The sequence below is a fragment of the Lycium barbarum genome, chromosome 12 (assembly GCF_019175385.1).
Source record: "Lycium barbarum isolate Lr01 chromosome 12, ASM1917538v2, whole genome shotgun sequence".
NCBI lineage: Eukaryota > Viridiplantae > Streptophyta > Magnoliopsida > Solanales > Solanaceae > Lycium > Lycium barbarum.
The window spans coordinates 2,517,043-2,661,221 of record NC_083348.1 but is presented as its reverse complement, the minus strand read 5'-3'; the positions used below and the strand labels follow the sequence as shown (position 1 = coordinate 2,661,221).

Below are 144,179 nucleotides of genomic sequence, written 5' to 3'. Positions count from 1 at the left end.
TATAGTGGTTAATGTGGGTAGGAGTACTCTGTTACTTTTGTAAATATAACAATAACCTTAGCGAGTTCCTTAAACCTCGGGAAAAATTTGCTTGACTGAAGTTTGCTGAGAGGCATTAATAGGTGTTTTAGAGGCCTCCACAAGCTTTGGGTGTAACGAAATGAATGGTGACTATCATTTAGTATCACAATCATATTTGAGCCCAAATACCTGGCATTGCAAATTGCCTCATAAATTTATAGCATGTTTGGTCAAGCTTTTAAAAATAGCTTATTTTCAAAAGTACTTTTCAAAAAGTACTTTTGACTAAAAACAGTTTATGTTTGGCCAATTAATTTAAAAAGTACTTTTGAGCAGCAATTAGTGTTTGGCCAAGCTTTTAAAAAGTGTTTCTATGTGTATTTTTCTCAAAAGTATTTTTCAAAAAAGTGCTTCTGGGCAAAAGCTATTATTTTTAGCTTCTGAAAAACTGCTTCTGCTACTCCCCAAAAATACTTATTTTCTCCCAAAAGCTTAACCAAACACCTCGCTTTTTTTAAAATAAGCACTTATTGAAAAAATAAGTACTTTTGGGGGAAAAATAAACTTGGCCAAACAGGCTATTAGTTAGCTGGCCGTAGTTGTTGCATTATTGATCACTGCGATTATACTATCCCGCTTCCCTTTAAAATCTTGGGCAACGCCCCCCCCCCCCCCCCCCCCCCTTCCTATTGAAGGTGACGCTCCAATCTAAGTATATTACTCCCACCGAATCAAAAAAAGTGTTCATTTAGCCTTTCTTTCTTGAGTAAAAAAAAGTGTCAACTTATTAAATCAAGAAATAAATAACCTTATCGTTTCAGATTTGGCCCTATTAAGTGTTATGTGATCAAATCTCAATGTTTATTTAATTAGGGGTAGTTTAGTCAATTTATAAAAAAACAATTCTTAGAGTGAGTAGTTTCTTAAGGGGTGTGTGAATGGCTAAGTGAACCCGTTTTTTGATTCAGAGGGAGTACATGATTGATGCTCATGAAAATCTTACAAATCAAGATTCGAAAAGCATTTTAATTTCTTGATGGATTCAGCCGGCATCTTTTTTATCAGGGTTTAATTTTTTTAATATAGGAAATGAGTTAAGTAGGTTGGTTGGGGATTTTTAATAAGTGGGTTTGTTTTAATTTTATTCTTGTATTAGGAAATTTGCCCGCGCGATTAAAAAATCTCATTAAATTTATAAAAATTATTTTCCTAATATTCAAATACTCCTACTAAAAATAAAAAATAAAAAAAGCTTAAAAATTTGAGAATACTCGTAACGTATAAAATATATGAGAGGACCATTAAGTGGAAGGAAACAGATTTATACAGATCTTGTACCTGGACTGTTGGAAACATACACCAGAGATGCAGACAAGATTCAAGATTTTGTTTGTAGTATTGACTCTAGGATCATGGGAAATGAGGTACTACAGATATACTACAGGTCAGGCATGATCCATATATTGTCAAATTCTCAAGTAGTGGTATTAGCACTCTGTGCTCATTCTACTGAGAAAATGATCATATCTGGAAAGTGGTTTGACTGGTGGTTTGATACTCAAAGATGGATAGGGAAACTGGTTCAAAGGTGCACTAAGGGATCAGACTTGGGACACTACATGCAACTAGTATTCAGAGGATGGATATATAAACATAGCCATGTAATGTGCAGACACCAGAGATGTTGCAGTATACTCTTTGTGTATTGTGGCTTTCTCTGTATATTACATTGATATTTATGCAAAGCTGATCCTCAAGATGGGTACACGATTTATTATGGATGCATGTGATGATTCATTGGGTATATATGAGGCAGATTTTAGAGTTGAAGCTGATACGGGATGCAAAGTTCAAGCATGCTACATTAATATATATTGTGGTATATTTTCTGTATATTGCACAAATTTTCAACCAAATTGGAATTATTTAGATCTCATATATTCACTCATGAATTTGGTCAAGCAATCAGAGGCTGATATACACAGATATACCACTGATATACATGGTATATGCAGTGTCATTTTCAGAAAGGGACATAGTTTGGGCAATGCTACAAGTTGGCGTTGCTGCGAAGCTTGCTAGGATCTTATGAATGCATGGACAAGTTGCTCTATCATTAGTTATTCGAGTACAAGTTTTATTTCTTTTTTAGCATATTGTAATATCAGCTATGGATACTTTAATCATAAATTGATTACTAGGTTTACTTCTTGCATTTTATTTAGTCTTTGTGGCATCAGATGTAAAGACATGTAACGACCCGTTTGGTCGTTATAGCTCTTTTGGCACTTTCGCCACTTCCGAGCATTGTTTGACTCACTTTTGGCCCGAGGCTGACTTTTGGGCAACTAACCTTTTCCGGAGTTTCATCAACTCCGAGAGGTCCGGAGGGTTACTTAGAACATGTATGTGTATTGGTTCGGTTCCCAATGTATGGAGGTGCATTTTGGGACTTTGGACGGGAAATGGGAAGTAGGCACCGGTAGTTGACTCGGTCAACGGGATCTCCGTTGGAAATTCCGAGACCACTAGTGCATTCGCAGTGTATTTTGGTATGAGTTTAGGTGGTCGGGGTATGAGCAGATGGCCTCAGGAATAACCCAAAAATTCGATGGAAGACTTGGAAAAATTAGGGATTTCTGGTGTCTGGTGCCCGCAACGGCGGCACCAGAGCCGCCCCAGTGGTACCACTATGGCGGTGTAGTGACCACTGGGGCGATCATGGGTAAAATGGCCTCACCGCTGCAGCGGTGTCCCTGACGCAGCAGCGATGCCGCTGCAGCGGCACTCCCTTCGCCATGACGGTCACGGGCAGAGGAATTTCATTAAATGTGTCTTAAAATAAGACTTAGACTCTCATCATGTCATAACTCGATATTGGAGCTTGAGAAGGCTGTTCTTGGTGATAAATTGAGGAATTTCTTGGAGGTAAAGCTTTGTCTAATCACCTACTTCTCTTTAATCATTATCATCTTAGAATCATCCCTTCCCTTTTCAATCCCTTAGAAGTAGAATTTGAAGAAGGGTTTTGGGACTTCTCCCTAAGGTTATAATTGATAAAATTGATGATGTTAATACTAAAATGTGATGAATCTAAGCTTATTAAGACCATATCTTCCACTTATAACGTTGAATTTCGAATTTGGAGAATTAGGGTTCGTACCCAATTTGGGGGTTTTACTAGAAATCAAATTTGGGGATGATTCTTGAGCTAAATCAGAAATTAATGATTGGGTTATGATTACCTAGGATTCAATTTGGTATTTTACCCGCAAATTTCGCGTTTCGCCCTTGTGGGACCGTTTCTCCAATTTCTAGGGTTAAAATGGACCTAATTGATATCATAGCAATATTAGTATCATTATTCATGATTTCTAATTTAGAATTTGATTATGCTTAGACTACTTTGTTCTGAGCTTTAGAGGAAAGGCAAGGCGATAGAGTGACTTGTTGGTGTTGCGGTTCGGCAGTCCAAGTAGGTTATGGTTTACTTTTTGTGAGACTTAGTATAGTAAATCACATATTTAGATTATGATGTCGGAGACAGCATGTGAACCTTTGGGTGTGAAGTTGGGATGGACATTGCCTTAGGTTCGGCCTTGATGTGTGTTGGGACTAGCCACCCCGTTATATGTGTTGATTGTTTAATCGTGTTGGCTTGATACCATATGTAGTTAGTAGATAGCGAATGTCGCTTGTTGTTCTGATGGAGATCCTTGATGGGGTGATGGCAGGTATTAATTCCGTTCGAGGTCGGTCCATTTTGTGTTATTTGATCTTGGATCCACTTATTCGTATGTATCTGCATTTCATGTCGTTGGTTGGGATTTACCCTGTGATAGCATAGATATACCCGTCCATGTGTCTATTCCGGTCAGAGATTCTGTAGTTGTTGATCGAGTCTACCGGTCTTGTTTAGTTACTTTTATGGGGTATGACACTTGGGTAGATTTGATGATTCTGGATATGGTGGACTTTGATATTATATTGGGTATGTCTTGGCTTTCTCCTTATCATGCGATCTTGGACTGTCACGCCAAAACAGTCACTTTAGCCATGTCAGGCATCCCTAGACTTGAGTAGAGAGGTATTCCTAGTCCCGCTCCGAAAAAGATTATTTCCTTCCTTCGGGCAAAGAAATTAGTAAATAAGGGGTGTTTAGCGTATTTGGCACATATTCGTTATACGACTGTTGCATCTCCACCCCTTGAGTCTATTCCTATTGTGAGCGAGTTCGCTGAGGTATTTCCATCAGATTTGTCCGGTATGCCACCCGATCGTGATATTGATTTCTGTATCGACGTGGACTTAGGTACTCGTCCTATTTCCATCCCACCATATCGGATGACAGCTACCGAGTTGAGGGAACTTACAGAACAATTGCAGGATTTATTGAGCAAAGGGTTCATTAGACCGAGCGCCTCCCCTTGGGGTGCTCCAGTGTTATTTGTGAAGAAGAAAGATGGGACCATGAGGATGTGCATTGATTACCGCCAGTTGAACAAGGTCAGTATCCGGAACAATTGCCCTATGCCTCGTATTGATGATCTATTTGACCAGCCTCAGGGTTCTTTGGTGTTTTATAAGATTAATTTGTGTTACGGCTACCATCAGTTGAAGATTAGGGCAAAAGATATTCCGAAGACAACATTTCGGACGAGATATGGCCACTATGAGTTTCTAGTGATGTCTTTCATGCTTACTGATGCCCAGCTGCATTTATGACCTTGATGAATGGTATCTTTAGACCGTTCCTTGATTCTTTTGTGATTGTGTCTATTGATGACATCTTGGTGTATTCCAAGAGTATAGTGGAGCATGAGTGTTATATCCCGTATTTTGCATATTCGGAAAAATTGAAATAATTGTGACTAGTAGGAGATAAGGCGATATTTTTTTATCTTACTTGATGGATAAGTTGTTCATGAAAAAAAAATTATATATTGATGCGGAAATATTGAACATTGAAAAAAAAATTATATATCGCCAAGGTGTGGCCGGCTATAGGACTTGGGCCAAGGCCCAAGTGGAATTTAATCCAAGTATATATAAAAGAGAAGGCCTATTATTTGTATTCATTTAGAACTTTCAAGAGAAAGAAAGAAGTGAGAGCAAGAAAAAGAAAAGGGCCATTTCGGCCAAGAGAAAGAAAGAAAGAGAAAAAAAAAAAAATCTTGAGCCATCAATCTTGATCCAAAAAAATGATTCTTCTTGTATTCTTACTAAGTTCAAGACCCTCTTTAATGTGGCATAATCATTGAAATGAGAAAACTATTTTGTGGCAATCCAAGAATTATAGTCAAGTGGAAAAAGGTAAGGATTTCTATTCTTTTATATATTATTATGAATGTTATTGTATGTAGCAATGAATGAAAAGCATGAAAATGGTGTATTGTGGATGTGTCCGTGTGAGTGTGTTGTGTGTGTGTGGCCGTGTGGTTGTGAAATGGTGGAGGAAGATGAATAAATTTTATTTAGCATATTTGTTGTGTTGTTATGGCCTTTGTGATGCAAATGGAAGTTTAATGATTCAAATCGGCATTGAAATTGGTTGTGGATTGTTGTAGGAAATTATGTGATTTTAATATGGTTTTATGTAATTGTGAGAATGAAGTTGCTAAAGTACGAATTGTTGTTGTAGTTATGAATTTGTAAGAAGAAGATGTGAAGTTGTAATGGTTAGAGACTTGTTTTAAAAATTAATGTGGATTGAAAGCAATGTTCTTGTATTTATGGAAGAGAATGTTGTTAGTGTGTAAATTGTTGGAGTAGTTCATGAATTTGAATAAAGGAAATGTGTTGTTATGGTTCTTGTTGCATTTGGAAGGTTTCGTACGAAATAGAGTGTTGGTTGAATTGTTTGAATATTGTATGGATTATTTGAAGTATTCTTGGATATTATTTGAATGGCTTTGGATTAGTACTTGAATTTGTGAGCAAATATGAATTGAATATAATTGAGACGTCGTTGATGTTGTAGAAAGAAGTTGTTAATGTTAGTATGTGTTTTGAATTGATTGTGGATATTGTTAGAATAATCGTTGGTATTGTTGTTGATATTGTGGCCGAGTTAAATTCTCGGATTTGTTGTTGTATTTTTGGCTGAGTTGAAATCTCAGGGATGGTGTATTTATAGGGGAAATGCTGCCGAAATTTTTGTAGAAAAAGTGTTGGTTTGGAATTGGATTTTAAGTGTTTATGGCTAATGATTGGCATACATGAATATTGTTGTAGATCTTGTGAAGCGAAAGACTTAAACTCGGATTGGCGTAGAAAGCGGGCAAGGTATGTAAGGCTTAACCCTTCCTTCTTTGGCATGATCCTTCTAAAACAAGTATACGACGTATTTGTGTGACTTCAGAAAAATTCTTATTCTTAGAGCCATTAAGATGGCTACCGTCCTTGAATTCCCATAAGCTGTTCCGTATGGTTTTGCTATGTATCTATGATGTCCGGTGATGTGCACCTATGATGTCTAAAGTTTAGCTAAAATGTTTTCGAATGGTATTCAAGAAGTGAATAATTTGACTCAAGTCTTGAACTTCCAAGTACTAGCGCGATAGATTATTCTAGCAAGTCTTTGACATACTTTGATGCGTACATATGGTCCCAAGTTCTATTTGATTTGATCCAAAACGATACCCGAAATATACCTAACATGATTTTGGTCTTGATTTTCCAAAAATGACTTCTGAAACGCTCATAGAACGTTCTGTACTTCAAACGCTCGTAACTTTCTTAGACTAATTCCGATTGACCCGAAACTTGTTTCTGAGCCTTCAGGGGTCGGTGAGTATACTTGTCCACCGAGTCTTAAAATTGATTCATATGCATATCGTTCTCACTACTCCGCTCGTGCGTACTACTATTACATCATTCGCCGAGCCTCGGGTTGATTATATCACTGTGTGCACTATGTTATACTCGCCACTAACATGTTACGATATATATATGGATCGGAGCCGACGCCTCGGTAACACGATATATTTTGTTTTTTGTACATATATGAACATGATATGTTCTGTTTTCTGTATAGATATGAACGCGATATGTTCTGTTTTCTGTATATATATAAATATGATATGTTTATCAAAGAAAGTATTACTATGGATATGTATGATATATGTAAATGGATCGGGCTGCACGTTCCGCAGCAGTATATGTTACATTTATGGATCGGGCTGCACGTTCCTCGGCAGTATATATTATTTATGGATCGGGCCGAACGTTCCTCGGCAGTATATATTATTTATGGATCGGGCCGAACGTTCCTCGGCAGTATATATTATTTATGGATCGGGCCGAACGTTCCTCGGCAGTATATATTATTTATGGATCGGGCCGAACGTTCCTCGGCAATATATATTATTTATGGATCGGGCTGAACGTTCCTCGGCAGTATATATTATTGATCGGGCCGAACGTTCCTCGGCAGTATATGTTATGTATATATATATATGCGGATCGGGCCGAACGTTCCTCGACAGTATATGTTATATGTATATATGGATCGGGCCGTACGTTCCTCGGCACTATCATATTAGTATGGATCGGTTATATGTATATGTATACGGAGACATATGATGTCAGCACGAATGATTTGTGTTTGGAAAGTAAGTATGTTGGTACTCTGGATGATTCACATATTTTCGGTACTTCTCTGACATATGACATCGGTAAGCATGATGTACGTTTGGAAAATAAGCACCTTAGTGTTCTGATTAATGTACTTACTTTCTTGTACCGTTGTTCCGGATATGTTTCTGTTTTCTGTATTCCATGCCTTACATACTCAGTACATATTCTGTACTGACCTCCTTTCTTCGGGGGCTGCGTTTCATGCCCGCAGGAATAGACGCTTATTGAGGTGATCCGCCAGCCTAGGGTATGCATTCTACTGTTTTGGAGTGCTCCTTTGATCCGGAGCCCATACTTTTGGTACAGATCTTTCTGTTGCACATACTTTGGTGTTTATGACTATTTTTGGGTACGGCGGGGCCCTGTCCCGTCATATGATTCTGTTGTCTGTATTAGAGGCCTGTAGACATGTATGTGGGTCATGGGTCATTATTGTTTAGTTCTGTCTATGATTTGCGTCTAAGTGGTACTATTTACTCTGGCAGCCTTAGTGGCTTGTATGTATATATATGTATACACTTATGCATATGTCACGACCCGACTAGGGGCCGTGATGAGTACCCGATACTTGTACCGAGCACCCCCTATCTAACATATTACCTTTACCTCTTAGCAAGTCGTGTGAACAGAGCCATATTTTTTTTTCTGAACAAGGACTGGCTAACATCGTTATCACTTTATTCAACAGCATTATCATGCCAAAACATCATATATCTAACTGTACCTGACTGACTGTACATATCTGTCTACGAGCCTCTAGACATAGTATACTTATACATAGGAAGGGCCGAGTACTATCGTGCCCGAATGTACATATACAAAATAGTACCACTGAAGTGAAGCTCCGGAACAACTGGAGCACTGTGGAGTACTGCTGGTAAGCTCCTAAAGATCAAGTCCACCTGTCTGCTGACCTGCGCGACATGAAACGCAGCGTCCACAAGAAGGGACGTCAGTACGAATACTGTACCGAGTATGTAAGGCATGGAAAATAACACGGGCAATACGTAGAGTGTAGCCATTAATATCATGGAGTCATAGGACGTATAATGAGGTAAGAAAGTAACCTGCTCTTAGGGAGGCCTCTTTTCAAGCCGGCTATCATGTAGGCTGGTCTTTTTCTTTTCGAAATGTTTCTTTCTCATAGATATAGAAAATAGGGTTTATATCATGTTATGCTTTATCATATTACATTTTGCGCTATCATAGCGTATCGTATCATATCATAGCATATCATGTCATGGTATATTATATCCTAGCGTATCATGTCATAGCATAGCGTGTCATAGTATATCGTGTCATAGCATAGCTTGTCATATCATAGCATAGCTTATCTTATCATAGCATGGCCTGTCATATTATAGCATAGCTGATCGTATCATAGCATGACTTATCATATCATAGCATAGCCTGTCATATCATTGCATAGCTTACCGTATCATAGCATGTCGTGTCCTGGCATATCATGGCATAGCATGTCATAGCATAGCTTGTCATAGCATATCTTATCATAGCATAGCATATCATAGCATATCATATCATAGCATAGCATGTCTGGTCATGACATGGTAGGTCATATCATAGCGCCGAACGATGTCGGCTCACCCACATAGCGCCGATGTAGATATATACCGGCTCACCCATATATCCCGCGTCCGGGAACCCCGCGTCCAGGATGATAAACCAGCTGATCAGGTGGCAGTGAAACATATTTCCCTTCCCATTCCCCCATATATCCCTTCCCCCCATCCCAGGGTCATATCTGTATCCTATATACATATCCCTATCTTTATATTCATATGCATAGCTTGTATACTTTTATATGTCTCAGATACGTGTACATAGCTTATATACTTATACATGTTTTATATATATATATATATTTATGGGCACACAAGAGGGCCAAGGAAAATCATATATCCGTCGGAGTGACGTAAGGTCGGTGACCTCCAATTACATTATGGAATGCTAGTAATAGTTTTGTCTCGCCTTGGAGGGACAAGTATTTTAAGGTGAGACTATCAACGGAGAATAATATTAAAGTAAACGTAAAATGAAATCGGGCATTATAGCCGTCGGTTCATAGACTTTGAAATCTTTTTTTTTTTAAAATAAAGTCATAGCTAGAAATATAAATAAGTTTCAAAAATTAGTTTATCACTTTCATGTTTACATAAGATACTTAGCTTAGTCGTCTTAGTCATAGAGTCGTTCTGGTCGTGCTTATCATAGGCATCTCCTCTTATCTAACATCATGGTCATCATTATCATCATGGAGGCATCATCGTTAGAGGAATCATAGTACTTATCATTTGGTAACGAAACCGGGATCCAAGGTCCCTTTCGGATTCACTTCAATTAAGTCCAACAAGATTATAGGGAAAATCCGGGAGTAACGGGCCCACCTCGGGCCGGATGAGGTAGCGTGTACTTTTTACATGTGTTACATGTCATGTCATTACCTGTGAGGGTTCTAGGGTAATCAGGTCCCATTTACGCCAGTTGTAGGGGTCTAGGAGGTCTTTCTATCATTTTGCGCACTTTCTAGTTCAATTCGATTGAACTAAAAGTGGAAAACTTTAGGTGCGGATTCCGGGGAACCGAGTTGTCCCCGAGGCTCGTGCCCGACTTATTACAACCAAGACATGCCATAGAAAGAAGGGTGAAGCCTTACATACCTCTTTCCGCTCCTTTAGCTATTCCAAATTCACGTCACAACTTCGTCAAAATCTGCGAATTGGTCATTTTTACCAAAACTTTCATTAGTATACTTAAAGTCAAGATCTTGAGGAAACACTTGGCTACCGAAATTTCGGCAGCATTTCCTCTGTAAATATACCATCCTCAACATCCAACAATACCATTTTCTCATCAAACACATTCCGGGAATTCAAACCCGGCCAAACTATTAACCTAATTCAACAACCATACTAGAAATTCACATTTTCCATTCAAGAGGCATGATCTCAATTTACAACTTTCTTCATAAACCTTCTAACTTCAATAAAATCAATCACAACCTCATATTTACATTTCAACAACATCACACTAATCATATAGCCTTTCATGCATACAAAGAAACATTACATTTTATTCATACAACTTCTAAAGCAAGTCTCCACCATTACAACTTCATTAAGTTTCTTGGACATTCATTAACAACAAGGCATCCACAACACTACAACAACCAAAACACTAAATAAACTTAACTCATTTTCCTCCATATTTCATCATAGCTCACGGCCACCATGCACACACATGCACAACACACGGCCACATCAAGCATACACACTACAACCTTTCCAAATTCATTCAACTTTCGTTATCGACATAATATCCGCAACAATAACGACCAAACGCTAATTAAATTAATTGAGGCATGGCTCCTATACCTATATATATATATATATATATATATATATATATATATATATATATATATATACGGCCATATGCTATCTCCCTCTATTTTATGAGTTTCATCCATTTTGGCATACAACAACACATATAAACCATTCATAAGACATGAAAAGTAAGCTTGAATCATACCTCTTTTACTTAGCTACTCAAGCTAGCTATGCTTGGCACCTTGAACAAATACTTGTTTCTACCACTCCAATCACTCCACCATGTTGTTATGCACCCTCCAAGGAGTAGAAAATGATTTTTGGAGAAATTTTTATCAATTTTTCTCTTTGATCTCTCTCTTGGCCGAAAGCCTCAAGGCTTTTTCTCCTTCTTTCTTTGTTCTTCTTTTCTTGAATTTTCTAGAGGTGTTATGGGATAAAGATGACCTATCCATATTTTATAATTTACAAATTAATCCCACATGGGCTTGGACCCCTCTCAATGGCCGGTTGGGCCTTTAGTTTTTGTCCAAAAAAAAAGACTTTCAAGCCCACTTATATTTTTGGCTAGGTTATGTAATTCATGAAACATTTTTCAAATTTCCAAATTTGCCCTTCGTCTTCCTCCGTATTTCCACTTCTAGACTTTTCATAAACAACTCATGTACCAAACAACATAAAGGGTGGCCTTGCTTGTTGCCTTCCCGCGATTGTCTTGAATTATCCGATTGCACGAAACGCGGGCTATAACATCCTCCCCCCCTTTAGAACATTCGTCCTCGAATGTTGAACTGGCTTCATAGCGTAGTGTAATACTTTGGGGAGGTCTCCTTCGTAGATACCTCATGTCGTTTAGCATACTCATCTTAGGAGCTTAGGTTGCCCTTTGCGATCTTTACAGTTGTGCTTCTTTCTTCATGGCGTCTGCTGCGTCTATTCCTTCACTAGACATGTTCCCGTACATCGTCATATTAGGGATTCATTGCCTTAGCTAGTGTGGGCTCAATATCGGTCTCACCCGGTGACATCTGTACTTTTCTCTTTCGTTCCCAAGGTTTTCTGTGGTCATGGCTTCCCTTTTTCTGTTAGTTTAGTCTGGCTCGGCCTATGTGACTCGTGTGGGGTTTCTAACCACTTTCCACACCCCAATTTACTCTGGGCTACCTAATTTTACATTCGTCTCTTATTTCCGCATTTACGAAATTTTCAGCATATTTCCCAGGGGGTCACCCATCATGGAATTACTCCCACCTGAGCACACTTAACCTTGAAACTTTGATGCATCTCAGCGTTTCGGTGTTAGTATTTTTACTTCCGCTTCCCCGTATTACCTATATCACATAATATGGGGCAAGTTGGGGTCTCGGCAATATTCGAACGCACTCATAGCGCATATTTCTCTTTTAATGACTATTTTAGCCTTCGTGATCACAAATATTCACTTTTTACCTGTGCGGGTGGCTACTCTTCACTCTAATTTCCAAATTCTTAGTATGTTCGGCGATACAAAGGGCCGGGTAGGATAAGATAGAATCCGAATCAATTAATACACATATCATAGAAAATGCCGAAAAAGTACCTGTGGCCGCGTCTGCGGGAGGCTCAGGGTCCTATCGTCCTGTCAGTGCATATAGGCGGTGCGGAGGACCGGCTAAACTAGGTGCCCCTCCTCTACCTCGACTGCGGCCCGCTGGGGCCTGAGAAGTCTGTCCACGAGGGCGCACGGTCAACGATGAACCGATCGCTGATCCGGCTGGCTGAGTTCTGCTCCCCTCATTCCTTAGCGGACAATCTCGCATCAAATGGTCGGTCCGTCCACAAGCATAGCATGCGCCTGTGTCCCGGTAACACTGTCCCGAGTGTGGCCTGCCACACCGAGTGCACCATGGCGGGGGTGGCATCATCCTGCTAGAATCATCCCTATACTGGGATCCTGACGCTCTAGTGCCCTGACCCGCTCCTGAATACGTAGAATGGTCAAATCTCCTATCCGCAGTTCGAGGAGGTGCACTGGCCGCTGGTTGGTCTGAGTACCCGAATTGCCCCTGTGTCTGTCCCCCTCTATACTCACTTCTGGTCCTGGAAAACCTGCCCCTTTTTCTGGAACTCCTGTCTGGATAGCGCTACTCCCTCCGTGGCTGATATTGTTCTTCCAAATTTTGGGCGTGGGCCTGGATGCGGGTAATGGTCATCCCGTCCTGGAGTGAAGCCGTCAAGCACTCCTTGACCAAATGTGGCCCTAGTCCACTTACAAACCGGTGCACATGGTCTCCCCTATCAGCTATCATGGCTGGGGCATACCTGGCTAGCGAGTTAAAACGGAGGTTGTACTCTCGAACGCTCATATTTCCCTGTCTCAGGTTCAAGAACATATCGGCTCGAGCCCGTTGAACCTCAGGCAGTAGGAAGTGTCGTAGAAATGCCTCAGTAAACTCCTGCCAGACCGGGGGAGGGGCATTTGCTCCCCTCGATGATATCCAACTGCCGTACCACAGGACTGCCACATCCCGCAGCCTGTATGAAGCCAACTCTATGGACTCCGTATCTGAAACATGTATGATCCTCAGAGTCCTCAGCATCTCGTCTATAAAACCCTGCGGGTCCTCCTCTGGCTTTGATCCATAAAACTCTGGAGGCCTCAAAGTGATAAAGTCACGAGCCCTTGCGCTTACCGTCCTGTCTCCCGGGTCTACGTCTTGCCGCTGAGCCTGTGCGGCAACTAACTGAGTCAATAGCTGGATGGCCTCTGCCATCTGCTGGCCCGGAGCTGCTGGCGGGGGAACTGGAGGTGCGGGGACTGGAGCCAGAGCTCTTCCCTGCTCGGCGGGTGCAGGGGGAGCAGGAACAGTCTGAGGGGGAATTTCATTATGGGATTCCTCTTCTCCTAGCTCCCGTTCGGCTCTGCTGGCCGCCACCCTCTTGGCTTTCTCGGCCGTCGTAGCCTTTCTCTTCGGCGGCATTACTGAAACCATAACATGGGATTAGGAAAGGAATGTGGAAGCTTGGTAGCATAGCTCTATCGCACGATCTTAGAATACAAAGAAGGTCACATTTCCTAAATGCCCTGTAGCCCCCTGTCTATAAGTATGGCGCGCTACACACCCATAGACAAGACTCTACTGGACACGGCTCGTAGACAAACCCTAGGACCGAACTACTCTGATACCACTTCTGTCACGACCCGACTAGGGGCCGTGACGAGTACCCGATACTTGTACCGAGCACCCCCTATCTAACATATTACCTTTACCTCTTAGCAAGTCGTGTGAACAGAGCCATATTTTTTTTTCTGAACAAGGACTGGCTAACATCGTTATCACTTTATTCAACAGCATTATCATGCCAAAACATCATATATCTAACTGTACCTGACTGACTGTACATATCTGTCTACGAGCCTCTAGACATAGTATACTTATACATAGGAAGGGCCGAGTACTATCGTGCCCGAATGTACATATACAAAATAGTACCACTGAAGTGAAGCTCCGGAACAACTGGAGCACTGTGGAGTACTGCTGGTAAGCTCCTAAAGATCAAGTCCACCTGTCTGCTGACCTGCGCGACATGAAACGCAGCGTCCACAAGAAGGGACGTCAGTACGAATAGTGTACCGAGTATGTAAGGCATGGAAAATAACACGGGCAATACGTAGAGTGTAGCCATTAATATCATGGAGTCATAGGACGTATAATGAGGTAAGAAAGTAACCTGCTCTTAGGGAGGCCTATTTTCAAGCCGGCTGTCATGTAGGCTGGTCTTTTTCTTTTCGAAATGTTTCTTTCTCATAGATATAGAAAATAGGGTTTATATCATGTTATGCTTTATCATATTACATTTTGCACTATCATAGCGTATCGTATCATATCATATCATAGCATATCATGTCATGGTATATTATATCCTAGCGTATCATGTCATAGCATAGCGTGTCATAGTATATCGCGTCATAGCATAGCTTGTCATATCATAGCATAGCTTATCTTATCATAGCATGGCCTGTCATATTATAGCATAGCTGATCGTATCATAGCATGACTTATCATATCATAGCATAGCCTGTCATATCATAGCATAGCTTACCGTATCATAGCATGTCGTGTCCTGGCATATCATGGCATATCATGTCATAGCATAGCTTGTCATAGCATATCTTATCATAGCATAGCATATCATAGCATATCTTATCATAGCATAGCATATCATAGCATATCATATCATAGCATAGCATGTCTGGTCATGACATGGTAGGTCATATCATAGCGCCGAACGATGTCGGCTCACCCACATAGCGCCGAACGATGTCGGCTCACCCACATAGCGCCGATGTAGATATATACCGGCTCACCCATATATCCCGCGTCCGGGATGATAAACCATTTATCAGGTGGCAGTGAAACATATTTCCCTTCCCATTCCCCCATATATCCCTTCCCCCCATCCCAGGGTCATATTTGTATCCTATATACATATCCCTATCTTTATATTCATATGCATAGCTTGTATACTTTTATATGTCTCACATACGTGTACATAGCTTATATACTTATACATGTTTTATATATATATATATATATATATTTATGGGCACACAAGAGGGCCAAGGAAAATATATATCCGTCGGAGTGACGTAAGGTCGGTGACCTCCAATTACATTATGGAATGCTAGTAATAGTTTTGTCTCGCCTTGGAGGGACAAGTATTTTAAGGTGAGACTATCAACGGAGAATAATATTAAAGTAAACGTAAAATGAAATCGGGCATTATAGCCGTCGGTTCATAGACTTTGAAATCTTTTTTTTTTTAAAATAAAGTCATAGCTAGAAATATAAATAAGTTTCAAAAATTAGTTTATCACTTTCATGTTTACATAAGATACTTAGCTTAGTCGTCTTAGTCATAGAGTCGTTCCGGTCGTGCTTATCATAGGCATCTCCTCTTATCTAACATCATTGTCATCATTATCATCATGGAGGCATCATCGTTAGAGGAATCATAGTACTTATCATTTGGTAACGAAACCGGGATCCAAGGTCCCTTTCGGATTCACTTCAATTAAGTCCAACAAGATTATAGGGAAACTCCGGGAGTAACGGGCCCACCTCGGGCCGGATGAGGTAGCGTGTACTTTTTACATGTGTTACATGTCATGTCATTACCTGTGAGGGTTCTAGGGTAATCAGGTCCCATTTACGCCAGTTGTAGGGGTCTAGGAGGTCTTTCTATCATTTTGCGCACTTTCTAGTTCAATTTGATTGAATGAAAAGTGGAAAACTTTAGGTGCGGATTCCGAGGAACCGAGTTGTCCCCGAGGCTCGTGCCCGACTTATTACAACCAAGACATGCCATAGAAAGAAGGGTGAAGCCTTACATACCTCTTTCCGCTCCTTTAGCTATTCCAAATTCACGTCACAACTTCGTCAAAATCTGCGAATTGGTCATTTTTACCAAAACTTTCATTAGTATACTTAAAGTCAAGATCTTGAGGAAACACTTGGCTACCGAAATTTCGGCAGCATTTCCTCTGTAAATATACCATCCTCAACATCCAACAATACCATTTTCTCATCAAACACATTCCGGGAATTCAAACCCGGCCAAACTATTAACCTAATTCAACAACCATACTAGAAATTCACATTTTCCATTCAAGAGGCATGATCTCAATTTACAACTTTCTTCATAAACCTTCTAACTTCAATAAAATCAACCACAACCTCATATTTACATTTCAACAACATCACACTAATCATATAGCCTTTCATGCATACAAAGAAACATTACATTCTATTCATACAACTTCTAAAGCAAGTCTCCACCATTACAACTTCATTAAGTTTCTTGGACATTCATTAACAACAAGGCATCCACAACACTACAACAACCAAAACACTAAATAAACTTAACTCATTTTCCTCCATATTTCATCATAGCTCACGGCCACCATGCACACACATGCACAACACACGGCCACATCAAGCATACACACTACAACCTTTCCAAATTCATTCAACTTTCGTTATCAACATAATATCCGCAACAATAACTACCAAACGCTAATTAAATTAATTGAGGCATGGCTCCTATACCTATATATATATATATATACGGCCATATACTATCTCCCACTACTTCATGAGTTTCATCCATTTTGGCATACAACAACACATATAAACCATTCATAAGACATGAAAAGTAAGCTTGAATCATACCTCTTTTACTTAGCTACTCAAGCTAGCTATGCTTGGCACCTTGAACAAATACTTGTTTCTACCACTCCAATCACTCCACCATGTTGTTATGCACCCTCCAAGGAGTAGAAAATGATTTTTGGAGAAATTTTTATCAATTTTTATCTTTGATCTCTCTCTTGGCCGAAAGCCTCAAGGCTTTTTCTCCTTCTTTCTTTGTTCTTCTTTTCTTGAATTTTCTAGAGGTGTTATGGGATAAAATTGACCTATCCATATTTTATAATTTACAAATTAATCCCACATGGGCTTGGACCCCTCTCAATGGCCGGTTGGGCCTTTAGGTTTTGTCCAAAAAAAAAAAGACTTTCAAGCCCACTTATATTTTTGGCTAGTTTATGTAATTCATGAAACATTTTTCAAATTTTCAAATTTGCCCTTCGTCTTCCTCCGTATTTCCACTTCTAGACTTTTCATAAACAACTCATGTACCAAACCACATAAAGGGTGGCCTTGCTTGTTGCCTTCCCGCGATTGTCTTGAATTATCCGATTGCACGAAACGCGGGCTATAACAGCATATGCCTTGGATGATATGTTCCACGACAGCCTTGGTGGCTTCGGTATGATATGTATGTTGGACATGAATAAGTTACGGATATGTCGATCGGTAAGTGGCACTAGTCGCGGCCCACGGGGTTGGGTCGTGACAATGAGAGCCATCTTCGTACCGTCCTTGGGTTATTGAAGAAACATAGTTTATTTGCTAAATTTTCTAAGTGTAAGTTCTAGTTAGAGTCTGTAGCATTCTTGGGCCATGTGGTGTCCAAGGAGGGGATTATGGTTGATCCACAGAAGATTGAGGCTGTGAGGAGTTGGTCAAGGCCTACTACCGTTACCGAGATTCGTAGTTTTATGGATTTGGCCAGTTATTACCGTTGTCCAGTGGACGGATGATTGTGAGGAGAACTTTCAAAAGCTCAAGCTTCTTTTGACCACACCCCCGATCCTAGCCTTACCTGTGGAGGGAAAGGATTTCGCGGTCTATTGTGATGCTTCCCCTATGGGTTTGGGGACGGTGCTGATGCAAGAGGGTAGAGTGATAGCTTATACTTCCCGTCAGTTGAAGGTTCACGAGAAGAATTTCCCTACCATGATTTGGAGTTGTTGGTCGTAGTCTTCGCTTTGAAGCTTTGGAGGCATTACTTGTACGGTGTCCATTGTGAGGTTTTTACTGATCACCGTAGCCTTCAGCATGTGTTTACCCAGAGAGATCTTAATTCTAGGCAGCGCCGATAGATGGAGCTCCTGAAGGATTATAATATCTCTATTCTGTATCACCCTGGTAAAGCCAATGTGGTGGTTGATGCCTTGAGTCGCAAGGCAGTGAGTATGGGGAGTTTAGCTCGATTGGTTGTTTCTGAGTGTCCGTTGGCCATGGAGGGTCACACTCTGGCCAACAGTTTCGTCCGCCTTGACATTTTGACCCCGAGCAGGATTTTGGCTTGTATAGAAGCGAGATCAACGTTATTGGATCGGATCAAGGCTTATCAGTTTGAGGATTCTCAGTTGAGCAAGATCCGAGATAGGGTGTCGAAAAGTGAGGCCAAGGAGGCCGTGATTAATTCTGAGGGTATTCTGAGGATTAGAGGACGCGTATGCGTTCCTCGTGTTGGTGATCTGATTCAGTTGATCTTATCTAAAGCCCACAACTCTCACTATTCCATTCATCCGGGAGTGATTAAGATGTACCGTGACTTGAGACATCACTATTGGTGGCGCCGTATGAAGAGGAATATAGTTGATTTTGTGGCTAAGTGTGGAAATTGTCAACAGGTAAAGTATGACCACCAGTGACCCGATGGGGTGTTTCAGAGGATGCCCATACCCGAGTGGAAGTGGGACAGGATTACCATCGATTTTGTCATGCGTCTTTCGAAGACCCTTGGCAAGTTTGATTCTATTTAGGTGATAGTGGATCGATTCACTAAGTCCGCTCACTTTGTTCCGATTCAGGTTTCTTACACCGCGGAGAAGTTAGCTAAGATGTATATTCGAGATATTGTGAGATTACATGGGATCCCTATCTTGGTTGTATCTAATCGGGGTACTATCTTCACTTCCCAATTTTGGAGAGCATTTCATGACGAGTTGGGTACCCCATTGGAATTTAGTACAACTTTTCGTCCCCGGATCGATGGACAATCTGAGCAGACCATTCAGGTGCTCGAGGACATGTTGAGGGCATGTGTTATTCACTTTGGCGGTCATTGGGATCAGCACTTGCCCTTGGTAGAGTTTGCGTACAACAACAGTTATCATTCGAGTATTAGTATGGCGCCTTTTGAGGCCTTACATGGTAGGAGGTGTAGAACTCCGATTGGTTGGTTCGATGGGTTCGAGACTCGATCTGGGAGCACGGATCTATTGAGGGAGTCCTTTGAGAGAGTGAGAGTTATTCAGGCCAGACTCGTGGCGGCTCAGAGCCGGTAGAAGATATATACGGACTGGAAGCTTAGGGATTTGAAGTTTGCTATTGGTGATCAGGTTCTATTAAAGGTTTCACCCATGAAAGATGTTATGAAGTTTGGTAAGAGGGGCAGTTGAGCCCTAGATACATTGGCCCGTTTGAGATCGTGGATTGTATAGGTGATGTAGCTTATAAGTTAGCATTGCCGCCAGGCTTGGCGGGAGTCCATCCGATCTTTCATGTCTGGATGCTGAAGAAATACCACGCCGATGGTACCTACATTGTCCGTTGGGATTCTATGTTGCTTGATGAGAATTTGACTTATGAGGATGAGCCTATCGCAATCCTAGTTAGGTAGGTTCGAAAATTGAGGTCCAAGGAGATTGCTTTTGTGAAGGTGCAATGGAAGCACCGCCCTATGGAAGAGGCTACTTGGGAGACTGAGTCTGATATGCGTAGCCGATATCCCCAGTTGTTCACTGATTCAGGTATTTCCCTACTTTCCTTCTTTACTTGCTCGGGGACGAGCAACGGTTCAATTGGTATCTGATGTAATGACCCGTTTGGTCATTATAGCTCTTTTGGCACTTTCGCCACTTCCGAGCATTGTTTTGACTCACTTTTGACCCGAGGTTGACTTTTAGGCAACGAACCTTTTCCGGAGTTTCATCAACTCCGAGAGGTCCAGAGGGTTACTTAGAACATGTATGTGTATTGGTTCGGTTCCCAATGCATTGAGGTGTATTTCGGGACTTTGGACGGGAAATAGAACGTAGGCACCAGTCGTTGACTTGGTCAACGGGGCCTCCGTTGCAAATTTTGAGACCACGAGTGCATTCGCAGTGTATTTTTGTATGATTTTAGGTGGTCGGGGTATGAGCAGATGGCCTTGGGAATAACCCGAAAATTCGATAGAATACTTAGAAAAATTGGGGATTTCTGGTGTCTGGTGCCCGCAACGGTGGCACCAGAGCCGCCCCAGCGGTACCGCTATGGCGGTGTAGTAACCGCTGGGGCAGTTATGGGAAAAATGGCCTCACCGCTGCAGCAATGTCCCAGACGCCGGAGCAGCGCTGCTGTAGCGGCACTCCCTTCGCCGTGGCGGTCACGGGTAGGGGAATTTCATTAAATGTGTCTTAAAATAAGACTTAGACCCTCATTATATCATACCTCGATATTGGAGCTTGGGAAGGCTGTTCTTAGGGATAAATTGAGGAATTTATTCGTGGTAAAGTTTTGTCTAATCACCTACTTCTCTTTAATCATTATCATCTTAGAATCATCCTTTCCCTTTTCAATCCCTTAGAAGTAGAATTTGAAGAAGGGTTTTGGGAGACTTCTCCATAGGGTTATAATTGATAAAATTGATGATGTTAATACTAAAATGTGATGAATCTAATCTTAGTAAGCCCATATCTTCCACTTTTAACGTTGAATTTCGGATTTGGAGAATTAGGGTTCATACCTAATTTGGGGGTTTTACTAGAAATCAGATTTGGGGATGATTCTTAAGGTAAATCAGCAATTAATGATTGGGTTATGATTACCTAGGATTCAATTTGGTATTTTACCCGCGAATTCTTCGTTTCGCCCTTGTGGGCCCGTTTTCCCAATTTCTAGGGTTAAAATGGACCTAATTGATATCATAGAAATATTAGTATCATTATTCATGATTTCTAATTTAGAATTCGATTATACTTAGACTACTTTGGTTCTGAGCTTCAGAGGAAGGACAAGGCGATAGAGTGACTTATTGGTGTTGCGGTTCGGCAGTCCAGGTAGGTTATGGTTTACCTTTGGTGAGACTTAGTATAGTGAATCACATATTTAGATTATGATGTCGGAGATAGCATGTGAACCTTCAGATGTGAAGTTGGGATGGACATTGCCTTAGGTTGGGCCCTAATGTGTGTTGGGACTAGCCACCCCGTTATATGTGTTGATTGTTTAATCATGTTGGCTTGATGCCATGTGTAGTTGGTAGATAGCGAATGTTGCTTGTTGTCCTGATTCGGATAGGATTGGCATACCCGTTGACGGTATTTGCACTTTGATACATTGTTGGCGTACCCGCTATTGGTACTTGAGTTATTAATATATGTTGGCATACCCACTGTTGGTATTGTGATGTGATGCATTGTTGGCGTACCCCATTTAGGTACTTGTGATGTTGATCTTGCTTGTTGATGATTTACATATGCATTGCTCGCATTCTCTCATATTATCATGCATGGTCGATATCCGGTATCGTTGATGAGCGAAACTGATATTTGATAAACTCTTTTACCTGAGCGATTGTGAAAAAGGCCGATGTCCGAAGATCCATTCCGGAATCGTTGTTTATATGAAACTGATACTTGATAAACTCTTTTACTTGAGTGATTGTGAGGAGGTCGATGTCCGAGGTTCAATTTCGGGATCGTTGATTTTTGAAACTGATATTTGGCAACTCTTTTGAGTGATTGTGAGGAGGCCGATGTCCGATGGTTATATTCGGGCATCATTATTTCATGGCCGATTTCGATGTTATTCCGGAATCGATTGTAGTGTATGGACTCCGCGGGTCCTCCAGAGTGGTTCCGGTGAGACTCCCCCTATGAGCAACTAGCCAGGGTTCCGTCTGTCTATTTGGCAAAGATCCGGGACGGGTGGCGCTCAGACTTCGCGAGTCACACTGGGTTGTGCTGCCGAGACGTCGATATTTCCGTCCGGAGTACATGTGTACATCTCATTTGCATAGCATGGCATGGCATCACATTCATACCACTATTGTATTGCATTGCATTATGACTTGAGTGAGATGTCGTGATGATTGTATTGTGACTATTGTGGTGTGTTGATTCTATTGTGTTGATTGTTCCAAGATTAGATATACTCAGACTTATTATATTGGGGTTAGATACTTACATAGGTGTTGATGGATACTCGGTTACGATTATATTGTTCCTTGCGTGATTGGTTTACTTGTTTATCTGCGTTATTTTTCTGAATTGTGTTAACTATGCTTAGTCGACCTATGATGCCTACCAGTACTGTTGTTTGTACTGACCTGCACTTGCTGCATTCTTTTATAAATGCAGAGTATCAGGACGGATCTACTTCTCTGACTCGTGGTTGATCGACTCTTCAGCTTCTACTTGAGTTTTCCAGGGTGAGCATGGCGTCCGCTAACCTCGAAAACTCTTCTATTGCTTATGTCTTACTTTTCTTGCAAGACATGATTTGAGACATTTATGTATTATTATTCAGACCTTAGTATTCGTATTTAGATGCTCTTGTATGACCAGACCAGATACTGGGGTAGTTTCATTTACTTCCGCACTTATCTATATTATATTATATTGTGAGACTTACGTCATTTTACTTCTTCCGCTATTTTATTATAATTATTGATTGTGAACGTTGAGTTAAGGGTTGGCCTACCGAGGTGGGAATAGTATGTACCCGCATGACCTAGGCTAAAATAGGTTGTGACAAGACATTATGTGGTTTTGTGTTGAGAAAAAACTATAAAATCAGTCCTAGGCTCACAAGCCTAGTGGACTTTTTTTTTAAAATGTGGAAGGAAAATGACAGATGGAAAAAGAAATTACATTAAAGCATAACTTTGAGTGGTATATGTGGGCGTATAGGGTTAAAATATTTAGTATAAATATAAAGTATAAAAGACTTGGCATTATCATGGACACATCTTAAAAATTTGAATATAATTGAAGAAGTATTACTCTCGATCTATTTTGTCTTCTTTATATTCTCCAACCATAATATTTGTTTTCCTAGATATAATTCTCTTCTCAATATTGATTGGTTTCTTTTATAATAATCAAACATCACTTTTTTCTAATTTTCTATCCATCGAAATGGTACTCATTTCAAAAATCTCATCGATGTAAAAGAAAAATTAAAATCATTCCTGATTAAGAACAATAGAGATTGTATTACATAAATTTGTAATCTAAATTTGCATTTGAGTCGTCACATATAACTTACTTTTTTAGAATATATTTACATAGCAATTTCACCACCATTGCAATTAACTATCACTAATACTTTTTCAAGAATTAAAAGAAGATAAATAGAAATTACATATATGTTTTCTCTGTTCTCCATGCACTACTTACACATTCTTAACAGCATAGTCACTTTCCGGCATAAAATTCACTAGCGTATTTCAATCAACTTATGTAGTCTTTTTTAAATACATGACCAAAGAAATATTTATATCATAAGCTGAGCTCTTCAATCTTCGCTTGTTCTTTTCAATATTCTGAAAATACCCGAAAATAGGATATACATATCCAAGAATCAATCTTCAAATCTACAAAGCAAATTTATAATCTAATTAAAATAAAAAATGCCAAAAAAAAAAGGAAGAGAATAAATCAAACATAAAAGTATATAAAAAGAAGACCAATAGATACCTATCCGAAACAGTTGATGTTGAATTCTCCTGAAACCTTTTTCAAATTACTTTCCTATGCAAAATGCCTAAAATCAATATAAAATAATCCATAATAATCAGTAAATTAAACAGAGGAACAGCACTTATACAATAACAACAAGAACCAAGTGAAATCCCCCAACGTGGGGTCTGGGGAGGGTAGAGTGTACGAAGAACTTACTCCTACCAAGGTAGGACGGCTGTTTCCGAAAGACCCTCGGCTCAATAGAAAGCATAAAAAGAGGTCAGATAAGGCCAAGAATTCAAAGCGATATAGAAATGAAAATAACAAAAGCGACTAAGCCATGATGAAGCAGTTTGCAAAGGGATAGTAGCTACCACAGATAAAATAAGATAATCAAAGTACAGAAAATAATAGATAGTAGTAGAAATCCAAGCAAAAGAAACTATAGCAATAATGCGACTACTAGTATGAAAGGATAAACAAAACTATCTACTAGCCTTCTACCCTAATGTGAGTCCTCTATACCCTCATATCTAAGGTCATATCTTCGGTAAGCTGTAACTGTGTCATGTTATGTCTAATCACCTCTTCCAAATACTTCTTCGGCCTACCCCTACCTCTTCTAAAACCATCCATGGCCAACCTCTCACACCTCTGCACTGGGACATCTGTGTCTAGGGGTGTTCATGGTTCGGTTTGGGTCGGTTATTGATTAAAACCATAACCAAACCAATTTAGTCAGTTTTTAAATGTCTAAAACCATAACCAAACCAAATAAAATAATAACCACCGGTTTGGTTATTGACGGTTTGGTTCGGTTTGGTTAGATTTTTCGGTTTATGACTAGCAGCCATGAGACTTATCAGTAAAACATTAAAAAGTTGAAAAACACATGTTTTTTTTTTGTTCAAACGATAACATTTATTTATCGTTTAAGTTGGAACATACATCATAGAAATATTTTCACTATTAGTAATAGTGTCATACTCAAGTTACCCAAAGTTGCTAAACTATTACATATAGAGCTAAAACTAACTAAGTAGTGGCTGCACCATTTTTGTCATCTTAATACACATACCTGGAAATAAAGTAGAGCATAGGAGCTTTTAGTTGTTGTTACAAACATACATATTAATTAAACATAAAGACTACCTAAAATTAAAATGAAAATATATGAAATAAAAAAACATTGTGTAACGATCCCAAACTTTGGGGCAATACTTGCATTTTGTCCTCAATTCTCCCATTTTATTAAAAACACTTTGTGTAATGATCCCAAACTTCAAATGCTTTTCTATCATTATCCCCAGGGCTAGGATCTCGACTACAAAGAGTTGTTCTTTTCTGCCTTTTAGGAGGATTACCCACGGAAGATGTATTAGGGCATTACCATGTGCTTGAGTTACATCAAATGCTGATGTTACTGAAGTATCTTCTATAGGAACCTCAAAATCTACAACCTCTGTCCTTTTCACATGAAAAATATTAGAAGTTTAGGACCCATTCAGACAAGAAAAAAGAAAGGTATAAATTCGGGAAAAAAAAGAAACAACCTAAAATCAAATGGCTGACAAAGAAAGGCTAAAAATTTAAGTTAAAGACATTAGACTCTAACGTGAGCTTCTGTTAGTAGGTTTACATTTAACACTTAAAGAGTTAAAAGACTTAAAGAAATGAGCTTGTACATATTCTTAAAAACATGGGCCTTAAACAATCATGTGAAATAAGTAGACCAAAAATCAAATTAATGATTAAAAGGTATAAAATATTTATAATTATTTATGAAAAACTAATATTATGCATATAAATAATTATAAAATTTATGTATATAATTTATCGGTTTGATTCGGTTATTTTTTAATATAACCATAACCAAACCAAATCAAATGTCGGTTTTTTTATTCGGTTTGGTTAAATTTTCGGTTTGGTTCTGGTTTTAACCAAAACCGTGAACAGCCCTATCTGTGTCTCTCCTCTTCACATGCCCAAACCATCTCAGTCTCGCTTCCCGCATCTTATCTTCCACTGGGGCTGCTCCCATCTTGTCCCGGATAGCCTCATTCCTAATCTTGTACCTCCTAGTGTACCCACACATCCATCTTAACATTCTCATCTCGGCAACTTTCATCTTTTGAACGTAAGAGATATAAAATATAAAATAAACAAAAACGCAAAAAAAAAAAAAAAAAAAAAAAGAGAGAGAGTTGTTAAAGTTCTTAACCTCCCCCAACCACGACCACATATTGCTCCTCCTCCTCAAACTTGTAAAGGGGAGAAGTATCAAATTCAAATACCCAAACGCAAACACCCAAGACCCAATATATAGATATCTCCATTATGCAGTTACTAAGTGCATTTCTTCTTACTTATTTTATCATTAATTATTTATTTTATCATTAATTATTAATTATTAATTAATAGTAATAGTAACGCCTAGAAACCTTTTTTTTTAGTGGTTCTACTCTGTGATTTTTGTGTCTTCAAGATTAAGAGTCTATTTGGCCTAGCATTTTGAGGTCAAAAGCGTTTTTTTTTTTTTGGGAGAAAAAGCACTTATTTGGGATATTTGAGCTATTTGGCCAATTAGTAAAACTACTTTTAAATAGAAGCAGAAGCAGTTTTTCTGCGGTTGGGGAGAAGCAAAAAATTATTTTTTCAAGACAAATATTCCTACCATAAATACATATTACCAAGTATAATCCTCATTAATCCATTAATTTTTAATTAAGAATTCTTTTATTTTATTTTACGTAGTATAAAGTTAGCTTCCACGTATGACATGGACTTTTATAAATTGTGGAATGATTTTGAATTTTGTTTTGGTTGTAGATTTTTAGTATATTTAAATCATTGTGTTGATATTATATCAATATTTAATATTTTTTTAATTTATATATGTATTTATGTTTGGCAATTAACAAATATTTTATTAATCACCAAGTAGTCACTGTACATAACCAGAGCACACCACATCCCGATTGCCCATCTCATTTCACCTACAAGTCTCCTCTATCTCCAAACAAACATAACCTATAAAGAACAAATAGTATCAAACAAGTTCCTATTTTCCCTAACTTGTATGCACATATTAGTTTGTATCATATGTATCATCTTATCCATGGTGACTGTTTTGCTTTGAAATACTCTAGAGTTCCTTTCGCACCAAACTTCATATACCACTATTGCAAAGCAAGCTTTCAGCAGCACATTTCTAGGATTTTTTGACTTGCTATGTTGCTGAACACAATTCCATTCTCTCCCCCAATCTAAGATAGTCCTCTGTCAACCCAACCATTGCAATATCCTCAGCCATATTTCATGAGACTATGTGCACTCAAAATAAAGATGGTCAATGGTCTCAGGCTGGTTGTTGCACAATACACAAGTGCTATTAATTCTCATACCCCATTTTAACAGCATATCTTTTGTTCTCATTCTACCAAGGAGTGCCAACCATAGTATGAACACATGTTTTGGACAGGCCACATTATGGCACACTAGTCCTCTCCATGGAACAGTTGTGACAGCCCCTCTCAGTATTTTGTAAGCACACTTGATCTGAAATTTACCTCTGTCTTGTAGTTGTTGTTGACTTGCAAGCATTGGCCAAAATTTCCTCATGTGAAAGATCTTCCGAATCATCCATGTTGCCTGCCTAGGAGGCTCCATTGTTAGCCAGTCTTGTTTCTTGATGTAGTATGTTTGCACCCCGGTGATCCATAACTTCTCCTTTTGTTAACTGAGAGCCCATAATAGTTTACATATTGTTGATTGGTTCCATATCTTCAGATTAATGAAATTCAAACCCCCTGCACCTTTGTGAAGGAAAACTTTTTCCCAAGTTACGAGTACCCTCCTTGATATAGTTGCCTCTCCTGTCCATAGGTAGCTTCTGCATGTTGCTTCAATGAGTTTGATCACTTTTTGGGGCAAACGAAAAAGCTGAGACCAGTATGTCCGAATAACAAATAGTACTGATCTAATCATCTGAACTCTACCTGCATAGGACATTCCTCTAGCCATCCATGATGTGATTCTAGCTGTTATCTTATCCACCAAAGGTTGACATTGGGCTATAGTGAGTTTTTTTGTAGATAATGGCACCCCCAAATATTTGAAAGATAGCTCACCAATCTCATACCCAAGCAGGGATATAATTGCTTCCTTTGTATCATTATCCACACCACCAAAGTATACTTGACTTTTGTTTAAGTTGACTTTCAACCCTGAAGCTTCAAAGAACATAGCAAACCTATCTTTCAATATTTGGACAGATCCTATATCTCCTCTTGTGAACATGAGGAGGTTATCAGCAAAACATAAGTGAGTAATCCCCAGTCCTTGGCACCTTGGATGATAATTAAAATCAGGCTCCTCTTTCAGTGTATTGAGGCATCTGTTCAGATATTCCATAAGTAGCACAAACAAGTAGGGGGATATGGGGTCCCCTTGTCTCAACCCTCTTCTAGCCACCATGTTATCTGAGAGAATACCATTAATTTGAAAGCTGTAGCTGACAGTTTGCACACACAACATGATCCATCTCACCATCTGTTCAGGAAACCCCAATTCTATCAGTACTTGTTGGATGAAACGCCATTCAACTAAATAATAAGCCTACTGGATATCCACTTTGATCATACATCTAGGTGAAATTTTCTTCCTTGTATACCCTTTGACTAACTCATGATTAATCAAGATGTATCATATATAGCTCTCCCTGGTATGAAATCTGATTGGTTTAGACCTACCAGTACATCAATAACTCCCCTAATGCTGTTAGATATCACCTTTGATGATCTTATATATGGTGGAACAACAAGATATTGGCCCGAAATCCCTAACTGTCTCAGGGTGAGAAGTTTTTGGAATCAAGGTCACAACAGTGTTGTTTATAGCTCTTAGAAGTTTATTTCGCAGAAAAAATTCCTGCACTGCCTTACACATATCATCTTGAACTGTATCCCATGCCTTCTTGAAGAAACAAGAGTTAAACCCGTCAATTCCTGGTGCTTATTCTCATCAATATCAAATAATGCTCTCTTAATCTCCATTTGTGTTACAGGTGCACATAGGTCTCTTTGTTGTGCTGGAGATAGTCTAGGTCCATTCCTCATCACTCTTACATCAATAGCTGGGAGTTGCTCTGCCTGAGACCCAAGTAAACCCTTATAGAAGTTCAGAATTTCATTTGCTATCTCTTCATGTTAGAATAGTGTTTTCCCTGACCCATCTTTAAGTACAGATATGTTGTTTGAACTGGATATGGCTTTCATACATGCAAAAAAAATACTTATTATTTTCATCCCCATAATTGATCCAGTGTGCTTTTAATTTCTGTTTTAGGGTCCTCTCTTGAAGTTCTGACCATCTTTGCAAGTTTGCTAAAGCTTCCTTCTCCTGTTGTGCAAGTCCCTGATCCAAAACATTATTCATTTTTTGGGTCACCTCTGCTTGAATTATTTGCAGCCTCTCTCTTGCTCTTGCACTCTTCTATCCAGACTTCCCATGTGAGTGTGCATTAAAATTTCCAGTGGCTCTTTACAAAGCTTAAGCTTTTACCATACCCTGTACGTGGCACTTCCCTGCACCTGTGTGCTCCCTATGGTGCCCACTGTCTCCATAAAATCATCATGCTCAGCAAGAATATTCAGGAAACGAAATAGTCGTTTGGCTCCTCCATTAGGTCTGGTATGTTCAATGTGGATGGGTGAATGATCAGAAAAACTATTTTCTCTAAAATGTGCAGTAAGGTGCCCATTATGTATGACCCATGAATCATTACATAGTGCTTTATCAATGGTGATCCATACATGTCCATTTGACCATGTGTACAACCTCCCAGATGCTTCATGCTAGCAAGATTCAGAGTGTCTATCATCTGTTGTAGATACCTTGTCTCATGAGCTTTCCCTGCCCCCGATTTTGTCTGAACATAGTAGTAGATAATTAAAATCCCCACTGATGCACCAAGGGGTAGTTATGCTAGCCGCCAATCTGGTTATCCCATCCCACAAACTCTTCCTCTCCTCAATAGTGTTCTTACCATATACTATAGTCAAGTAACAATGAAAATCAGTGGCCCTGTCATTAATTTTGGCTTGTATGTATTGAGCGTTCACCTCTTCAATAGTTACTCCTATGTCAGCATCCTTCCATAACAACCATATCCTACCATTCTTAGCCTCAAAATAATTATGTGCATAACTCCAGCCATGTCCTATCTGTGCTACACTCTTATTGAAATTGAATTGTTTTACTTTAGTTTCTAATATACTAGCAAGATTAATCTTTTGTTTATTTAAGTAATTCCTAAGCTCCTTTTGTCTGAAGGGCCTATTCATGCCCCTCACATTCCATATTAGCCAATTCATTGACTAATTTTTTTATTCCTCACATCAAGAGGTTCATCTGCCTTCTCAAGTCCCAAGCTTACCTCATTTAGTGGTGAAAGATTGTTGCTAACTCTTAATGTTGTATCCCCCATTGGATGTGGTCTCTGTTTAACTAATGTAGCATATGAAGTTGTACCAAGTCTCACCGTTCTTTGTGTTGCACTAGTTGCCCTGTCAGGGGTGGTAGTTTCCCTTTGAGTAGTAAGCTGGTTTTGTTTATGTTGTTTCCCTTTATCCTTCATTGTAGTGGCTGATTTTTCCTCTTCTAGGGTTGGGTCCAAATTGTGTATGGACTCTGGAACAGTTCCAGCATCTAAGCTCATGGCATATTCTATTACGTTTCCTGCTGCCTCTGTCTGAATTTGTTTAGTATGCCGTTGTTTCTCTATATCCCTTTGCCTTCCTCTGAACCCCTGTCTATTTCCTTGCTGTCTATTTCCCTGTTGTGTCTTGCTCTTTACCTCCTCAGGTTTGCATTCATGCCCATGTTTAAGACAGATCTTGCAAAAAAGAGGTTTCCAATCATATTCCACGTCCTGCTGAAATACTCTTCCATTTGGATCCACCACTTCAATTATAGTAGGAAAATCTTGGATCACATTCATATCAGTCAATACTCTAGCATAGGTCACCTTTGTCTTGCAGTACATTCATCTGCGTAAAGGGGGTTTCCTAGTCGACTTGCAAATTTGCTTAAGGTACCCGGCTCCCAGCAATTCAGAGGGAGATAAGGAAACCTCACCCAAACCGGCATGGTATGAGGAAGATCCGGCTTGAAATCAAAATCTAGCGTCCATGCTTTCAGATAAGAGGTCTACTATTTATAGAGCAAGGCCCAGCATATAAAATCTCATCCCTATCCTCTTAGTTTTGAAATTTAACAATGTAAAATCCATCATCATGTTTATAGATGGCTGGTTCTGCAACCGAATTCCAAAACCTTGCTATGTAGTTTTTTATGTAGGTGTAAGATGGAGTTTCACCTACCACATACACAATCAAAGCATTCTGCCATTCCTCTGTCTTCTTCACGAGCTCATCTTCCTCCAGAACCACCATAGGTTTCCTATTAATCATCCTATTAATCATCGTGGGAGGGATGTAGGACAGTGGGAGCCCTGAGGTTGCAGTGCGATTCTTCGCAAATAAGCTAACCCAAGCTTTGTTCTTTCCATTTTCCGTATCCTCCATAATCTGGGCTCCCTGTTGTTCCTGTATTGGTGCATTTCCGTCCGGTTATGCAATTGTTACCTCAATCTCCTCCTCTGTTGTTAGTATAGAATTCGTAGTCCCCACCTCTACCACCGTAGGAATAGGTATTGGGCTAATCCTTCCCGATGCCGTCGCCGCCGATGATTTGGGTAGGGTTCCATTTGCACTTACTATGTCACTCATTTCTGGCGATTTGGGCTAATCCTTCTGAGGCCTTCCCCGACCTCGCCTTGCCATGGATGAAGGTTGTGGTGCACGTTAGCAAGGGGTGCTAAACATGCGCCGAGAGCTTCACTTATTGATATATTTATTATATTAATTGAAAGTTTCAATATGTACTTTTTAATTAAATAAAAGTAAAAACTTAATTAAAATCTTTCATAATAGATATTTAAAATAATTTCTCTCTGTAAAAAAATCTTGATAGTAAACGTTCATTCATAATTGTCCTTTTTCGTAATCTGACACTCAAAAGCACTTTTTTAAGATGATTAGCCAAACACAATCTGCTTATTAAAAGCAGTCAAAAGCACTTTTCAAATGAATTAGTCAAACACAAATTGCTTAGTTTAAAAGGAGGAAAAATTCCAAAAAAATGAGAAAAAAGATAAATGGTGTTCTAGACTATAGAAAGGTGTCACATCACTTTATTTATGCCTAACATTATATTATATATAGATATAGATTATACATGTGGAAAGCTTCGAAAATGCCACATAATTATTTCAAAGTCCCAAATTTTACCAATTCCATGTCTGTTAGTTTCCTGTCATCAGGGGTATATATATTTGACCGCCGCCAAAAAAAAAAGGTTAAGAACATTTATAGACCAAAAGGTTAAAGGCAATTCGCAGGAATGTCTTTATTTCGAGGTAGTCTTTAATTTTTGCTTCTTAAATTGCTGGTCTTTAACTTTTGTTGTTCGGTAAAAAAAAGTGGTCAGAAATACCCTGACATTCTGGGTTCGAACTCCAGCAGTGTCAAAAAAAATTCGCAAGACATGATTTCATAGTAAATTATGCCAATTAAGGATAAAGTAACTTATTTAGTATTCCAACAGAGTTAAAAAAAATCGCAAGACAAAGTTTCATAGCAAGCTATGCCTATTTGGGTTAAAGTTATGCGTTAAGGCATATCCTACAAAATTATGCATAGTTCTGTAGGATACTATAGTTATGCCTTAACGCATAATTTTACCCCGAATAGGCATAGTTTGTATGAAAATCCTGTCTTGCGATTTATTTATTTTTTTACTCTGCTAGGTTTGAACCCAAATCTCTGGTTTCATAGATGCGCGAATAAGGGTATTTTGACCCACAAATTTTCATTAAATGAGAAGTAGGAGCAAAATTTAAAGACTACCAATTTGAGGGGAAAAATTAAAGACCACTAATTTGAGGGGCAAAAATTAAATACCAGTCCATATGAAGGACAATTTGCGCAATTTTGAATAGAAAAAAGGGGAATTTTCACTAATGACTATACTTTGGACTTTTTTTTAGGCATAGCTATACTTTTGCTAATTACATTTTGTAGATACAGTAACTTGTATTCAATTCGGTTGTATTCATTCGTAGCTATTTTTACATTATATTTAACTTATTGTATTTAAATTTGGTTTTATTCAAACAACATAAATGCAGAAAAATACAAGGATGTTCAGCTGCATTCAAAATACATGCGAAAAATACATAAAGAAACATTATATTTTACTTTAAAAATAACGAATACACTGAAATACACTCAGATCTAAGATACAAGAAATAAAATACATTCAGATTTGATATATAAAAAATAAAATACACTCAGATATGAGATACAAGAAATAAAATACACTCAGATCTAAAAAATATTGACCGATTGGATAAAAATACACTGTATTTACACTCAAAATAGAGAACTACTCTCAAAATAGACCAAACAAAATGAAAAAAGAAGCAGTGATACCAAGAAAGATATGGGGAAAATATTGCAGAGGCAGTAGTAGCTTGTGAAATTGGGGAAGGTGGGTTTTGAATTTTTATGCAGGAAAAGGAACTATATTAATTATCTTGTGTAATTAAAATACAATATTTAACTACCCGATGTAATTAAGATAAAGTATAGTTACTAAATGTAAATACTTTACGCCACATAAATTTCCCAAAAATAACATTTATAAAGACAATTCGGAAGCAAAGCCCATTTTTAAATGGAAGGGCCCATTTGCTGCCCACCAAAAAGGGACAGTTCTTAAGCTCACGTGGTTGAATCACAACCGTGAATTTCACTCCAACTACTCCGATTTGAAACGGGTCCAAGCAAATGGTGGCACCTTCGACTCCCTCCCTCCCTCCACCGGCCTAACTGTTGTCTGGTCCTCCTTGGGTCAAATTCAATATGTAATGTGACAGTTACAAATTTATTTTCATTATGTCAATATTGCCCTCCAATTTGTGTTTTTCCAATATATCCCAAATCTTCTTGTTTTACTTTTATTTTTTCATAAAATCAAGATTCACTATAAATATTTTTATTGAACTAATGTAAGAAGTTACTCCCTCCGTCCAAATTTGTTCGAAGGTTGACCAGTTTAGGGAGTCAAACAGCCATTTCCTTGATTATAATTAAGGAAAGGGCTGTTTGACTTCCTAAATTGGTCAACCTTCAAATAAATTGGGACGGAGGGAGTATTATAGATTAGGGTAGTCGTTAGTCAAGTGATGTCGCACGGTAGGTGGGAGAGGTAGGGGCCAACCCCTATACACGTATTTCTTATTAGTAGTATTATTTAGTAATTGCGTAGTTGTCTACTCTTCAATGTATCACGGTCTCTTGTGCTGCTGCTTTGTATCTTGTTCTTTTGTTGTCATCTTCCTTTTTATTTTTTTAATGTTTGCGTTGATTACTCATTTTCTTTTAATTTCCTTTTCTTTTCTTTTCTTTTCTTTAATATTCTTTCCTTTCGAGCCGAGGGCTTTCAAAAACAACCTCTCTAGGCCACAAAGGTAGAGGTAGGGTCTGCGTATATCCTACTCTCTTCAGACCCCACTTATGAGATTACACTGGGTATGTTGTTGTAACTAAATTATAGCATTAACTTAATGCTAGATTTCCAGCATTTTCCATTTTCTTGTGTAACCTTAGGTTGAATTATTAGATAGTTATATCTTACTAGGACTAAAGTAATATTTGAAGCACAACTTATATATTTTGTATGAAGACGTTACCCCAAAAAATCGAAAAACCCGACTTTTATTGGTTTGATTTGGTTTATAGATTTAAAAACCCGATATAATTGGTTTGGTTTGGTATTTGAAAAATTCGAACCAACCCGATCCATGTACACCCCTACTACAAAGTATCACTCGTGTTTAAACATTGAAGTTCAGTCAAACAACATGATAAAAAAGAGTAACAGGGAAAGATCAACGAATTGTGTACCTTTCAATTTCAGCGGAAGTTGTTGATCTTACCACCAAAGAAAATTTCCCTAAGTCCACTTTGAATCACTAAGAAACAAAGCTGATATCACAAACTAAATGTCTTCTCATTTTTTGCGTGTTTGTTGGATATATTTTGTATATCCAATTCTTTGTCAAAGAGGAAGAAAGTGTAACCCAAAGCGAAAGCCTCCACTCCTATGTAAAATAGGAGTTACGTGGGAAGAGGAGGAGTTACGTGGGGAGAGGTTACTCTCCGACAACTAAGAGGAAAAACTGTACCGTTGTTTTCCTCCAGATAACTTCCTTTACTTTTTATCTCTTCAATGGGCCGAGTCAATCCACGTGGACGACCCGTCCATTTCAAAAATCCAACATCTCCACTTCCTACATGGTGGACTGTACCTAAATCAGTACCATGTCAATAACACACAGAATTCATACAGACAAATAGTTCATGAGACCTAGAAGCATCAAGAGCTATAAAATAGCTCTACAAAGGAATTCAATCACACGTGGAAAGAATCCACTATTAAATCTAAGGATCATATTACTCGCAATATCCCAAAAACCATTCGATACTCCAATAGCTAGTTATCCGATTTCTCATCCTCGTAAGAGGCGAAATCGAGTTCATGTTTAACTTTATATCCACAATTACACTTGACACCCTTACGGTAAGTGCAATGGTCGGCCTATGAATACAAGTTAAATTAATAATTTTAACTGTTTTCCCTTTCTACTCGAATCTATTTGTTCCAAATCAACTGCTTTCCTAGACATGCACAGCATTGACGAATCACTCATGGCTATTAGTAACATGCTAAAGTAGCAACACTGATTGAAACTTCAAGAAACAGTCAAAGGCCAAAGGGTATTCCATTGAAAAGTTAACGTAACTTTTCGGGGTCTAACAAAATGAAAAAGCAGGGATCCATTATTCCATTAACCCATTGGTCGTTTAGCACACGTGGTATGAAACACGTGCTACGATGTTCTCACCTTCTAGTGGCCCATGTGTCTCATTCATTTCCTCATTCAACACCGTACAGATCTTGATCTAGATATCTCCAAATGTCTAACCCGAGCTTCTCTCTTCAATGATCCTCAAATCCATCTTCTTAGAGAAACTCATACTGGCTTACAAAACAAGTCATAACATGATGGTGGGACTCGTCTCTTCACGTTCCACGACATAAGAGGCAATTGCTCGTGTGAAAGAGCCAATCTCGCGACTTGTTCGACAAACTTTATCAATAAAATTACATCATCACATGCATATAAGATATGAACATAAGTTCAAGAGCCAAATATTGATGAAAATATTATAACAAACAATTCATTTTACAATATAGAAATATAATCGTATCCTACGCAAACCTAGAGCCATAACATATTTATCAAACAGGTCTCTAGATATCGCCTTTGTAAAAGGATCAACTATCATTTCTCGAGTAGGTATGTATTGTAAAGTTACTTCTCCACTGTCTATTGTGTCTTTTACAAAGTTATACTTGATGTCAATGTGTTTGGTTTTGCTGTGATACTTAGGATCCTTTGTGTATGCAATAGCTGCTTGGCTATCACAATGTAAAATCATTGATCCATGAGAATTCTTTGCTACGCACAAATGCTCAAAGAATCTTTTTAACCAAACAGCTTCTTATACTGCAGATGCACAAGCCACGAACTCATCTTCCATAGTTGAAAGAGCCGTGCAAGTTTGTTTCTTACTTTTCCATGAAATAGTACCATCATTAAGTAAGAAAGCATAGACGGATGTCGATTTTCTATCGTTCCGGTCACCACCCCAATCAGCATCTGTATACCCTCTCAAGTGTAAATCATTTCCACTATAACATAGCAAATAATCATCAGTTCCTTTCAGGTATCGAAGGATCCTCTTAAAGTCTCTCGACGGCGGTATTAGTGAATGAATAAAGAAAGTAGGTATATCTGAATAAATTCATTAATTCAATCTTGTGAAATCGTTGCATAGGGGAAACCCGGCAGCTCGCCCAGAGTTTGACCTTCTCCGATCCTGGAAGGAAGCCCTACTTTCCCTAGCGGTCTTGGGACTAAAAGAATGGTTGGGACAACAAACATCCATCTCGTTCGTCCTTTGGATACCCGTATGACTATCGAAGGCTATTGAAGTGACTAATTCCTGAAAATTAGGAGGCGTTAATAACAAAGAAATTATTGGAGTTATCTTATCATTTCTATCTAGTCCCAATAGGCTTAACCAATTGCGTTTCGTAAAAAAATCTCAATATCGTATTCGTCTAGATCAAAACTTTCCAATGATCTCTTCCAGGATTGGACTGATACCTGCTAACCAGACCTACAGCATAAAAAATGTCTAGACGAGTACGCATCATAGCGTACATCAAGCTCCCGACAATACTAGAATATGAAACTCGAGACATGTCTTCTTTTTCATTTTTAGTCTCTGGACACATTTCAAGGATTAAAGTCTCACCTCTTGCTATAGGAGTATCCATGGGTTTGCAACTATTCATTCGGAAGCGTTCCAAAATTTTATTTATACAAGTTTCTTGAGATAGACTCAAAAACTTCTTAGAACCATCTCTTTGGATCTTAACACCCAATATATAGTCTGCTTCACCCATGTCTTTTATGTTAAATGACTTTGAAAGCCATGACTTGATAGTTTTGACATACTCTAAATTATTTCAGGCTAATAAAATATTATCCACGTAAAGGGAAAGGATTACAAACATTCCATTGGAATTCTTAACATAGATGCAATGGTCTTCATCGATCATCATGAAATCATATGATATCACCTCTTTGTGAAATCTCAACTACCACTGCCTTGAAGACTGCTTCAGGCCAGAAATAGATCTTTTTAATTTGCAGACTTTCTTTTCTTGACCTTTAACGATGGAACCTACAGGTTGTTCCATGTAAATTTCCTCGTTTAGTTCTCCATTTAGAAAATCTGGCTTCACGTCCATTTGGTATAACTCTAGATCCAAACGTGCAACAATAGCCAAAAGTAAGCAAATTGAGGTAAACTTCACAACCGGTGAAAAGGTTTCCTCATAATCTATTCCAGCTTGTTGGGTAAAACCTTTCGCAACCAATCATGCCTAGTATTTTTCTATTGACCCGTATGCTTTGCATTTAACTTTGAGAACCCATTTGTTCCCAATAGCTCTACGCCCAGAAGAAAGGTCAACAAGATCCCAGACTTTATTGGTTCTCATGGACTCCAATTCCTCTTTTATTGCTTTTATCCATTCATCTTTTCCAGGGCTTGCCAAAGCCTCAGTAACAGAATTAGTCTCATCTAATTCTGAGAGGGATACCAAGAAAACGTAATCCTCAATCTCGTATGATCGTTTAGGTATACCTTTCCTAGTACTCTTACGCAATTGAAGTTCAGACTCCTCGATAGGATTTTGAGATTCAAAACTCCCACTTGGATCAGGAATCAATCCTTGATATATTTGACTACCAATCATGTGTGAAGACATTGTCTGGTCATTTGAATTCAACATTTCGTAAAGAGGCTCTCCTTCCTTAATTTCCCCATTTTTTTTGGAAAATCATTTTCTAGAAATGTGACATCTTGTGATTCAATTTCAGTAATACTTCCATCTTTTCATTCATCGATGAACACATACCCTTTGGAGTGTTCTGAGTATCTTATAAGATTCATTTCTTCCCTTTTGGACTCAATTTTCCAAACTTACCAAAACAATCTTTTACATATGCAGCACAACCTCAAGGTCATAGATCATTCTGGTTTGGTTTATGACCAGTCCATAGCTCATAGGGAGTGGAAGTAACTGATTTAAAAGACACTTTATTCAATATGTAGGCTACAGTCAATAGCACATCTCCCCAGAAGGAGATAGGTAAATTTACATGCGCCATCATGGACCATGTCATGACCAATAATGTTCTATTCCTCCTTTCTGCTACACCATTCTGTTGAGGTGTGTAAGGAATAGTTAACTGTCTGGTAATGCCTTTTTCATTACATAATTCTTCAAACTGTTTTGATAAATATTCACGGCCTCTATCGGTTCTTAAATTCTATATATTTCTATCTAATTGATTCTCAACTTCATTTATATATCTTCTAAAGCATTCAAGTGCTTCCGATTTGTAAGAAATCAAATAGACGTAACCGAAGCACGTGAAATCATCAATAAATGTAATGAAATCCAAAGCACCAGACCTTTCCCTCACATTCATTGGACCATAGATATCATAATGGGTTAATTGCAATGGGGAATCTGCTCTCTTAGTCTTCCCAAATGGTTTACATGTAATATTTCCGGCAAGACAATTTTCACAAGTTGGCATTTTGATTTTGGAGAAAGGACCGAAATGTCATTCCTTTGCCAATCTATTCATACGGTCTTGCCCTATGTGACCTAATATTGCATGCCATGTAATAACATCAACATCACTGTTACTAGAATAACATGTCATTACACAACGGTCAACATAATAGTCATAAGTTGAAGGATTACAATCTAAAACGATAAAACCATCACAACGAAGTCCAAAACCATAAAAAACATTGTCTTGAGTAATTCTAACACCATTGCGACTAAACTTTAAATCAAAACAAATATATAGAAGAACAGACACAGATACTAAGTTACGTCGGATCTCTGGAGCATATAGGACGTCATGCAACAGCAAAGATCGGCCACCACGAAAGTCCATTTTGCAAGTGCCTATCCCTTTGACTCCAAGCTTTGCATTATTTTCTACATATATCCACCTTGATCCAAGTGAGATTCGACAAAACTCCACAAATAATTCTCGATAGCGACTCACTTGGTCGGAGGCCCCTGAGTCTACAGTCCACACAGGATAAGATTCAGTTAGTAAAACAGTGCTAGAAACATATATGGCACTTAGAGATGCGTTTTGAAATGCTGCATTTTTCATGCTCGGGACACTCATGAGCAAAATGCCCTGGAACATGGAAGCTGTAGCATTTCATGTTACTCTTGTCTTTCTTCTTGAAAATCATTTTCCCTTCTTGGGATTTGGCTTGTTCCTTTTCTTGGAGGAACCTTCTTCGATCTCTTTACCCTTCCTGTCATTTTTCCAATTTTTCTTGCACTTGAAGCTTGAAGACTTTGTGCCACTTGATTCTGCCACATAGGCATTAGATACAGTTTTAGCAATACCAAGCCACTCGTTTTCAAGCTCGACATGATAGGCAACATCAGAAAAAGTTTTGATGTTATCATTATAGGTTAAGTTAACCTTCAAGTGTTCCCAACTATTGGGAAGAGACCGGATCACTTCCTGAACTTGTTTCTCATCAAAGAGAACATGACCAGCACTTTTGAGTTGAGCAATCATGTTAGACATCACCCTAAGGTGTTGTTTGAAATTGTGATCATGACGCTTCTTGTAAGTGTCAAATTTGATAGTCAACTGTCTAAGGCGGGTCACAGTTGTATAAATCTCTCGTAAGTGTGCCCACATAGCATGAGCAGTAGGGTATTCTTCACATTCGTGAATGAGATCATAAACAATAGAACTCACAATAATTCCACGAGCAGTGGAATCTTTCTTTTTCCACGCATTGTAAGCTTCGAGATCTCTTCTGTGTTGAGCAGTGTTACTCTCTTTTGGGTGAACTAAAACATGGTTAATACCCTTCTAGAGCATTTTACTCTTCCAGTACATACCACATCTTATGACTCCAGATGTCGTAATTCTCACCGTTCAGTTTCTCACCCTTGTTTAGATCAACAAAGATGTTCTTAGATGTCATATCTGTTAAATGAGACATTTAAGCAAGTTTTCTTTTTTATTCATCAATATTTACTTGAACAAATTTATGTATGTGATATTCACACTCAACCAAATTAATTCCCATAATGACTTCATATTTAGTGTAAAATTGAAAGGTCACAAAGTTTCAGATCATCATCTACAGTCTAAACGTTTAATCAAAAATGAGAAAAAAAAATCTTCGTGTGAATATTATTTTAATGACTTTCAATTATGTCTCAACCCATTTAAAATAAATAAATAAATAAACGGGATTAATAGAAAGTTAAACAACATAGTTTCATTTATTGAAAAAAAATTCACAATGCAAATTACAAGTTCATAAGGACAAGTCTCCCCCACTTGGCTTCAAGTATTCGAAGATACAACTCAAAAGGTTGACTTGGCTAAACCTCGTGATAAATATTAATTAAAGAACTACCCCAAAGTTCTCGGAGGGAATCTACTAAAATTGGAAAAGCATCTCAATCCGTGATTTCAATAAAATTAGCAAGTTCGTCTCGTTTCAACCGAAAAAAGTTAAATATGTTCAGGCATTGAAGCATTAGGAGACATCTTAAAAGCCTTAAACTCTTTGAATTTCTTCTCTCCTTCCCTTCATATAGCCCTTTGATCCCTTAGTAGATTTTGCATTGCCCTCGGGACATTATTCCTTATGACTTCATGTCCACGGAAATATGTCCTACGACGATGTACTCTTCTACATTGTTCCCTTGCTCAATTTTGAGAACTCCCGCTTGGAGTACTTCGAGCTTGTCCCTGTCCAGCCATGCCTGAAATAGGAACAATGAAACAATAAGAATGGACATACCATTCAATATGGCAACATATACCACATACTCGTAGAAGACAAAATTACATTTAAGGATCATATACAATTGTAATGGTGTGGCTATTAGGAGGTTATAAAAAAAAAACTTTTGCTTTTCAATAACAGAATTTCAACACTTCATAACTCACTCATTTTTAATCCGTTTAGCATCCATAATATATCAATGGAAAGCTTGTAACGAATAGATTCTGAAAATATATACCACACGTTGTAATTCTTAATAAGTAATTTCCTGAAATCAAATTAGAGAATGCAGTTTTTCAAAAAACTGTCACAATTTTCGGCTTATCTTCAAAAAAACATAACTCACTCGTTTTAAATCCGTTTTTAATGGGTAATATATCAACGAAAGCTTGTAACGAGTAGATTCTGAAAATATAAGATTCATGCCAAAATTTCATATATGTGATACACTGAAATCAATTTTCAATCCGTAAAAATCAGAAAAAATGATTCAGATACAACAAGCCTATTATCAGTTAAATTAAAAGTGACAGATATGGAGTAATTAATTCTCTATTTATAGAGAATATAAGTAATTGAAATAGACACTTGGTGGTACCCAAAACAAGTTTTCAAAGATGGTACTTATTTCATCTATGGTACCCAAACAGTTATTTCAATGTAGTACCCAAGTAATTTAAAATATTATAAACTATATAAAAACTCCCATCGTAAGACATCTACATCTTAATTTTAATACACTAAGATAAAACAAGAACCATGGCACAGTTGAAACGAAGGGCAATCAAGATTCCAGTTTCTTTTCAACGCGTTAGACTAGGAAGCAAATTAACCTGAGGCTCTGATACCATTGATAGAAAAGAGTAACGGGGCAAGAACAACGATTGTGTACCTTTCAATTACAGCGGAAGTTGTTGATCTTACCACCAAAGAAATTTGCCCTAGGCCACTTTGAATCACTAGGAAATAAAGCTGATATCACAAACAAAATGTCTTCTAAGTTCTTGTGTGTTTGTTGGAGATATTTTATATATCCAATTCTCTGTCAAAGAGGATGAAAGCGTAACCCAAAGAGAAATCCTCTGCTCCTATTTAAAAGAGGAGTTACTTGGGAAGAGGAGGAGTTATGTGAGAAGAGGTTACTCTCCGATAACTAAGAGGGAAAAACTGTACGGTTATTTTTCTCCAGACAACTTCCTTTACTTTTTTCTCTTCCAATGGGTCGGGTCATTCCACATGGGCGACCCACTCAGTCCAAAAAATCCAACATAGCATAAAAAAGGCAAAATATGGTTCCCTTTGAATCTTAGATGCTTGACTATCAACTAATTCAATTCTTGCTCTACTGTGAATTCTTTTTTTCGCTACAACAAAATGTAGATAGCAAGGAACCTGTGTGTTTACCCCCAAATAGTGGGTAACAATTACATTTGTAAGTGGTTGATAGGATATGTGGTTAAATTTAATTTATAATATAAGACAGTAATGAGTAAGTAGAGGTACGTATTAGCAAATAACAATAATGGGAACTAAAGAAGACAAGTTGATAAATGCTGTGAATTGGTCCGGTCTGGAGGATGCTTCCTTCAACCGAGCCAATATGCTTAAGAAAATTCCTTTGCCACTTTGCTGATTACAATATGTAGAATGGTGAAAAGCTAAACTGAAAAAAGAAAGAGTAACCCTCTATTTATAGCAAACAGTAAATGGGCCCTAGTACAATGTAGGAAAAGCCCTTTTAGAAAAATATTAAAATGGATAAGGCTACGTCCGTACGGTCTGACACCCTTACTGTTGTCAGGGAAAGTGGAGGAACGGTCAGATGATGCGTGCCCTGCTCCATAACTGATTATCCGAAACTATATTGAATGCACTCTTTAGGCTCGGATTTTCTGTGATCGGCAGAATAACTTCGGTGTTGATGCATAGTTGAAAGTATTCATGACCCCACGGCTTTCCGTCCCTATTGGCTGTCACGACCCTATTCTCCCTTGATCTGATGTCCGATAGCTTTAAAATTAACCTCGGTTCTTACCGGACACAAATAGATTCGAATTTTACAGCATACAGATAGTCCCCATACTTTCCAGATTGGAGTTTCACCGAAGTGACGGGAAGTGACAAAAATTCTTCCGGTGACTTCTCCAGTAAGTTTACTCTTACTTTGAAAATAAGCGGGAACTGAAACATCTCTTCGTGTCACGTACTTTTGACTTCGGCCACATGTCGCCTTTCAGATGACTAGCTTCAGTAACCGCCTCAGGGTCACGTCTTATTAAATTCCAGACACATGTCCTCAATTGGTTGGACGGCTTCAGTAACCGTCGTAGAGGTTCGCCTATGTAAGGGAGTTATAGTCATTTTTTTTCACTTTTCACTTTCACCACCCATTTAGTCCTGCTCTTTGCTTTCTTTGCTTCGAAATCTTCACATTTTCGAGAAGTTGTTAAGGAAATTCGTCCGGGATCCTAAAACCTTCTTCATTTTCCAGCAAATCTTCTTGAATTTTTGCTAACTCCATTTGTTTATCACCAAATCTTCATATCTTCATATTTTTGGCATTCAAATCTTCATACCTTCAACTGGAATCTTCATCTTTAATCTTCATATCTTCATATTTTGATCATTCAAACTCAAAATGTCAACGAATACCGACTCTACTTCCCAGAACGTGCCATCGGTTTCTTATCCAACTGTCGAGCCTGTTGTCGATCCCGGGGACAAAACCAAAGTACCTTTCGAACCGACGGCCAAAGACATAATACCCTTGAAGCACAATTTTATCCTCGAATTCACCGTCAAAAAAGCCGTACAGACTTCTAATCGGGGTTACTACAGACGCTACCCCTCGTCGATCAAAGAAGAGCGTCTTCCTCAAGTTTGGACCGAGTGTGGTTAGGACAACCGCCCCGTACAAATTTTTGCTCTCGGTGATGACAAATCAGTCACCGATTTAAAAGAAGGATTTTTATACGTTTATATGTACCCATTCACTCTCAAGCTCGACCCTCCGATCGATCTGGTCATTCTTGAAATGTGCTGAACGTATAACGTATGTCTTGTCCAGATTAGTTCGAATATCTGGAGGATCGTGGCTTGTCTTCTTCTTTTGGCTAATAATGCCAAAATCGATTTTATGTTGGCTCATTTCATTCGGTTATATTGCCCGAGGATCTTCCGCGGGGGTGTGATAAAAGTCTCAAAATGAGGCAAAAATCCCATTCTTTTCAGTGTTGATGAGAATAGGGATCGAGGCTAGCACGAGTGTTTTGTCCGGGTTAGGAGCACGGATATTATACCGGCTGAATACATGCCTTTTCCTAAAAAATGGAATGACAAACGTAAGTTTCTTAGATGTTCCTCCTTCACGTATCTTTGAGTACCACCTGTTCTTTTTCCTTTCTTCTTCTTCCTCTTTTCAACTTTTCCGATATCGCAGCCGAAGCTTGGATTCCTAATGCAATTTCGGGTTTTGTCGATTGGAATGAAGAAATCATCGGCCAGCACTTGCATGAAGACCAGACATGGGCAGTCTTGTCCCGTGATCGATAGATAGCGTAGAACCACGGTATCCCCTTCTTTCCTTTAATCCTTGTCATCCATTTTTCATTTCAATTTACCTCCAATTAATCTTCCAATACCCAGGTTTGGGCAAAGGTTCTGTGATCCCACAACCCGCACCAGTAGATAAGCCCACAACACCGAGCTCAGATTTTGATATATCAGGTTTGGCTCGGCTTATTGCCGCAGCTGAAAATAAAAAGAGAAAAACCACGACAAAGGGTCAGAAGAAAAAGAAAAGGTCGAGGGATGATGTTCGAGGCCTGAGAGATGAACCCGAGGCTGATGTTTTTATTACAAGAGTCGTGTCGGGACCTTCCATTGCTGCAGCTACCGGGGACGATACAACTTTGGTGGAAGTCCCAGAGAAAAATATTGAAACTGCTCTTTCGACCCCAATCACAGGTGGGGAGGCTGAGGTTCCTTTTCCTCCAATATCCGAGTATATTCAAGCTCTAATTCCACGAAGGTCTGTTGAATTTACTGATATTACAAGTGACACTTCACTCGAGGCGGCGCCCTTGGTAAAAAATCCTAGAAGGGCCGACACAACTTCAGGGGCCGAGACTGCTCAAAGGGTTGAAACCACTCGAGGGGTCGAAACAACATTGACTACCGACCTTCCCCCAAGTGGCGAACTAGCTACTGCAGCCGAGAAACCGTCAACGGCTGATACAACTCCTACTTCTCCTCCTACTCGTTCTTCTGAACAGGAGAACCTTGTTGATATGTTTGTCAATACCCCTCCTGCTACGGCGGAAGCTTCAAGGTTCAGTCACCTCCGTATTCCTCGAGCAGCAAGGATTGCCAGCCGGTCGACTAAGTCAGGTTCGAGATCTAGACTTATAGATATTTTTTCGGCCCCGAGTGTAGAGCCGAGGAGGACAAGGTCGACCATGGTCACTGTCCCTGAGGACTGCAGCCTTTTATCTCGCCCCGTGGGGGTTGGTAGTTAGCTAAGACCTCTTATTTTAGATTCGGACAAGGGGAAGATAGAAGGACTCTCGTGGCAGTGTCTTATGAATGAGGGCATGCATACTGGCAATCGGGTAAGAATTCTTACATATCTTTAAAGCATCTGATGTATGATTCTTTATCTAATTTGTTGATTCTTTATCTTCATTTATTTTACTTTTACAGAGCGTCGTGCTTGTGAATGAAGGCTTCGTCCGAGCCCAGCACTTGATAGACGACTTGCGGGCCCAGCTAGATGCTCAAGGATGAGAGATTTAGAATTTCAAACTTCTCCTGCAAGAAAAAGAGGATCAACTGAGTCGGGTCACTGTTCCCCCGAATCTTCAATCCGAGATTGAAGTGGCAAAAAGGGTGAATCTCCATTTAAAGAATGAACTCGATGACGTAGTCGAAAAGAACAAGCTCCTGGACGGGGATAACAAAAATCTCAGCAGAGAGAATGTCGATTTTGCCACCAAACTTTGTGAGTTTGAAATCACTATCGCCCAACTGAAGGAAGGGCTTGATTCCGTCAAGGCCGATGCTGTGAAAACGGAAAAGAGGTTCAGGCAGCTCGAAGCTGAGAGATTTGCTGAGAAAGACAAGTTGAGGATAATCGAAGAAAAGGTCGAGACACGAGCCCGGATTAGTGATGAGCTCAAGGGTCAGCTCGAGGCCATTGTTTTAGCCAATGATGCTCTTCAGACCGAGCTAGCATCTGTCAACAAGGTTCGGATCACTCTAAGTGACATGAAGTCCGGGCTGGAGGAGAAATTAAAGAAAGCTCAAGCCGACTTGGAGGAAGCTTGTAAAGATATTGAGGCCACCGAGGCTGGTTCTACCCTTTTAACTGAGCATGAGCGGTGGAAATCCTAGAGGGTCACACTCGATCAGGTTCAACGGGGTATGGAAGACATTCCAACTCGCATACTTGACGCGAAGATGATCGAGGATAGGGCTAAGAAAGCTCTCGAGGATAGCTCCGAAGATGATTCTGAAGAGACCATTTCTGAGGACTCGGGTTCTTCTCATATGGAGTAAAATAGGGCCTCTATGAGCCTTTTTGTTTTTGTTTTTGATCTATGAAAATCATAAGTGTAAAGCTTTGGCCTATTAGGCTATATATGTGTTAGGCTATATATGAAATCCATATTTCCTTTTGCCAGCACTTTCTTCGATCTTTGGTTCGATCATATTTTTTTATATTTCTTTTATTGTTTGCTTCGTAAAGAATGGTTGAGGTTTGGCCCTAAGCCTTTTAACCGTTTCTCTTAGAAAATCGAGCCAACCTTAACTCATTAGTTGTGGGCTTTATTTTGTTCGGTTTCGTCTTGACCAAAGACTTATAGATGGCTTGCCCGTGGGGCCTTTTATGTTTTATGACTTCAGACGTCTCCGAATCACTTTGGGCATTTAAGTCGAGGTCTTTAATTATATGACCTTCTTTCGACTGTTTGAGTTTAGTGAATTAGGTTCGGCTAACTGTAACCTTTGTGCCTTTGTCAATTTTATGACGACAGTCCCCAGTTGAGGGTTAAAAGATAATTGGGCTCGGTTAACTATAACCTTTGTGCCTTGGTCGATTTTATGACGACAGTCCCTAGTCAAGGGTTATATTAATAAAAGAACGTGCTTAAGACATACTTTTCAAAAGTATTTCTCTTCATATCTCAAATGCTTATCTCATACAAAACTAAGGATTTCATCCGATCCCTACTGCTCTTGCCGTAGCAACACTACCTGGGCACGATTCGTTCGATCGTTTAGCCCTTACATTTAAACCTAATACAGAAGGTTCAGGTAACTAAAAAAAAACAAAAATTGTTTCGATCTTGACTCCGTTTCTTGTTTTGCTTCGATGAGCTCTTCTTCGGTCTTGGTGGGGGTATAGTAGTCCCCTAATATTTGTCTGTGAAGTATGAACAGGGAAACACTATTCAAAAAATAATCCTGCCAATTATCCAGTCCCCAGTACTTAGCTGGTCTTCGAGCTTATGGGTACTTAGCCTCGTCTTCTTAGGGTAACACGTTGTACTTGTTGCCTCTTTAAAATCTTACTGGAAAACCCACTTTGGGATAAAACCGGGCTAAGGAAAAGAGTGCAACGCATGTTTTTAGACCTAATTCTAACACCTTTGTAATTTATTCCGGTACGACACTGTAAAAAAGATAGGTGAGAATTTTTAGAATAATCAAAAGGGCTAACGGGTCATACCTTAGCAATAGTATTTCTTCAGGTGTGCCACGTTCCAGTTGTTGTGCAGCTTTTGGCCATCTCCGGTTTCCAACTGCTATGATCCTTTTCCAGTTATTCCGGTTACCTTATACGGTCCTTCCCAGTTCGGCCCCAACTTTCCATCATCGGGATTTTTAGTGTGCAGGGTAATCTTCCGAAGCACTAATCCCCAACTTGAAAATGTCGAAGGTCTGTCCTTCGATTGTAGTATCTTCCCATTTGCTGGTTTTGAGCTGCTAAACGGACCAGCGCATTCTCACGTAGTTCGTTCGTTAAGTCGAGCTTTACGGCCATAGCCTCTTCGTTTGACTTGTTTGTGGCATACCGAAACCTTAGAATTGGCTCACCAACTTCTACAGGGATTAAAGCCTCGGCCCCGTAGACCAGGGAAAATGGTGTTTCTCCCGTGCTTGATTTTGATGTCGTTCTGTAGGCTCATAATACCTCCGGTAGCACTTCCTTCCATTTGTGTTTTGATGTCTCTAACCGTTTTCTCAGATTTTGAATTATGATTTTGTTCGTTGATTCTGCCTGTCTGTTCTTGGGCGATACGGAGTTGACATCATCTTTTTGATCTTAATCCCTTCAAGGAAGTTATTAACTTTGTTGCCAATGAACTGTCGACTGTTATTGCAAGTTATCTCGGCTGGGATGCCGAACCGAAACACGATGTGGTCCCATATGAAGTTAATAGCCTCCTTCTCTCTAACTTTCTCAAAATCCTGCGCTTCAACCCATTTTGAAAAGTAAGCAGTCATAAATAAGATAAAACAAGCTTTACCTGAGGCCCATGTTAAAGGACCGATCCATTCCCCATTTCATAAACGGTCAAGGGAACAGGACCGGGTGCAGTAACTCCCCCGATTGGTGTATCATTGGCGCATGATTTTGGCACCCATCACATCTACGGACAAAGCTTTTCGCGTCTTCTTCCATTTGGTTCCAGTAATACCCTGCCCTGATAATCTTCCGAACCAAGGCTTCGGCACCGTAGTGGTTACCGCAGGTTCCTTCGTGAACCTCTCTCATCACATAGTCCGTTTCTCTGAGTCCTAAGCACTTAGCCAAAGGTCCGTAGAAAGACTGGCGATATAATTGATCATCTACCAAGCAGAATTGGGCTGCTTTGGTTCGAAGGGACCTCGATTCTTTTGGGTCATTTGGGAGTTTTCCATCACGCAAGTAGTGGATGTATTTGTTACTCCAATCCCATGTCAGACCCATTGCATTTATCTCGGCTTGACCATTTTCCACTGCCGAGTTTATCAATTGGATGACCGTGCCAGAATTGAACTCTTCCTCTTCAACTGATGAGCCTAAGTTGGCCAATGCATCTGCCTCGTTTTTCTGCTCCCTCGGTATATGTTGCATGGTCCATTTTTTAAACCGATGCAATATTACTTGAGTTTTTTCCAAGTATCTTTGCATTCGTTCATCCTTGACCTCGAAGATGCCATTGACTTGGTTGACAACCAGAAGGAAGTCACACTTTGGCCCCTAAACTCCGAGCTAATTCTAGACCTGCAATCATAGCCTCATACTCGGCTTCATTGTTAGTTAATTTCATGGTTCTAATTGATTGTCTAATAACATCACCTGCGGGGGCCTTAAGAACAATGCCCAACCCGGTCCTCTTTAGGTTTGATGCCCCGTCTATATATAGGGTCCAGATACCCGAAGCCTTTTCCGAAGTTAACAAGAGCTATTTCTCTACCTCGGGAATCATGGCGGGGGTAAAGTATGCTACAAAATCGGATAAGATTTGAGGTTTAATAGTCGTTCTAGGCTTATACTCGATATTATAACCGCTAATCTCTATGGCCCATTTGGTCAATCTACCCGATAGTTCCGATTTATGCATGACATTTTTTTAATGGGTAAGTAGTTACCACACATATGGGGTGACATTGAAAGTAAAGTTTTAGCTTCCTTGACGCACTTACCAATGCCAAGGATAATTTTTCGAGGTGCAGATAATGGGTTTGTGCATCCCCTAATGTCCTACTCACATAATAGATTGGAAATTGCATACCTCCTTCTTCTCTGACCAAGACGCCGCTCACCGCAACCTTGGATACTGCTAAATATAGGAATAGTTGTTCATCTGCCTTCGGCGTGTGCAGCAAGGGTGGGTTCAACAAGTATCGCTTCAACTCTTACAAGGCCTTTTGACATTCTGGTGTCCAAATGAAGTCATTCTTCTTCCTCAACAGAGAGAAGAAACGGTGACTTTTATCTGATGACCTAGAGATGAATCGGCTCAGAGTTGTTATCCTTCCGGTCAGCCTTTGCACTGCCTTCACGTTGTTCACCACTTCAATGTCCTCAATGGCTTTGATTTTATTCGGGTTAATTTCAATCCCCCGATTTGATACAATAAAGCAAAAAAAATTGCTAGATCGGACCCTGAAGGCACACTTCTCCGGGTTCAGCTTCATGTTGTATTTGCGAAGTACATCGAAGGTATCTTGCCAATATTTTAAATAGTCCTCTATTTCCAGGGACTTAACTAACATATCATCAATGTAAACCTCCATTGTTTTACCTATCTGTTCTTCGAACATTTGGTTAACTAGGTGTTGATAAGTTGCTCCGGCATTTTTTTAATCTGAATGGCATGACATTTTAACAATAAGTCCAATATCGGGTAATAAAAGAAGTTTTCTCCTGATCCTCCGGGTGCATCCAAATCTGGTTGTACCAGGAGTAGGCATCGAGAAAACTTAACATCTCATGCCCGGCCTTCGCATCAATCATTCGATCAATGTGAGGCATAAGGAATGAATCCCTCGGGCATGCAATGAATCCTTCGGGCATTCTTTGTTTAAATCTTTATAGTCAATGAACATTCTAAATTTGTTACCTTTCTTTGGCACAACGACGACATTGGCCATTCGGTCCAGATATTTAACCTCTCGAATAAAGCCTATTTTTAAAAGCTTTGTTACCTCATCTTTAACGAAGGCATGCTTTGGTTCTGCCATTGGTCTTCTTTCCTGTTTGACTGGAGTGAATTTCCTATCGAGGCTGAACTTATGCGTTGTAACTTCCGGTGGCACACCTGTCATGTCTATATGGGACCATGCAAAATAATCAACATTAGCTTGAAGAAATTTAATTAACTTGTTCCTGAGCTCCGAGGTCAGCCTCGTGCCCAGGTATACCTTTCTATCCGGTAAATGCACGAACAAGATGATCTGATCCAACTCCTCCAAGGTAGATTTGGTCGCATCTGAATCATCTGGTAATATGAATGATCTGGGCACACCGAAATCATCCTCTTCGAAATCCGGGCTCATCTCCTTCTACTATCCATTCGAGCCCGTATTCTTTAATTGCTATTTGGTGTCCTTGTCTTTGATTCGCTTATTAGCCTTTTGAACCGGTGTCTTCAAAACGAGGGGGAGTTCTTCGATCGCGAACATTTCCCTTGCTGCGGGTTGTTCACCGCGGACAGTTTTTATCCCTTTCAAAGTTGGGAACTTCAACATCTGATGTAATGTCGATGGCACCGCCCTCATGCTAGAATCCACGATCTGCCGAGTAAAGCATTATATTTCATCTCCCCCTCGATGACATAGAACACGGTATGTTGTATGGTCCCGTCGATGTTGACCGGTAAAGAAATTTCTCCCTTTGTAGTTTTACTTGCCATATTGAATCCGCTGAGCAACCGAGCTACCGGAATGATTTGATTCAGCAACTTTAGTTGTTCTACCACTCTTCATCGGATAATGTTGGCTGAACTATTTGAGTCAATCAAAATATGTTTAACTTGAGATTTAAAAATAAGAATAGAAATTACCAATGAATTATTGTGCGGCTGAATGATGCCTTCTGCATCCTCATCATTGAATGAGATAGACCCCTCGGGCATGTAATCCCTGGTCCGCTTTTCTCATACAATCAAAACCTTTGTTATTTTCATCATCGGCCCTCGTGGCGTATTCGTTCCTCTGATTATCATATTGATCACGTGCTGTGGCTCCACCGGCTCGGCCTGTTTGTAATTTTCCCTTCCTTTGTAGTGGCTTTTAGCTTGCTCACTCAGGAATTCTCGGAGGTGACCGTTTTTCAACAACCGAGCCACCTCCTCCCTTAATTGGCGGCAGTCTTCGATTCTATGGCCATGAGTTTCATGGTACTCACACATCACGCTCGGATCCCTTTGAGCTGGATCGGATCTTAACGGCCTTGGCCACCTGGCTTCTGTGATACGTCCGATAGCCAAGACAAAGTCTGATATGTTGACGTTGAAGTTGTACTCTGATAACTTCGGTATGTCTCCATTGCTAGCTGAACTACCGGCATCGCCTCTAAATAGCAATCCTTGGCTGTTTGACCCACGATCAGCTCTCTTATCACCTCTACTCGAGAGATGGCTGGGGCTACTTCTTCCTTTATCCGACCTAAAGCTTGATTTCTCCGGTTGGGAGTATGGTCGATACCTTTCCCTCGATGGCCTTGTCTCCGGTTCACAATTTCTCTTCGACATTCAGAGCCCTTGCTTCCATTTATTGGACCCGGGGGGGGGGGGGGGGGGGGAGTTCAAGTTGGTCATCCTCTACCCGAATCTTGGACTCGTACCTGTTATGGACATCTGCCCAAGTTACTGCCTCGTACTCTAATAAGTTCTCCTTTAATTTGAACGAGGCAGTTGAGCTTCGGGAATTGAGCCTCTTAGTGAAAGCTTGTGCCGCCCATTATTTTGGGACGAAGGGAAGTTCCATCCATTCCCTTTGGAACCGGTTCACGAATTCACGTAGCAGCTCATTATCTCTTTGGGTGATTATAAAAATATCTGCCTTTCTGGCCTGTACCTTCTTGGCCCCGGCATGGGCTTTGATGAACGCATCTGCGACAGTGCTCCTTTGGACAATGTTTCACCAAACCTTTTCAGTAATACCGACTCTATTTCATCCTCCTCGACATCATTGCCTTTTATGGCACAAATGTACGAGGTCACGTGCTCTTGTGGGTCCGTTGTCCCATCATATTTTGGAATATCTGGCATCTTGAACCTTTTGGGGATCAACTTTGGGGCCGCACTCCATGGGAAGGGCCTTTGAATGTATCTCTTTGAATCTGGTCCTTCAAGATCGGGGGTGCTCCCGGGATCTGATCCACCCGAGAGTTATATGTTTCCACCCTTTTCTCCATTGAATCACCCATTTTGCCAAAGTTTCAAGCATCTTCAAAACCTCGGTAGACGAACTGGCCCCAGATCCGTTGCTCTCGATTATCCGTGCTTCCTCTCGCCTTGGTTCGGTAACCCTTTTTGGCTTTGCCGAAGCTACTTTGTCGTCTTTGCTCTGAAGCTGAGCTATGGCGATCGCCTAGTCCTGTAACATTTCAAATATTAAACGTAAGTTTATCTCATCCGGTATATCCGGTGCTTTCTGGGCCTTCGCCCGAGGCAAAGTAGTTGAGTTATGGCTATTTAAAGGGTCTGTAGCCGAAAGGGCAGCATTCTCCTAGTTGACGGTATTTTGCCAGTTAAGGCCTTCTCTTGAGTTGACAGCATTTGGGTCGGCAGGATCAGCAGGTGGGTTTCGTAACCCGTTGTTGTTTTCGTTTTCAGCAACTATCTCATTGTTGTCCACATGCCCGGAATGACCGCTGTTTGTCATTTCGAACGTATTTTCAGCAAATCTGCAAACTTTCAAACAAGTGAAAATGAAGTAGAAAATTAAACCACCACTATTATCCTATCCCCCATTGTGGGTGCCAAACTGTTTACCCCCAAATAGTGGGCAACAATTAAATTTGTAAGTGATTGATAGGATATGTGGTTAGATTTAATTTATAATATAAGACAGTAAGAAGTAAGTAGAGGTACGTATTAGCAAATAACAATAATGGGAACTAAAGAACACAAGTTGATAAATGTTGTGAATTGGTCCGGTCTGGAGGATTCTTCCTTCAACCGAGCCAATATGCTTAAGAAAATTCCTTTGCCACTTTGTTGATTACGATATGTAGAATGGTGAATAGCTAAACTGAAAAAGGAAAGAGTAACCATCTATTTATAGCTAACAGTAAATGGGCCCTAGTACAATGTAGGAAAAGCCCTTCTAGAAAAACCCTAAAATGGATAAGGCTGCGTCCGTTCGGTCTGACACCCGTACTGTTGTTAGCGCAAGTGGCGGAACGGTCAGATGACGCGTGGCCTTCTCCATAACTGATTATCCGAACCTATATTGAATGCAGTCTTTAGGCTCGGGTTTTCCATGCTCGGTAGAATAACTTCGGTGTTGATGCATAGTTGAAGGTATTCACGACCCCACGGCTTTCCGTCCCTATTGACTGTCATGACCCTATTCTCCCTTGATCTGATGTCGGACAACTTTAAACTTAACCTCAGTACTTACCGGACACAAATAGATTCGGATTTTACCGTATACACTGTGATTGATCTCGCATCTACATTTTGCTGTGCTTGTAGTAACATAAAATTTATTTGATCAAAGTATCTCATTAGTACAAAGAATTAATAGAAGGCATTGTTTAAACATAATTCATTAACTCCGTTAAACTTCAATGAAGTGTAATTGACAGTTGACACATCCTCGACTTTTTAATTTTGTAATTCCGTGGTCACTTTTTTCAGTACCATAACTTCTTCCCACGTAGGATTTCCGGTTGTTTCACTTAATAATGCATTTTGAGAGTCCTTGAGGACTGAGGTAATAACCTTCAAGACCTGTTCTGAATATCGATATAGTGATGCATTCTTACAAAAGACAAGCTTATGGGTAGAGATATAAATATGGTGATACATTCTTACAAAACAAAAGCTTATGGGTATGGAAGAAATTGAGATACAAAGGGGTCGTTTGGTTACAGGACTAAGGGGTTATCCCAACATAAAATTTGGAATTAAAATTTGTTCAAGCAAATTAAAATAAAATTTATCGTGAGATTATTTATCCGATATAAAAATGAGATTATCTATCTGGTATAATTTCAAGATTATAAGCCTGGTTTAGAACCATATTAGAGGTGACAAATATCTCTTTGGAACTAATCTGGATACATATATATTTGAAGACAACATTGTTTTGTCGGGTGTGTTTGTGGATCATGAATATGAAGGGAAATGCCGAATTTCTTAGTATTTCAGTTCTACTTCTTCCGAAATCATAGTTATTCAGTTGTTTCACTAAATGGTAAGTATTGTTTAAGAATTTCAATATATGTCTGAGCTGCAGCGTCAAAATGTGCAAGCAAAACAATATCATTTTTTTGTGCGGATTGGCCTTCTTTTGGGGTGGTCTTTAATTTTTGTCCTCAAATTGCTGGTTTTTAATTTTTTGTCCTTAGCTTAAAAAAGTGGCTGAAAATATCTCTAGGTTCTGATTCGAACCCCCGCTCAGTAAAAAAAAAAAAACTGCAAGGCAAGACTTTTGCAAAAAGTCCGCCTTATGCGACAGACTTTTAGTTATGCCTTAAGGCAAAATCTGCCCTTCTCCGACAGACTTTTAGACATAACTAAAAGTTTATCTTACAAGGCAAAGTCTGCTGTTTCCGGTATAGGTTCTATGTAACTTAGCCTGAATAGGCATAGATTCATAAAAACCTATGCCTTGCGTTTTTTTTTAAATTTTTGACTCTGATGAGTTTCGAACTCAAATTTTTGAGATATTTTTAACCACTTAAAAATTAAAGTTCAGCTAATTGAGAGGCAAAAATTAAATACGAGTCCGTACGAAGGAAAATCGTGCAAATTGCCCATACAATATCGTAATCTCAATTGTTGGGCCCGCACTAGTAAATGACATAAGCCCTGATTGGAAAATCTCAACCAATTTGGTTGCACAATTTATTCTGCTCATTAATGGTCAAGGGTAAACCGTACTTTATCATTATTAAAACATTTTTCTGATGCCTTTTGCGCAATTCATGTGATGTATGGACCAAGAAAAAATAGTTAAATGTATGGACCAAGGGATCCGGTAGCTCAATTGAATAATTACCTGAATTTTCACTTTATTAGTGAAGGTTCGAATCCCACATTGTAATCTCCCTCCTCTATCTCTATGTAATAAAAATAATTTTTTTTAAAAATAGTTAGTTAGACAAGCAAACCTCTTTGTTGGTTGGCCAATAGAAATACTCCCTCCGTTCACTTTTACTTATTCACTATCAACTTTGCATGTCCCTTAAAAATTAATAAATGAAGTACATATTTTACCATAATACTCATATTAATTGGTGTATAGTCTCAATAGATTTGAAAAATGAGTAATAAATGTTAAGGATAAAACAAGAAAAAAAAAGTTTGTCTTTCTCTTGATATGCTAAAGTGGACAAGTAAAAGTGAAAATTTATTTTTAGTATAATGGACAAGTAAAAGTGAACGAAGGGAAAAGCTTATAACCTTAAGGGGTCGTTTGGTGCATGGTATAAGCTGGGATATCCCAGCACTAATTTTTTGTATCATGTTTGGTAGAAGGTAAATTTATCCTGGAATAAATTTATACCTTGTACCAAACAAAGTATAAAATGCATCCCATGGTATAAGCTGGGATATCCCAGCATATCCCACTTATCCTGGGGCTATTTTAAACCATCTCCGGGATAAATTAGCCCCAGGATTATAATCCCGGGATAATTTTAGCCATGCACCAAACGACCACTAAGGGTTCGTTTGGTTGGAGAACAAGTTATCCAGGGATTTTTATTCCACCCTCTACGTGGGATAAAATAACACTTTAATACTGGGATAATTAATCCGGGATTAGTTATCCCGTGATTTTATCCCAACCAAACGTAAAACAAGATGGTACTAAATTTTTATCCGAGGACTATATTTGCTTATCCGTCGTACCAAAAGACCCCTAAATTCTCACGTCTCCGCATTAAAGTTAAAAGATATAGTTAGGATATTTTAGGACTTGGATTCGTAAGCCCTTTACATTTGCTTCATTTAGTACGATCTTTTTTCTCCACTCTATTTAAGGACTCTTTCCTATCTGTCTTTAAGGACTCTTTCCTATCTGTCCACTAGCAGAAAACTAATAAGTTGAGAAAGCCATTGAGGTCCAAAGAGCTCCTCTATCTTGTCTCTTCTCCCAGCTCCCTTTGAGCTGATTTTAGCTTCACATCTTTCTCAAAAGTTTCAAACAGGTCTCTCTCTATCTCTCTCTCTCTCACACACACACTGTGTCTCTCGGTCTTGCATGCAAGTATCTTGCCCTCTAGTGTACATAGCATACAGAGTCTGTTTTATTTTCCCCATGTTTTTTATTGTATTTGCGAATTGTAACATGTGAATGTTGAAGATATAATTAAGTAGATAAAAATATACTCTCTCCAACAATTTAAACTTTTAAATGAGATAGTTACACCCTTCACGGGCTGTTCATGAATCAGACTTGTGATGGCTTGTGAAGTGCAGTGCTATATTGAAAGTACGTAAGAGGTCATAAATTCTAGTGCTTACTTTTATGTTGAACTGATCCAAAAACGAGTTGGGACAACAAGTAGTAAACGTAAGTTAAACTATCGGAGCTAAACCCTCTTTGCGCTTGAGGCGATGAAAGGGCTCCCTCTGAAGTGAACCCCTCAAAAAAATAAAAGATAAAATAAAGACGATGCATGTATTATGTACGTACTAAATCAACTTAGTTTTGATTAGTATTTATGGATGCATTAAGTGTAATATATTACTATAAAATTAACAAGTTTCGTCAAAAAAGATAAAGAACATAGTATTCCTTTTCTTTTTGTGGTTGAAACTTAAATGCTGATTCTAAGAAATGGCATATCTATGTAGGGTGCAAATATATAATTTAGTTCAGAATTTTAGTCCCTATTCCCATAGTTACTCGGGTCTCTTGGCAAAGAAACCTCTTTGAGTCTACAATTGAAAAACTACACCATGAGTCTTGAAAATTGGTGAAATACACCCCCTTTATGACATCACCAAATGAAGTTTAAAGGTTTTCAACCCTAGATTCAAAGTTTGAAAAATACAAAATAGTCCCCTTCCCTAAAGGCTAAAAGACTTAAATCCCTCCCCGAAGTCTTGAAAAAAAAAAATACAATTGTCCACATCTCCAAAGTTTTGGAAAACCCAAATAGAAATAAAAATCACTTTTCTTTCCTCCAAAAGTTAACCCCCCCCCCCCCCCCCCCCTCCCTCCCTTTTCAAATCCCTTTTCCCCGCAGAAATTCTAGGTTTTTCATGGTAAAATCACTCCCGAACCACAAAAAGCTTCTCCAATTCAACCATTGTCATCCCTAGCTCCCAGTCATTGTTGTCCAATATTGTTATCTCCAATTAATTTTTTCATTGTTGTAAAAGCTCAACCACTTCACCAACGATCATAGACTATCCTCTATGTTGATGATGGACTATAGACAAGTATATCATAAATTAGCCGATGTCAATGCAACTAAATCATTTGTCAATAATCGACCACTTGCTATACATGCTATGTTACTATTTGACTAAAAAGCAATTAATTAAATTATAATAAGGGACGTAACTATTTAAACATGAAACTAATCTTTCATTATATCATATGAGACCCTCGGACACATGATCTAATGAGTTTGAGAACCAGAAATGGTCCTCAAAGCACTACTATTTGGCTAAAAACATTAATTAATTAATTGAATTATAATAAGATACTTAACACTATTTAAATACAAAAACTAATCCTTTATTGTATCATATGAGAGCTCCGGACACGTGATCTAATGAGTTTGAGAACAAGTAATGATCCTCGAAACACTACTATATTTGTACAATATTAAATGGTAAACTAGAGACAAAATTTATAGAAAAGAAAAAAAAAAGGTACTATAACTTAACAAGATCAATATCTTCCTTTAGCATTTTGTGATTGAAAGAAACCCCTGAAACCAGTGCTTTTAAAATAGACCTTCATGGGGCATACTTACTCGTGAAGGTAAGCCCCATGAATTTAATATTTAGAAATAAAACATTTAATACTTGGCAGGTTTTCCACAACCCTCCTCTTCCTTTTTCTCTTGATTTTCAAGTCCATCACTAAGATCTTATGTTGTGTTGTAAGGTTCTCACTCAAAATAACAATTAAAGTATAAAGTTATATAAAAATTTAGTAAAAACTGTAGAAATTAAAAGAAAAAAGAAAACACACAAGATTGATATATATAACTCTCTAGACATAATTAAATTTCTAATTATTATAGAACATATCATTTTAATATATATATATTAAGTCAATCACCCTCAATTAATGATCATGGGATGTTTTGGTGGGGGGGGGGGGGGGGGGGGGATGGCATGACCCTTACCTTGTATATTTCATCAAATCAACAATAGAAGTTGAGGGGGACAAGGACCAAGACCTCCAAAAATACATAAGGTTGAGTGAACAACCTGTCAAAAGAGAACATGATGGGGACAAACAGTTCATTGTACAAAATATACATCCCTTCATGCTAATATAGAAGATTCTAACTAACAAAAAAAATAGATTTATCCTCTTTGCTCCTCAGACTTGGAAGCTGCAAAGTATCTATGTAAAATGAACCTTTGATATTTCCAGGAAGCTGAGGGTAGGATGTGTATTGAAAGGAGTTACCACTGCCTGCTGCATTTTTGGCGAGCAAATCAACAACTTGGTTTGCTTCTGTGTAACAATGGATGACATCAACCTCTGCCTGATCCATGGCTTTGACAGAGTTTAGGATAATCCCTTTTATCCTGAGATTGTTGGTATCCCTAGCCTTGAGCATGTTGACTGTTATCTAAGAATCTAGTTCAAGCTGAAAATATCTATATCTAAGTTGTAAACACTGTTGTATTCCTTTAAGAGTTGCCATGGCTTCAACAATGTTATGAGAAGTGAGAACTGTACTGAATGGAGTTGGAGAAGGCAGCTACCATTTCTCCAGTGCAAGTTCTAATGATACAACATGTGAGTACACTGTTTTGAGTCTCCACTTCTCCACATCACTGCTTAGTTTGTGCCAACGCTAGCTGAAACTACAAGTTGGAAAAGCTTTGGTTATAGCATAATTAATGGTCCGGCTAGCATGGTACTCCATCTTCCTGATATAAAACTTGTTTTGGTCCCCATATCTACAAGCAGTCCAATTTCTCCATATTTCCCAATAGATAGCAAATGGTACAATGTTAACAAGAAACTTGAGGATACTATTAACAGTAGTAGTATCTCTCCAGTGTTTCAGAAGTCTTCTGAGAGGCCAATTTCTATGACTAACACCCAAAGGGGAGACAAAGAAACTCCAGAGATATTTGGCTGTCTCTCCTTCAATAAAAGTGCGTTGAATGCTATCTCTAGTGGCTATGTTGCAACAGCTACAGTTGATATCACCATTGATGCCAAATCTGGAAAGATTCTCATTAAAATGTAGCTTGGACAGACAGGCCCTCCAGGCTATAAAATAGATTTTGAAAGGCATAAAGCTATGCCATAAACTGCTCAGCACCACATCCTTTTGTTTCCTACATCTGTTAACTTGAAAAGCAAAAGTGTTAGTGTAAAGCCCATCACTGGATGGTTTCCATAGAATGAAATCCTCCAGTAAAGGGTCCCCAATGTTAATGCCACCTATAATATTGTTGATTCTGTCATCAAAATCAAGGGCCAGCCTGGTTAAGTCTCAAACACCATTGATAATATATTCGCTGATAGTTGTATGTCTGTTGTGGTGAAAAACATGAAGAAGGTTGGCCAAGGCCCCTTTATCAAACAAATTATTCCACCACAATCTACAAGTTCCAGCATTGATCTACAAGTGACAAATTTTCTCTGATTTGTAACATGTGTTTCCAAGCATGTGAATTTCTTGAGACCCATTTTTTGGCAGCAACATGGGACCTGCTTTAGCTGTAAAAAATGTACCCCAAAGAGAGGTTTGAGTTCTAAACCTCCACCTTCTTTTCATAGAAAGAGTGTTGCTAATCTCTATCATACTTCTTACGCCTAAGCCCCCGTCTTTGGTAGGATAGCATACGTTCTCTCAGGCACTCCAGTAATACTTATTTCTCTCATTTGAAGTGCCCCAGAAGAACCAAGCAAAATATTTTTCAATAAGAGTGAAAGTTCCTTTAGGAGGGCTCATAGTAGAAAAAGTGTAGATAGGTAGAGATTACAGCACATTTTTAATCATCACCATTTTACCTCCATAGGTAGGCATATTTCCTTACCAACTGTTAAGTCCATTAGCCACCTTAGTAGCCATATTCTCAAAGTAAACAAGTTTTTTCCTTCCAATGTACAAAAAACAACCAAGATAAGTGAAAGGAAAACTTTTTTCCATGAACCCAGTGCAAGTTCTTATTCTGTTAATTCTTTGAGCACTTGCCTTTGGATCTGTCAGGAAAAAACGCTTCTTTCTATTTACCTTCTGACCTGAATCATTTTCATACTCTATAATATGATTCATGATAAGATTAATAGAACTTTCTTTGCCACTACTGAAGAAAACAATATAATCAACATAGGCTAATTGGTTAATTTGAGGGCCTCTTTTGTTCATGTGGAAAGGGATGAACTCAGGGTTGATGTTAAGGCTATTAAGAGATCTGGTAAGGACTTAAGCAGCAATAATTATAAGAGATGGTTCAAACCTTGAGAGGAGGTGATAAAACCTCTTCTAGTTCCATTGATAACAACTGAATACCATACATCTGCAATCAACCCCCAAACTAAATCAATCCAAACTTCAGAGAATCTAAACTTCCTTAGAACTGAATAAGAAAGTTTCAGAAAAGCTTGTCATAGGCTTTTGCCATGTCCGGTTTAATCACTAAGTTGTCTTTTTATTTTCCTTTTCTGATGCCCTGAATGATTTCCTAGGCTAACATCACATTCTCTGTTATCAACCTGCCCTGGACAAGAACACATTGGTTCTCAGAAATAAGAGAGGAGAGAAAGGGGTTTAGTCTGTTGGAAAGGATTTTAGTGGTAAAGTCGGTGAGGCTAATAGGTCTTATTTTTTAGAAGTTGGTTGGAGAAGTGACTTTAGTGATTAAGACTATGAAAGTATGGTTATAGAATGTGGCGAGATTCTTACCATTGAAGTATTCTTGAACAAAGTCAGTGACCTCTTTTTTTGATAACATCCCAGCATACTTGAAAGAAAGTGCCATTGAAACCATCAGGGCCTGCAGTGCTCCTAGAACTTAGATTATTAATGGAATCCTTGACCTGTTCTTCCTCAGGGATCTTGGTTAACATGTCATTATCCTCCACTGTTATAGTGTGAGGGATGTAGTTCAGGATTATATTGTCAGCAGCGGGATTCTTAGTATTATCCATGATTCCCTTTTCTTTGTGAGTACCTCCTGTTCCTTTGTTTGGGATATAGTACCTTTGTCTTTGGTATTATTTTCCTCAGTTGAGTTCTTCTCAATTCTTCTACATTAAAGTATGGAATGTTTAAGGATTTTGCAATGTCTACAATATTTAGGGACACTTTCATACTCCAATCTTTGGTTAAATCCCCTCAGAGGTTGATCTTCATCTTGTGATCCAATCCATATAGACTGGAGTTTTGGTTTGGTTAGGTCCACTTCGACCCTTACTTTAGCCATACTGTGTCGAGTTCTTCCCTCAGTGGCATTATCCATGATAAGTGGAGTACCGACAGGTGATAGAATTTTTCACAAGTAATACCAGGAATAGAGGTGAAAAGACAGTTCCGGGAGAAGGATAGCTCCAGTTTGAAACCGGGTGATCATTTTTGGAGCCACATTTGCTGCCCTTCTATCTCAATTGACCTTCTATACCAGAAGTTATTGCAATCTTGTTCAAGATCGAAATCAACAAACACTGTACAGTAATCAAAGACTCTAATAGTATTTTTACCTTTCATCGAGACTTTCTCCTCGAACTTTGATCTGATTTTATCAATTTGGGGCCTCGTCTTAATGAAATTTCTAACAATTATGAAGCGACTTCGGTCCACCATTATACCATAGTATTCTGATGCCTTGAATATGACTGTTGTTACTCCATTGTGTTTCGAGACAATGGATTTGACATTAGGGTATCCAAACTTGTCAATTTTGGTATTTGGAATTGGGGCTTATGTTTATAGCTGAGGCAAAATCAAGTTTTTGCTTTTCAGTAGGCATCGTCCCATCGGGGGGGGGGGGGGGGGAGCAATGTTTTCCATAGGACGCGCCAAAAAGGAGCCGGCCGGCGAGTCCATGGAGAAGGTGCCTGAGCACTAGACGCTCAGAAGAGTTAGAATTTGTTATGCAACGATAATTTGTACTACGGAGAGTATTTTTGTGCTTATGAAATTCCATTTTAATATATTCAAATATTTAAAAGAAACTTTAAACTTAATTGTTATTTATTACAAATACAACTAGTGCACACTCGTTAATTTTATTAATTTGAAGAGTCATTTCATTTTCACTTATATGTTTCGATTAAATTTTGACTGCTTCCTAAGAGCAGCGTGTCTACCAATTTCACCATAGCGGCCTGTCTTGAACTCATAATAGCCTATGAATAAGCAATCGTCGAGATTGAGGAAGCTATTTTAGTTTAGTAATGAGTCAAATGGAGCAGACACCCGTGTTAGGAGGTTGTCTCTGCTGGGGTTTAAGAGCTTCCGGCTAAAAACTGCTTATTTTGAGAAGTGTTTGTTTTGCAGCTAAAAAATACTTTTGGTGAGAAACAGTTTGTGTTTGAAAAGTGTTTTTGATAAGCAGATTGTTTTTTACTAATCTTCTTAAAAGGTGTTTTTGAATGTCAAATTACAAAAAAAAAGACAAGTATCAATAGATGTTTACTATTAAGATTATTCTATAGAGAAATTATTTTAAATATATATTATGAAAGACTTTAATTAAGTTTTTACTTTTATTTAATTAAAATTTAAAAGTACATATTAAAATTTTCAATTAATATAATACATAGACAAATCAAATAAATATTAAATATTGATATAATAGAAATTAATGGATAATGAGGGATATACTTGGTAAATATGTATTTATGGTAGATATATCGTTGTCTTGAACCAAATAAATTCATGCTTCTACTTTTTTTTTTTTCGAGAAGCAAAAGCTTCTCTCCAACCGCAGAAAAACTGCTTTTGCTTTTACTTTAAAGCAGTTTTAGGAATTGGCCAAACACCTCAAATAAATAAAAAAGTATTTTTTCTCAGGAAAAAGTGCTTTTGGCCTCAAAACCACTTGGCCAAAAATTCATGGTGGAGGAAACTATATCAATAAAAAAATGGAGGGAAATGAGAAGTTTCTTGTCCCTCATTGGTGAAGGAAAGCAAAACTAGTGTGCTTATAAACGGAAGTACTTCTTCTAGCTCATAAAGAGTAGAGAAGAGAGTCTCCCCTCGCGTTGCTGTCATCGGTTGACTTTGAGTTTGGCTTTGATCAAATGATCTAATTGATTAATATATTTTTCAGACCAAATTTAATTCGTTAATATTAATTTTTTATTAATGTTTTACGACATATTTGTAAAGGTAATTTAATTTCCCCTTTGTTTTATTTTCCCGTTATTTTTCGGACTTAGCCATTTTTCGTAAACAACCACTTTTCGCGATAAGACACTTGAAAGAGTTGCAACTCTTCATTTGTACCCAGATGTTTGGCTATAAATATCTGGCATTCCTTCAGATTTTCCTTACAAAATTTGGCTTTCTTTTTTCATTCTGCACTTCAAAAATATTCTGTGTAATTTGCTGCCGCCTGTTTCATTCATCATTTACTAGAGTTTGAGGCATTATTATGGTAAAGTTGATTCATTCTATCCTGGGAGAATATAATATTCCATAACGTCATAGATATTTGTGTGATCGTAAATTATTTCATTAATTAAGGGTGAAAAGGGAAATTTTAAATAAGTTATTTCTATATATAGAAATGTATCATTCTTTTTGGGACAGGCAAAAAGCAAAGTGTATCACATAAATTGGAATAGAGGGATTACTAAATAGATAGGAAAACAATTTTTGTGTGTGTGTGTATATGTAAGTGCTTAATTAATTTGTCATAATATTAATTATAGCATATGCATGCATGCAAGTGCAGAAATTCATTATTTTCGATGTGGAAGCTGAAGATAGGAGAAGGTGGAGGGCCATATCTGAAGAGTACTAACAACTTTGTTGGAAGACAAATATGGGAGTTTGATCCTAATGCTGGAACCCTTGAAGAGCGACAAGCTTTCGACAAAGCCCGCCAAGACTTCCACGACCATCGCCACAAGGGATATCATGCCTGTGCTGATTTGTTCATGAGAATTCAGGTGAATACATACATCATATATTTCCCATTTTAATTGGCCAATGTTCAAGTACACTAACTTAATTTGTTTGGTGAATTAATTAACAACAGCTAAAGAAGGAAAGTGGGATGGACTTGTTGAGCACTCCAGCAGTAAGAATAGGTGAAAAGGAACAAGTGACATATGAAGCTGTCACAAGTGCTGTCAAGAAAGCTCTCCGTCTAATCCGTGCCATCCAAGCCAAAGATGGTCACTGGCCGGCTGAGAATGCCGGTCCCTTGTTCTTTACTCCTCCTCTTGTGAGTCTCTTTCCTATTTTACAATTTCTTTTTTTAAATATATACATGTAGCGTATTAAAAATATCGAGTATATTGTGTTTTTCAACATTTTATTTATTTATGTCATTTATAATAACTAGTCTCTGGACACATGTGTTGTACGTGTGTGTCATGTTAATAGACTTTTGAAAACGATATAGATAATCTATATTATATTAAAAACATGAAGGGCCTTAGAAATGTTGATTAAATTTTTTGTTCTTCATTAAAAGACTCTATAATAGACAAAATTGTCATCTTAATAATATTTAGAATTTTAAAATCAACTAAAATTTATTTGTTAAATCTTTCCTTATTTGACTAAAAGTCTAAATCTATAGGACTTTAAATCGATTAAAAAAATTGGCAACTAAAAAATTTCCTTGTACAAATTGAAGTCCTAATACTTGGGACCAAATAAAAAACTAGACGTAGGGTATCCTAATATTAAGGTCATTAAATTTTCCAAGAAAAATATTAAAGACATTAAAAAGCAACTAAAAAATTTCCTTGTACAAATTAAAGTCCTAATATTTAGGACCAAATTAAAAAAACTATTTTTGACGTTGAAATACTTTTCAGAAATTCAAATTTCAAGGTTTAATATCTCATCATTAACCATTAGATTTGAATTCAAGTCATTACAGAAAAAAATCAAGAATTGCTACTACGTTTTTGTACGACGAAAAAAACACTACTACTATTGAAGCTAGATGAGGAATTAGGTAAACTAAGCCAATATATGACATTTACAAAGGTTGAACGGTGGTATAATCTAAATTAATTATGATATGATAATGTACTAATTTTTTTATTTACTTTAAATCATTATAAAATAAAAGGAGATAAAATGCTACTAGAATCTTTAAAAAATAAAATTCATTGAGCACTTTGTCTATTTTAAGGTTTACAGTAATAATTTTCTACAACTTCCGATGTTTAGGATTATATAAATTACATCGAGACGATGAAGTATAACATATTTTCATATCATATTTCTATTTGTGTTATTTTTTACAGTATTTAAAAAGTATACTAATTAATTAGAATATATACTAATCAAAGTATTTCAGAATACAAAAGAAAGAGTGCACGAGAGAAGAAGGAAAGTGGTTGACAAGAGCCAATGACACTAATGATTCTACAAACATAAAGATTGAAAGTAATCAATTTTTTATTACTTTAAAAATATAATTAGTATTGGATAAAATTATAATTATAATTTTAAATTTATGAATGAGTTAATATGAAGAATTCGAATCAACTAAAAGTAAACTATTTCCTTTGCTATTGAGAACAAAGAATCAAGTTTTTGAATTAACTAATTAGCAAAGACTTCAATTTAATTATTTTTCAATTCGTCATATATGTATTTTGAAGCCGACAAAACTCTTGGGGACATAAATAATTTTTCATAATAAAAGTACTAGCAATGAAAAAAAAAAAAATAGAGCAAAATTGGTCATATTATTAGTATTAAGAGTCAAATGAGTAAAAATACAAACTTAAAACAACAGGTATAGAACCATAGAAGATGGAACGTATTATAAACGAGTTGACATTGTTATTATTATTATTATTATTATTATTATTATTATTATTATTATTATTATTATTATTATTATTATTATTGTTATTGTTATTGTTATTGTTATTGTTATTGTTATTGTTATTGTTATTGTTATTGTTATTGCTATTGCTATTGTTATTGTTATTGTTGTTGTTGTTGTTTATTTTAACGAAAGATAACTTCCTACATATTTTATATATTAAGTTATTTGTTATAAATATTAAGTCAATATTAATCATTTCGAGTTTTACATTATTGCTTATCAATTTTGTTTTTCTATGAGCTACAAAGCCGACCTATTCATTCCCAACAGATTCAATTTTTAATTTATTTTATTTGAAAAGTCTTTATTGATAACAGCATTTTTATGTTATTTGTTTGTTTTCAGTATTAGGTCATATAAATAACAACAATTTCCATAAGATATTCTCACAGAATTCCTTAACAATTAAAATAAGCCATCGAAAAATATACGTGGCCAATATTTTTACTCATTTGCATGAACTTATATATTTTCTGAAGAAAATATTTTCTAAGTCAAACACATTATTTAATAAGATTTATTTACTTTTATAAAATAGTATTTATTAATACACATGCAAAGCGCGTACGCTATCTATCTATCTATATATAACAAAAAGCACGAACCTTATTAGCAAAATGTTGTTTGCCTAATTTTTCCCTGCACAAAGCCCCAAAATAAAATGCTGAGAGCTAGAAAAATAATTAAAAACATTTTAAAAGGATAAAATCAAAAGAATCAAACTAAAAAAGTACATATAGAATTCTTATCGGATAAAATCATAATTACAGTTAATTATTTAGAACTAGGATGAACTAATATCAAGAATTTGAATTAATAAAAAATAAATTATTTCCTTTGGTGGAGCAAACAAAGAATTAAGATTTTGAATTAACTAATTAGCAAAAGAATTCAATTTTATTATTTTTCAAATTCCTCAAATTAGTAAATTTATTTTTCAAATTGACAAAACTCTTAAGTATATAATAACTTTGCTAAATAAGAAAAATACTAATGGTGAAAGAAATTAGGAATAAAATAAAATTGATTATTGTATATTATTAAATGTCAAATTGGTAAAATGCAAATTTAAAATAACAAAGATGAAATAGTAAAACATAAAATATATTCTAAATACATTGTCTTTTTTTTATTTATTTATTTATTACAGTTATGCTAACAACTCTAAAAAAAATTTGTTATTATTTCTCTACTAAATAAATACGAATTAGCAATGAAAAGTTAACCAGCAAAATTCATCGCTAATCCTGTTTAGCGATAAATTAGTAACGAATTATCAAAAAGAATCTTATCTACAAGCAATTTAGCGACGTATTAACGATGAAGTTCGTGGCTAAATTCAATTTTTCTCATAGTGCTTGTCGTGACCAAAGCGCGTACACTGAAACTAGTATTAATAAAACATCTAAATTGCGTAATTGAAAATTTGAAAGAGTCAATTATGACTTATTGAGGTGAATGCATATAATTAAAGGAGATGACATATTTTATGTGGGGTGTTGAAGAGTAAAAAAGTCTCACATCGATGATTAATCAGATGATTGGTCTACTTATATGGAATTGGACAATCCTACTTTATAAGTTAACTTTTGGGGTTATATCACACCCAATATCCATATCTTTACATATGCTCTGACAAAAAAAAAATATGCAACCTACATAGCTTCCCAATTTGATTTATAATCCCTATTGTTTGTTCGTGTAGCTCATTGCCTTATACATCAGCGGAGCAATTAACACCGCTCTAACACAAGAACACAAAACAGAATTGGCTAGATTCATTTACAACCATCAAGTAAGTATGAATGTCTTCTATGCTTTCTTCTGTTTAGCAAAATTGGCAGATACTGTGAATGAAGTTAATAATTTTCATTTTGTGCGCTAGAATGAAGATGGCGGATGGGGATTCTATATAGAAGGGCATAGCACCATGATTGGTTCAGCACTTAGCTATGTGGCCTTACGTTTGTTGGGTGAAGGGCCTGATGATGATGATGGCAATGGCGCAGTTGCTAGAGGTCGCAAATGGATTCTTGATCATGGCGGTGCCACTGCAATTCCCTCCTGGGGAAAAACGTATTTATCAGTAAGTATTAGACTGCAAAATCAAACATCGTAAACTCAAGGATATTTAAGATCGCGTTTGTTTGCACTTAAAAAATCTCGTTTGTTTGCGCTTAAAAAATATCTTAATCTTAATTATTCAGATTTAAGTCATTAAATATGTTTGATTTTTGTCTGAATTTTAATTATTTAGATCTTAACCGTTAAGTGCGTTTTTGTTTTGAGAAAAGTTCAAATATGTCATCGAACTTATTGAAATGGTCTATTTATGCTACTTGTTATGTTACCATTTTAGTTCATATATATCATTATCCACTAACAAAACTCTATTACTACCAGATCTTGCCACACAACATTATTTGAGCACTTCATTACTCACCAGTCCCCCACCCCTCAGTACTCACTTTTACGAGTAGCATATGTGAGTTATTTCGTTAAATGCAGTGGCATATTAGAACCTTTTCTCAAGTCATGGTCCCAACTATTATAACACCCCAAATTTCACCATGAAATGACGTACATTTTTCAATTCATACACTCATTTGTATTTCTACGCTCAACTACACTTTATTAATGTACTCTTTTTTAGATCCATTCTTTTTTTTCTTAAACAAATTTTATGTCTTTTTCCCAAGCCACCATCACGTCCCAATCACTGTAAACCCCAAATTCTATCATGAAAACACATACATACTCTTAATTCACACACTCGTATGTACTTTCCACTATACCTCATTAGTGTACTCTCATTTAAGTCCGTCCTCTTTTTTCTTAAACAAATTTTATGTCTTTTTACCAAGCCATCACCACGCCCAACCACTGTAATACCCCAAATTTCACCATGAAAATACATATGTAGTCTTAATTCACACTCATATGTATTTTTCATACCCCATTACACCTCATTAGTGCACTATTTTTTAAGTTCGTCTTTCATTAAAACAAATTTTATGCGTTTTTTTAAAAATTAAGTACGTGAAAATTGTGAATGATGTAGAATATGATTAAATTAATAATCTATTTAAACAAGAGAGTATAGTTTTTCATGTAAAATAATAAGGTTATGGTATAAGGGACAAACTTGTCCTTATGCGTTTGTTACTTAAAATTTAAAAAGATGAAGGTTTATATAAGAATATGATTCTAAAAGTTGAATATCATGCATCAAATTATAAACAGAAAAATAACAAAAGTTAGGTTTGTTACCTAAGAGAGTCATATATTATAAGGGATTGGAAAAAGACTCAAATGCCACTGAACTTAACAAAATGGCTCACATATACCACTCGTAAAAGAGGGTGAGAGGGGAGGGGCTGGTAAATAATGAACAGTTTAGATAATATTACATAACAAAATTGGATAGTAGTAGATTTCCGTCAGTGGGTAATGACATATATGGCACAAAATGATAACGACGATGTCATGTTTATGTCCAACTATTATCGAGTGGCATAGATAGACCATTTCATTAAGTTATATTACATATTTGAGCTTTTTCCCATTTTTGTTTTGTACAACCACGTAATGGGTCTGAATGTATCCAAAGGATTAAGATCTATAATAAAATCTTAATATCATTAAGATGTCAATTCAAGAAAGTATACGAAAAAGATAGTTCACCACTACTTTATTTGCTTTTACTACCGTTCACCATTATCAACTAGCAGCACCCAATTTTCTCTGCCTCAGCCACAACCACTGTAGTCAGCCGTCATCACCATTAGCCATCATTTACAATCATCACCATCAATTAGTTTTACATCCACCAATTACGGCTGACAATCACCATTATCGGCCACCACTATATATTGTCAACCGCCATCAGCTACCATTAGCTATCACTGTCATCCACGACATTTATCAGTCGCCACAATCAACTACTCCCTCCGTCCCAAAAAGATTGTCATCTTTTGACTTGGCACAAAGTTTAAGAAATAAAGGAAGACTTTTGAAATGTGTGGTCCAAAACAAGCCTTAGATATTTGTATGGTTGTAAATCATCTCATAAAGTTAAATTGTTTCTAAATGAAGAAATGTGAGAATCTTTTTCGGACAGATTAAAAAGGAAAGGAGGACAATATTTTTGGGACAGAGGGAGTACTAACAACCATCACCTTCATCCAATTGGCACCCACAACCACCATCGATAGCTATACCACCATCAACCCCCATATAATTTGTAAAAATGTTTTGTTGAAATAGTATTAGATTAATTTAGTATTTCTTTAAATTTCATATTTATTATTTTTTAAATAAAGCCAAGTTTTATTCGTTAAGATTTTGAGAAAACAATTCATCTTCATTATTTAGCATTCAAATCTTAATACAATATCTTAATATTCATATGTGTATTCAGATTTAGATATTTATATCTTATGCTCATCTGCATGTTTAGATGTGTCACGACCCATTTTCCATAGGCCGTGCGGGCACTTGCCTTCCCACCTCGGTAAGCGAACCCTCAACCCAACAATGAACAAATACACAAAGAATGAATTTAAAACGGCGGAATAGAAAAAATACTTAAGTCTCACGATATATCTATGTATAAGTAGTAAAAAGTGCGGAAGACAATAAACACCCCCGGGGTCTAGTCTGAATAATACAAGAGCATCTAAGAAGAATAATACAATCTGGAATACTAATACATAATGTATATGTCTCTGAAGTAAAAATAAGACATATGATAGGAAAGTTTTCAAGGTCCGCGGACGCCAGGCTCACCCTAGAAACTCGAGAGAAAGCTAAAGTGTCGGTCAGCCACGGGTCACAGAAGTAGATCCGACCCGGTACTCTGCATTCATAAAAGAGTGCAGCAAGTGTAGGTCTGTACAAACAACAGTACTGGTAGGCATCATTGGCCGACTAAGTATAGCTAACATAATTCAGAAGCTAAAGCAGATAAGCAAGGAATCTAGCAAATATAAGACAATATAATCACAACCAAGGATCCGTCATCGCCTATGTAAAGCATCTAATCCAAATACGTCAAGTCTGAATATAACCGATACAATCCAATCATCAAGCATTCCAATCACCAAGTATCTCAATCAAATCATAATACAATGCAGTGCAATGATGGAATGAGTGCAATGTAATGCCATGCAAATGAGGTGTACACATGTACTCCGAACGAAAATATCGACGTCTCGGTGGCACAACCCAGCGTGACTCGCGAATTCTAAGTGCCACCCATCCCAGATCTTTGCCCAACAGACAGACGGGACCCTGTCTAATTGCTCACAGGGGGAGTCTCACCGACACCACCCTGGGGGACAGGCAAAGTCCATACACTAACAACGATTTCAGGATGTTATCGGAATTGGCAATGCAACACGATGCCGGAAAGGATCATCGGACATCGGCTATCTCACAATCACTCAAGTAAAAGAGTCTGCCAAATATCCGTCTCACACAATCAATGATTCCGGAATTGAACCTCATACGTCGGCCTTCTTACAATCACTCAAGTAAAAGAGTTTATCAAATATCAATTTCATACAATCAACGATTCCAGAATTGATCTTCGGACATCGGCCTTTTCACAATCACTCAAGTAAAGAGTTTATCGAAATATCAGTTTACTCAATCAACGATACCGGATCATCACCGGGTATCGGTCATCCATCATGAATGTGTGAGAATACAGGCAATGTGTATATCAATCATCAACAATCAAGTTCAAATCACAAGCACCAACAATGGGGCACGTCAACAATGTATTATATCACAATACCAACAGTGGTATGCCAACAGTATATCAATATCACAAATACCAACAATGGGTACGCCAACAATGTATCATATCACAGTACCAACAGTGGTATGCCAACAGTATATCAATGCCACAAGTACTAACAACGGGTATGCTAATGATGTATCATAGTTCGAATACCAACAACAGTATATCAATCCTATCTCAGTCAAGACAATAACACAGATTCTGATATCTACCCACTACTCAAGGAATCAAACCATCACAATGGAACAATCAAACACGTATAACGGGGTGGCTAGTCCCAACACACAATAGGGCCCAACCTAAGGCAATATCCAACCCGACTTCATACCCGAAGGTTCACATGCTGTCTCCAACATCATAATCTAAATATGTGCTTTGCTATATGAAGTCCCACTAAAGGTAAGCCATAACCTACTTTGACTGCCTAACCGCAACACCAACAGCTCACTCCTTTCCCTTGCCCTTCCGCTGAAGCTTAGAACCAAAGTAGTCTAAGCATAATCGAATTCTATATTAGAATTCATGAAGAATGATACTAATATTGTTACTATTTCAATTCGGTCCATTTTAAACCTAGAAATTAGGGAAACGGGCCCACAAGGGAAAACGAGAAATTCAGAGGGCAAATTACCAAATTAAGTACTAGACGACCATAACCCAACCATTAATTTTTTATTTAGCCCAAGGATTAGCCTAAATTCTGATTTAAGCAAAACTCCCAAATTGGGTATAAACCCTAAATCTCCAAATTCAAAATTCAACGTTTTAAGTGGAAGATACATGATTAATAAGCTTCGATTCATCAAATTTTAGCATAACCTTCATAAATTTATCATACATGATCCTAAAGGAAAGTTCCCTAAAATCCTCCTTCAAATTCCATCTCTAAGGAATTGTTAAAGGAAAGGAGGAAATCTAAGATGATTGCGATTAAGGAAGATTAAAGGATTGGGCAAGGTTTACCTCTAAGTTCTCCAAATTATCTCCAAGAATAGTTTCCTCAAGCTGAAATATTAAGATGGGAAATAATGAGGGTCTAATACTTATTTATGACATATTTAATGAAAAATAACTGTCCGTCACCGCCACAACGATAGATATGCCACTAGGCAGCGAGGAGACTGCCACAACGGTATGGCTAACAACATACGTGGCTGCCCTAGCGGCCAACTCAAAGCAACAGCGGTGCCGCCATTGCGGGCACCAGACACCAGAATCTCCCATTTTTTACGTCTTCAATCGAAATCCCGGGTTACTCCCGAGGCCATCTGTGTCATGACCCGGCAAGGGCCATGACGGGTACCCGGGGCTAACCACCGAGCACCACTCGTTCTATTACTCATTCTGTGTACAGTCGTGTTTCTTATGCTCATAATCGTAGGAAAATCATTTTTCATTTTGAAACATATTTACCTTTATATACACAAGCCTTCCGGCTATCAAAATACTATATACATATACAATGAGGGAATCGTGAGACCATACTACCCCCACATACGTATCTACGAGCCTCTACTAGAGTACTAGACATATGGACGGGATAGGACCCCGTCGTGCCCAAAACATATACGTACACAAAATAGTAAATCAATGGCACCTCCGGAATAATGGAGTGCTCTCAAAAGTCTGCTTATCGGCTTCTATAAATCTGGGTCGCCTCCCTGTCTACCTGTGGGCATGAACACAGCGTCCAAAGAAAACGGATGTCAGTACGAACATTGTACCGAGTATGCAAGGCATGAATGGAATGAACATAATAGAGAAATCATAAGACATAAGATGAAGATATAACCTGCGTAACTTTTAAGGGCGAATACATTTCATGCCTATATCATATATAATCATAGTGCATGTATCATCATAGCGCATACATCATCGTATCATATATATCATAGTACCGTATTTGCTCATACACATTAAACATTATCCGTATTTGGCCACGTAGTGGCTCGACAATATCACATACATGTCCTCCGGGCTTTTCATACATTTGAATACATAGTAATATCATAACCGACCATATAGGTTCGGTGTCTTACGTACCCAGCTATAATAAAGCTTGGTGTTATGCATACCTGGACCTACCAAGGCTCAGTGTTGTCCGTACCTGGCCCTACCAAGGCTCAGTGTTGGCCGTTCCTGGCCCTACCAAGGCTCAGTGTTATCCGTACCTGGCCCTACCAAGGCACAGTGTTGTCCGCACCCAACTGCAGTGGTGCGCGCGCATTATATATATATATATATATATATATATATATATATTCTACTCGGCCATATAAGCTCGGGGTTTCATAATAGCCATACATAGGCACATACACATAAAAGCCTATAAACATCTTTAGCGTCATCACTATTATCATCGTCATCATTTTCATCATCACCATTATCGTCGTCATCATTATCGTTATCACTATTATCATCGTCATCATTATCATTATCACTATTATTGTCGTCATCATTATCGTCAACATAAACTTATCATTATCATACATATTATAGGCATATCATAACCTTATCATAAACCTAGCATCATCATACATTCATCATTAAACATACGTTAAAACTTAAAGGTAACCATGGCTACGTCGGAGTGACATGAGGTCGTGAACCCCCAACTACGTTATGGAGTGATCATAATCATCAGACCTCACCTTGAAGGGACTAACATTTTAAGGTGAGTGTCCACAAGGAAAAGCATCAATGGAACTATACTTAGGATCATTAACCTCATGGACATCGTATCTCACTTTAAGATTCTTTATACTTACTCATCGTATTCATGACATATTTCTCATCTTTATCTCATGAGAAGCTCTTTATCAACGCTGACTCATAGTTACCGGAATGTAAGAAAGTCATGGAGAGGTAGGGAAAATAATATCATAGGAATCATATAAGGATAATTAGCTTCGTAGGAATGCCATATCATAAGCTTTAGGACTTCTAGACCTAGATTCATCATCAGTATTGTTATGCTCTTAATGTATCTCTCTTCTTTATCTGGTATGAAGCTCTTTATCATCGTAGACTCATAAGTTTCGTTATGTAGGAAAATCATGGAAAGATAGGAGGATTCATGCCATAGGAGTCATGCCTTAGAAAGAAGGGACTATCCTTACATACCTTTTTCGTTTAACAATTCCATCGCTTGATTGTTCTCCTTCAATGCTCACGTTTCTACCTTCAAGAGAATTCGCATTAACATTAGCTAATCGATTATATGAACGTGCTTACTAAAGCTAGGGAAAATTGGGAAGCATTTCTTTTGTTTATACGACTTTCCTCACATCACATATCAACTCCCAAACATCTGTAATAACATTCACAATATCATAACCAACAATCTTTGTTTACTCTACATTATCCACATTTCACAATTTTTACTTCAATTCCTCCATAATCATGGTCATAGTTTACTATTACATTTACTCACATTTTATTCTTATCCCATGTCCTTAATATCATTTATAGCATAATCATAATCACAATATATCAAGAATCATTACTCAACCCAAGCTACTACTCACCAATATCACTATTCTCACATTCAAGACCCATTTTCTATATCCCTCTACAATCCAAGTGTTGCAAATTTTCAATACCTTAAACAACATAGAAATACCATAAAACTTACCTTAGATGGTGTAGGAATAAGCCTTGGGTGGAAATACTTCTCTTGAGCCAAAACCCTAGTTCACCTCCAATGAAATTTCTTGACTTGGATGAACTTTAATGTGTTTCTTACACTTGATTTCCTTGGTTTGATGAAGTTGATCCTTAATTTCTTTTGGATTCTTGTAGAAGAAGTGTGGAGAGTGTTCTAGAGAGAAGGGGAGTGAAGGGGAAATGAAAATAATGAACTTGGTCCTCCTTATATCTACTTAAAATCTATCCCGACACAAACATACGGACCAACATACGGTCCATATCTTTTATACGGGCCGTATGTCTGGCCGTATGTTTGGTCCAGTGAAGGCTGCCAATCTGGGCTAAATATACGGCCTAACATACGGCCAGTATAATTTATACAGCCAGTATGTTGGGCCGTATAATGCCCAGCTATTCCGATTTCGTTCTCGTCGACTCATTTGATCTCAAATCCTTATGGAACCTTCTTAACACTTGTTTAACACCTCATTAACAATATAAGGGACGTTATAGCTCTTCTCCAAAACATCATCACGTCATCATTAATTCATTACTCATAAATCCTTTCTGATACATAACGTATGCCTTGCCTTTCTTGGCAAACTTTCTTCTATTACCTCGAATATCTTCGAAATCTCATTTAGAATCATCAAATGTCATTCCTTACTTATTGAAATACCATATACTTCGTGCTCTTCGTTAGTCTATTCACTGTGCATCAATGAAAATTTTTCCGAGGTATAACAATCTGCTCTCAAACCAAACACACAGACCCACACAAAAATACGCTGCGAACGCGCTCGTGGTCTCGAAATTCCCAATGGAGGCCTCGTTGCCTGAGTCAACCTCCGATGCCTTAATCCCAATTTTCCATCCCAAGTCCCGAAATGCATCCGAGTGCATTAGGAACCGAACCAAATACACATACAAGTTCTAAAAGATAATCTGGACCTCTCGAAATCGATGGATTTCCGAAAAGGTTTCGTTTACCCAAAAGTCAACTTTGAGCCAACCAATTTTTCCCAAATTCGATCTAGACACCTCGAGAAGCGTGTCAATGGTCCCCTCGGGTCAAAATTTAGCTAATCAATGCTCGAAAACGGGCGAAAACACCAGAGAGACTATAACGACCAAACAGATAGTTACATCAGATACCAATTGAACCGTCGCTTGTCCTCGAGCGAAGAAAGAAGGAAAGTAGGAAAAATACCTGAATCAATGAACAACTGGGATATCGGCTACACATATCGGACTCAGTCTCCTAAGTATCCTCTTCCACCGGGCGGTACTTCCATTGCAACTTCACAGAAGCAATCTCCTTTGACCTCAACTTCCGAACCTCCCTATCCAAGATCGCGATAGGCTCCTCCTCATAAGTTAAATTCTCATCAAGCAATATCGAATCCCAAAGGACAATGTAGGTACCGTCAGCATGGTATTTCTTTAGCATCGAAACATGAACCGCATGAACTCCCGCAAGCTTGGCGGCAATGCTAACTCATAAGCTACATCGCCGATATAATCCACAATCTCAAATGGACCAGTGTACCTGGGGCTCAACTTACCCCTCTTACCAAACTCCATAACACTCTTCATGGGTGAAACCTTCAATAGAACCTGGTCACCAATAGCAAACTTCAAATCCTAGACCTTTCGGTCCGTATACATCTTTTGCTGACTCTGAGCTGCCAGGAGCCTGGCCTGAATAACTCTCACTCTATCAAGGGACTCTCTTAATAGATCCGTACTCCAAGGTCTAGCCTCGAACCCATCAAACCAACCAATTAGAGATCTACACCTCCTACCATATAAGGCCTCAAAAGGCGCCATACCAATACTCGAATGATCATTGTTATTGTATGCAAACTCTACCAAGGGCAAGTGCTGATCCCAATGACCACCAAATTCAATAACACACGCTCTCAACATGTCCTCGAGCACCTGAATGGTCCGCTCGGACTGTCCATCGGTCTGGGGATGGAAAGTTGTACTAAAGTCCAATCGGGTATCCAACTCCTCATGAAATGCCCTCCAGAATCGGGAAGTGACGATAATACCCCGATCAGATACAACAGAAATAGGGATCCGGTGCAATCTTACAATATCCCAAATATACATCTTAGCTAACTTCTCCACGGTATAGGAAACCTGAACTAGAACAAAGTTAGAGGACTTAGTCAACCGATCCACTATCACCCAAATAGAATCAAACTTGCCAAGGGTCTTCGGAAGACCCGTCACAAAATCCATGGTAATTCTCTCCCACTTCCACTCGGGAATGGGCATCCTCTGAAGCACCCCACTGGGTCACTAGTGCTCATACTTTACTTGCTGTCAATTTCCACACTTAGCCACAAAATCAACTATATCTCTCTTCATACGATGCCACCAATAGTGCTGTCTCAAGTCATGGTACATCTTAGTCGCTCCCGGATAGATGGAATAGCGAGAGCTATGGGCCTCAGATAAAATCATCTGAATCAGATCACTAACACGAGGAACGCACGCGTCCTCTAATCCTCAGAATGCCCTCAGAATCAATCACGGCCTTTTTGGCCTCACCTCTCGAAACCTTATCTCGGATCTTGGTCAATTGTGCATCCTCAAACTGATGAGCCCTGATCCGATCCAATAAAGATAACCTCGCCTCTATATAGGCCAAAATCCTACCCAGGGCTGAAGTATCAAGACGGACGAAATTATTGGCCAGAGTCTAAACCTCCATGACCAACGGATGCTCGAAAATGATCAATCGAGCTAAACTCCCTATACTCATTGCCTTGCGACTCAAGGCATCAGCTACCACATTGGCCTTCCCGGGATGATATAGAATAGAGATGTCATAATCCTTCAGCAGCTCCATCCATCGGCACTGCCTGGAATTGAGATCTCTCTGGGTAAACACATGTTCATAGCTACGCTGATCGGTAAAGACCTCACAGTAGACACCATACAAGTAGTGCCTCCAAAGCTTTAAAGAGAAGACTACGGTCAACAACTCCAAATCATGGGTAGGGTAATTCTTCTCATGAACTTTTAACTTACGAGAAGCATAAGCTATCACTCTACCCTCCCGCATCAATACCGCGCCCAAACCCATACGGGAAGCATCACAATAGACAGCGAAATCCTTACCTTCCACAGGTAGGGCTAGGATCGGGGCTGTAGTTAAAAAAAGCTTGAGCTTTTGAAAGCTCTCCTAAAAATTATCCGTCCACTGGAAGGGAACATCCTTTTGAGTCAATCTGGTCAAGGACGAAGCAATGGCAGCAAAACCCTTCACAAAGCGACGGTAATAACTGGCCAGACCCACAAAGCTACGAATGTCAGTAACAGTGGTGGGCCTCGCCTAACCCCTCACAGCCTCAATCTTCTGTGGATCAACCATAATCCCCTCCTTAGACACCACATGGCCTAAGAATGCTACAGACTCCAACCAAAACTCACATTTAGAAAATTTCGCAAATAGGCTATGTTTCTTCAACAACCCAAGAACGACACGGAGATGGCTCTCATGCTCTTCTCTACTCTTGGAGTACACCAATATGTCATCAATAAACACAATCACAAAGGAATCAAGGAACGGCCTAAAGATGCCATTCATCAAAGTCATAAATGCAGCCGGGGCGTTGGTAAGCCTAAAAGACATCACTAAAAACTCATAGTGGCCATATCTCGTCCGAAATACTATCTTCGGAATATCCTCTGCCCTAATCTTCAACTGGTAATAGCCCGAACGTAAATCAATCTTCGAAAACACCGAAGTACCCTGAAGTTGGTCAAACTGATCATCAATACGAGGCATAGGGAAATTGTTCCGAATAGTGACCTTGTTCAACTGGCGGTAATCAATACACATCCTCATAGTCCCATCTTTCTTCTTCACAAATAACACAGGAGCACCCCAAGGGGAGACGCTCGATCTAATGAACCCTTTGCTCAATAAATCCTGTAATAATTCCTTAAGCTCCCTCAACTCGGCAGGTGCCATCCGATATGGTGGAATGAAAATACGACGAGTGCCCGGGTCCACGTCAATACAAAAATTAATGTCGCGATCAGGTGGCATACCTAGCAAATCCGAATGAAATACCTCCGCGAACTCACTCACAATAGGGATAGACCCAAGTGGTGGAGATGCAACTGTCGTATCACGAACATGCGCCAAGTACACTAAGCACCCCTTACTTACTAACTTCTTCGCCCGAAGGAAGGAAATGATCTTCTTCGAAGCGGGACTATAAGTTCCTCTCCACTCAAGCCTAGGAATGCCTGGTATGGCTAAGGTGACTGTCTTGGCGTGACAGTCCAAGATCACATGATAAGGAGAAAGTCAGGACATACCCAATAAAATATCAAAGTCCACTATATTAAGAATCATCAAATCTACCCAAATGTCATACCCTATAAAAGTAACCAAACAAGACCGGTAGACTCGATCAACTATAACAGAATCTCCGACCGGAGTAGACACATGAACAAGTATATCTATGCTATCACAACGCAAATCCCAACCAAAGGCATAAAATGCAGATACATAAGAATAAGTGGATCCAGGATCAAATAACACAGATGCTGCTCTATGACGGACAGAAATGGTACCTGAGATCACAGCATCTGAGGCCTCTGCCTTGGGCCTACCAGGAAATGAGTAACAATGGGCTCTACCACGCCCAGTCTGGGATCCCGCTCTCACACTCTGAGTACCACCTCTAGCTGGCTGGGACCCACCTCTAGAACCATGCGAAGTACCGCGGCCTGACTGAGCACCGCCTCTCTGAGAAGTCCCACCTCGTCCACCGGATGATATAGAAGTCCTCAGCGGCTGATAATCCCGCCTAGGTCGGGGACATCTCCTGGCAACATGCCCCACCTCTCCATACGAGTAACAGGTAAGAAGAGCCGAGTACTGAAACACGGAAGCTGAAGACCCGGATGAGGCAACCCTGTCCACTGGTCTAGAGAACGAACTCTCAGGAGCTCTCTACCTGGGAGGCTCACTAGAGGAAGCCGGTAACGCTAAATGCACGGGACGATCGAAATAGGGCTGAGGTGTCCTAAAAAAATAATCGACGCCCCTCGTACCAGAACCCCAAAACTGCTAGTCTGATATGGCCTCTTGTCACCACCACGAAAAGCACGGGCCTTAGCGCCCTCAACTATAGATGCATGGTCAATAATGGAATGGAAGGAAGTCCCCCATAGACTCCATCTGAAGACAAGGAATCTGTAGAGAGCCCACTAGTCCTCCAACAAAACGCCTGATCCTGTCGGCGTCAGTAGGGATCAACGGAGTGGAATAACAGGCCAAATAAAGGAAACGGGTCACATAGGACTCCAAGGACATGCCCCTTTGCTCAAGGTGTAAAAACTGCTCCCTACGAGCCTCTCTCAAAGACCGGGGCACATACTTCTCAAGGAAGGCCCGGTAGAACTGAGTCCAAGTCAAAGGAGAAGAACCCTCAGGTCTGCACGCCACGAAATACCTCCACTACGTCTTCGCGTTGCTGCGAAACTAGTAGGACACATAATCAACGTCGTGGGTGTCCACTATCCCCATACGGTGCAGAAACTCATGCATATCAAGAATGAATTCATAGGCATCCTCAGACGAAGTACCAGAGAACCTCGGTGGCTCTAAGTTTCTGAATCTCCCCACCAGGTCCTAATCAGCAGCAGTCATAACAGCGCCATCCATGGGCCTAATATCCTCACCAAGGGCGGGTATCGCATCAATGCGAGGAGCCATAGCTGCGGCAGGATGTACTACCCGCATAGGTCCCTGCTCAAGGGTCTGCCCCCAACCCTAGTCTGTGAACCCCCGCCGGGTGTAGTAACACCGGCGGCGGCCTGCTGGGCATCGAGATGAAGCAATACTTTGGCTATAGTATCATCCATGGACTGATCAGAAGTAACATCATGTTGTGTCTGAGCTGGAGCCACATCCTCGGGCTCGGGGCCGGAGATCTCTCTATGCGCTGTCCTACCGTCAGAGCGCTACCCTTGGCTGGGGCAGCCCCGCGGACTCTCGCACTACTGTGCCCTCTGGCTGTCACTCGCCCTCGGGTGCCAGCCGTAGCTGCGGGCTCTGGTACCTGATCTCGGGCCATAGTAGCTCGAGTCCTCACCATCTGTGAGAGAGGGCTAAGAGTCAGATACCAATTTGATCTTTTCACATATCAATTTGAATAAAGTAGCACGACGGAAAGAAAGAAAGAAAGTGAGATTTCCTAAATGTCCTATAGCCTCCCGCAGATAAGTACGGAGCTTATCGTACCGATCCGCGAGACTCTACTAGACAGGCTCTTGTATTAAAAGACCGGGTGACCTAGGGCTCTAATACCAACTTGTCACGACCCATTTTTCATAGGTCGTGGGGGCACTTACCATCCCACCTCGGAAAGCGAAACCTTAAACCAACAATGAACAAATACACGAAGAATGAATTTAAAATAGTGGAATAGAACAAATACGTAAGTCTCACGATATATCTATGTATAAGTAGTAGAAAGTGCGGAAGACAATAAACACCCCCAAGGTCTAGTCTGAATAATACAAGAGCATCTAAGAAGAATAATACAATCTGGAATACTAATACATAATGTCTATGTCTCTGAAGTAAAAATAAGACATATGATAGGAAAGTCTTCAAGGTCAGCGGACGTCATGCTCAGCCTGGAAACTCGAGAGAAAGCTGAAGTGTCGATCAGCCACGGGTCACAGAAGTAGATCCGACCTGGTACTCTGCATTCATAAAAGAATGCAGCAAGTGCAGGTCAATACCAACAACAGTACTGGTAGGCATCATTGGACGACTAAGTATAGCTAACACAATTCAGAAGATAAAGTAGATAAGCAAGGAATCTAGCAAATATAAGACAATATAATCACAGCCAAGTATCCGTCATTGCCTATGTAAAACATTTAACCCAAATACGTCAAGTCCAAATATATCTGATACAATCCAATCATCAAGCATTCTAATCACCAAGTATATCAATCAAGTCATAATATAATGCAGTGCAATGATGGAATGAATGCAATGTAATGCCATGCAAATGAGGTGTACACATGTACTCCGGACGAAAATATCGACGTCTCGGTATCAAAACCTAGCGTGACTCGCGAAGTCTAAGTGACACCCGTCCCGGATCTTTGCCCAATAGATAGATGGGACCCTGGTAATTGCTTACAGGAGGAGTCTCACCGGCACCACCCTGAGGGACCCGCGGAGTCCATGCCCTAACAATGATTTTAGGATATCATCGGAATCAGCCATGCAACAATGATGCCGGAATGGATCATCGGACATTGGCCATCTCACAATCACTCAAGTAAAAGAGCCTGTCAAATATCCGTCCCACACAATCAACGATTCCGGAATTGAACCTTGGACGTCAGCCTTCTCACAATCACTCAAGTAAAAGAGTTTATCAAATATCAATTTCATACAATTAACGATTCCGGAATTGATCTTTGGACATTGGTCTTTTCACAATAACTCAAGTAAAGAGTTTATCGAAATATCAGTTCACTCAATCAATGATACCGGATCATCAGGTATCGTCCATGCGTCATGAATGTGTGAGAATGCGGGCAATGCGTATATCAATCATCAACAATCAAGTTCAAATCACAAGTACCAATAATGGGGCACGTCAACAATGTATCATATCACAATACCAACAGTGGTATGCCAATAGTATATCAATATCACAAGTACCAACAACGGGTACGCCAACAATGTATCATATCACAATACCAACAGTGGTATGCCAATAGTATATCAATGTCACAAGTACCAACAACGGGTATGCTAACGATGTATCATAGTTCGAATACCAACAACGGTATATCAATCCTATCTCAGTCAAGACAATAACACAGATTCTGATAACTACTCACTACTCAAGGCATCAAACTATCACAATAGAACAATCAAACACATATAATGGGGTGGCTAGTCCCAACACACAACGGGGCCCAACCTAAGACAATATTCAACTCGACCTCATACCCGAAGGTTCACATGTTGTCTCCGACATCATAATCTAAATATGTGCTTCGCTATACAAAGACCCACCAAAGTTGAGCCATAACCTACTTGGACTGTCGAACCGTAACACCAACAACTCACTCATTTGCCTTGCCCTTCTACTGAAGCTTAGAACCAAAGTAGTCTAAGCATAATCGAATTCTATATTATAATTCATGAAGAATGATACTAATATTGTTACTATTTCAATTCGGTCCATTTTAACACTAGAAATTGGGAAAACGGGCCCACAAGGGCAAAACGGAAAATTCGGAGGCAAATTACCAAATTAAGTACTAGGTGACCATAACCCAACCATTAATTTTTTATTTAGCCCAAGGATTAGCCTAAATTCTGATTTCAAGCAAAACCCCCAAATTTGGTATAAACCCTAAATCTCCAAATCCGAAATTCAACGTTAAAAGTGAAAGATACATGATTAATAAGCTTAGATTCATCAAATTTTAGCATAACCATCATCAATTTATCATACATGATCCTAAGGGAAAGTTCACCGAAACCCTTCTTCAAATTCCATCTCTAAGGGATTGCTAAAGGGAAAGGGAAAATCTAAGATGATTGTGATTAAGGGAGAGTAAAGGATTGGGCAAGGTTTACCTCAAAAAATTTCTCCAAATTATCTCCAAGAACAGTTTCCTCAAGCTCAAATATCGAGATGGAAAATAATGACGGTTTAAGAATTATTTAAGACACATTTAATGAAAAATAACTGCCCGTCACTGCCACGGCAGTGGGGAGACCGCCACAGCGGTATGGCCAACAACATATATGGCCCCCCCAGCGGTCAACTCACCGCAACAGCGGTGCCGCTGGGGCGGCAGTGGTGCCGCCATTGCGGGTACCAGACACCAGAATCCCCTATTTTTCTAAGTTTTCAATCGAAATCCTGGGTTATTCCTGAGGCTATCTCCTCTCAAACCAAACACACAGACCCACACAAAAATACGCTATGAACGCGCTCGTGGTCTCGAAATTCCCAACGGAGGCCTCGTTGCCCGAGTCAACCTCCGATGCCTTAATCCCAATTTCCCATTCCAAGTTCCGAAATGCATCTGAGTGCATTGGGAACCGAACCAAATACACATACAAGTTCTAAAGGACCATCCGGATCTCTCAAAATCGACGGATTTTCGAAGAAGGTCCGTTTACCCAAAATCAACTTTGAGCCAACCATTTTTCACTTTAAGCCTATATTTTCACCAAAGTTGCCCGAATTCGGTCTAGACACCTCGGGAAGCGTGTCAACAGTCCTCTCGGATCAAAAGTGAGCTAATCAATGCTCGGAAATGGGCAAAAATGTCGGAGAGACTATAATGACCAAACGGGTCGTTACGAGATGTTTATTTAGATTTAGACATTTTAATCTTATTGTCTTAATCGGTTTTCTGGAACATGGTTTGGGTATTAGGAGGGAAAATGTTGCTTTGTCCTGTGTAATAGTTTTCCTTTGCAGGTGCTTGGAGTGTACGAGTGGGATGGCTGTAATCCCTTGCCACCAGAATTCTGGCTTTTCCCTTCATTTTTTCCTTTCCATCCAGGTAAAGATATGACAACTTCTCTTCGATTGGATGACACTAATAAATTGTTAAACTACGTATGATACGTTTTATATTGTTTTCTGGATAAAGGTTTTGACGACAACAAATTTCACTAGTCAAGCTCAATTTATTTGACATTTTCTCGTTATCGAAAGTCATCAATTGTCAAAGCAAAGTTTAACTCCATATTACTACAAATATTGTATTGTACATAATAGGTACTACTGTATAATTTACTATATTTCAAAATTTAATTTAGAATTATTCTTGATAATAGGATTATTAATTAGGACAGTATTGATTCAGTTAGATCAATATAGTATAGTGATCTTTATGGATAAAGATTAGTTGATCTCATTAACAAAAGGTATAATGGTAAAAAATACATCTAAACTATCACTTTTTTTGCGAGTTTTACATCATAATTATCAGTTATTTCTTTTTCCAACTTGAACTATCACCATTTTCTCTTTTTCTACCTGAACTATCACCATTTTTCCTTTTCATAGCTGAACTATCACCATTTATATATTAAAACATACCTAAGTTGAGTAGATGCTTTGATAGTTATGGTGTGAAATCCGCAAAAAAAAAAAAAGTAATAATTGAGGTGTATTTTTAACCATAACTCTTAAGTTGACTCATACACATAAAATGTTTGCTAACATACAGTTTAAGTGAGGTAGTAGGTTAACAATATCTATTTTTTAGTTTAACGTATTACTCCTAATAGTAATAGAATAGAAAAGGCTGTTTAGTCATTTCAGAAAAAAATAAAAAAAACTCGACATCTTTTTGTCACGCTCGATTCCTTTCTTTCTCTTCTCCCGATGTCATCCTACTGTCGTTTCTCACTTCATTCTTGCGATGGTCACAGAGATTTTAGAAGAAATAATCTTTCTCAATTTGCCACCTTATCTAGACGGAACTAAAATGAAAAAGGACATAAATGGTAAGTGTAGTTCAAAATAATTCCTTAGCTTTGCACTTTGTGATCCTTTAAGTTTGTCACAAGTTAACAAAAATAGTCCCTTAACTATGAGAGTTGATTAAAAACAATCTCTTAAGTATGCACTTAATAATTTTGATCCTGTAAGTTCGCCAAAAGTTAATACTTTTAGTCCCCGACAAAATATTCATCGAACTCTGTTTGATAGATTTGATTAGAATTATGAAGAAAAAAAATTAGCGAGAAATTATATTTAAAGGTACACATCACTAAAAAATAACTCGGGACAAAACCGACTGATGTTAGTCCGTTATAAGGAAAAGCCCATGAAAAACGAAAAACCCATGAAAAAACAATAGACTTGATAATGTCGGAGAATAGTGTCTCGAAACACAAAGATCGACAGACTCTGTCGATTAAAACCGAGGGAGTCCATCGGCTAAGTAAAATACACCCGACTTTAGAAATAAATTAGAAATAGCAGAAACTACAGAATTTATTACTACTAAAAACAAGCGAAAAAAACTATGGACGAAAATCGATGGATAAAATCAAGGGACACTATTTTTTATTTTTTATTTTTTTTACGAAAACCCACAGACGTCCGTCGGTTATTTTCAAGGAAAAATGCGCAGAAACAATTTTTTTTTTTAAAAGAATCACTACAATGGAAGTATTATTTTATATCGAATTTTCAATAAAAATGAGTCTAGTGTATTTTACTTAGATGGACTCTCTCGATTTTAATTGACAGAGTCCGTCGGTCTTTGTGTTCTGAGACACTATTTTCTGACATTATCAATTCTGTAGGCTTTTCCTCAATTTTCTCTATAACTGACTGCCTTTGTTTCTTGCTACTATATGTGGTTTCTTGTACTTCGATTATCTTATTTATCTGTGGTAGCTACTGTTCCCTTTTTTTCAGACTGCTTTATTTTGACTTATTCGTTTTCTTTAGTTTCATTTGCATTCTGCTTTGAACTGCTTGTGCTTATCTAACCTTTCTCGTTGTGATTTCTCTTGAGCCGAGGGTCTTTCGGAAACAGCCTCCCTGTCTTCCGAGATAGGAGTATGGTCTGCGTACACTTTACCCTCCCCAGACCTCACATTGTGGGATTTCACTGGGTATGTTGTTGTTGTTGTTTCGCTATAACTGACTGACATCCGCCGGTTTTGTCCCGAGGTATTTGACTATTTTTTAGTAATGTGTACCTCTAATGTGAGTTCTCGCTAATTTTTTTTACTTTTTTTCATAGTTCTCGTCAAATCAAGCAAACAGAGTTGGATGAATATTTTGTCGGAGACTAAACCTGTTAACTTTTGGAGAACTTAAAGGACCAAAACTGTTAAGTGCATACTTAAGGGACTATTTTAACCAACCCATCATAATTAAGGGATCATTTTTGTTAACTTGTGGGAAACTTAAAGGACCAAAACCATTAAATGCATAATTAAGTCAAACTAAGACAATCTTTTAGGGATGGATGGATTATAAGACATCCATAATTCTCTTAAATTCTGTAGTTATCGCAAATAAAGCTAAAATCAAACTAAATTGTTTGAATTTAGGGTCCAATTATTATTTGCCTCAATCACTTACTGCTTCTAGCTATGTGGTAGTGGCGGAGTCAGAATTTTTATTAAGGGGGTTAAAAAATCGAAAGAAATAAACACACGAAAAAAATCAAGGAGGTTCAACCTCTACTATATATATACATAAAAAATAATTTAAACCTTGTATGTACATTATAATTTTTTGGTCGAAGGGGGTTCGAACCCCCTAACCCCTTCCTAGCTCCACCCCTGCTAGGTGGTGTGTGAAGGAAAGAAGAAGAAAAGGGGACGGCAACCTGACGTAGGGAGACGATGAAGCATGTTTAGTTCTTGAGTGAAAAGGATAAAATTACCCATTTACCTAATGTGTTGCCAACTTATTATTACGGGCATTTAAGTTTTTATTACATGGGGGGAAGGGGATTACAATGTGGGAATTCGAATCCTCACTAATAAGGTGAAAGTTCGAGTAGTCAACCAACTGAGCTACTAGATCCCTATTTACGGGCATTTAAGTAAATTAAATAATGAGAACGTTCTAACCTACCACTTTCATGTAATAAGTTAGCAAGGCTCATATATAATTCAGCATGTTAATCAATGTTAAAGCTGTTCGAATATTTTGATTTTTGAGATGGAAACAGTCAAAAAGAAAATCTTGCGACAACATCAGTAAAAAAAATCTCGGGACAACATGAATAGAGACATTTTTATGTTCTGTATAGCTATAGCTTATAGAGCTTTTACACGATTAGATTAAGTTAACCTATAATAACATGTACTTTTCAAATAGTTTCAGTACTATGCATCACAATATTAAAAAAAATTATATTATCAGGTAACTTTATATGGTATTCATTGAAAAACTCCAGCATGATATAATTAACCTGATAAAAATAATAACTAACTTGTCACAATATGTTAAAAGATGTTGACTGTGTAAAATAATTTTACGCTGCCAGTGTATATAGTAGCTTAATCCCTTTCCGTATTACTTATATCCGATTAAATTGCACTAATAGTATAAATAAAAAATTACATTATCAGTGTATATATTAAATCCGAAAAATTTGCGTAACTTTCTGGAAGACCAAAACAGGGTAAACTCCAGGTTGGAGGTTTGGAGACAGTCCCTGGAGTCAAAAGGTTTCAAGTTGAGTAGGACCAAAAAAGAGTACGTGGAATGCAAGTTTAGTGCAGTGACGAGGGACACTGATGTGGATGTGAGGCTCGACTCACAAGTCATCCCAAAGAGAGAGAGAGTTTCAAGTATTTAGGGCTGTAATCCAAGGTAATGGGGAGATTAACGAGGATGTCACACATCGTATTGAAGTAGGGTGGTTGAGATGGAGGCTCGCATCTGGTGTCTTGTGCAACAAGAAGGTGCCACTGAGACTTAAAGGTAAGTTCTATAGAGTAGTGGTGAGACCGATGATGCTGTATGGGGCAGAGTGTTGACCAGTCAAGAATTCTCATGTTCAGAAGATGAAAGTTGTAGAAATGAGGACATTGAGATGGATGTGTGGACTGACTAGGAGAGATATGGTCAGAAATGAAGAGATTCGGGACAAGGTTGGGGTGACCTCGATGACGGACAAGATGCAGGAGGCGAGACTGAGATGGTTCGGACATGTCCAAAAGAGAGGCACAGATGCGCCGGTGAGGAGGTGTGAGAGGCTGGCGATGAAGGACTGGAAGAGAGGTAGAGGAAGGCGGAAAACGTACTTGGGAGAGGTGATCAGACAGGATATGACTAGTCTTTAACTTATCGAGGAATGACCCTAGATAAGAAGGTGTGGCAGTCGAGAATTAATGTAGAAGGCTAGTAGTAGGATTAGTAGTACTTTCCTTTCTTGTCGGACCAATATTATTTCTGTCATTCTGAGTTTTGGGCTAAAATTGTCCCTTATCTATGGGGGTAGGTTCATTTTGTTCCCTCAAATATAACACTTAGCATATTTAATCCCTTATCTATGGGAGTAAGTTCATTTTGGTCCCTCAAATATAACGCTTAGCATATTTAATCCCTTGACTATGCTAAAGTGGAACACTTTTGGTCTCCCTAATAGAACCCGTTTGAAAGGTAACAGTGCTAAATCCATGTGACACTCACGTGACTTGTAAGAGGGTAAATCCATCGAACAAAAATACTAACCTCATGCGCCTTTCCCAAACTTCATATGACAGAAACACTTCACCGAAAAAAGCTCTAGCTTCTCTATAGAAAGCTTCAATTGGCTGGAAAAAGAAGTTGATTTTTTAAAACAGGGAGAAACTTATCTAATATATTGAAATTTGCATCACATGCTTTCAAAAAAAATTGGAGCATTTCCACCAATTGAGTTAATTTATAACAGTTGTTAAAAAGAATTTTGATTTTTTTTTAATATTAAACAAACAAAAAAAAAAACGTTATATTCGCATGCTTCCAAAATAAGTGGAACGGTTCCATGTGTGCTGCCAGATTACCGTTTAACAGTTTGTTACCAACCATATGATCCAAATATCATGAGTTGCTTTGCTAATATCCTATATGAGTTGCATTTTTTAGAGAAATGCCAATGCTTTGCTTTGCTAATATCTTATATGAGCTGCATTTTTTAGAGAAATGCCAATGCTTTGCTAATATCTTATATGAGTTGCATTTTTTAGAGAAATGCCAATGCTTTGCTAATATCTTATATGAGTTGCATTTGCTTTGCTAATATCTTATATGAGCTGCATTTTTTAGAGAAATGCCAATGCTTTGCTTTGCATTTTGTTCAATGAATTTAGCCTCTTGCGAGTCACGTGAGTGTCACGAGGGTTTAGCACCATTACTTTTTAAACGGGTTCTATTAGAGAAATCAAAAGTGCTCCATTTTAGCATTATATTTGAGGGACCAAAATGAATCTACTCCCACAGATAAGGGATCAAATATGTTCAGGGTTATATTTGAGGGATCAAAATGAACCTACTCTCATAGATACGGGATAATTTTAGCCCAAAACTCTCATTTTCTTGTATTGTTATTTTAGCATTCACATATGTCGTATTCTTAGCTTTCTATTGGTATTTTGATCCCTACTACTAGGGGTGTCAATGGTTTTCAAAAAACCGACTTAACCGACCGAACTGTACCGTACCGAATCGATTTTTAGGGTTTTTAAATAAAACCGACGGCTTTTATATAAATTTATAACTATACCGAATCATTAGGTTGGTTTTTTATTTTATAAAAATAAACCGAAAAATAACTGAACCGTACTGGATAAGTTTATATGTTATATGTGTAAAATATATTCTATATATTAGATTTAAATATAATAAAATATTAATTTTTTTTCCTCTGGTTCGGGATGATGAAAATGATTACACGCCAGCAATATAATTAACACCTAAATTTTCAATGTTGAAACATATTATACTACTCCTATTGAAATTAAATTAGTTCTAGAATCTCGAGTAGTAACTAGCTTGTAAGCTACAAAGTATTCCAATGATCTTGGTTAGAAAGCTACAAAGTATTAGATATATTTCTTCTCGTATGATTTTAAATTTATCTTACTGGATACTAAATCTTAGTAGACTCCGTTCTTGAGTCCCATCTTGATTGTTTTTTGCCCCCTCATGCGATCTAAATTATACTTTTTGTCGTTGCTTAACATTATTATACAATATTATAAAATAGTGGGGTCAATCTTTATTGTGGTCATCTTTCATGTTTACTTGATTCATCACCCTTTAAATAGTTAAAAATGTCTAGAGAGTTTTTGCCAAAATCCTATAGAAGTATGCATAATATCGTATCTTTAACTTTTACTAGTGATTATAGCATGATGTGCTTTTTCTAAAAAACCCAAAAATTAACCGAACCGTACCGATACCGAAGAGAAATGAAGATGATGGGACGGTTTCAAAAAGTCTAATTTTGATTCTACAAAATCAAATAACCGAAAAATTGGTACAGTATAAATTTTATAAAATAACCGCCCGAACCGTACCATTGACACCCCTACCTGCTACTACTATCTATTGTTTCTTGTATTTCGATTATCTTATTTATCCGTGATAGCTATTGCTCTTTTCTTTCAAACTGCTTTATCAGGGCTTTTATCTTATTTATCTGTGGTAACTACTACTCTTTTCTTTCAAACTGTTTTATCAGGCCTTTTTTTTTTTTTTTTTGCTTTCGTTAGTTTCATTTTCATATTGCTTTGAACAGCTTGTCCATATTTGACCTTTTTTTTTTCTTCATGTTTTCCCTTGAGCTGAGAGTCTTTCGGAAACAGTCTCTCTACCTTCCGAGGTAGAGGTAAGATCTGCGTACATTTTACTCTCCCCAGACCCCACATTGTGGAATTTAACTGGGTATGTTGTTGATGTTGTTACGTAACTTTCTGCTCAAACTTTGACATTGTTAAATTCAAGATTTTTCGTCCACGTGCTAGTAAACATGGTAAAATATTTTTTAAAAATTAATAAGGTTGGTTCGTTTTTCAATTTTAGTCATGTGATTATTCTTTGTCCTTGGCTCCTAGCCGTGGATTGCTGACTGATTCGAGCTCGTATAATTTACAGCAAAAATGTGGTGTTATTGCCGGACAACGTACATGCCTATGTCATACTTGTATGGCAGAAAATACCATGGACCCATCACTGATCTTGTTCTCTCCATACGAAACGAAATTCATGTCAAACCGTATGATCAGATCGAGTGGAATAAAGCTCGCATGGACTGTTGTGCGGTAAGTAGTTTTTTAAGAAATTTAATTCCATCAAGTATAATAGATTGGGATGGATTCCACTAATTGGCAAAAAGTAAATTTTAAAATCAGGAATATTATTTGAGACACAACTATTTAACATGTACCCAGTCTTTATAAAAATTTGCATGTTTATCCATTTCGGAATAACTTCAGACATGCGGTTTTGAAATTAGGCTCAGATAAAACTATTTAATTTTCATGTGCCTAAAGTTGCATTTATAGGCTTTGATTAACTTCAGACATGAGAGTGGGTAGACATGCAAAAACCTGTAAACTTATGGCATAACTTTAATAGTGTTATCAAAATTGGTTATTTTCGTACTTTCCCCACAAAATTTACGGATTTGTCATTTAGGCTACGGACATCGAGCCCAAAAAGCACTAGTATGTGAACTTGTGTTGTCTTATATAGCACTTCACTTTTATCTCCTTTTCTTATGTGAAATTTGCCTAAGATGTCATGTATTCTTTGGAAGGTTTAGCTTAGAAATTTGTCAATCTTTCACACCTTAACTCACCCTCATCGGCCACCCTCCACTATGAGGGTCACATACACCCCCATCCTTTAGGAATCAACGTCCTGAGAGGTTTGTCTCATCATCCTCGTTGACTCGCCCTAGCTCGTCAACCCCCTTTTGTTATGGGAGCCATATACACCATCCCTTAAAGACTCATCGTCCTTGATAAGGTTTGTCTCATCATCAAACTGTGGGAGTCCGGATTTAATACCATATTTGTAACAACTAAAATCCATGCCACACTTTCTCTGCTTTAACCCAATAGAACTCACAGACTTATCCACATTAAGCTCGAAAGATCACGTATCATGTGAAGTTGTACTTGCTCTTATGACAGTTAAATTTCTTCTCTTTTTGACGTTCGATTTGCCTAAGGTGTCATATGCACTCATTATTTAGAAACTTGGCGCCCAAAACCAACCAATCATTCTCATTGACTTGTGTGCCCTCATTATGTTACCATATTGGTAGCTGAAAACAAAAAGGAGCTACTTATAAGGTGTTGGATGCTCTTAATGATGTGAGACCTTTTGGAGAAAACTGTGCGGCTTGGCACAAAGCGGACAATATCACATTATGCTAAGAGTATCTTTGGGCCGTTTTAGCCTAGCAATTGGTATCAGAGCCAATGGTTTGGCGGGATGAGTATGGCGATGGCGGAGTGTGGCGTGGGCTCGGCTTAGTGCCTTTGCCAGTCTATGGGCTGGTTTACGATATTTACCCATAGCTTTGAAGATGCATACACAACCTTGGGCTTTGGTTACCATAAATACTTTGACGATATGGGTGGCACAAAGACACGTTAAATCTCTAACCCGTGATGAGTTATATGGAACTTAGTTCGAGGGGGGAGGTTGTTGGGTGTGCAAACAAAGTACCACATTGGTAGCTGAAAAAAAGGAGTTACTTATAAGGTGTTGAGTACTCTTAATAATGTGAGGCCTTTTGGAGAAAACCGTGTGGGCTTGGTTCAAAGTGGACAATATGACATGTTAAGAGTATCTTTAAGCCGTTTTAGCCCAACACATCAGTCCACCCTGTCCTGGCATCACATGATGACATATCTTTAATTTTCATATGAAGCTTCTGAATGATTATATGCAGGGGAGGATCCACCCCTTAGGGTGGGGGTGGCAAGACGCCCCCTAGATTGATAAATTTTTATATACCTATGTTGCAATTTGCTTAAACTAGGTTAAATATTTAATCCTGTCACCCCCGTCGCAAATTAGACAAAGGTGACATGGCTGGTAGACACAAGTTTGATTCTATCCAGAACATTTCCGACTCTCATTTTTCTTGTGCTTTTTTAGTTTCTTTGTACCAATAATTCCCTTTTCGGCTCTCCCAATTTTTTTTATTTATCTTTTTATTATTTATATTGTCTTTCCTCTATTCTATTATTTTATCTGTGATCTCTAGTGAGAATACACAAATAGAAACTTCAAAATTTCTTAAATTAAGCATTTTTCTTAATGTCAAATATGTGAGTATTTAAATCGAAAAACTTGGATTTCAATGGGAATTTTGGATTGAGATCAAAATTCAATTTATTTTTATTTTTTTATAATTTCTTTTGTTTATTACTCCCTCCGTCCGTTTACTTGTCCATATTTAACTTGGGATACTCTTGATAAGCAATAAATAAAATGAGAAATGAATTGGAGTACTTAATAATAAGGGTAAAATAGGTATAGAATGGTAAATTATGTCTTGGTTTTTCAAATTATGTAACTTACAAGTAAAAGTGGACATATATTTTTAGTATAGTGGACAATAAAAATGGTCGGAGAGAGTGTATTATACAAATTGTGCTATTCTATCATTGTTAAATTCAATTTAAATCACTTTATACTTAAATTGTGATGGAAATTTCACAAGCATTGCTTAGAAAAAATATCAAACTTAAGATTTATTTTTGAGAACTTGTAGTTTATCTAATTCTATATTTACTTATAGGGTGTAATTACTTATTGAAGAGTTTTTCTATTATTTTCCTTTTTTTGATTGGAGTAATTTCCCTTATTGAAGATGTTATTTTACTTGTGCAAGTTCATTTTTTAATATTCATAAAAGATGCAAGTCCCTTAGTGAAAATGTTGATTTTACCTTATTTTTAATGGGTGTGATCCCTTGTTTAAGATGCTAATTATGTTCGTTTCTTGATTTTTGAGATGTAATTTTCATATTTGCAAATAAAAAAAGGCCTATTAAGTTGACCCGAATAAATTAAAAAGAGACGGACCCGACCCAACACGTTCCTAACAAGATGCACATTGAAAACAATTATGATACCCGGCACCTTTAAATTCTAGATCCACCTCTGATTATATGGCCCCATGTAAAACACTTCTGGTTGGAATAATTACCTACGCCCTGCTATATGAATGTACTTAAAGGTGTCAAGATTAAAAAGGAAAAATGCAAATCTAAACCTCTCAATGTTATCCTTTTCTGATATAAATGCTACGTTGGTGTGACATAACATGTTTTCAATGTAATGGGGCAAAAGGTTAGAAACCTTTGATAGTAGGAAGGTGCACGTGATGTTTGGTAATAGTCATGAATAGCAATGTGTGACAATAATAGTTGCAGGCTAATTGCAAAAAGTAAACTCGAGTGCCACAAAGCGGTGTAAAATAAGATTAATTAGAATGATGGTGAAATATTCAAACATAAAAAGCACCCATATTGAACTAAGTTGTCAAAACTTCTGATCCGGGAGGGAACTCTCCTTCACTGTCTCATTAGATTAGACTAATAAGCTCCATATAAACACTAATGTAGGAGGATATTTACTACCCTCACACCTTCATCCAAGATCTCCTTTGGAATACTTTGGAATATTGCAGCGAGCCAATTATGAGATGCTGGCCTTTCACGAAAATAAGGGAAAAAGCTTTGAGAAAAGCAATCAAATACATGCGCTATGGCGCAGAAGAGACCAGATATATGACCATTGGCTGCGTTGAGAAGGTTAGAAGTACTGGTACAGGAAACATGTTTTATTATCATATTTCTACCTAAATAAATAATATAGGCAAATGGTTGTAGAGTTTGCAAATGATGTGTTGGTGGGCTCATGATCCTAAGTGTGAGGAGTTCAAGTATCACCTCGCTAGAGTTCCCGATTATCTATGGCTTGCTGAAGATGGAATGACGATGCACGGCTTTGGAAGTCAATTGTGGGATTGTTCTCTTGCCACTCGAGCAATTATGGCAACTGGAATGGTGGAGGAATATGGGGATTGTCTAAAGAAAGCGCATTTCTTTATAAAAGAATCACAGGTTTGTTTCCTTCTTTCTTGCTTCACTATCTCAAAATCTTTCATACTAGCTCTATGGTTAATTTATATTTAACAGATTGCTTCAACAGGTGAAAGAGAATCCAAAGGGAGATTTCAAAGCCATGTATAGACATTTCACTAAAGGATCATGGACTTTTGCAGACCAAGATCATGGTTGGGTTGTCTCAGATTGTACTGCTGAAGGTCTTCAGGTAATCAAATCTTATATTTATTATTTATACTTGAACAGAAAATTGGAAAAGATGGAAACTTGTTTTGAATTACCTTTGTCAACTTCACTCTTTTAGTGTCTGCTGTTGCTTGGTCAAATGCCACCTGAAATAGTTGGAGAGAAAGTCGATGTTCAGCGTTTATATGAGGCTGTTGACGTGTGCCTTTATCTACAGGTGAGATAGCTTTCCTGAAAAAGTGAACTTGTAAAAATTAAGGTTGCTGATGTTTGTCTTTTCTTTCCACCAGAGTCTCGAGAGTGGAGGTTTTTCTATTTGGGAGCCTCCAATTCCACAGCCCTATCTGCAAGTAATATTTCTCAACACATAATCAAAAAACATTAACAAGATAAACAATGTAACATTACAGTTTTCTTTTTCCAGGTATTGAATCCTTCAGAACTTTTTGCTGACATTGTCGTTGAGCAAGAGTAAGTAAAAGCATGCATGATTCCTCTGATTTCAACCAGAAAACAATCATATCCTCAATCTTTAGAATTAAAGTACAATAACTCTTCAGGCATCAGGAAAACACTGCTGCTATAATCAGGGCTTTTTTAGCATTCAAACGACTGTATCCAAGGTACAGAGAGGAAGAAATTGAAGTGTCTGTGGCAAAGGCAATTAAATTTCTTGAACAAAGGCAGAAGCCAGATGGTTCATGGTATGGTTACTGGGGAATTTGCTTCCTATATGGTACATCCTGTGTCCTAGTAGGTTTAGCGGCTGCTGGGAAGACCTATGAAAATAGTGAAGCTGTTCGTAAAGCTGTTAACTTCTACCTATCAACACAAAATGAAGAGGGTGGCTGGGGTGAGAGCCTAAAATCTTGCCCTACAATGGTAACAAAATTTACTTCTAAATGAATAGCACAACTTTCCATGATAAATGACAATACAATCATATATTTGTGTTCGATTTTCACATATATGTTTTGCAACAGAAATACACACCACTTGAAGGGAACCGAACAAATTTGGTACAGACTTCCTGGGCTATGCTTGGTCTCATGTATGCTGGACAGGTTAGTATTAGTTTGATGTGCTGGTCATATGCAGTGGCGGAGCCAGGATTTAAATAAAGGGGTTCAAATATAAAGAAGCTGACAAACGAAAAAGTCAAGGGGGTTCAATGTCGACTATATATACATAAAAAAATAATTTTCACCTTGTATATACTGTGTAATTTTTCGCCGAAAGGGGGTTGCTGGTCTTATGCCGATCTTTTTTCATTCATTTGGAACATGCTTAGGAGGTGAACTAACATATAATAATTGTTATGTTTAAGATCCTTCAACTAACAACACTGTTTCCGCCTCTCGTTAGCTAGGCTGAGAGGGATTCGACGCCTTTACACAGAGCAGCAAAGTTATTGATTAATGGACAAATGGATGATGGAGATTTTCCACAACAGGTCTCTATATTCTCTCCACACACACACACACACAAAAAAAAAAAAAAAAAAAAAAAAAAAGACGAAAAGGAAGGAAACAATAAATAGAAAAATTAAACATTAGTCTAAATTCAATAACATACTAGAGAATGCAGCCTTTCTAATTTTCTTCTAATTATAACTTCCTCATTATTGCAGGATATTACTGGAGTCTACTTGAAGAATTGTATGCTTCACTATGCCATGTATAGGAGCTATTTCCCGTTGTGGGCACTGGCAGAATATCGCCGACGCGTTTGGCAGTCCCAATGCCTCTAATTAATTTTAGAGCCGCCAAAACTTTTTTCTGCCAAGAAGTAACGATTTCCCTTGCTTTGTTAAGTGTGCGTTGAAATGTAATAAATACTACGCAACTATATAATTTCAACATATTTTCTAATCTCCTCTCCGTGCTAAAAACAATCTATTGATACAAGCTTTTACATGTATAAACAACCTCTTGAAAACATATAAAGAGCATCCGCGTGCTTGTGGAAAAGTCTCCTCTTTCTTTCATGCAACCGTTCACAGCGGAATTGAATCCCATACCTTCCAGACGGACTTTCCTCCCACTAAGTGCATCTAAGACATACATAGCCTGATTTAGGCACTTGGGGATCGTTTGGTACCTGGTGATGAGTTAAGTTACTCATGTATTAAATCTTGCATAAGTATTCAGTATTCTTTTGCTATGTATAAAATTCAACGCACCTAATACAGTGTTGGGTTTGCAATTTAAAAACCGCATAACTAATAAATGTATAAATTCTGAGTAAATCTATACATTATTTTATGCAGGATAGAAGATGGAATAATTAGTACATGAATAACTAAACCCTTTATATCTAATCCCTGCATAATGCATAAAATAATACATTGATTCCTTTGTTACTAATCTTTGTATTACTAATACCTGCATAACCCTAACCAGCTACCAAACGATCACTTAAATCATGAAAAAGTTATTCACAAAATGTTTAACAATTGAATTGCATTCACATTCTTCTATGATCAACTTCACAACTCTCTGCATATTTTGCAGCAACACACCTCTTCTAGATCTAAGTGTCTTGTTCAAAAGGTACATTTTTTGCCAGACTGCAAACAAAATTACATGTGGTTAAGTAGGGGTTCGGCCATAGGATTTGGGATTCTACTTTCAAGTTTTGATTTGAAATCAACATTTGTTTATGAAATCTGCACAAAACTTCAACTTCAATTTCAAATTCTAAATTCTCCAAAAAGTAGGATTTTAAATTTCAAGTTGTGATTTTAATTTTTTTTAAATGTAAAATTTGACCCATAAATTTATATTTTATTAAAAAAGATCCATCATTTTAAAGTTTGTTTATTAAAAAAAAAAAAACATACTCGATGTGAAGAAATTGAGCACACCATGTGGAAGGATAATCTTAAAAAATAGCTAGTTACTACTATTGTTGATTTTTTGGACCCCGTGGGGCTTTGTAGAATTATATGTATTTGAAAGTTTTTAGTAGCACGTAACTGCAAACATGTATTTATAAAAGGAACACGAAGATATGCGATTTATTAATGTGTCGCCTTAGGATATTAGAATACCTATTTATGAACTATGATTTGCTCATTTGGTAAGATTGTAGAAGAGTTAGGGAAATTTTGAGAGTTTTTACAAATTGTGGATTTTTCATGTTTATGAGAACAATATAACATAAGAAATTGCATGTCAAAACAAAATTTTAATGTCAAATCAACCTGATTTCAAATCGTGTCCAAATAGGCCCTAAATATTAGCATCGAACTATTAGTGACTATTTGTCAAAATAAAATAAACTAAATAAAACTAGAAGGTAATTCATTTTCGAATTTCAATCGCTTTATTCCGTTACAGATATGATTTCAGATCATTCGTATAAATTCTTAATCAACTTCAATTAATCCATAACAAATCACATTCCACAATATCTTAAGCAACTAACGTAAGTGTAATTATATATTTCGGATTGAAGATATCCTGTTATCAGTGCTTAAGATCTACATTTAGAGACTTTTACCGAGGACTTTCAAAATAAAATAAAGTAATTAAGACCTGAAAATATGAGGTTAACTATAAGTTTCATCATCAGCTTCAATCAATCTATTCCACTATAGATATATCATATTAGTCGTATTAACTTCCTTAGAGGCGGATGTAGTATTTTGGCTATGGGTTCATCTGAATCCAGGATTTTCGACATCAAACATAGATATATATGTAAAAACTTACTAAAATTTCAACAAATATTAAATTTGAGCCTTAATTTTTAAAGTACAATAGGTTTAATGCTAAAATTCTAAAAGGTTGAACCTATTAAGTTTAAATGTGTATCCGCCTCCGAAATGATAAGTTCCATGTAAGAAACTTTACTTGTGACAATGGAAAATCTAGTCTATAGAATTTACTACTTTTCGAGAAAGAGGAAGAAGTATATTGATCTTAGCTACAAAATACAGCTGTACATATGTTTATATACAATCAACAATCTATGCTAACTATAGTAGAGTATAACTAGCTATAGTGTATTGAGCTAACTACAACTGCAACTAACCAACCGACATATTAATCCAGTTGTCCAATTGTTAAGCTAACTAACTAACAGTGTATTAAGGAGGAAAAGAATTATCAATCTGATCCTTTTCACCCCCTTCAAGCTAGGCACAATGAAAATGTTTTTTCATGCCTAGCTTAGACAACAAATGAGACTGCTACAGTCGATCGAGTCCCTTGGTCAAGATGTCAACCAATTGTTCTGAAGAAGCCAAGTAGGAAGTAGTCAATAAGCCATGTTGAATCTTCTCCCGGATAAAATGGCAATCAATGTCGAAGTGTTTGGTACGTTGCTGGAATACAAAATTTACTGCAATTTGCATAACAGACTTGCTATCACAAAAAAAAAAAAAAAAAAAAAAAAAAAAAGAGAACTAAAATGGGCAACTGCAAAGGCAAATTCAACTCAGAAAACAAACCAACCAACCAAACTGCTTCTGGTACTGCTGAAGCTACACTCTTGTACTCTGCTCCTACAGATCTCCTGGATATAGTAACTTATTTCTTGGACTTCCAAGAAATGAGAGAACTCCCGAATTTGACTAAGTATCCTGTCACAGACCTTCTGGTATTAGGGCAAGCAGCCCAATCAACATCACAATAGACTTCCAACTGCTGTGTGAGGGTAGAGCACATAAGAATCCCAAGACCTGGGAAATGCTTTAGGTATTTGACAATCCTCAAAGCAGCCTCCATGTGAGATGATTTTGGACACTGCATATATTTACTAAGGCACTGAAGTGAAAAGCAGACATCAGACTTGGTCACTGTAAAATAAAGCAGCCTTCCTATGAGCCTTCGACAGCTACTAGGATCGTCCAATATTACATCTAAGGAACTGCCAACCTGTTCATCAAATGCCACAATGGTGAATTTAACATTCACCTCCATAGGAGAAGTTACAGGTTTGGAACCAGATAAGACAAGATCTGAAATGAGTTCCGAAAATACTTTCTTTGATGCATAAGAATACCACCTGAACTTCTAGCAAATTCAATACCGAGAAGAAATCTTAGATCACCAAAATCCTTGATTTTCAAAATGGTTTGCAGGATGAGTATTGTCTCCATGATCGTCTGCATATCATCACTTGTGATCATTAGATCATCTACATAGACAAGCACAATAACCATCTTGTCATGTTTCCTCTTTGTGAATAAGGAGTAATCATAATGGCTTTGGGTGAGTCCAAGTCTCACTAAAGCTGTGGTGAGCTTTATATTCCATTGTCTTGAAGCTTGCTTAAGTCCATAAAAGACTGAAGAAATTTAAAGGCTTTCTGTTTGTTACCTGTATCACAGAAACCTTGAGGCACTTTCATGTACAGCTCCTTAGACAAGTTTCATTGCAAAAAAAAAAACATTGTAGACATCCATTTGTTGAATTGTTCAGTTCTTTACAGCAGCCATTGCTATTTCTGTCCTGATAGTAAACATTTTCACCATTCTCTCTGCAACACCATTTTGCTGTGGCGTGTAGGGGCATGAGCACTGCTGAACAATTCCATGCGACCTAAACAATTTACTGCAAGTTTTATTGGCAAATTCTGATCCATTATCAGATCTTACCCTCTTTATTTTGCTAACAAACTAATTATGCCATAGCAATAAAATCTTTAAGCAAATGAGAGCACATCAGATTTCAATCTCATTAGAAAGATGCAAGTCCACCTTGTATAATCATAAATTAAAGTAAGAAACAAATCTCAGGCCATCATGCATGTGTTTCAGTTTTATTATAAGGGCCCCAAACATTCATGTGAATCAATTGAAAAACAAAATTTAACCAACTAGTATTGACAGGAAATTGCAAATCATTTCTTGATGTTCCATCACTTGGAAGTTGGATTTCTCTTACAAAATTTTGATGTGCCTTCAATGTTCTAAGGAGAAATTGCATGGTTCTCTTGCTTGCCTTATTATTCTTGATAAAATGTTTGGTCAAATATTTGTTTTGGAGTTTACTTGTATATCCGTGCCGGGGTAATGTGCACCTATCTGTCCACCTCAAATTCTAGAAAATGCAAGTTTTCATGTCACGGACACTATGCTTCACATGTTGATCAACAAATGCTTTTTCGGGGGAACGGGTGCAAACGATCCGGATAGGCATCTAAGGAGTTTCATTGAGGTTTGCTACGACTATCACCAACCTAGTGTATTGAAAGAAGAGGTTAGGTTTGAGGCTTTTCCCCTTCTATCTCACGGGGAAAGCCACAACAAGGTTGGATGATCTACTAGCCGAATCCATCACTACATGGGTCAAACTTGTAGAGGCATTCCTTAGGAGATTATTCCCTCCAGCTCGGATGTTACAACTTGAGATGAGATCATGCACTTTCGTCAACTATCGGATGAGGCATATATGAAGCATCGCTTCGGTTCAAGAAGAAACTTAAACAATGTCCTAATCAAAGTGTTACATTCCGTATTTTTGTACGTTGGATTTGTCGTAAGTTAATCGACATAAGTTCAAGGATTAGATTATTTTTGAGTTTATAATATTTATGCTATGTTTAACAAGTGATAAATAGGTGTCATGAAAGTTCGAGGTTAAGGGAATCAAATAGTATAAGGTTCATCGATGTAATACCCCGAGCTTTCGGGCTATGGTTTGAGGCACTCGACTTATATAAGTAGACTGAGTCCCTGAGAATTTTGATCATATTCGAGTATGCAAATAAAGAGCTCGTTGTATAAGAAGATAAAGTCCCAAAATGATTTCAGACTTAAAAATGTGACGACGATGGTTGGAAATAATATATTGTGTGTGGCAAAAGAGGCTATGACTAGTGTTATATCACATGATCATGGTAATGAGTATATAAAGTGTGGTAAAAATGATTAAATTGGAGAATCGTGGTGGAAGACAAAAATATTAATTGAGAGCATTGAATAAGTATTATATGGACTTAAGTCTTGTAGATTAGCGACCAGCGGCAGCAAGAGTGTACACTTATACATGCATAAGGATGAGGTGGCACTATTTACCTTAGTATCCAAAGAGGTGACCCAAGAAATTCCACGTGTAAAGGCTAAATAGTACATTAAGTGTCTTATCTCTGATGTTGGCATTCAATTGTAAGGACACATATATGCATATGCTACAGATGAATTCCGAAAAGGCATCAACATGCTACCATTTCTATAGGCAGTAACGTGACATACTATTTTAAAGAAAAACATTTATTTCTTCTCGAGAACAATATATTGATTTTCTGCAATGCTTCGATCTTGTTGTTCAGTTTTATCGCGTTGTTAAATTTGAGCTTTTTTCGAAGTGGAGTAAGGTGGAAGAAGAGAGGTTCCTGACATATAAGGTAGGAATTTTCCTCCTCTAGATGAATTTAAGTCAATCTAGATCATAGGTAAGTTTCTACATGAGAAAGTACGAAAATTATACCGTAAATTGTATTTGATGTTGTTGTTGGCTTATGGGTTGTTTGGTGACTGTTCTAAATTGTTTGATGGCTAAGATTGATAGACTTGATGTGGTTGTTATTTTTATTGTTTGAACATGGGGAAAGTGGAAAAAAATAGGGGAGATGCTGTCCGATTCATTATAGAACGAGCTTGCCGCTTGATATACGTGATATACTAGTGCTTCCTTAGCAGCATAACGGGAGCATTAATGTTCTTATAGATTGAGGCGCTAGATGAGCTGCATGGATTGTGTTGTTAGGCGACTCGATGTAGGTATGTAAAGGCTACCCTTCCTTCTTTGTTTGACATGATTCCTTATCGAGCGAGTCCCGACCAAGTGCACAAAGAGGTGCCACTCATAGAGATTCCATATCTATTGTTGACACCTAATTTTCACCTCGTAAGATGCGTATTTTAGTTTTCAAGTTTCCCGAGTCAAAGACGGAGTAAAAGTACACCCTTTAAAGATTAAAATTTCAAAAATCCCGAGAAAAATGCAAAAAATTGACATTTTATTATTATTTCATAAAAATTGACAATTATAAGAAAATTACGAGTCATTTACTTTTCACAAATATGATTTGAAAAAAAAATATGTATCCTGCTCTGTCTAATTCGGGAAAATTGCTAATTAAAATGATGTATGAATTACGGCTCATTTTGACCGCATTTTCACATTTTTAAATATTGCTCGGAACTATGTCAATATTGGGCTCGTTTTAAAGCTTGCATTTCAACTTTACTGAGTTTTAATTTTTATTTAGCCTAAATAATTAATATATTTAGTTATATATACATTTATAATATATGGTCTATTAAATAAAAAGGGGGGTTAACTTAAACGTTTTTAAAACTTAAAGGGTGGGAATTTATTTTAAAAAAGGGATGGAAGTTTATTTTTAATAAACTTCCACCCCCTCACTTCATCCCCCCCCCCCCCCCCCCCCCCCGATCCTTACACCTATTTGAAAAGGCGATATCAGGCGAGTTTAGGGTTCTGTCTTTGGCGGCTGTTCAACAGCAATTCACGGTCATTTTTTGCCGTATTTGAGAGGGCTTTCATGCCTATCACGAGTTCTCGTGATTGCCAAGTTTAATTTCATTCGAATTTTATTTTTTTAGACCCGAATTGAGCCATTTTTATGGATGTTGCTCGGGTCACCCATGCATGTGGTTTCCATGGGCGGGACCACGAGTCCTTTGCCAACTTGTGCGTCACATGCAATTATATGGGCTCCTAGGGTAATTTTCATGATGTTCTGTTGGGGTTGGGTACGAATTTGAGGATTTTTATCCTCTTGGTACAAAATTGGTACAATTGTACTTTTAGTTTGCACAATATACGTGGTTCATGCTGGCATTTGTACTATCCTAGTATTTATTTGATTTTTGTGGATTTTTATTTGAAATTTAGGGTACAATTAGTTAGCATTTCATTTTGTCCTATCTAATTTTATTTTGAAATGTTGATAAGGTATGAATTTTGGGAATTTGGGGGGGGGGGGGGGGGGGGGGGGAATAGTGACCAGGTGTCCTTCTATTTTTGTCCTAGGATTCCTATAGATTTTGTGCCATAAATAGCAAGCTTGTGAACGAATTATAGGCCCAGATTTTTACTACCTAAAAAAGTTATGTTTCATCTACTATAAAGTTTTTATATATATATATATATATATAAAGAAAGGTAATTTGAGGATTAGTGAAGGGTCTTATTGCATGAAGTGATTCAATCCCCTTTTGATCTTTAGGTCACCCCAACAAAAGGTAATATCTCATTTTAATCTGTTTCATTTTTTTCAGTAATGATTACATGCTATTTATATTATTTGTTAGTTTAAAAATGATTACATTGTAAGTTGATCATGTTTTAGTTGATTAAGTGTAATATTCTGTGCCTTCATTTTTATTTGAGTTTGAAAATGAAGTTAAGAAATTTTAGGATTAAACAATGTTAAGCAATTCTAAGATGAGTTAAGTTAAATAAAAAATGAAGGAAAGGATAGTTTGAGATAGGAATCTGGACATTAAGTTAGTAAAATTGATAATCGTGGTCCAAGTTAGTCACTCATGACAGTTTTTTTATAAGAACCTTGAGTTGTTTAGAAATCTGCCTTAGTCTATAACCTTGTACCTTTTTAACTTTGTTTGGCATTTTAAAATTATAAGTTAAATTAGGAAAACTGTTTGAATGGTTTGAAAGGTAGATATGATTAAGTTGAAAATGCTTATAGGATTAGGAATATGCCTTTTTTGAACCTGTTTTAGTCTTAAGTATTAAAAATAACCTTTTCCTTCATTACTGAGTAGATGTTAACTTGCTTACGTAAGTTTGGTCCATTGTAAGAATATGTGATTGTTTGAAGTATTGAAACTGTTTTAAATGAGTAAGTTAGTTCTTAAAATAGATTATGAAATTTCGTTTTAAATTTTAAATGAAATTTTTGAAAGTTAAGTGTCTTGTGTAAGTTTGAATTTGAAAAACAGAGCTTTAATTCATTTTAACTACTAAAACTGTTAAAACTTGATACTTAGTGATGTTATAAGACCTTCAGCTTGATTGTAATGTGTAAAGTTTCCAGTTTTTGTCAAAAAATGATTTTAAAGAGGTACAAGTTATTTTCGAATGTAGTTTATAGATTTGAAGATTTCAAAACTGTATAAGTATAGGTTAGAGTCTAAAATGAAAGTTAGATACCTTTGATGATTCTTAACTTTGCCTAGGTAGTTTATAGGAGTATAAGTTTATCTTATGTGTGATTTGTGGAATTTTTGAGATCCTAAAATTGACTAAGTCTAAAAATTGAAACTTGTTTTGCTAAACTATAGTCCTATAGGTCTATTCAGTCTTATATGTGTTCTTGTTTGAAAATTTTGAAAGCTTAAATAACAAACTAGGCCAGAAATACCCTTTGTTTCAATATTTGTTTGTTTGATGTCATGTAAATTATAAAAGTTGGAAAATTGAGTTGTTGTTTTCAAAAGATAAGAGTAGGAGCTTTAAACCAGTGTCAAAGTTGAATGTAGTTATTGATATCTATGGAAGTTGTTTTTCTTCTTTTCTTTGTGTGTCACAATTTGTGTAAAACTGTTTGTTTTATAGCTTAACCTCTTTCAAATCTCTTAGCTTGATCATAGATTTCAAAATACTTAAGTTTTCTAGAAATTGAATAACAAAGATGTCCTTGAATTATGTAGAAACTGACTTAAAACCATGTGACACTTTACTAAGTTCAATTTGCCCTCCTTTGTTTCAAAGATAAGTCTTATAGTGTGCATTGTCAATCTTGTTTTATGAATGTCTTAACTGTGTTCATCTCTGTCTACCTTAATGATCCTAGGATAGGTACCATGTACCCTCTATGAGTTTCTTTTAGATTCTTGTGAACTATTGCATTTCTTGTTTGAAGCTACCTTTGCTGTGTGACTTGTATGTGAAAATTTAACCTTAAAACTGCCCCTAGACTAGACTGTGCCCCATGTTAACTTATTAGGACACTACTTGGTATCATTTATGATCCATTTAGTTTGAAACACCTCTCTGTGCATTGTGACTTATCCATGCTTACAACTTGAACATTGCTTTAAAGTAACTTGACTATTTTTTTTTAGAGAACTGAACTCTCTGTTTAATAAATAGGACACTTAAGATTGAGATTTTGAAAGGAAAGAACTTGTTTAACTTAAAGATAGTGAATTATGGTTGAAAACTGTGGTATAGTTTGCATTTTGTTCATTTTTTCCGGAACTTGAAAAGTTAAGATTGAGCAAAGTTAACTCCTATGTCAAGTTGTTTTTTTATGATTCCTGCTAAGTGTTTGAAGTACAAACTGAGCTCAACCTTAATTGTGTGTACTCAAAATTGTGAATTTTGTTGTTTTCTATTACTGATTTCCAAGTTTAGTTGACTAATAGGCCACAAAATTGTAAAATTGGGACTTAAAACCTCTTATGTGTAAACTGTGTGTCCTGTGATTCATTTGAATGTTTATTTTGGCTTTTCACCTAAATGAATCCTTCTGAAGAGTAAAACTTAGTCTAAAAAATAGGGTTTTAATAAGTAAAATTACGTGGCAAGACATTTAGGATTAACGCATGTCCTGGAGGTGAAAGTGGCACTTTTAAAAGATCTAATTCTCTTTGTTTGTACTAAATTGTTTTGATTTAGAGCCATAAGGCATTTATGTTAGTTTAAGAGTGTATTGGATTTTGAAAGTTCAAAACTGATTTACATGAAAGAAGAGATTATGTGACTTTGTGTAAACTGGATTGAACTACTTGCTTGTTTGCCCATCTTACCTCTTTCCCTTTTGACTGTCTTTGTGACCTTTAAAATTTGGAAGTTTGTCTGAAATATCATTGAAAAGATGTTAAGTATAAGGATTAGGAACCTGTTTTCTGGAAAATTGATTACAGGAGTTTGAAAACAAGACTGTAAATATTTTTGAAAAACTGAAACTGCAATTGCTTGTGTTTAAACTTGTCTGTTACTCCTATTCTTGACTGATAGATGATCCTACATTAGACCTCTTGTCTGAATTGATACACTTAACTAGTTAGGGAATGGATATGAGGCTGTTATAATTCTACTCTTCTCTTTTCCTTTTCTTGATGAATATTACTATGTCTATGAGTGTAACCTCTTCATGATCATTTAAGTCTAGACTTATAATTGAAACCACTGCCCATGTTCACCTGGTTCATATTTGAAACTATTTGAAATCTGTGCCAGATGTCTTTGTCTGAAAATTGACTTCTAGGACTAGGTGTGTAACTATCATTTGCTCCTATTAGTTTAATAAGATAATTGGAAAACAAGTTGAGATTTGAAACATTGTTTAAAGGCCTTTGAATGCCTCACAGAATTTGGCATTGTTGGGTTGTTTTTAACATGTCTTAACCTATGTTTGGAGACCCTATCTGTGCATCACTTTAAACTTGTCAACCTCTTTATGTTTCTGGGGGAAAATGCAGGTTGAAATCTTTGTTTTTAGCCTTGGTTTAAGACTTGTTGACTATCAAAAATGAGTTATCAAAAACCTGTTGAAGTGTGATTTGAGAAATTTGAAATTTGAAAACTGAAAACTGTATTGAGACTAAATTGGTACTGTTTTATCTTGCTTGAATCTGTAATGTGTTGGTTGTAGTTTTAGGTGGTGATTCATCTCTATGCTACCTTCTTACATTAACACTTCTTCAAAAATGTTGAACTTGGCCCATGTGTAACTTGTTTGCCTAAAATTGCTTGCTATTCCCTCTTGAATTAGTTGAGTCACTCTGTGACACATTTGTTGATAGCTGGCCTTAAAACTATGTATAATAGAGAACTTAAGACTGTGTCACGACCCAACCCGCCATGACTGGCACCCACACTAACTCCTAGTGGGCGAACCAACACACAAGTCATCTATCCATTCAAGTCCAATTTTATCTAAACCAAGTTAATCAGTTATTACTCATTCAAGCATCATATAAACAAAATAAGTCATGCCATAAAATACTGAAATAAGTGTGGAAGTCTATCTATTACAAAATTCCCAAAATTCGAATGTCATCGTACCAAGACTCTAATCTCAAACATGTCTAAGGAACGAAATCTGTCTACTAATTATCCATAATGTCTAGAATAGGAAAAGACATCATAAGAGGAACATCTTCGGGCGACTTGGCATGGATAGAAGCTCACCCTAAATTTGTCAGCAAATGTCCTCAACGCTAGATGTGAGGGCGGGTAGCAGTCTTTATATCACGATCTGCACTCAAAAGAATGCAGCAAGGTAGTATCGGTACAAACACTATGTACCGGTAGATATCATAGGCCGACTAAGATTAGTATCATGCATATCTCATAAAATCAATAGAATAAACAAGCCAACCAACAAACACGAATATCAATAAACCACACAAGTCAACCAAGGATAATCAAGAGTCACAATAAACGAAAGCCACAACAGAAATAAGTTTACCACAATAACCATACTCACTGTACACACATACTAACTGATGTCATTGCTTAGTAGTCATGACCTGCAGGGGACCCATGGTGTCCACGTACCACTCGTTCCAGATCCACTTCTCGGACCCGAGCATAAACTTCCGCTCCGGAATGAACCTCGGACGCCGGCCATATCTATGTACCTCTCGTTTCCGAAACTAACCTCGGACCACGAGCCCATAATCTAGGTCACATTTGTGCCTTTCCATACCTCTTTATAGGATAATGTTTCTTACTTTCTCATTATCAATGCTCAAGTCATTATTTCATGTCACAATATCGCCGAGAAGATTATATTAGCTTCTCATCACAAACACATACAATTTAGATTTAACACAAAGGAATAGTGGCACGAAGCCTACACAATCACTCAATCACATTCACATAGGAGTCCAGCCACACAATATCATGCATGAAAAACTAGACATGCTTCTCCTAAAGAATTCACAAAACATTCAATCAACTAACTAAAGTCAAACTCAAATAGACCGTAACCTACCTTAAACGTAGAGCTGGAACAACGTAAGTCACTCTGCTATAGCTTTTCCTTTCCTTAAAGCCTCAGAACACTCAAAGTCTAGAAATAGAAGGCTCAATGAGTCACAATTACTCAAATCACAAGTACCAATTCAAGAATACCCTTCCCTTTACCCCATTCCAATGGGTAGATGATTTTTTAGGTGTGAAGAAACATGTCAAGGGCCTTAGTAATCATTAATCATCAAATTATAAAAATATTATATCAACATTCCCACTACAATCAGTTTTCATGGTCAAGACACCATTTTTATAGAACCCTAGCTCTCAATTCTCTTGGTTTATGGCTCTAAGGATTCAATTCATGATTAGGAGGAGTTAACCCAAGCCTTTAGATGATAAATAAGTGATAATAACCATAACCCATCAAGTTTAGAAGGTTCATTAGTTTCTAGGGTTTCTATTAAAATTCCACCATTGAAGACCCACAAAAGTGATGATAATCATAAAGATGATACAGAATGGTTGGAAGGAATAAATGAAACTTACCTCTCAAGAGTTTTCTTGCCCTAGCTTGAAATTTCACCCTAGGTGCTGTGGCGAACTGTGTTGGGGTATTATGAGTAAAGAATGTGAGACTAAGTCTTTAAAACACGAATTCTGTCCCTTGTCGACCGTTGCGGCGGTCGTTTCACCGCTGCAGCGGTCCTGCTATAGTGGACCCAAAGAAATCCGCTCACCGCTATAGTTGTCCATCACCCGCTATAGCGGTATCGTCGTAGAGGGCCATCGTCCGCCACAGCAGCCATTAGAGAAATGGCTGGCTGCTGGAAGCAGTCCACTCACTGCTACAGCGGTACTCCCACCGCCGCAGCGGTTCCATTTGGGCAGTGAGCTTGACTTTTTGTCCAATTTTTCCCCTTTCACTCCACATTTCATCCTAGGCCTCACAAACATAAACAAGACATGCACACAGACATAAAAACATCATATGAATCCACCCATGACCACAAAATTTCCAACTAAATTCTAATTTCCTACGTCGCCCCCCGACGGACTCAGTCACAATTAAACAACAATCACAAGTAAGTCAAATTTCAGCTCTTAAGCTCACAAAATCGAGCTCTACTGGCTCGTTCTACCCTTGGGATTGGTGGGGTGACCCTCCATTTTCCATAACGATCGGAAGGGTCGTTACAGACTATTTGTTTGGTCCTAATTGATAATTGGATACCTAAGTTTGGATTATGGCATTGCTGGGTAGATTTGAAGTCTTCTATGGGATCTAAATGTGGTGTTTGAGAATTGATATTAGCTGAGCATATACTTTATATTGAGGTGTATAGATGGTATGTCCTTCATGGGTTTTTCTCTCTATTTTAGTGAGTATGGCAGTGGTATATCGTGTATATCATAATCTGACACTTCAAAAATTTTAAGGAGAGGATAAGTTTGGGCCACAATTCTGGGCCTACCCTTAGTATTGGTGATCTGATAATTGTTACCTTTAGCCGATGATGGGTTATTGCATAAATTATCCGCTATTTTTTAGTATAATAATTGTGGGCTTGGCCCAATAGCATTGTAATTCATTTTTTGGGCTATGTAATAATTGTAGGCTTTAATTTTATTACTCGAGTTTAATTTGCGGATGTATTCTAATGTTATGTATACCCCTTTTCTCATCCATGACCACTCACCGTTGGTGGGCCCTAACGGGGCCCACTAGCATATCTAGATCGAGTCTACCAACTTGGAGCAAAAAATGGAGCATATGTTTTTGTCACGACCCAAACCGATGGCCGTAACAAGTGCCCGACCATTGCTGGTCAAGCACTCCTATGCCTTTATTTACCTTTCACTGACTGTCCTGGGCCCATATAAAATCTGTAACTGTGCTATACTGTCTCCCGAACAATCAACATAAAAGACACCGTATCGGGAATGCCAACACATACATATAAACACAAATGCTCAGAGTAACAACGCAAACCAATTGGCCACCTCATATATATTGTACAATAAATAAGTGCTGACGAGGTTGCATAATAACGCGACTACATATCACTGTCTACAGACCTCTATGGAGTACAAGCTGCGGAAGGGACAGGACAAGGCCCTGCCATACCCATATGTGTGCATAACAGAATAGTATACCGAGGATTGCAGCTCCGGATCAATGGAGCGTACTGACTGCTGCTGAAGGGAGATCCTACTGCTGCAAATCGTCTGACTGGCTACCTGATCCTGCGGGCATGAACGCAGCATCCACAGTAAGGGACGTCAGTACGAGTGATGTACCGAGTATGTAAGGCATGAACAGTAACGTAGCAAGGAGTACAAAGCATGAATAATAACATAATGGAAATGTAGAGCATATCGTAAGATAAAAGAGTGACCTGTACATATAAGTGCCTCTTAGGACGGATGCCATGCATGCTTAGCTTTCTTGGAAAAACATTTCTTGTTCATATATATAGAAAATAGAACATATCATATTGCTGAACCACGTCGGCTCAAATAGAACATATCATATTGCCGAACCACGTCGACTCCGATTCATGTAACCACATATGTCCCGCGTCCGGGATGATATCATGTCATATTATACCAACTGATCAAGTGGTTACGCGTATATAACGCTCACCCCTTTTTCCCATATTTCCCATGTACATATACATATATCACATAAGCAGCATGCAGGAGAGCCCAAAGAAAGTCGTGTATCTATCAGAGTGACGTAAGGTCGGTAACCTCCGATTATATTATGGAATAATCACGATCGTCGTGTCTCACCTTGAAGGGACAATTATTATAAGGTGGGACTATCAATAAAGAATAGCATTAAGATAAAACATAAAATAAAATCATAATCTCATAAGACATCAATCCATATACTTTGAAATCTTTAACAATAGTCATCATCCATAAATAAAATTGAGAAATCAAGAAATAGTTCAACGTTCTTATATCGTCATTGAAAACGTAGCCTTGGGACCTTTAAACATAGAATCCAACCATAACTTGGAACCTTTTAACATGAAATCGTTCTCATCATAGTCATAGTAGAAATATTCTCCGCTTTAGCATCATTTTATTAATAGGAAAACATGCGCATCGTTGTTATCATAAGAGTTCACATAATCATAAACCTTTGGTTTGGAAAATACGGGTACTTGGAAAACATGTATGGATTATTAGAAAAAGGATCCATGCCTTTGAGTCAAGGATTTTCAACTTTAACACTAGGGATATTATGGAAGCATTTATGGTATCACAATATAGGAGTCATGCCTTTGAAAGAAAGGGACGAGCCTTAACATACCTGTTTCACCTCCTATTAGCTACGCTTATGTATCTGAGCTCGTAAGTCTAAATTTAAGAGGATTTATACTAACGTTAGGCTCTTCATCGTACACTTATTCCAAGCTTCAAACCGAACTATTTTATATTTTGCTGAAAATCGGGCAGCATCTCCCCCGTTTATATGCCTAGCCCGAATTCTCAATTCAGCAACCAACAACAATCACAACAATACCAACATTAACCATAATATTTCCAACTCCAAAATACTTCATAAACACCCCATATGGTATTTTTCCCATATTTCCACCCACAGAAGTAATTTACAACAACTTAGCAACTCCTTCTCTGTAAATAAATTAAGATTAACGTTAATAGCAAGAGATTCATAACTTTATCCCGAATCTGGGCCTTAAATTTTGTCCAGCGCGTTCATGCCTCGTAGTGGCGCGTTCGCGCTGTGTTGGACCTTGGCCTACTGCGCGTTCGCGCCACTCCCTTGAGCGTTCGCGCAGACCATTTTCCTAGTCTACCAGACTGACTTGTAACGTCCATATATTCTTACCCCGATATCCGATTGAGGAGAGGTTTGTTGCGTTCAAAACTAGACTTCCCAAACTTTACTTTAGACTTTTTTTTCACTTCAAAACTCTTAATATACTAAAACATATTCTTACCCAACTTTCCTCCAAAGCCTCGGAAGTTTAATCTCCTTAGTTCATTGGTTTTCCAATCCTCCTATAACCTGTTACGCGAACTCGGGCTCTTATGGTTGGATTCTATGTTTAAAGGTCCCAAGGCTATGCTTTCAATGACGATATAAGAACGTTGAGCTATTTCTTGAATTCCCAATTTTATTTATGGATGATGACTATTGTTAAAGATTTCAAAGTATATGGATTCATGTCTTATGAGATTATGATTTTATTTTATGTTTTCTCTTAATGCTATTCTTCATTGATAGTCCCACCTATAAGAGCCCGAGTTCGCGTAACATGTTATAGAAGGATTGGAAAACCAGTGAACTAAGGAGATTAAACTTCCGAGGCTTTGGAGGAGAGTTGGGCAAGAATATGTTTTAGTATATTAAGAGTTTTGAAGTGAAACAAAAGTTTAAAGTGAATTTTGGGAAGTCTAGTTTCCAACGCAACAAACCGCTTCTCAATCGGACATCGGGGTAAGAAGATATGGACGTTACAAGTCGGTGTGGTAGACTAGGAAAATGGTCTGCGCGAACGCGCAGAAGGCCAAGGGTCAACACAACACGAACGCGCCACTACGAGGCACGAACGCGCTGGACAAAATTTAAGGCCCAAATTCGGGATAAAGGTATGAATCTCTTGCTATTAACGTTAATCTTAATTTATTTACGGAGAAAGAGTTGCTAAGTTGTTGTAAATTACTTCTGTGGGTGGAAATATAGGAAAAACACCATATGGGGTGTTTATGAAGTATTTTGGAGTTGGAAATATTATGGTTAATGTTGGTATTGTTGTGATTGTTGTTGGTTGCTGAATTGAGAATTCGGGCTAGGCATATAAACGGGGGAGATGCTGCCCGATTTTTGGCAAAATATAAAATAGTTCGGTTTGAAGCTTGGAATAAGTGTACGATGAAGAGCCTAACGTTATTATAAATCCTCTTAAATGTAGACTTACGAGCTCAGACACATAAGCGTAGCTAATAGGAGGTGAAACAGGTATGTTAAGGCTCGTCCCTTTCTTTCAAAGGCATGATTCCTATATTGTGATACCATAAATGCTTTCATAATATCCCTAGTGTTAAAGTTGGAAATCCTTGACTTAAAGGCATGGCTCCTTTTTCTAATAATCCATACATGTTTTCCAAGTACCCGTATTTTCCAAACCAAAGGTTTATGATTATGTGAACTCTTATGATAACAACGATGCACATGTTTTCCTATTAATACAATGATGCTAAAGAGGAGAATATTTCTACGATGACTATGATGAGAACGATTTCATGTTAAAAGGTTCCAAGTTATGGTTGGATTCTATGTTTAAAGGTCCCAAGGCTACGTTTTCAATGACGATATAAGAACGTTGAGCTATTTCTTGATTTCTCAATTTTATTTATGGATGATGACTATTGTTAAAGATTTCAAAGTATATGGATTGATGTCTTATGAGATTATGATTTTATTTTATGTTTTCTCTTAATGCTATTCTTTATTGATAGTCCCACCTTATAATAATTGTCCCTTCAAGGTGAGACACGATGATCGTGATTATTCCATAATATAATCGGAGGTTACCGACCTTACGTCACTCTGATAGATACACGACTTTCTTTGGGCTCTCCTGCATGCTGCTTATGTGATATATGTATATGTACATGGGGAATATGGGAAAAAGGGGTGAGCGTTATATACGCGTAACCACCTGATCATTTGGTATAATATGACATGATATCATCCCGGACGCGGGATGCCCGGACGCGGGACATATGTGGTTACATGAATCGGAGCCGACGCGGTTTGGCAATATGATATGTTCTATTTGAGCCGACATGGTTCGGTAATATGATATGTTCTAATTTCTATATATATGAACAAGAAATGTTTTTCCAAGAAAGCTAAGCATGCATGGCATCCGTCCTAAGAGGCACTTATATGTACAGGTCACTCTTTTATCTTACGATATGCTCTACATTTCCATTATGTTATTATTCATGCTTTGTCCTCCTTGCTACGTTACTGTTCATGCCTTACATACTCGGTACATTACTCGTACTGAAGTCCCTTACTGTGGACGCTGCGTTCATGCCCGCAGGATCAGGTAGCCTGTCAGACGATTTGCAGCAGTAGGATCTCCCTTCAGCAGCAGTCAGTACGCTCCATTGATCCGGAGCTACAAGCATCGGTATACTATTCTGTTATGCACACATATGGGTATGGCAGGGCCTTGTCCTGTCCCTTCCGTAGCTTGTACTCCATAGAGGTCTGTAGACAGTGATATGTAGTCGCGTTGTTATGCAACCTCGTCAGCACTTATTTGTTGTACAATATATATGAGGTGGCCAATTGGTTTGCATTGTTATTCTAAGCATTTGTGTTTATATGTATGTGTTGGCCGTGGATTCCCGATACGGTGACTTTTATGTTGATTGTTCGGGAGACAGTATAGCACAGTTACAGATTGTATATGGGCCCAGGACAATCAGTGAAATGTAAATACAGGCATAGGAGTGCTTGACCAGCAATGGTCGGGCACTTGTTACGGCCCATCGGTTTGGGTCGTGACAGTTTGGACTCGAGGATTACCCCAAATGCATAACACATTCTTATTGGGCTTGGTTGGCCCAATTCCTTATATCTTTACTTATGAATTTTATATTTCAAATTTGAGCATCTATATTATTTATTGGAACCCTTTTAAAATTTGTCATGAATTTAGAGTTGCCAAAAAACCATTTTTAAGCAATAAAATTGATTTTTGATAAAGGTCAACGTCCAAATGATTTTTTTTTAGACTAAAACTGCCTTATGGATAAAAAAAATGGATATTCTTTAAATGCAAATCATGATTTTGGACAAAAATGACTTGACAAATTTTATGGACATTTGAGACAAAATATGATTATGGACCGTGCATATGGACATTTGGACAAAAAATGGACTTGGACAATTTTTGGGATAATTTGGACTGAAAGGATAAAAATCTAAAAAAATATAAAATATGGATAATAATAGTATGCCAAAAAATGATTTTATAAAACTTAAAAACCTTTTTCTAAACTCGGTTGGGCTTACATAGTGTTCTACTTTGGTTAACGCCTTCAGGTTTTAACCTAGGTGTTCTAGTCTGAAACCCAAAACGTCCAATTTTGGGCAAAATTTTACCACTTTTCTTTCTTGAAAGTATTGTATTTTGCATGAATGACTAACCTTTTATTAGGGGCATCTAAAACAAAAGCATTTTTTATCAAAAATAATTTATATTCACAAGGCATACTATTAGAACCCGTAAGTCAACCGTATCTTACGGATCCTTAATAACGGGGTGCCTAACACCTTTTCTGGGGGATCACCAGGACCCTTACCCAAACTTTGGTATAGATTGGTTTCTTTTAAATCTTAGCCATTTTAAACGAATCATTTCGAACTGGTTTTCCTAACTTACTAACTTACCTGTAAGTTAGGTGGCGATTCTAAAACGATGTCCATTTAGAGCACCATCCAAGTATAAGTATATTTTTTTCTTTTTCCCGGTACGATTGACAACCGTAATTTTCCGGGACACTTTCCTTTTTAATGAGGCAAATGCAAATACGAATTGAAAAAAAATAAGACCCATTACATCCATGTCATTTCATGATATTCTTGTCGTCGGGGCTATGTTGTTCTTGCCTTTGGGGCTGTGATAGTTGCCTTCAGGGCTATGATGTTTGCCTTTGGGGCTATTGGCCATACAGTTGCCTTCGGGGTTATACAAACGCGTGTTTGCCTTCCGGGCTATGATTGTATATTGTAATGACCCATTTGGTCATTATCAACTTTCCTTAATCTTTGCCCAAAACAATCTTTGTTCGAGCTTGCACCGATAGTAATACGCGTGTGATTTTCAGTAAAGGTTGACCTTTAGTCGAGTTGGAAGGAAATTTAAATCAATCTAGGATGTTCCGGTGCAATTCCTTCGCCCCAGCGATAGGTGGGCCATGCCTGCGGGTTTGCCCCGGCGCTCTGTCTTCTGCCTCAGCGGAAAGAGGCTGAGTTAAGTAAGTCTTCTTTCGCAGATGATTCTTTCACTGGATCGTGACTGCCCCAGTGAGCCTAGTATCGCCCCAGTGGGAATCGCTGGACATATCTAGTATTTAACTCCCCATTTCGGGATTGAGCTCTATTTTTCCATCGAACATTTATTTCAAGCCGGTTTGGGAGCATTTTCAGAGGGGATTTCTTTATGGCCTTGGGAAGGGTAAGTCCTAAACCGTATTACTTTATCTCTCTTTAGTCTCCGCTTTTACTTATTAAGGATTTAATGCTAGGGTTTAATAATTTGGGAGGTTGCTTGACTTGTAAGACCTTAGATGGGGAAAATGGCTTCTTAAATTAAAATCTTGGATTAGTTGGAAGGATTTCATAGCTTCTAGTTTAGGCCAGTTGTTCCAACACAAAGCACCCACTTTCTACAATAGTTTTGCAAATGGGTAAGTTCTTGGGTTTTCTTGAATTTAGGGGTTTCAAAGATTAAAGAAATTGATGACCTGTTTGGGTTTAGATGACTATGGAAATTAGGTCATTAATTAATGGAGACTTAGAAAACTAGTTTAAAAAGAAGTTTCGATTTACCCTCGTGGGTTCGGGGTCGTATCTTAGTATTCTAGGTTCTTTTTTGGGTTGTACCAATCATATATTCTTAACTCTTGATTACTCAAATTACTTGCATTTCCTAGACCCCTCCCGTCTTGACATTTCTCTCCGAAAATGGAAGGTGAAGTTCAAGTGGACATTCGCGGCACCTGCTCGGTCTCAAGGTAGGTTACGACTTACTTGAGTTAGACTCCGATTAGGATTTCATGTGTGAATGGTAGAGATTGATGGAGAAAGCATGCTTAGGTCTTCATACATAGTGATAGGATGGATATTCTTAGGTTGGTACTGTTATGTGTGGTTTGTCGCCAATTGTGATGTTGAACTTTACGCATTTGTTTGACCGTGTGAACTAGTGGCTTGTTAGTATGATTGGGCTCGTGCAGTGCCTTATAGGTTGTACTTGTTTCCCATTTACCTTTTTGGTTATACTCCAGTTAGCGAACCATATGTAGAGTTAGTTGTTGAGGGAGAAAGCATGCTAAGCCTTTGGGTGTGAAGTTGGGATGGATATTTTTAGGTCGGTATTGTTGTTGACTTGTGGGCTTGTTACGACGGTTGTTGTGATTTGGCTTGTTTCCATGTGTGTGGTATTGGACATGTTGCTAAATTGTCATGTTGTAATCGTGATACGTTCGTCTCTCACTTATCTTGGCATCATCATTGATAAAGAAAAGAACTTGATTCAGTATTGATATTGTGATATGTGCTAATGCAGAGGCACAATTGAGATTTGATATGATTACACTTAAGATTGATATTATGCATTGCATGATAAATTGATATGAATTGTGATTGGTACTGATGATGATAAGTGAGAAGGGAACATCCGAGATTATGGATAGATTTGATATAATAGCCATCTTTAGGTTGTGTGCGGAATGGCTAGTAATATGGAAGCCACTTCTGGACTGTGTACAGAGTGGCTGGTGTTGTAGGAGTCATCTGTGGGCTGTGTACGGAGTGACTAGTATATGGAATTCACGGGTCCCCCATGGGTCATGACTATCGAGACGTGGAGGATATCTATCTGTAGCATGTGTGTACGAATGGTGATTTGGCCATTGCATTGCATACATTCCAATGCATGTGCATTACATTTACATTCGGTGACTTCTTTATTATCCGCTGCTTGGTTGTGAATTGCCCATCAAAAGATCGTCCAGTTACGTAGTGGAGTTCTTGAAAAGAAAGACATGTAGTAAGGATTAGAGGTATGACGTAGAATGTGAACAGAATCCAGTAAGACTATTCCATTTGATGAGTTGAGATAAGTTACGTATGCATGAGTCTGTATTTTAGAAAACTAAAGCACTGAGGATTAGAAGGTTATATCTAGGTCCAAGATCTGAGACCATTGCTAAGTTTATAACTATCTGTTATGGACCATTATCTGATTATGTCTTGTATTCAAATTTGATTGCCTATCATTTTGATCTGTTGATCTCTATTTGTTTATATGTTTTCCTAATCATTGTCGGCCTATGATACTTACCAGTACGTGTGTTGTACTGATACTACTCTTGCTACATCCTATTTGGGGTGCAGATTTATTACAGGTTATGTTCGAGATTTCATTAGCTTCTGAAGATCTCTCGGTGTCCACTCCAAACCTTATGTTAAATTTCATTCTAGAACAGAGGTTGTATTTCGTTTGTATTGTAATTCTATTTAAGTTGTAAATCTTAGAAGCTCTTGTATGAGTCTAGATCCGGTTTTTGAGAAACAGTTATTGATAAAGTAACTCTTATATCTTATTCTTCGAAAATCATGTTTGGGAAATATCTAGTATGCATTCTTCTTAAATTGGTATATTTGAGTTATTGTTTTTCGTAAGGGTTCACCTACTAAGTGGGATTGGGTAGGTGTCCGCACGATTCGTGATTTGGGCCGTTACATGCATATGCCTTCAGGGCTACATTGAGTGCCTTCGGGGCTAATCATGTATGTCTAGATGCCTTATACGAGGCAAAGTAGTTTGATGTCGTGTTATTAGTTATTAGACGACAGAGGCAAGTAATTACACCTGGATTCTTTATTGACTCTTCAGTTTATGTTTAGTTATTTTATATTCCATTTCAGTATTAGTTTCAGTCACCTTAGATACTCGGCACATTATTTCGTACTGACATACATTTGCTTAGGGACACTGTGTTCATGTCCACAGGTTCAGAAAGATAGCTGGAGTGACCGCCTCAGTAGATTTGCCGAGTACCAACTATTGTGGTAAGCTCCATGTCATCTGGTTAAGACCCTAAGATGGGAAAATTTAACACACCCTGTGAATAGCAGGTTATGAGAGTTTCAGGAGGTAAAAGTATAAGTTTTAGCAGGCAAAAGAGGCATGGTGAAAAGATATGAGGCACCCAGTCAGGGAAGATTGTAAGTATGGTAAAGGGTTATATATACCTCTGTACCATCTCGAAATAGTTGTTTGTTTGCTTTTTTATGATATATACCTGCGTCGTTAGCGTTTTTATCATCTATACCTCTGCGTCTAACAACCACTTTTAACTGGACATGTGGCATAATCTCAACGACCCACCCCTTTTTATATTTTATTTAATTAAATATTAGACCTAGCTAATTATTTTAAATCCAACCCGCTCCATACATGACCTATACCCGTAACCCTATGTTCAACATCTCCTTGCATCCTTTCTTCCTTATTCTCACCTAAAAATCGACAAACCCATATAAAAAATCATCGAATTTCGGCCAATTCAACTCAAAATCCCCAGCATTTCCTTAACACAAATCTATTCAACTTCCATTCAAAATAAAGAAACCCGCAGGAAACTAATGTCATCATCACCAAAAAGAAATCCGAATCCAAACATAAAATTTTAAAGAAAAAAATTATTTTCCTTGCCCCTTATTCCTCTCCATTACTCGTCACTAACATTGTCCACCACCATCAAGATATCTAGTTGAATTACATATCTTCACTCACAAAACCCAAAATGAAAAGTTCTAATTAAATTTTCTAAAAGTTCTAATAAAAAATGAAATATGCATAGATTCTTCCGTGAAAGAACAAAGAGCATTTTAAGACTATGATGTTTGAAAATTCGAACTCTCTGTTTGGATTCAAAGGCTAAAAGGGATGATAAATTGTTGGAATGAAAAATGGTGAAGAAGACAGACAGGAAGTGGGGATTTTGGAAAGTGAAAGGGTGTTTGGATGCAAAGCTACCATTTCTTTTTGATGGAGTTCTTTGTTTTTTTTTTTCCTTCTATTTATGAGAAGTACTAAAACAAAGAAAAGGAGGATGAAGCTGAATAACCATGGGTTGTGGGTGCGTGTTATGCGGGTATGGTTATGAGAATTGGGGATTTGGTTATGAAAATAAAATTAAAAAGCAAAGAAAAGATTGGGATGTTTAGGATCTTACCACATGTCCCTGTTAAAGTGGTCATTAGAGGCATGGGTATATATGATCAAAACGCTAACGACGGTTGTATATATCATCAAAAAAACAAACGGAGGATACGCACAACTATTTCGAGATAGTACAGGGGTATATATGACCCTTCTCCGTTATAAGTATTTACAATTCAGGCAGGGAAATATAAGCATGGTAAGTCCTCTTCTAACTCTAATAGAGGTACATACAATTAGCTGCACCTATTTTAGTTATGCTTTATGAGAACTAGCAGATATAGCATAAGAGAAAGACAGGATTTTAAGATCTAGCTGGGGTTAGAGTAGCCCATAACTGTGGACAGATTGTTAGCACTAGATGACATTCCCGAATAATATGGTGAACGTGATAATAGTTCCCCTTATGTGGCACCAATGTGGTGTACTCTAAAACAGTACAGTCAGATATGATTACCAAAATGATTGGAAAGTTTAGAAGCTAGGTGTTTGAATCCTAGAAGGGATAAGTACTAGCCTAATCATGGGTTCCGTCCCCAATAAAGGAAAATATTGGGTGACCAGAAGAACAAAGTGGGACGAAACATGGGGAGCTAAAATCTATCGAGTACCTTGTTGAAGTTTTCAGAATAAATAAAGAGATAGGAACATTAGTAAAAGGATAATAGGAAGATAAGTGAAGCATTACGAGTAAAATGTGATAAATTGATGATAATAGTAAGTCAGAATATGGCAGGATGACAAAGTTCGTGGCCAAGTACAAAAGGAGACAAAAGAAGATGGATCTTGAGATCATAAGAGAGTATAAGCCATAAGGTTGTACCCGCATTTCGAGAAACGAATTGGAGACTCCAACAAGATTATCGGAAGGCTAACTTAGATTCTCGGGGTAACTAAATTCAGTATGGGCTAGCAAACAAGATAACTGAACAGGAATTAAGGACTCAAAAGATTTCAAAAATAGTTGACATCGAGAGAATTATAGAGGTCGTGATCCAGCAGACTTCATTTAAATTACAAGAGATTTATCTAACGAGACAGACCCAATAACTATCTTAGACTGACAAATCAGATGTGATTATTGTAACAACATTTTGGAACTGTAAGGATACCACAAGATTGTAGTTCAGTCATATACTATTCACTCAACCATAGCACGTTATACTATCCCCGTCTTATGACTAGTTGATACCCGAGTCCATAAGTTACATCATAGCCCGGGACAAGCTAGTAGATCTTGAGGTGAGCTCTTATTCATGATTTATAGTACTTATGGTTGACGGTCGTGTGATACCAGGTGTTGCTATTTATAGATATTGGCCCTCTGTGGCATGTATAGTGTGTTTTCTGGCTGCTTACGGGTTGAGTTTTAATTCAGTTTACAGAGAAGGCTCTGGTAAATTTTTGTAAGTCTCTAAGAGTTAACATTCGAGGATGAATGTTTCTAAAGGGGGAAGGATGTTACATCCCGTACTTTTGTACGTTGGATTTATCATAAGTTAATCGACATAAGTTCAAGGACAAGATTATTTTTGAGGTGATAAGATTTATGCTATGTTTGACAAGTGATAAATAAGTGTTGTGAAGCTTAGAAGTTAAGGGAATTGGAGAGTATAAGGTTCATCGATGTAATATCCCAGGCTTTCGGGCTATAGTTTGAGCCACTCGAAGTATGTAAGTAGACTTGAGTCCCCCAGAATTTTGGTCATATTCGAGTATGCAAATAAAGAGTTCGCCATATAAGAAGATGAAGTTCCGAAATGATTTCAGACTTAAAAGTGTGACGAAGATGGTTGAAAATAATATTTAGTGTGTGACAAAAGAGTCTATGGAATATTGTTATATCACATAATCATGATAATGAGTATATGAACTGTGTCAAAAATGATTACTATATAAGTGAATTAAGATCAAGAAATTAATTGTGATTTAAGACCAATAAATTAATTATGTATGTAATTGGTTAAATAAGAGAATTGTAGTGGAAAAGAAGAAATTAATTGAGAGCATTGAATAAATATTATATGGACATAAGTCATGTAGATTAGCTACTAGTGGCTGCAAGAGTGTACACTTATACATGCATAAGGATGAGGTGGCACTATTTATCATAGAGTCCAAAGAGGTGACCCAATAAATCCCGCATGTAAAGGCTAAATGGTCCATTAAGTGTCTTATCTCTAATGTTGACATTTAATTGTAAGGACATACACACACACTAGAGGCCAGATCCCGTGCCAGCACGGTCCCTGCACGTAATGCTTCATTTTTAATATTTTTGTAATATTATGTTTTTTTTAATTGCAATTTTATATTTTTCTCAATAAGAATAATATTAACGATATGTTTTCATCGAGAAAACAAAGAAAAAATCAAATACTTCATATTATGTGATTCCTTTTTAAAAATTCTTATTTTAAGTTTTCTTTTGTGCTACACAAAAAGTAGTAAATTTAACATTTTCAGAACCAATAATTTCAATTATGTCGTAGTAATTGTAAAATCGTACAATTTGAATAATGGAGGAGATTAGTTATACTGTTTATTGGCTTAATGAACACGACAACCTTTCCAATTATGAGCCCGTTTGGATTGACTTATAAGTTGTTTTCAGCTTTTTTGAGTGTTTGGCTGGTCAGCTTAAAGTCATTTTGTGCTTAAAATAAGTTCAAAAAAATAATTGAGCCCGTTTGACTTAGCTTATCTAAAGCAGCTTATAAGCTGAAAACAGCTTATAAGCCAAAAAAAAAAAACGTTGGGGTAGTAAAAAAAATAAGTTGGGCTACCCCAACTTATTTTTTTAGCTTATAAACTGTTTGTAGCTTATAAGCTGCTTAAAATAAGCCCATCCAAACAGGCTCTATATTAGGAGCTTTTAGAATTGGAATTATTAAGTTAAACATATTAATTTCATGCACTAAATTTCAAGGGAAATAAATCAATTATCATATAAACTATATGATGCACAAAATTAATCCCAAAGAAGTTTTATAACTGAAGTGATAATAAAATACGTTCTAAGGCTAACAGTTGAATACTCTAATTACACAATAACAACAACAACATACCTAGTATAGTTTCACAAGTAAAGTCTGGAGAGGGTAAAATGTACGCAGTTACCTCTACCTTGAGAGATAGAGAAACTATTTCGGATAGACCATCAGCTCAAGAAAAGTAACTCCAAACAGGTAGAAAAAGAAGTAGCGGAAGTAAAGAAGTCATGTCAAAGCATATAAAAACGGAACAGTAACTACGAGCCGTACAAGAAATAATAGATAATAACAAACATTTAAAAATAAAAAACTACATGAGTAATGCTACAACTGCTAACGAGACAACACTCTACTGCCTCCTAACATTCTACCATAATACGTGACCTCCACATTTTTTTACACGAATAATTGTTAGGCAGACAATAATAAGAAGAAATGTAATCGATAGGCAAATCAAGAGATGGGATCCACAAGTTTGCAAGAAAATCCGAACAACTGTAGGGAAAAGTACATAGGGCCCACGGTATACAAAAAGCTAAGTAACATTTATTAGCTGACAAATGTAATAAATAGAACGTGAGTGATTTGTTTGTCCAAGAGTGTAAAAGTACATCTATAAAGCAATCTGGTAGTATTTATAAAGCGCCAAAAATTGCAGAAGTTCTATAATGCCCTTGAGAGCTAGAAGCAGACATGTTGTTGAACAGTAGTCTACTTCTAGCCTCTTATTAATAGTAGTAATATGCTACAGATGAATTCTGAAAGGGCAGCAACATGCCACCATTTCTATAGGCAGTAACGTGACATACTATTTTAAAGAAGAAACATATATTTCTTCTCAAGAACAATACATTGGTTTTCCGCACCGCTTCGATCTTGGTTTTCAGTTTTATCGCGTTGTTAAATTCGAAATTTCTTCGAAGTGTAGTAAGGTGGAAGAAACGGAGTTCTTGACATATAAGGGAATTCTCCTCCTCTTGCTGATTTTAAGTCAATCTAGATCATAGCTAAGTTGCTAAATGAGAAAGTACAGATATTATACCGTAAATCGTATTTGGCGCTGTTGTTGGCTTATGGGCTGTTTGGTGTCTGTTCTAAGTTGTTTGATGGATAATATTGATATATCTGATGTGGTTGTTGTTATTTTTATTGTTTAAACATGGGGAAAGTGGAAAAAATAGGGGAGATGCTGTCTGATTTATTATAGAATGAGCTTGCCTCCTGATATACGCGACATACTAGTGTTTCCTTAGTATAACGAGAGCTTTAATGTTCTTATAGATTGAGGTGCTAGACGAGCCGCGTGGATTATGTTGTTAGGAGACTTGATGCAGGTATGTAAAGAATACCCATCCTTCTTTGTTTGGCATGATTCCTTATCGAACGATTCCCGACCAAGTGCACAAAGAATTGCCCCTCATAGAGATTCCATGTCTATGTCGTTTCATGATATTCTTGCCTTTGGGGCTACGTTATTCTTGCCTTCGGGGCTATGACGATTGCGTTCGGGGCTATGATAGTTGCCTTCGGGACTATGATGTTTAACTTCAGGGCTATTGGCCATATAGTCGCCTTCGGGGCTATACAGACGTGCACTTGCCTTCTGGGCTATGATTATACATACAAATTGCCTTCGGGGATACATTGAGTGCTTTTGGGGCTAATCATGCATGTCTAGATGCCTTATACGAGGCTAAGTATCTTGATGTCGTGTTATTAGTTATTAGATGACAGAGGCAGGTAATTACAGCTGGATTCTTTATTGATTGTTCAGTTTATGTTAAGTTATCTTATATTCCATTTCAATATTAGTTTTAGTCATCTTACATACTCGGTACATCATTTCGTACTGATGTCCCTTTGCCTGGGGACACTGTGTTCATGTCACACCCTAATCCCGCTAGGGTGTGATGGGCACCCGACCCTTATTGAGGGCCGAGCGAACCCTCTGACTTTTATTACACACATAATCTCTTCGGACTTTTTTAAGTCAAATAAAAATGAAATACATAGCAGAGGCTTTCAGAAACATTCTTCCATCGTTCTCAAATCAAGTAAAATCTATAATCGTATGAAACTTGTAACATGAAACATAATGACACATCGGCTGGTGGAGCCGCTTACAGAACTGACATTCTATACCCACGACTCTGTCTGCAAAGTCTCTAACATCAGTCAAAAATCATAATATATATACTCTGACTCGGCAACACTCCAGACGGAAGTGGAGCTCGCCAATCCTGCTGAAACATCTTCCAGCAAAATCTTATAATCATCTGGGTGTACCTGCGCGGCATGAAACGCAGCCCCCGAAGAAAGGGGGTCAGTACGGAATATGTACTGAGCATGTAAGGCAAGAATCACAGTAAAAGGATCATAACTGATATAAGGAGTACAGAAACATGTACAATGCCCAGAATACCAAAACTTTCACCTTTAAAACATAAACCATGCGTATCATTATCACATACCGTACCCGGCCCGTTAAGGGACTCGGTAGATAAAATCATGTCATCATACTATCGTATTATCATGCATGCATATACATATACATATATATACCGTACCCGGCCCTCTAGTGAGGGACTCGGTGAATGAAGTCATACCGTACCCGACCCATTAAGGGTCTCGGTAGATAGAATCATGCATGTGAACGTCATATATCATATACATACCGTACCCGGCCCATTAAGGGTCTCGGTGGATAGAATCATGCATGTGAACATTATATATCATATACATACCGTACCCGGCCCATTAAGGGTCTCGGTGGATAGAATCATGCATGTGAACATCATATATCATATACATACCGTACCCGACCCTCTATTGAGGGACTCGGTGAATCAAATCATCATATGCCCTCCTGGCCGCCATAACACATCATCATCTCATCATGTCATCATATACATATACCGTACCCGGCCCTCTAATGAGGGACTCGGTGAACAATGCAGTGGAGTGCGCACGATAACATACCCGGCTCGGGACTCGGTGAAAGATATATTGAGGCGTGCACGAGCAGAGTAGTGAGAAACTATATACATATAAATCAAGACTCAATAGATAGGTGCGCAAATCGACACTTGAGGATGATAAACATGTTTCGAGTCAATCCGAGTTAGTATGAAAAAGTTATGGACGTTTTAGTACAGAACCTTCTATGAACGTTTCAGAAGCCATTTTTTGGAAAATCAAAGCAACAATCATGTTAGGCACCTTTCGAATATCGTTATGGATCAAATCAAATAGAGCCTTTGGAACCATATGTACGTATCAAAATATATAAAAGACTCAATGGAATAATCAAACGTGCTATCATATGAAAATCAAGACATTAGACATATCAATTATCTCTCGAATGCCATTCGGAAACATATCAAATAAATCTTCGGACATCATAGATACGCATCAAAACCATATGAAATGGCTTATGGAGGTCAAGGATATTAGCCATCCTAGTAGCTCTAAGAATAGGAATTTCTTTGAAATCATACATATACGTCATCTGCTCTTTTCATAAGGATCATGCCAAAAGAAAGAAAGGGTAAGCCTTACATACCTGTCCAACGTCCTATTGGCTACGCTTAATTGTCCAAGCTCATTATCGCTGGTCTACATTCAGGAAGATTGACACAATCATTAACCACATTGTCACACACTTGTCTTAGTCTTTCAAATAAATTCATTTATAATCTGCCGAAATTTCGGCAGCATTTCCCCTGTAAATACACTATCCCTAAGAATCTAACTCGGCCAATTTATCAATAACAATCCGAGAATGCAACTCGGCCAATCATCAACAATAATCCAAGAATTCCACTCGGCCACATTATCAACAATAATCCGAAATCTTCCAAACTTAATAAGAACAACAACAATACATTGCTTTCTTCCAAATTCATGAACTACACCAACAATCTACACATTAACAACTTCATCAATCAATTCAAAATATATTCTAACGTTAGTAACTTCTTTTACATAATTCGACAACATATTTCTTATACTCAATTCAATCACAACAACCAACTTACAATCTTCCAAACTCACTAAAATCAACACATTTCTCACCTCCAAATTCATGCATTATATCCACAACCACACATTAACAACATTATCTTCACAACACAAGAAACCATGCTAGTGTCATATTAATTTCTTCAACACTCCCACAATGATTGCAACTTCATTTCAAACCACCCAACCTTCATTTCTATTATGTAATCCGCAACAACAACAATCAAACTACTAAATAAAAATCAATTCATCTCATCTTAGGAACATACCCTTATTCGGCCATGACCTATATATATATATATATATTTCATGAATTTCATCCATTTACACATATTACAACATTCATAAATTATCCCTAACACAAGTAAAAGAAGATTGAACACATACCTTTCTCCACACATCTTCTTTCTCGGCTAGAGTCCACAACTCGTACAACGAATACTTTGCTTACTCCAACAATTACTCCATGTTAAAGAGGACCTTCCAATTAGTAGAAATTCTAGAAGAAAATAATTTTTGATCAAATCTTTTCCAAGGTTCTTATTTGGTTGTACATGGCCGAATGGCCTCCTTCTTTGCTTTCTCCAAGTTTCTTGAAATTTCCAAGTGGTGAATATGAAACATATGACTAATTAGTCATCTTTTATACACATATAATATGCCTCCATGTGGGCCAAGACCCACACCTACCTTGGACGGCCACTTGGGCCTATTTGTTTCAAGAATTATAATTTTTCCAAAATCAACTTTTAACCCCAAATTTTCCTTAATATCTCCATGAGCCACCTTGTGAATTTCTCCTTTTTACCCCTAGCCTTTCTTAATATTTCCACATAAATAATTTTCATAAGGAACTTGTATATTAAACAAGATCAAAATATATCCTTTCCCTTAACTTACCACGGCTACCTTGAAATATCCGAATGTACAAAATACAGGCTATAACAGTTCATGTCCGCAGGTTCAGAAAGATTACTGGAGAGACCACTTCAGTAGATTTGCCGAGTACCGACAAGTGTGGTAAGCTCCATGTCATTCAAAGTTATCCAGTCTAGAGTTTTGTGTATATACGGATGATGGGTAGGTCGGGACCCTATCCCGGCCATAGTACATTCATTACTCTTTAGAGGCTTGTAGACGTATCCTGTATGTTATGTATGTCAGTGTTGTGACCTTGCCGGCCCTTGTATATGTTCATTTTGGTAGTGCTATTGTAGACGCTCATGGGGTCCTCATCAGCCTGCGCAGTTTTATATATATATATATGTATATATATACGTTTTTGGGTGTGCTTACCTTTTAAACGAAGTTGATGTTATGTTCAGATAATTCAGGATACGACCTTGCCGGCCTTGGTTGGTATTATCTGTTTGTAGGTAGGCCTCGTCGGCATAAGTAGAGGGTTACCCTTCCAGAGCTACAGTATAGAGTGGTACGATCGGCTCGAGTATGGTATCGTGTGTTGGCCACGTCTCTCCAAATTTGGAGTGTGACATATAGGTTGAGTGATGATGTGATCATCCAAACCTTACATCAGGCACTTGACTCAGTCAATAAGTCGGTGGCTGTAGTGTTGCAGAGGGTGTCATTACAGGTAACTCATTGCCATGGCGAGTGAGCTACTTGATTGATTGACCAAAATGAATCACGCTTGGTATACAAGGTCATAAGAAGTTACCGGAGGAGGCTTCTCTAAAATGTTATCTCAGGAAGCCATTAAGAAGAAGAAGAAAGGTACAAGAAAATGGCATAATTGGTGACCCTAATAGCGGTTCTCGCTAAGTATGCTACGGAGAAGGCAACCAAGAAGGTGAATGCAGTTACAAGTACTATTCCAAAGCAAAGCTACCTCGATAATGCACCGTATGACCATTATGGGTAACAAGAGCAAGAATAGAAGTTAAGCTATGTCAATAATTACAAGAACCGCGGGAGGGGGGAGGGTTCCAGCCTAATTACCAAGGATCGAGTCAACCATGGCAATCTAGTAATCAAGGTAGTGGGAATTATAGTTGGAAGAATGAGTAAGGCAGTCCGAATTGGACAGATCATAATGAAGGAGGTTGGAGGGATGACAATTACCAAAACTTGAGTTCCAACCCTTATTTCCGCTAAGAGGACCACATGCCAACAACCTACCCAACTACCACCTTATCATAACCGTGAATCTACTAGTGATCCCGCTAGTTCCAAACTTGAAGTCATGTTGTCAAGAATGTTGAAGAGCCAATACAGGTACGAAACAAACATGAAAGAGAGAAACTGTCATGACCCAAATCGAAGGGCCATGACGGGTACCCGGGCCCTACCTGCCGAGCACCACTAAACATACTTCCATATAATATTCTTAAATAAGAGTGGACCCCGAGGGTCATCAGATGGAAACCTGCTAAATCATAATGGAAATATGCTGAAAAAGGGATGAGTTCTAAAAGACATATTGTATGACTATGCTGGACTAAACTGTGCAAGCCGACAAGGTCATCATGAAAAACTATACAACAAAATTATAGGCTGAGGGGGCCATACAACGTCTAACTATACCATGACTGTCTACAAACCTCTACCCATATGCACAAATATGTGACGTACCAAAAATACAACAGCAACTCCGGAATAAGAGTAGTGCTCCAACATCAGCTGAACAACATCATACAGGAGCAGATCGTCAGCCTGCTTACTTGAACCTGCAGGCATGAAACGCAATGCCCCCAGAAAAAAGGACGTCAGTATGGACAATGTACAGAGTATGTAAGGCATGAAAGTAACATGGAAGAAACATAAAACTACATAGGATGGAATGAATGCAACCTGTATGTCTGAACTGCCTCTGTGGGCCAATGATATGCATAAATACTGTGCGTGCATGCATGCATAGGGGTCATACATATATATGCGTATATAACGCCTGCCAAGCCTCTATGGGCATCCCATCGTATCATATTGGTCTCTGTGGGCATCATCATCATCATTATGTGACCAGCTAATCAAGTGGTAGTGCTTATATAACGTCGTCACTTTCCCCATACCCTATATATATAATATATAATATACGCGTATATAACACCTCAGGGGTCATAGGTCTATACGGGTATATATATATATATGAAATGCAATGCATGAATATGATAAGAACGTGTCGGAGTGACGTAAGGTCGTTATACCTTCGAACATCATTCTGAGATAGAATTTTCATCAACAAGTGACACTAGGAATCATATTGAATCTAGAGAAAGACTTACTAAAAATAACATTCTAGAACATGAATCAACATGGAACATCCCTAGCTACTAAGAATAGAATCATTAGGGATTAGCGTTACGTTTACGTTTCGTTCATAAGGATCATGCCACAATAAAGAAAGTTAGCCTTAACATACCTCAAGTCGTCAACCGAATCCCATAATGAAGCAATCAGGCTAATATTCCAATCTCCTTAGTCACTACAACACTTCTAACAGTTAACAACATAAACCTCATTTCCACATCACTACTCACCTCAAGACTTATATCAAACCAGCCCAATATGCTTTATATACAACACTTATACACTTCCTTCTTCCAATTATACCAAGTATAACATCTTCAATACAAGATTAACTCCAACTACTATCCTTACAACAAGGTTTTAGCTTAAAAACATATTTACAACATGACTCAGGTTAAATTGCATCTCAACATAAACTAAAATTTATCTTTGAAACTTCCCTCCAAACCTAGCATAACCATTATATAAACTCATAAACATGGAGTTAAGATAGAATCTTACCTCATAACTCAAGAACACATCAATTCCAAGAGTACTTTACCTTGAAGTATCCTCCAACACCACTACTAAGAGGAGAAACAAGCATCCATGATCACTTTAAAACCTCTAAACATTTGATCTTCTCTTTTGATCCTTAATTTTTCTTAGGGGTTTGATAGGTATTGTTGGAGAGGGTTTTCTAGAATGTCGGAGATCAAGGAAAGTGGAGAAATGAAATAAAATGAAGGGATACACTAATTATATAAAAAAATGAACTGCAGCCTACATAAAAATACAACCAAAAGTCCAGACCGTATTTTTAAATATGGTCCGTATTTCTTGGCCATAATTCTTAGTATAAAAATTTCCTTTCTTCCAAGGTACAGTCCGTACTTGAAATCATATATTTTTACGATTCGTATTTTGCACCGTACTTCTCGAATTTGTGGTCTGTCAGTTGCATTGGAATGAAAAATCTCTGAACTTGAATTTACATAGGTTATGCATTTCATAACTCCTCATATGCTAGAAGATATATCTCCCTAAATTTGGACCAAAAATCCTGTCCAGAATTCTGCCAAATTTTCTCAAAGTTTCGACAAACTTAATTTATTCGATTCGCTTGATCTTAGAACCTTCCAATACTTACTAAACATGATTTTAAAATCTTCTACACTCGAGATAGACATGCCTAATCCTATATGACCTCGAAGGTCAATCCACTCGCTAAATCTATAGCAACCAAATCATGAGGAAACTTAACGTATAAAAGTACAGGGTGTAACATCCTTCTCCTGTCTACAGAAATTTCGGTAGAGTCTCCTCTATAATTACACCACTACCAACCTACCACAAAGCCCAACAACACAGTACAACGCCACACAGGGCTACAATAATCAATAACAACTATGGTCCCTCACGACCAACAAGAGTAACTGATAAATGATACATACCTGAAGATGATGGTGCCGTAGTCTGCATCTGTTCTGGAGCCAAAAACAAATGAGGGTATCTGGACTTCATATCTTCCTCGTCTTCCCAAGTCATCTCTTCTACATTCTTATTTCTCCAAAGTACTTTTTATAAAAGTAACATCTTTGGTTCGCAACCTACGAACCTGGCGATCTAAGATAGAAATAGGGAATTCCTAAAAAAACAACTGATCTGTAGCCTGGACATAATCTATGGGCACAATCCTAGAAGGATCTTTGATGAACTTACGGAGGATGGATACATGAAAACCCGGATGTACAGACTCCAACTCTGAAGGTAAATCCAACTCATAGGCTACTTGGCCTTCTCTATGTACAATTCTGTAAGAACCAATGTATCTAGGGCTAATCTTGCCCTTCTTACCAAATCTCATGAGATCTTTCATAGGTTATTCCTTCAGAAAAACCCAGTCGTCTACCTGGAACTCTAAGTCTCGTCGTCTGTTATCTGCATAAGACTTTTGGCGACTCTGAGCTTCTAGCAATCTCTCCTCAATGAGTTTAACCTTCTCCACTGCCTGCTGAACCAAATCAGGCCCCATTAACTTTGATTCTCTGATCTCAAACCATCTAATATGATATATACATTTCCTCCTATAGAGGGCCTCGCACGGGGCCATATGGATACAGGAATGGTAGCTATTATTATATGCAAACTCAATAAGTGGAAAATGATCATCCCAGCTACCTCTGAAGTCTATCACACATGCTCGTAGCATATCCTCAACAGTATGAATAGTTCGCTCAGCCTGCCCGTCTCTCTGGGGGTGAAATGTTGTGCTGAGGTTCACCTGTGTCCACAAACCCTTTTGGATAGATATCGAGAAGTTAGTTGTAAACTGTGCACCACTATCTGAAATAATAGATATTGGAACACCGTGAAGTCGCACTATCTCCTTAATATATATCTTCGCATAATCTTCGACAGAATAAGTAGTCCACACAGGTAGAAAATGTGCTGACTTCGTGAGTCTACCAACAATCACCCATATCGAGTCAAACCTGTGCTGGGAACGAGGTAAGCCTATAATGAAATCCATGTTAATCGCCTCCCATTTCCAAGTCAGAATCTCTATATCCTGCAACAATCCACTAGGCTTCAGATGCTCAACCTTTACTTGCTGACAACTAGGGCTCTGAACTACAGACTCGGGTATCTCCTACTTCATGCTATTTTACCAATAAACTTCTCAGATGTCATGGTACATCCTTGTCAACTCAAGATGACTAGAATAGCGTGATTAATGAGCCTTTGCCATAATCTATTGGCTTAATCATGCAACATCAGGAACACACAACATACCTTAGTACTTGGAATGATGTATCTGTGTCCTGTACCGTAACTCTTGTATCCCCTAAGTCTAACAATCGAACTCTCAAACCAGCCAACTGATAAAACTCATGAGCTAACTCTCTATTGTCGGCCTGTAAATATGACAAACTACCTATAGATCTACGACTAAGAGCATCGGCTACTATATTTGCCTCCCCGGATGGTATAGAATATTAATATCATAATTCTTCAATAACTCTAACTACCGTCTTTGTCGCAATTTCAACTCATCTTACTTGAAAATATACTGGAGACTTTTATGATCTGTATAGATATCAACATGGACACCATATAATGGTTCGTATTTTCGCTGGTGGGGTTAGAGCTCGGAAAAGCTACTTCAAAATCGTTGGTGCTCTTTCGGACTTTGTTTTAAAAGAGTCGCCACCTAATTTTTAGGAAATTAGGAAAACCAATTTTGAAGGGGTTATTCATACGCCGTGAAAAATTCTTCTTAATCCTAAGTTATAGGTAAGGGTTCTGATGATCCCCTAGGGAAGGTGTTAGGCACCCTAGTATTAAGGATCCGTACTATACGGTTGACCTTCGAATTCTAATATGTGAGTATTTGCATGAACTGTTTATTTACAGTTTACTTCCCGCAAATGCCTGTCATGCTGCATATCATTTTTTGAAAAGAATTGAATATATTCCCCTTACATATAGGGTATTTAGGTTCGGATTTATGATATCCGGGTATAATTAATTCCTTTTATATATAAGGATAGTAGTTTTTCTATAGAAAAGGATAAAAAGTATTTTTTTTTAATGATTTGTGTGAATAGGTTTTATTCATGCTTTGATCACACGCGAATCGGGTCAATCTGTTTAATACATTTTCTAGAACATCGTCACCTAAACCTTTTAATTTATGGGCGTATAAAGTTGGACCATTTTTATTTTTATTTTACAAGCAATAGGTTCTTTACATTTTTGCGCGTTTTATCCTTAGGAAAATGAGTGAAATTTATGGTCTAATAACTTATGCATATATACCCTTTAAAGAATGTATCCGTTATATGTATGTTTTATTTTGAACAAAATCTCAGATTTATTTTAAGTCAAAATTCAGCTTTTGAAATCCATTTCGTTTTTTGGCCCAAAACACTGTACTTCATTTGTTTAAAACGTTGGCTTTAGCCCAAATTTTTTCAATCAAAAGGATAAAATAATCAGATGGGCTTTAACCAAAAGAAAGGTATGCGTTATTGGTTTTTTTTTTTTTAAAGATAAAACTGCACGGGTTCTAGTCCAAAAGATGCCTTGTTTTAGCTATTAAACATAGGCCTCAACCACGTTTTCTTATCTACAAATTTATACTAAAAAGAGTCAAGTGAATTCTTTAGCCCCAAAAATGGCTCATGTCATCTTGTTGTCAAAAGACTAAACTAAATGGGCTCTGGCCCGAAAAGATTTTTTGAAATAGTAGATTTTCTTTAAGAAAGATTCAGATGGGCTCTGGCCCAAAATATCACATTTTTTATTAACTCCAAACCCAGAAAACATATTTCAATAATGGAAAAGGATTTTCTTGTCTACTTTCACTCGTCCTCTTAGTATTTGAACAATATGATAACACTATGTTGTCTTTCCAAAGAAACCTCTCTAGTTTGTTTATTTATTAAAGCAAGCGCAGTAGCCTTCCTTTTTTATTTAATCAAAATCAGTACGTATTTTTTCAGATCTTTCAAAAAAGAATTTTTAAGGAGTTAAAGTCAATCTAAACGGCATATGCACCAATTTGCCGAAGATGCCTAATTCTCAACATAAATGATTCCAATAATGTTTGTGGGTTTTACAAATACGAATACAATAGAGGAAGCACATTAAGCAAATAAATAATTATAATAATTAAAACAAATGTAAATATATAAGGAAGGTAAAATGGTGTGTACCAAATCCCGACCATTTTCACCCATGGCTGGGCCTCCGTGTCATTTTTACCTATGACTGGGCCTTCAATATATTAGCTTCCCTTTCTTCTTTTTAGACTCAACGACCTTGAAAGGATTTCCCTATTGGGCTTTTGACCCAATAAGGTGGCTGGACCTTGGCCTAAGTGGCCATGCAGTAGAGAGGGGAAAGAAACAAAGACCCCGGTTAGTTTATTGTTTTTTCCTTATCATACATATAACTACACACACATACACACAGTGTCCTATTTATTTATAAGTCCACAAGTATACACATGTACAGGCAATATACCCTATTTATTCACAAACTCACATAATGTGTGTATGCATTTCCATGTCTTTGAACTCAAACCCCAAACCTAGGTGGTGGGAAGGCCAAGTCATCACCTCTCTTATTCCTGATGCCACACAAGTTCCAAGAGGTTTCATGAACCTCCAAAATGGCTGGTCACCACGGGAAGGCTCAAACTAAGCCCTTTCTTTCATCTAAACTGCCTCTCAACCAACAATAATCATGGAAGACACAGATCCACGTACACACACATGGCTTGGAATAAATAGTATAGGTCCAATATACATGTATATAGAACAATTATAAGTCAACAAGAACAGATGAGAACAAGGAGAGAATAGATGAATAGACTCAGCAGGCAAATTAATCTTATGAACCAAGACCAAGGCACCAAGTATGATCTAAACACGGAAAAAAAGAAAGTAATCTGCATGAACATAATATGGCCAAGAATGAACTTAAACCAAGTAATCACAGCACAGGCAATCATATAGGAGTAATACAATTCTTAACAATATTGAATCAAGTAGATGTGGCAAAGTATAAAGGCACACAAGGATAGGGTAAACCAGCTTCTAGACATGGTACAATCACAACAGTTTTGGCATTCATGGGGTACATGTAGAATTGTTTAGACAAAATCCTCAAATGAGCCTAGATGTCTTAGACACAGTCCAAGTAAAGGTTCTTGCCACTTTTTAGGAATTATGTTCTAAAATGTAGGTGATCCTCATAGAGGATACAGGAAGTAAACAGAAGGAACCAAACTATAATCCAACATACATGATATATACCAATCCAAATAGAGGAAATCAGAATTCTTTTATTGGAAACAGCCATCTACTAGTGTGTAGCACACAAAGGGAAGCATACTTAGTCTTCTTATCTATTTATGATACCAGCAGGAACAAAGCATCGATAGGTCAAACTAGGATAAGAAAGTGTCATAAGAGCCATGATTTCATTACCCTTGACAAACACAGGTGTGGTGCTGCATTACTCTCAGTAGAATCTAATTTAAGACATAAGCAAAAAATGAAAACCAAGCCAGGATCAATTGTGGGAAAATGCCAAAGAACTTTCAAGTCCTAATGGTCTTATGTAGAATGTACCCCCTTAGGTAGAACAACTACATTTTTACACATAACTTAAGCAAGTAGAAGGGCCAAAAGTCCCATGGATGCACATATGATTCACATTTCTTAGTTCAGAGTTTGAAATTCCTTTAGACCTTTTCTCCTGATCCTATTCTATTGTAGAAAGATCCAAGTTGATTTTTAAAAGGATGCACATGATTTAGACATGTTCATAAACAGTGGTATACTCTTAGTTTTCATTTTTTCAAACTGGACAAGTATATCATATCCCTAGCTTGTTTTAATGTTGCATAAAGGGGAAAACACATCTATCCATCATGACTAAGTTTAGTTTTATTTCTGCTCAGACTTTAGACCAATGAACTCAAAATACATCTCAAAATGGGAAGCATGATGTATTATCCCAAAGTATCACAGTGAAGGGGTCAAATATACCTCTCAGACTGTACTGCCACCTTAAATGGATGCAAACCACTGATTTCCTTACTTTTAAGGTCCTACTGTTACTTAGAATAAGGGAGAAGACAGATCATCTTTCAAACACAAGTTAGACTCAAATCAGTGCACACAGAATTCACATAAAGGTCTTAATTATGAACCCAACTTAACTAAATCTCAAAGGATTTGTTATATATTCTCATATTATCTTCATAAAACTCTTCTTGCCTTATTTTTCAGAAAAACAATATTCCTTTTTGGAAAGCCTTTTCCTCTTTCTAGTTTTACTGCAATCTTTCAAATTATCATATATCATCTAGCCTAGTCAATCACCTCTCTTAAAACATATTAGAGCAGACACAACAAGACCATGTTTATTAATTTGAGTGAATAATTAATAAATGCACAAGAAACTCATTTTTAGGATCCATTTAACTTAACAAAATGGCAAGGAAACACCAAATGTTCAGAGGTAGCAGGTCACACCCCATAGACTTATGAAGGATGCCATGACAATCTCTTATTTGGGAAGAAAGATACTATGGGTCAGTGATGCTTGACCCTTTCTCAACTTTCTCCTAAGATGTCTTTAAAAGACTTCCCCATTTAGCCAAATGTTTTTCAACCCCTGCATCTACACTTATGGTCCCTTTTATTACCCTTTAGCATATACCAAAAGAATGACTGGACAGTTCACAGATCAAAGACAAATATTTCCTTAAGGTTTCAACCACAGTTTTCCCTCCTCTTATATCCTTTTTATCCTCTTCTTTGACTCAGACTAGAATTATAAGATCCTTCCTATTTGTTTTCATCTTTTAAGCGTAGACAATCAAGGACCATGAATTATTATCACCATATTTTCATCCATGCAAAAAGAAAAGAAAACAGACCTCAGATTTCAAAACAAAAGCCTCAATCTCTAAACTATTCAAAACTGGACAAACCATGACCAAACTACTTCATTTTCACCCTTCTTTTAGTGTTTCAAACTTGTTAAATTTTAACACTTAGGATCATCTATCAAATTAGGACCTATACATGAATGAAATGCAACACAAATGCAAGAATATGGTATATCAGTCCACTTCCATAACAAGTTTACTTGACTAGTTAAATAAACAACTAATAAGGATAGGACTAGCAACAGGAGATCAAAGATAGTAGAACAGACTTCCCTCCTTGACAACTACTTCCTTCCATTTTTATACCTTTTAATTCCAACATAATTACTAACCAAGTTACAGACTGAAAACCATCTTGTTAGTTAGTTATTAGTTAGATTAACTCTAATTAATCTTCAAATGGGGACTTATTCTTACATTTCCTAAAGTTGATCCTTTCTTTTCATTTTTCCCGTTTTACCAAACTCTGAACCTTTAGGAGTAGGCCATTTTCAAATGTAAGACTTGTGACATGGACCATACAAGACAACCTATGAGCATTACATGTTTAAGCAACAAGTTCAGGCAAGAAACTAAAGTCTTGATCAAACCAAGGAAAGAACAACATTCACACTCAAGCACCTTAATCACATTAGTTCTAGAATTTGCTACAAATCATAGACAATTAGCACACACTCTGGCCTACATTAGATGATAGCATAATCACAGGTATTACCACTAACAATCTACCAACCCACAAACTCAAACTGAACCTGATTCCCTTTTAATCTGAATGTTAATTAATATAAAAGGCAAACTGTTAATTAATCCTATCTTTACTCTATTTTATATGAGTAAGATCATTTAGGAAGGAGGGAAAGGGAAAATGGAATTATCTTACTGTTATATCTTCCAAGAATCAGCAAATAGATTTAACTTATACCTAAGTTTTTGTTTATTTAAAAAGAAGAGAACACACCAGAAATTGTATCCAAATCAATTGTTAAGTTAAAACATTTGTAGTTAAGAAGATCTTGATAAGAGACTTTGCTTCACAAGGAAGGGAAGTTCATGGTTGATTAGCAAAAAATTATGTGATTTCTAATTATAAACACAAGCACACATTACAAGTAATTTATCCATGTTCATCTAAACCAACACGTAGGCTGCCTTATCTCCTTTAAACAACACCTAAGATTTGAATAGAGGAAAATGAGTTGAACTTTACTACATTGGTTCTACTTAGGATTGCAGTTCATAAACTAACATGACTTCAAGAAGGAAAGAAAAGAAAAAGGGATTTTTTTTTTTAAAAGTACCTCAACCACACCCCTTCACAGTAAACATGGAACATTAGAATCACATGAACAAACAAGCCAATAGGAAGTTCAAACAGCCTACTGCCTAATGAGTTTCAACATAACATTCACACTAGTTCTACTATGTTTACCTCAAGAAAATCCCTAAGTTAAGCACACAATCAAATAGGGCAACTATTAGCCATGAGAACCACCATTAACAAGTATCAAACCACAAGCCAACTTAACTAATATAAATACACTTAGACTAGGAAAAACTCTAAATAACAAAATAAAATGAATTAAAATTTACCTTTTGTGTGCGCAACCAAGAAAAGAATGAATTTGGGAGCTTTGTGCTTCCGACCTCAACAACTAAGCCACACGAAAAATAAAATGAAGTAAGAAAATATTTTAAGACTGAGAAAACCCTAACTATTTTCAGTTAGGATATTAAAATTATTTACTAAGAGGTTTTTGAAAAATCAAAATTTTCCAACTTCTTCAACTTTCAAATTTTTCCTCTATTTCTCTATTAAGTATTTTTTTTCCCTCGTTTTTCGACCTTCTATTTTTGTGAGAGTGGGGTTCTATTTATAGGACCCCAAAAACTCAACCAAACTAACAGCAAACGATGTGGGATAAACCCTCTTCCAAACCAAATATTCAGTAAACAAAACCAACGACCCAGATCTAAAGGCGTAGCAAAACATGCGGTCAGATCTGACCCTTCTTGGGTCGATCTGACCCAACCACCGTGAACCAATAGGAACTCGCAAAAAATAGCAAACAACACAACTTTAAAGCAAAAGAAAAATCATGATTTTGACTAAGAAATATAAAAAATAAGTAAAACAAGGATACATTACCATATTCGGCTAAAAAGAACACGAAATCAAGCAGAACATTTAGTACTTTCACCATAATAAGCATGCCATAGTTGTATTTGTCAACCATGCTCTGTAAACATGCCATTTTTGGCGGAGAGAGGCGATGGAAAGTCATGGCGGTGCTAGGGTTACACAAGAATGGAAGAGAGAGAAGCGGGTAAGGGGGAGGGTTTAATTACAAAGAAAAGAAAATGAATTAAAGGGAGGGGGTATACCCTCTTATCCGTTTTAAATAGGCCGTGAGGGCACTTACCTTCCCACCTCGGTAAGCGAACTCTCAACCCAACAATGTATAAATACATAAAAGAATGAGATTAAGCCACGGAATATAACGAATACGTAAGTCTCACGATATAGATATAGAGGTAATAGCATAGTGCGGAATAATAACAACACCCCCAGGGTCTGGTCTGAATAACACAAGAGCATCTAAGAA

General features: G+C 37.7%; 1 protein-coding gene across 4 annotated transcripts; it reads left to right on the top strand.

The window, feature by feature from the left end:
• The first annotated feature begins 57,415 nt into the window (after window positions 1-57,415).
• LOC132625214 (dammarenediol II synthase-like) lies at window positions 57,416-99,775 on the top strand. Of its 4 annotated transcripts, none has more exons than XR_009576697.1 (17): window positions 57,416-57,573; window positions 65,480-65,696; window positions 65,786-65,974; window positions 69,312-69,401; window positions 69,492-69,692; window positions 86,570-86,654; window positions 93,719-93,885; window positions 97,212-97,400; window positions 97,479-97,712; window positions 97,801-97,923; window positions 98,020-98,118; window positions 98,192-98,251; window positions 98,326-98,372; window positions 98,462-98,783; window positions 98,885-98,965; window positions 99,267-99,354; window positions 99,532-99,582. XR_009576697.1 is itself a non-coding variant. In XM_060340051.1 (17 exons), exons 2-17 carry the CDS (start codon window positions 65,496-65,498, stop codon window positions 99,649-99,651), a joined length of 2,292 nt encoding a protein of 763 aa, XP_060196034.1. In that variant the 5' UTR covers window positions 57,416-57,573; window positions 65,480-65,495; the 3' UTR covers window positions 99,652-99,775. The 4 variants fall into 4 exon arrangements, 3 of the variants coding, with proteins under 3 accessions (XP_060196034.1, XP_060196036.1, XP_060196035.1); XM_060340051.1 differs by having other exon boundaries at window positions 99,271-99,354; window positions 99,532-99,775; XM_060340053.1 differs by lacking the exon at window positions 97,212-97,400 and having other exon boundaries at window positions 99,271-99,354; window positions 99,532-99,775.
• The last annotated feature ends 44,404 nt before the right edge of the window (window positions 99,776-144,179 follow it).

Excerpts from the sequence above, each read along its gene's own strand:
- LOC132625214 (XM_060340051.1), top strand. The coding sequence starts at position 65,496 with ATGTGGAAGCTGAAGATAGGAGAAGGTGGAGGGCCATATCTGAAGAGT. Across the intron at positions 97,713-97,800 it reads TCTTTATAAAAGAATCACAG|GTGAAAGAGAATCCAAAGGG; the intron begins GTTTGTTTCCTT and ends TTGCTTCAACAG. Across the intron at positions 98,252-98,325 it reads TTCCACAGCCCTATCTGCAA|GTATTGAATCCTTCAGAACT; the intron begins GTAATATTTCTC and ends TTCTTTTTCCAG.